The 143,721-nt window shown below is 32.1% G+C and overlaps 13 protein-coding genes and 1 long non-coding RNA gene across 22 annotated transcripts; 7 read left to right on the top strand and 7 right to left on the bottom strand.

Annotated features, from left to right (window-relative positions):
* Positions 1–49,537: 49,537 nt before the first annotated feature.
* Positions 49,538–50,690, bottom strand: LOC105786412 (flavonol sulfotransferase-like). The gene has a single exon (XM_012612824.2). The coding sequence runs from the start codon at positions 50,634–50,636 to the stop codon at positions 49,695–49,697; it is 942 nt and encodes a 313-aa protein (XP_012468278.1). The 5' UTR covers positions 50,637–50,690; the 3' UTR covers positions 49,538–49,694.
* Positions 50,691–55,919: 5,229 nt separating this feature from the next.
* On the bottom strand, positions 55,920–57,034 carry LOC105786411 (flavonol sulfotransferase-like). Its single transcript, XM_012612823.2, has one exon. It carries the CDS (start codon positions 57,017–57,019, stop codon positions 56,072–56,074), a length of 948 nt encoding a protein of 315 aa, XP_012468277.1. The 5' UTR covers positions 57,020–57,034; the 3' UTR covers positions 55,920–56,071.
* A 5,850-nt stretch (positions 57,035–62,884) lies between these two features.
* LOC128032429 (flavonol sulfotransferase-like) lies at positions 62,885–64,050 on the bottom strand. The gene has a single exon (XM_052620489.1). It carries the CDS (start codon positions 64,006–64,008, stop codon positions 63,073–63,075), a length of 936 nt encoding a protein of 311 aa, XP_052476449.1. The 5' UTR covers positions 64,009–64,050; the 3' UTR covers positions 62,885–63,072.
* Positions 64,051–67,063: 3,013 nt separating this feature from the next.
* LOC105786410 (transcription factor-like protein DPB) lies at positions 67,064–71,372 on the top strand. Of its 3 annotated transcripts, none has more exons than XM_012612819.2 (9): positions 67,064–67,636; positions 68,023–68,099; positions 68,244–68,287; positions 69,080–69,142; positions 69,323–69,469; positions 69,572–69,640; positions 69,833–69,931; positions 70,605–70,675; positions 70,785–71,372. In XM_012612819.2, the coding sequence occupies exons 1-9, from the start codon at positions 67,383–67,385 to the stop codon at positions 71,017–71,019; spliced, it is 1,059 nt and encodes a 352-aa protein (XP_012468273.1). In that variant the 5' UTR covers positions 67,064–67,382; the 3' UTR covers positions 71,020–71,372. The 3 variants fall into 3 exon arrangements, with proteins under 3 accessions (XP_012468273.1, XP_012468274.1, XP_012468272.1); XM_012612820.2 differs by having other exon boundaries at positions 67,065–67,636; positions 68,020–68,099; positions 69,326–69,469; XM_012612818.2 differs by having other exon boundaries at positions 67,066–67,636; positions 68,020–68,099.
* Positions 71,373–72,231: 859 nt separating this feature from the next.
* On the top strand, positions 72,232–73,522 carry LOC105786409 (uncharacterized). Of its 2 annotated transcripts, none has more exons than XM_012612817.2 (4): positions 72,232–72,375; positions 72,492–72,600; positions 72,755–72,817; positions 73,068–73,522. In XM_012612817.2, the coding sequence occupies exons 1-4, from the start codon at positions 72,291–72,293 to the stop codon at positions 73,168–73,170; spliced, it is 360 nt and encodes a 119-aa protein (XP_012468271.1). In that variant the 5' UTR covers positions 72,232–72,290; the 3' UTR covers positions 73,171–73,522. The 2 variants fall into 2 exon arrangements, with proteins under 2 accessions (XP_012468271.1, XP_052476455.1); XM_052620495.1 differs by having other exon boundaries at positions 72,237–72,380; positions 72,497–72,600.
* Positions 73,523–74,648: 1,126 nt separating this feature from the next.
* On the bottom strand, positions 74,649–80,283 carry LOC105786407 (ABC transporter B family member 1). Its single transcript, XM_012612816.2, has 10 exons — positions 79,785–80,283; positions 79,648–79,702; positions 79,354–79,529; positions 79,073–79,273; positions 78,450–78,709; positions 77,706–78,022; positions 77,410–77,633; positions 76,970–77,343; positions 76,183–76,897; positions 74,649–76,098 (listed from the first exon to the last, which is right to left on the bottom strand). Exons 1-10 carry the CDS (start codon positions 80,163–80,165, stop codon positions 74,815–74,817), a joined length of 3,987 nt encoding a protein of 1,328 aa, XP_012468270.1. The 5' UTR covers positions 80,166–80,283; the 3' UTR covers positions 74,649–74,814.
* Positions 80,284–93,666: 13,383 nt separating this feature from the next.
* LOC105786406 (transcription factor RAX2) lies at positions 93,667–94,776 on the bottom strand. The gene is made up of 3 exons (XM_012612815.2): positions 94,569–94,776; positions 94,365–94,494; positions 93,667–94,196 (listed from the first exon to the last, which is right to left on the bottom strand). The coding sequence occupies exons 1-3, from the start codon at positions 94,702–94,704 to the stop codon at positions 93,674–93,676; spliced, it is 789 nt and encodes a 262-aa protein (XP_012468269.1). The 5' UTR covers positions 94,705–94,776; the 3' UTR covers positions 93,667–93,673.
* Positions 94,777–97,139: 2,363 nt separating this feature from the next.
* LOC128032426 (uncharacterized) lies at positions 97,140–100,010 on the bottom strand. Its single transcript, XR_008188550.1, has 2 exons — positions 99,787–100,010; positions 97,140–97,526 (listed from the first exon to the last, which is right to left on the bottom strand). It is a non-coding gene; the product is annotated as an uncharacterized LOC128032426 (long non-coding RNA).
* A 3,167-nt stretch (positions 100,011–103,177) lies between these two features.
* Positions 103,178–108,772, top strand: LOC105786401 (hypothetical protein). Of its 3 annotated transcripts, none has more exons than XM_052620472.1 (13): positions 103,178–103,588; positions 103,688–103,807; positions 104,585–104,733; positions 104,823–105,176; positions 105,325–105,511; positions 105,729–105,792; positions 105,874–105,939; positions 106,054–106,107; positions 106,264–106,383; positions 106,950–107,074; positions 107,216–107,267; positions 107,534–107,684; positions 108,202–108,772. In XM_052620472.1, exons 1-12 carry the CDS (start codon positions 103,434–103,436, stop codon positions 107,630–107,632), a joined length of 1,545 nt encoding a protein of 514 aa, XP_052476432.1. In that variant the 5' UTR covers positions 103,178–103,433; the 3' UTR covers positions 107,633–107,684; positions 108,202–108,772. The 3 variants fall into 3 exon arrangements, with proteins under 3 accessions (XP_052476432.1, XP_052476434.1, XP_012468259.1); XM_052620474.1 differs by having other exon boundaries at positions 103,179–103,588; positions 105,874–105,924; XM_012612805.2 differs by having other exon boundaries at positions 103,180–103,588; positions 105,340–105,511.
* Positions 108,773–110,577: 1,805 nt separating this feature from the next.
* Positions 110,578–113,017, top strand: LOC105786405 (hypothetical protein). 2 transcript variants are annotated; one of them, XM_052620468.1, is made up of 6 exons: positions 110,578–111,063; positions 111,668–111,768; positions 111,866–111,937; positions 112,051–112,175; positions 112,611–112,683; positions 112,781–113,017. In XM_052620468.1, exons 1-6 carry the CDS (start codon positions 110,754–110,756, stop codon positions 112,883–112,885), a joined length of 786 nt encoding a protein of 261 aa, XP_052476428.1. In that variant the 5' UTR covers positions 110,578–110,753; the 3' UTR covers positions 112,886–113,017. The 2 variants fall into 2 exon arrangements, with proteins under 2 accessions (XP_052476428.1, XP_012468268.1); XM_012612814.2 differs by having other exon boundaries at positions 110,583–111,063; positions 111,671–111,768.
* A 1,663-nt stretch (positions 113,018–114,680) lies between these two features.
* LOC105786404 (ACT domain-containing protein ACR10) lies at positions 114,681–117,510 on the top strand. Of its 2 annotated transcripts, none has more exons than XM_052620464.1 (6): positions 114,681–115,003; positions 115,280–115,330; positions 115,931–116,036; positions 116,245–116,548; positions 116,626–116,910; positions 117,027–117,510. In XM_052620464.1, the coding sequence occupies exons 1-6, from the start codon at positions 114,850–114,852 to the stop codon at positions 117,168–117,170; spliced, it is 1,044 nt and encodes a 347-aa protein (XP_052476424.1). In that variant the 5' UTR covers positions 114,681–114,849; the 3' UTR covers positions 117,171–117,510. The 2 variants fall into 2 exon arrangements, with proteins under 2 accessions (XP_052476424.1, XP_012468266.1); XM_012612812.2 differs by having other exon boundaries at positions 114,682–115,003; positions 115,097–115,330.
* Positions 117,511–118,157: 647 nt separating this feature from the next.
* Positions 118,158–122,751, top strand: LOC105786403 (serine/threonine protein phosphatase 2A 57 kDa regulatory subunit B' beta isoform). The gene is made up of 3 exons (XM_012612811.2): positions 118,158–118,599; positions 118,708–120,290; positions 121,845–122,751. Exons 2-3 carry the CDS (start codon positions 119,148–119,150, stop codon positions 122,166–122,168), a joined length of 1,467 nt encoding a protein of 488 aa, XP_012468265.1. The 5' UTR covers positions 118,158–118,599; positions 118,708–119,147; the 3' UTR covers positions 122,169–122,751.
* A 3,017-nt stretch (positions 122,752–125,768) lies between these two features.
* LOC105786402 (probable pectate lyase 12) lies at positions 125,769–130,277 on the bottom strand. 2 transcript variants are annotated; one of them, XM_052620455.1, is made up of 6 exons: positions 129,895–130,277; positions 129,563–129,814; positions 129,354–129,475; positions 128,012–128,454; positions 126,571–126,779; positions 125,769–126,089 (listed from the first exon to the last, which is right to left on the bottom strand). In XM_052620455.1, exons 1-6 carry the CDS (start codon positions 130,089–130,091, stop codon positions 125,888–125,890), a joined length of 1,425 nt encoding a protein of 474 aa, XP_052476415.1. In that variant the 5' UTR covers positions 130,092–130,277; the 3' UTR covers positions 125,769–125,887. The 2 variants fall into 2 exon arrangements, with proteins under 2 accessions (XP_052476415.1, XP_012468264.1); XM_012612810.2 differs by having other exon boundaries at positions 129,354–129,814; positions 129,895–130,273.
* Positions 130,278–139,454: 9,177 nt separating this feature from the next.
* On the top strand, positions 139,455–142,163 carry LOC105787363 (alpha carbonic anhydrase 7). The gene is made up of 7 exons (XM_012613716.2): positions 139,455–139,551; positions 139,652–139,869; positions 139,950–140,062; positions 140,246–140,360; positions 141,064–141,234; positions 141,435–141,488; positions 141,873–142,163. Exons 1-7 carry the CDS (start codon positions 139,455–139,457, stop codon positions 141,942–141,944), a joined length of 840 nt encoding a protein of 279 aa, XP_012469170.1. The 3' UTR covers positions 141,945–142,163.
* The last annotated feature ends 1,558 nt before the right edge of the window (positions 142,164–143,721 follow it).

The following is a 143,721-nucleotide window of genomic DNA, read 5'->3' as shown; positions in this document are numbered from 1 at the left end:
AAAGAATACAGTGCGACTGACTTTTAATCAAAACATACAATTGCTAGAACTACAAACAATAATTAGGGAAAAATCGTTGGATCCGTGAAGTGTCTGATTAAATGAAGTTGGGGGATTTCTTTAGTGTCACATTATCAGCATAAAACCCAGATTTTCACGATTAATATACTTGAAATTTAATGTTTTATTGTGTTTTCCAAACTGTTGAGCCATGTTAGTTAAGGTGTATTATAAGCAAAATATATTGTGTATAGCTGGCCAAAAGTCTCTGTTAATGAGCTACTGAAGTTCACTACTCTCTCTTTTGATGAAAATAATATTAAGAACATATTTGATTTGATGAAATGTTAGGCTAGGAATCGGTACAGGGAAATACTATTAAACAAAATGTTTTACTTTGTCTCGTTTATTATTATTTTCTATATTTAGGGGGTTCCACTATTTGTACTTGCCTTTGTATGTATCTTTATATTTGAGGAAAAGAACCCGCAAGAGATATCGATCGGTGGTTATACCCTCTTACATATATGTATATTCATATAATGTATAATGGTGAGAGACTGTCACAAATGGTTACATTCATCGTCTACATTTATATCATATCTATGATTCTACATGGTATACTGTAAGTTTCCTCTCGTGTGGAAGTAGAACCTTCCGTAAGTCTCTCTCATGTGTGGAAGCAGGACCCTCATAAGGCTCCCCCATATGCGGGAGCAGGACATTCGTTACTCTCCATTTCATTCCAGTTTACGAGAGTCAATGGTAGTGCAATCAACATATGATACCTCCCGTAAGCCTCCCTATGTGCGGGAGCAAGACATTCGTTACTCTTCATGTATGAGAGTAGGACCTCCCGTAAGCCTCCCCCATGTGTGGGAGCAAGAACCTCGTAAGCCTACCCCCATATGTGGGAGTAGGACATTTGTTACTCTCCATGTAATTGACCGCTTCTTGACGTACTAACGTCCAGAGTGTGAATATTGCAACTAAAAATATGAAATTTGAAGCGGTGTCCGCAAGTATACGGGTTAGGTTGTAATATAGTTTGCAACGGACTCAGTAAGTACTCTGAGGATTGTACCCAAGAGAGGCAAGTACTAAATTAATATTAACCTAAATGAAAATAAATCTAATTAGTACTTTAAATAAATTATATTACGATTAAACATAAATAAAATTATTTGGTTTTATAAGAAAAGAATAAGGCATGAGTGATTAGCTTGCTTTAGTGGTCATAACTAATTCCTATTTCAAATTTCTACTCAATCAACTAGTCGTTACCCTAGTAGGATCTCTCGGCCTTCCACTAAACTAATGAGTCGACAAGAACTACTTATCTCTCAACCTCACAATCCAGACCAGATTGGGGTAAGGGGTTTACGGATAGGCAATACCATTTTTGGGTTAATTCCCACCTAGATAACTTCCTAGGGTTGTCAGGCCTAGGGTTTAAGTTTTTCCTATCGCAAACAACTGATTTACTAGGAAAACCCTACATAGAAATTAATTAATCACACTTCTACTCATTAATCCTCCAAAAGAGGATTAGTTCATCATGGATTCCATAAACACAGTAAACTTGATAAATAAGATAAAAATAAAGAACGAATCAAGAGTAAAGGTTTAAGAAGAATCTTGAATTGTATTTAGTAATTGATACACAAAAATCTACAAAGTTTGCGTTGGATTTACAAATCAGATCTTCCGATGAACACGAACGAAACAACTGAAAATAAATCTTAAGCCTAAAAAGAACTGAAAACTAAATTACAAAGAAAATTCTAAGTTAAAAAGCCGTCTTTTCTCTAGTGTCTTATAAGTCTATAAAGTTAAGGTTGGTCGTTGTCCTTAGCCCTAGGTCGGTTGACGCTTTTACGTTAATTTTCATTTTGCAGACCAAAACAACCTCGACCTGGTAATGCTTTCACATACAGGGCCGGTATCGCGACATCTAGTGTCTGTGTCGCAACATCGAAGCCAGTTTGCTTGGCTTTAGGTTCAACTTTAGGGGTGTGTCATGGCATCCACTGGCTATGTCGTAACACCAAAGGCAGTCTTGGAATTTTGGCACTCTGTCCATTATGTTGCGACACTGGACTCCCGTGTTGCAACATTGTGACCAGCCTCGAGCCCTTATGCCTTTGAATGGTGTCTTGCACACTCACTAACTATGTTAGTCCTCCTTTAGGCCTTTTTCGGTCCCTAAGGTCATAAAATAACTCAAGTTATACTTTTTATTGAATTGAAATTAAAATATAAAAACTAACTAAAACTTAGTAGAATTACTCGTATTCAAGCTCCTTAAGTATGAAAATTAGTTTAATCTACTATAATGAACTACGACAACTCAGTAATTTCAGTCTGTAAGAGTTGAGGATAGTGCGATTGACCTATGATCAGTATTTGGGTTCCTCCATGAACCCATTGTGGCTCTCCACATAGGTGAGATGTATCTTCAGTATTCAGGCCCCTCCGTGAACCTTTTTATGGCTCTCCGTGGAGGTGAGGCATATATTCAATATTCGGGCTCCTCCGTGAACTCTTTGTGGCTCTCCACGAAAGTGAGGCATATCTTCAGCATTCGGTCTGACATTAACAATCTCCATAAAAACCAAATTTAGGTTATCAAATAAATTTTATAACAATAAGCACACACACTCAACACTTATTCGATTTTTACTAGTCAAAAGCTCAGACCAAAAGTTATATTAGCTACAATTATTTATAATGACAGATAGTCCTCCCGCTCATATTTCAGCGGATAGTTTGCACCTTTTACATTTTACATCACCAATGATCACACATTTTACATTTTACATTTTACATCGCCAACGATAGCACATTTTACATTTTATATCGCCAATGAATAGTTTGCACATTTTACATTTCATATCGTCAATAAACAATTTGCACACCTCTTGCATTTTATATTGTCAATAGATGGCTTAAATCTCCTCTATTTTACATTTCCAATAGTTGTATCGATGATATATATACAACATGTCTCCACTACATAACTCTAACTTGTTCAATCGACAACTACATCACTCGAGTATGCACTATACATTCTTGGATTGTCGGACCAATAGGCCTACCACCCGTTAAATCACAAAGTAAAATTTATACAAGTTAACCATGAATAAAAGTACCCTCTGCCGACGCATTTAAAAAAAAAGGTAGCAATAAATTGAATAGCCTCGCAAGGCATCGTACATTCCTAGACCATCAGGCTAATAATCTCCTCATTCATCCCGTTGCTTCATTTGCGACAATTACCACTCGCGGGGGGCAACTTGCATATGGTCTTGAGTTACAATCACTTTATAACTTACGTCTTGACTAGGAGGGGGACTATTGTTATACCCTTTCCCTAATTGGGACACGTGGCAGCACGAGAACCAACCAAAGAGACCCACAATTAACCTCCCGTTTATACTATCCAGATGGTTGCTCAATGACCAACCACCCGCGTGCTTCGTAAATCCAAGGGAGGGACCTTCCATCCTTAGCCACCCAATTAGATCCTTTGTTAGGCCACTCGCTATTAACGAGTATGTTCTTCTAAAAAGGAGACCACTCAGAAACCATGACTCACTTATAAATACCCCCGAAACACAACATAGAGGTGGGCTCTCCTTCCTTATCTACAAATCCCAATAGCCCTAGCTTTCCATTCTCCTCTCCATTTTTTTTCTTTTCCAGCTCATGGCCCACATGAGTGAATTGACTTTCCCCACACCACTTTGTAAGTTTTATATTTAAACATATTTTGGATTTATGATTGAAAGATGAAAAAGAATTTGTCGGGATGGGAAGGTAAATTGTTATCTCAAGGAGGGAGATTAATACGATCAATCTTGTTGTCTACCTCGCTGTATCAATTCTCCTTTGTAAAAGCCCCTAAAGTAATAACGAACAAAATTGATAGTATTGATAGGGATTTATGGTGGGGTCATGATCAGAAGCAAGAGGAAATTATATATCTATAGTTGGGATCACCTCTGCAACATATTGTGTAATTTAGTTAAATTTTCAGTAAGTTCAAATGTTGAGCAATTCCCTCTTATATCAATAAAATTTTTAGATTATTTAAACGAGATTAGTAAAATTATAATATATAATTATATTTTTAAAAAATAAAATATATTAAACTAAAATATTATTATTATATAAAAATTGGCATAATGATAAGTTTAGCTCTTAATGTTTACATCTTTTTGTCAATTTGGCTCTTATTATTATTTTTGAGCTAATTTTGGCTCTCGACCTTTTAAAATGAGTCAAATTTAACCATCAACCTTTCAAAAGAGTCAAATTGTTGTTTTTAACGGAAATGCTAACTAAAATGTTAAAATTTTAAACATTGTAGTGCAAATGTACTCCATTCTAATTGTTTTGAATTTTATGAACTTTTTATTTTTATATTATTTGAATTGATTTTTTATCTTTTAATATTTTATAAATTTTAAATATAAGAAAAAGAATGTCATGTCAAGATGAATAATACGTGGACTACCACACAAGTTGCAATGTAAACATCATAAAAAAATTAGTATTTCACTCATCATTTCGATAAAAAGCAATTTGACTTTTTCTTTTAAAATGTTAATGACTAAATTTAGCTTTAAAAAAAGAATAAGGATCAAATTGACAAAAAGTAAACATGAAGGGTTAAATTTATCATTATGCCTAAAAATTCTTAAACTTAAACCATGGATGGGTGCGTGTAGAAATTCACGAGATAATTGGATTTTAGTATGATTTTTATAATTACTCCAATTATCATCCTCCTTAAGAATTGGAGAGTATAATTGGGTGTTCCAATTACACTCATTTCGATGAAATTTACTAATTATAATGATTATTCAAATATGTCGCAAATATATAATTACAAACAATTATACACAAATTCAATTGTTAAATAGCTTTCCAAACGCAAACTTAATGTTTCTTACTTTAGTTTTAATCCAAATTTTGAAAAGTTTCAATTTAAATCCAATGATTTTGACCATTGATTAGAGCAAACCAAAAACTATATCTAATAAAATAAAATGGGAAAATATAATTTTTTCCCTGAATTTGACAACTAAGTTTATTTTGGTACATGTATTTTTTTTGTTCATTTTGGTACTTGAACTTGACAACTAGATTCATTTTGATCTTTGAACTTAAATTTTATCAAGATTTGATGATGTGACCAATGTTTTTAGAACATGATTGGGTTGGTCTGTTGAACCGATTAAACCAAAAATTGATCAGTATATTGGTCCAAACAAATAGATTGAACCGATTGAATTGAAAACTACTCGAAACCGGTAAAAATCGAAAACTAGTACAAAAATCAATAGTTTAATAGGTTGAACTTGGGTTTTTGAATTTGACAAATTTTCTCTTTTAAGGTCTAAATTTTCTAAAAAACGAAAACATCCACAAACTTTTTGAGGGGTAAGGCCCCATTCCCCATTCCCCACCGTTACCGTCCGCCCACAATATATGACTTATCCCTTTTAAACCAAAATCGATTTCCCACTTGCTACTTTCGTAGGTAACAGATGAACACTACACCAAAACTGGTCTTTAGCGGCGCTTTATAGCGCCACTAAAGTTATTTGCGACGCTTGTGGAAGCGCCGCAAAAAAGGCCGCTAACGAAAACGTCACAAACGTTTGCAGCGTTTACAACCAAAAACGCCGCTAAAGATCATGTTCTTTAGCAGCGCTTAGAAAAAAACGCCACTGAAGAACATGGTCTTTAGCGGTGTTTTTATCTAAGCGCCGCTAAAGAACATGGTCTTTAGTGGCGTTTTTTTCTAAGCGCCGCTGAAGAACATGTTCTTAAGCGGCGTTTTTCTTTAAGCGCCGCTGAAGAACATGTTCTTTAGCAGCGTTTTTCTATAAGCGCCGCTAAAGAACATGTTCTTTAACGGCGCTTTGTATAAAAACGCAGCTATAGATCATAATCTTTAGCGGCGCTTTTGTACAAAAATGCCACTATTTTTGGGATTTTTTTATATTAAATTTTTCATTTTTTCAGGCCTCCTGTAGCAACAATAACCAGCCAAAAGCAATAAATTTATATAATATTTTAAATTAAATGAATAAAATAATATTAATATCAAAAAATAAAAGTGAATTCATATTATTTTTGCAAAAGTGTTAAAAGTTAAAATGATAAAAATATTTATGCAATACACTATAACGGCGGAAGTTCGATGAAACATCTTCATCATACTCAAGTCATTGAGTTCGTCGTACTTTCTACTTTGCTATGCTTCTCTCGATGCCGCATCAGCTTTAAGTTGTAGCTGGAGTTCTTCATATTTCTTTTGAACCTCTGATTCTCTCGCTGCAGACTCTGCTTCCCTCGCTGCCGCGTCTGCTTTAAGTTGTAGCTGGAGTTCTTCATATTTCCTTTGAACCTCAGCTGTGGTCGCTTGCATCTGAGTCATCTGGTCTTTTAACCTCTGAACTTCAGCTTGAGCCTGACTCCCCGAAGCCATGTATTGCTGCAAGCTGGATCCAAAATATTGGGTTGGGCTAACGAAAGATCCTTGAAATCGAACGCGATCATACCTTTCAGGACCCAAAACTTCAGTAATAATTCGGTTATCAATGTCTTCAAGATGAACAGAACTATCACTAGAAGCAATCGCTTCGTACTCCGCCTTTTTATCCTTTAGTTTTTCCTAATAAATAAATCACATAATTACGAACGCAATATATATTAAAAACATATGCAACATAACAACAGTCGCATTACAAGCAATGGATTAAACCATTAAAAATAAACACTATAAATAACTAAAACAAGTCAAATCAGTATTAAGTAAACTTACCATTATTTCACCACTTGAGTCATGGGAGATCCATCTTTCTTCCTATGTGTAATTTCAAAAGTTGAAGGCGTCCAACTTTTGACCGGACGACAGTCCTACAATATAGTAGTAAAAATATTATTTAATAGAAAGTTATACATATTTGACAATATTAAAAATTTAAAATACCTCCGCCTCATTACACATGCAAAACTTCTCGACCCATTACGTGTGGGTGAATTTTTGTTTCGCTTCGCTTTTTCCAACTTGTTCACGATCCTCGTTATGAATTTTTAGTACGTAAATAGAAAATACTATAAACCAAAATAATTACAATAGTTTGAAGTACGTCATACCTCGCCTTTCTTCGAATGCCAAAATCTAACCGCATCTTCCCATTGGTACCTCAACATACCCGGCGGGACATTTTGCAATTTCTCATCGAGGGTTGTTTTTGTCTTATAATAATTTTTCTTTAAAGTACTTTTATTGTCTCTTCATCTTTTTCCCAATGCCTTCTTTACATAAGCATCCGAGACCTCTAAAGCAAACCTCGCCTACAAAAAACTAAAAACACAAGTTAATAAAGTAAATATAAATGAAACTATGTCCCAAGCATTACAGATGACATTAACATTTTGTTACCTTAATATAATCGAGGGCTTGGTTTTTGTTGCTATCGGGCATTTGATGCCATGACTCGTAGTTGATAGGCAACATATTCGGATTTCGTGCTAAAATGTCTATGTATCCTGTAGCGACCTAAAAAATTTGGTGATGGGCGCTAGTCGAAGTAATCATTGAAAATTTGAAAACGGAGTTTCGATTTTATTTAAAAAGGGAGTCGCCACCGATCTTTTTTCGAGGTGTGATTGGACACCTAATAAATTCTCTTTTTTAAAAGAAAAATTATTTTTCAAATTTTCTAAAAAAGAGTTGATTTTAGGTCCACGTCAAAATCCAGAGAAAATTAGGGTTCGGGAGTCGGTTACGCGCGAGGAAGGTATTAACACCCTCGCGACGCCCAAAATTGGTATCTCGTTAAACGCACGTTGTCTTAATTTTCAAAAATACGAGTTAAATTTAATATTTAATCGTGATCCAATTGAAACATGATAATTTTTTTTAAATAAGAGAATTTTGAAGCACAATAATAATTTTTTGGAAACAAGAAGATTTTTTTTTACACGAAAATTTTTGAAAACACGAAAATTTGTGAAAACACGAATTTTTTTTGAAACACGAATTGTTGAAAACATAAAAATTTTTCTGAATGACGTATCGTATTTAACACGAATCGGTGATATTCACTCAATATAGCAATGAAATCAACGAATTTGTGTCAAATCGATTTGTTGCGTTATTTATTAAAATTTTTTTAAAAAATAAAATTTAAGAAAACATAAATACAAAAAAAAAACACGAAAATTTTTGAAAGACGAAAACTTTTAAATTTCTCAATTTTTAGAAGGGCGTCTCGTATTTAACACAAACCGACAATATTCACCCAACATAGCGATGAAATCAACGGCTTAATGTTAAATCGATTCGTTACCTTATTTATTTAAATTATTTAAAATATAATAAAATAAAATTAAAAAGCATAATTACAAAACATAAAATGCTTAAAAATACACTAACAATATTAAAAATATCATTTCAATGCGCGAATTAAATTAAAAATAGATATAAAAGAAATTACCAAAAAAGCCCAAAAATACGAGTGATCGAAAAGGCTACACGACTCGAGCTCCTCTTCTTCTTCTTTTTTTCCTTTTCTTTTTTTTCTTTCTTCTTTTTTTTTTCTGGTTGGACTGCCTGCGCACTGGGCCTGACTGCTGCTGGGCCGCAAGGCTTGGGGGCTACTGGACTGGACTGCTGGGTCTGGGCCTGTTGGGCCTGCTGCTGTAGGTGGCCTGCTGCTGGAGCTTGGCCTGGAGCCTGCTGCTGGCCTGCCTGCTGAAACTGGTCTGGGCTGCTGCTGCTGTTGGGCCTGCTGATGTGGCCTGCTTTTATTTCTGCTGCTCTTTTTTTTTTCTGGGTTTGTTGCTTTTTTTTTGGGCTGCTGCTGCGGGTCGGGTTCTCGGGTCGGCCAGGTCGGGTCGGGTCAGCCCGATTTAAAAAAAATTATTTTCTTTTTTCTTTTTCTTTTTTTCTTCCTTCTTCTTCCCATTTTCTTCTTTCTTTTTCTTCTTTCTTTCTTCTTCTTTCCTTCCTTTCTTTCTTTCCCGATCAGCCCCCGACGGTGCTCCTCCCAGCCCGATGCAACGGTCGGCGGTGGCAGAGGAGCTCTCCTCTCCCCTATTTTCTTCTTTTTCTTTTCTTTCTTTGCTCTTTTTTTCTTCTTTGTTTGCTATTTTTTTTTACTTTTTTGTATCTTTGCTTTGCTTTGCTTTGCTAGGTATTGGGGCGGCGGCAAGTGCGGTGGCGCGGGCACGATGACGGCGGTGACCTCCTTTCGCTGCTGTTTTTGCTTCTTTTTTGCTTAAAAAATTTTATTTTTTTTCTTTGCTCTCCTCTTCTTGGCTGCTGAATTGGGGGTTCGAAAACCCTTTTAAATTGTTGATTTTTCTTCTTTTTTGCAGGTAGCAGGTGGCTAGGGGAGAGAGAGGCCATGCTTTAGGTCATTGTCATGTGTAGGTGCAAGAACTTGCACTGTCGGATGCCGACGAACCAAATTGCAAACACAAAGAAACTTCGGGGCTAAAGTGTAATTTTGAGAAAAATTTAGGGTCAAAATGTAATTTTAAAAAGTTGAGGGGTTAAAGTGAAATTTCAAAAATTTTAGGGGTCAAAATGTAATTTTTTATTTTTGTATTTTTTTGAAAATTTAAAAAAACGAAATCGAGCCGGACAAAATTCGGTGATTACAATGCCCTCTTTGCTTATCATTGTGAAACAGGATAGAGCAAAGACTTAAAAGCACCAATTTTGTTCGACTATCCAAAATTTTCTTTTTATTTGAAAAACAGAAATTGAAAATACCTCGGCGTGTGGCCCGAGGCTCAACTCACCTCTAGCAATATGAGTTGATTTTTGAAAAACAGAAATTTAAAAGAAATACCTTGGCATGGGTCTGAGGCTCAACTCACTTCTCGCAATATGAGTTGATTTAAAAAAACAATTTAAAATACCTCAGCGTGACCCGAGGCTTAACTCACCTCTCGCAATATGAGTTGATTTTTGAAAAAAAATAGAAATTTTAAAAAAATACCTCAGTGTGCGACCCGAGGCTCAACTCACCACTCGCAATATGAGTTGATTTTCGAAAAACAGAAATTGAAAAATACCTCGACGTGACTCGAGGCTTAACTCACCTCTCACAATATGAGTTTATTTTTGAAAACGGAAATTTAAAAGAAACACCTCAGCGTGCGACCCAAGGTTCAACTTACCTCTCGCAATATGAGTTGCTTTTTTGAAAAACAGAAATTTAAAAGAAATACCTCAGCGTGCGACCCGAGGCTCAACTCAACTCTCGCAATATGAGTTGATTTTTTGAAAACAGAAATTTAAAAGAAATACCTCAGCGTGCGACCCGAGGCTCAACTCACCTCTCGCAATATGAGTTGATTTTTGAAAAACAGAAATTTAAAAGAAATAACTCAGCGTGCGACCCGAGGCTCAACTCACCTCTCGCAATATGAGTTGATTTTTGGAAAAACAGAAATTTAAAATACCTCAGCGTGCGACCCGAGGCTCAACTCACCTCTCGCAATATGAGTTGATTTTTGAAAAATAGAAATTTAAAATACCTCAGCGTGCGACCCGAGGCTCAACTCACCTCTCGCAATATGAGTTGATTTTTGAAAAAGAAATTTAAAAGAAATACCTCGGCAGCGACCGAGGCTCAACTCACCTCTCGCAATATGAGTTGATTTTTGAAAAACAGAAATTTAAAAGAAATACCTCAGCGTGCGACCCGAGGCTCAACTCACCTCTCGCAATATGAGTTGATTTTTTGAAAAACAAAAATTTAAAAATACCTTAGCGTGTGAGTTGATTTTTTGAAAAACAGAAATTTAAAAATACCTCAGCGTGCGACCCGAGGCTCAACTCACCTCTCGCAATATGAGTTGATTTTTGAAAAAATAGAAATTTAAAAATACCTCGACGTGACTCGAGGCTCAACTCACCTCTCACAATATGAGTTGATTTTTGAAAATAGAAATTTAAAAGAAATACCTCAACGTGCAACCCGAGGCTCAACTCACCTCTCGCAATATGAGTTGATATTTTTGAAAAACAGAAATTTAAAAGAAATACCTAAGCGTGCGACCCGAGGCTCAACTCACCTCTCGCAATATGAGTTGATTTTTTTAAAAATAGAAATTTAAAATACCTCAGCGTGCGACCCGAGCCTCAACTCACCTCTCGCAATATGAGTTGATTTTTGAAAATAGAAATTTAAAAGAAATACCTCAGCGTGCGACCCGAGGCTCAACTCACCTCTCGCAATATAAGTTGATTTTTTTTGAAAAAAACAGAAATTTAAAAGAAATACCTCAGCGTGACCCGAGGCTCAACTCACCTCTCGTATTATGAGTTGATTTAAAAAAAGACAGAAATTAAAAATACCTCAGCGTGACCCGAGGCTCAACTCACCTCTCGTATTATGAGTTGATTTTTAAAAAAAGACATAAATTAAAAATACCTCAGCGTGACCCGAGGCTCAACTCACCTCTGTATTATGAGTTGATTTAAAAAAAAACATAAATTAAAAATACCTCAGCGTGACCCGAGGCTCAACTCACCTCTGTATTATGAGTTGATTTTTAAAAAAAGGACATAAATTAAAAATACCTCAGCGTGACCCGAGGCTCAACTCACCTCTATATAGGGGTGTGCAAAATTCGGGTAAAACCGAAAAAATTCGGTTAACCGAATCAATTCGTTAATCGGTCGGTTAACCGAATTTTTTCGATCGGGGTCGATTAATTATTTTTGATTTTTCGTTAACGGTTAATTCGGTTCAAACCGGTCGGTTAATCAATTTTTTCGTTAACGAAAAAATTAATAAATAAAATTATAATATATAAATAGGCCCACTATTCACCTAAACCCAATCTAAACTCAAGTATTCAACCCAACCCAACCCAATCATAAAATTAAATTACAAATAATTTAATAAATAAAATAAAATTTTAAAACTAAGACTAAAACTAAAGTCTAAAAGTCTAAAATAATTTAATTATGTAGTGATTCAAATTGGTTAATTTGGTTAATTCAGTAATTCGGTTAATTCGGGTAATTCGGGTAATTCGTTAATTCGGTAATTCGGTTAATTCGTTAATTCGTTAATTTTAACCAAAATAAAAATATATAATTTTCGTTAATTCGTTAACCGATCGAATTAACCAAAAAATTTCGTTCGTTAATTTTTTGAAAAAATTTCGTTCGTTAACGGTTAAAGATTTTGAAAGGTCGGTTAATTCGGTTAATGTTATTTCGGGTCGGTTAACCGGTCGGTTAACCGAATGAACACCCCTACCTCTATATTATGAGTTGATTTTAAAAAAAAGACCGAAATTAAAAATACCTCAACAGGACTCGAGGCTCAACTCACCTCAGATTATGAGTTGATTTTAAAAAGACCGAAATTAAAAATACCTCAACAGTGACCGAGGCTCAACTCACTTCAGATTATGAGTTGATTTTAAAAAGACCGAAATTAAAAATACCTCAACAGGACCCGAGGCTCAACTCACCTCAGTATGATGAGTTGATTTTAAAAAGACCGAAATTAAAATACCTCAACAGGACCCGAGGCTCAACTCACCTCAGATTATGAGTTGATTTTAAAAAGACCGAAATTAAAAATACCTCAACAGGACCGAGGCTCAACTCACCTCAGATTATGAGTTGATTTTAAAAAGACCGAAATTAAAAATACCTCAGCGTGACCCGAGGCTCAACTCACTTCTGTATTATGAGTTGATTTAAAAAAAAACCGAAATTAAAAATACCTCAGTGTGACCCGAGGCTCAACTCACCTCTGTATTATGAGTTGATTTTAAAAAAAGACCAAAATTAAAAATACCTCAGCGTGACCCGAGGCTCAACTCACCTCTGTATTATGAGTTGATTTTTGAAGAACAAAAATTTAAAAGAAATACAACGGCATAACCCGAGGCTCAACTCACCTCTCGCATTATGAGTTGATTTTTTTTTGAAAAACAGAAATTTAAAAGAAATACCTCGGCATGTGATCCGAGGCTCAACTCACCTCTCGCAATATGAGTTGACTTTCGTAAAAACAGAAATTGAAAAATAATTCTTGAAAGAAACAAAGTTTTAAAAAACATCAAGTAAAACTAAAAGCCTCCTTTTTTATTGATTCTGTGCAGCTTTCTCCCAAAACCCTTGCTCTGTTGGAATACCTGTATATGTCATGTATGATGTTATTATGATATGCACATGTTTGTCCTAAATGCATTTGTGTCTACATGATCATGCAATGCACCCTGGGCTGTTTGTCACATGCCCTACTTTTGATTTTCGTGAGGGTCCGCATTCATTTCCTCAATTCTTGACTTTTCTCTCTAATTTTGTACTCATCCTCAAGTTCTGTGAGTAATCCACATTTTCGTATACCACCTTCCTACCCCCTTCTTGAACTTTGTTCTTGCTTCAGGGTCCTTGTATTTATCAAATTCTCATCCAGGTAATGCTCAACATTCCTTTTGTTTAGAGTATGTTATCTCACTATTTATCATTTAAATGAATCAAACACGAGATGCATGAAAAATGGCAAAGTAGGCATGAAAGAAAGACCTCACATTCATTTTTTCAAAAGCAATAGACAAAGAAAATTGACAAGGAAAAATTCAAATAAAAAAACATCATAAAGAAAGGAAAACGAATTCAATGGCCACAAATGTTCTAGATATCCAATGCATGAACTTTCCACGTTTCTTCATCCTAGATCTTTTCGAGCACGGCTTCTTATGTAGAAGATTTTGAGCTTCTGAGAATGCTTGAAATGTTGTGACTTCCTCATTCAACTCCCCGTTCAAATCGTCTTGCTCCTTAAGTTGGAGCCCATTTCATTAGGATGCCCTTTCGGGTTTTCATCCTAATCCTTCTTCTTTATCAAGACGCCCTTTTCGGGTTTTCATCTTGATTTTCTTTTTCTGTTTTTTTGTTTTTTTGTGTCTCGTTTTTTTTAAGCATAATATTTTTTCACAGCATCTGAGTTCACTGGATTAGGCAATTCTTTCCCATCCATCTCAGTGAGAATCAGAGCCCCTCCTGAGAATGTTTTTTTTACAACGTATGGCCCTTCCCAATTTGGCGACCATTTTCCTCGAAAGTCTTTTTGTATTGGGAGGATCTTTCTTAGTACCAATTCCCCTTCGCAGAATTCTCTTGGCCGCACCCTTTTATCATGGGCCGTGATCATTCTTTTCTGATACATCTGTCCATGACAAAATTGCCTTCAAGCGTTTTCCCTCAATAAGATTTAGTTGATAATATCGAGCTCGAACCCACTCTGATTCTTCTAACTTTGATTCCATCAAGACACGTAGGGATGGGATCTCCACTTCGATGGGTAGAACAGCTTCCATTCCGTAGACTAGAGAAAAAGGAGTTGCCCCCGTAGATGTTTGCACAGAGGTGCGGTACGCGTACAAAGCAAATGATAGCTTCTCGTGCCAGTCCTTATATGTCTCAGTCATCTTTCCGATAATCCTCTTTATATTCTTATTAGCCGCTTCTACCGCTCCGTTCATCTTCAGACGATAGGGTGAAGAATTATGATGCTTTATCTGAAATTGCTCGTATACTTCTTTCATCATCTTATTGTTCAAATTTAAAGCATTATCTGAAATGATTCTTTCAGGCAGACCATATCGACATATGATCTCCTTTTTTAAGAACCTACAGACTGCAACCTTTGACACATTAGCAAACGAAGTTGCTTCTACCCATTTTGTGAAGTAGTCTATAACCACAAAGATGAATCGATGTCCATTGGAAGCTTTCGGAGAAATTGGCCCTATAACATCCGTGCCCCACATAAAAAAAGGCCACAGAGAAGTCATGACATGAAGGGGCGATGGAGCTGCATGAATTTTATCGCCATAATTTTGACATTTGTGGCACTTTCGTGCGTAGCCAATGCAATCGCTTTCCATCGTCAGCCAATAATAACCAAGTCTCATAATTTGCCTGGCCATAGTGAAACCACTGGCGTGCGTTCCACAAATTCCTTCATGAACCTCCTCAAGTATCTTTCTGGCTTCAACAGCGTCCACGCATCTCAAGAGCACTTGATCTTTCCCTCTTTTGTATAAAATATCCCCATCAAGAACAAATCCAATCGCTATTCTCCTGATTGTTCTTTTGTCATTCTCGTTTGCTTGCTCGGGGTACCTTTTATTCTTGATATACTCCAAGATATCATGGAACCATGCGCGGGGATCTCATATATGCTCATTTGGATGGGCATTATCTCATTTTCTCTGTTTGCTTTAAACATCGAAGCCAAGGTGGCCAGAGCATCAGCCAATTGATTCTCTTCTCGTGTAAAGTAGTTAAAAGTCACTTCTTTGAATTCTTTGACCAATTTTGCCACGATATCGTGATACTTAACTAATTTTGGGTCTCTTACTTCCCAATCTCCACGAATCTGATAAATGACTAATGCTGAGTCCCCGTGTACCTCTAAAATTTTGATTTTCCTCCTGATAGCTGCACGAAGTCCCATGATGCAAGCTTCATACTCCGCTATATTATTGGTACAGAAGAAATTCAATCTGGCAGTGAGTGGGTAATGGTCCCCTTCAGGTGACACTAAGACTGCTCCGATCCCATGCCCCAATGCATTTGATGCACCATCAAAGCTCATCTTCCATGATTTCTCTTTTGATGACTCACCCTCTTTTTCTAAAATGCACATCAAGTCTTCATCTGGGAAATCAAATCTCAAAGGCTCGTATTCTTCCACTGTTCGACTTGTCAAGAGTCAGCTATCGCGCTTCCCTTTATCGATTTTTGGCTCACATACACGATGTCATACTCAGTCAGTAAGATCTGCCATCGTGCCATTCTTCCTGAGAGTGCAGGTGACTCCATCATGTACTTTATTGGATCCAGTTTTGAAATTAACCATGTCGTATGATACATGTATTGTCTGAGCCTTCTAACCGTCTAAATCAGTGCGCAACAAAACTTCTCAATTGAAGGGTAATTTGCCTCATATTTTGTGAACTTTTTACTGAGGTAGTAAATCGCTTTTTCTCTTTTCCCTGACTCATCATGTTGCCCCAGTACGTAACCCATTGAGTTTTCAAACACGATTAGGTACAATATTAAGGGGTTTTTCGGAGTCGACGGTACTAGTACTGGAGGATTAGACAAATACTGCTTTATCTTGTCAAATGCCGCTTGGCACTCCTCGTTCCATTTTCCCGGATTATGTTTTCGAAGGAGTCGAAAAATTAGATCACACTGATTGGTAAGTTGAGCGATGAATCGAGCAATGTAATTCAACCTTCCTAAAAATCCTCTGACTTCCTTTTGTGTACGCGGAGGTGGCAGTTCTTTTATAGCTTTTATCTTGTCTGGATCAACTTCGATACCTCTCTCACTGACAATGAAACCTGGCAGTTTTCCCGAGGTAGCCCCAAACGTACATTTGGCTGGGTTAAGTTTCAACTGGAACTTTCTTAACCTTTCGAATAGCTTCTTGAGATTCCCAACATGCTCTTCTTCTCCTCGGAACTTGGCAATCATATCATCGACGTAAACTTCTATTTCTTTGTGCATCATATCATGGAACAATGTCACCATGGTTCTTTGATATGTTGCCCCAGCATTCTTTAATCCGAACGGTATTACCTTATAGTAGAAGATCCCCCATATTGTTATGAATGTAGTTTTCTCCATATCTTCGGGAGCCATCTTTATCTGATTATAACCTTGCCGTCTTTTTTCGGTACCGGGACTATGTTAGCCACCCACTCTGGATATTTGGAGACTTGTAGGAAGCCAGCGTCAAATTGTTTCTTGACTTCTTCTTTTATCTTCAACAGCATTTCAGGTCTCATCCTTCTTAGCTTCTGTTGAACAGGTTTGCATTCTGATTTCAGTGGAAGCTTATGGACCACAATATCTGTGTTCAACCCTGGCATATATTGATAAGACCAGGCAAACACATCCTTGTACTCATGGAGTAAAGCGATTAAGTCCTGCTTGGTATTTTCTGCAATGGAAGTCCCAATCTTCACTTCTTGTTTCTTTTCTTCACTCCTCAAGTTCACTACTTTAACAGATTCTTGATGGGGTAGGATCTATTTCTCTTCTTGTTCTACCATTCTCAGTAAGTCAGGAGGCGGGGCACAATCTTCAGCACTTTCTTCGGCTTCGAATTCCCTTAAATAAACAGCCTTCTCAAAATCGATTTCAGGACTTGTAACGGGATTGTTCATGCCGTGGATATCTGAGCACCTGAAAGGTGAATGAGAAAGAAAACTATAGAGGAGCATCAAAGTACTGGAATCAACACACACAATGTTATGAAATAATATGAAATATGTGTAGGAAAAAGCTATAAGAAGTGGGAATAATTACGACACTAATGGAAATGAAAAGACCATGACAAAATGCATCTTCATTAATGTTCATTAAAATGATAAAGAGCAAACATAAGCTCTTACAAAAGGAATCCCACTATTTAAGGACACACAAAATAATGGAGAATTAACATTGGGCATTACTCTAGAGAGGACTTAGAAACTACAAGGAGGTCCACAGCAGTCCAATTGTTCAAAACATATCTTGGGGGACAAAGGCGTATCATTGAAACATCCTCAATTGTATCACTCTCGTTGAGTTCAGCATCCATAGCTCTTGCTCTTAGACGTGTCCTGTAAGGACAACGTGATTCCAGACTTGTGTCGCAACTGTGGATTATACTGCTTTAGCCTTTGTGAATGGTAAGTGCGATATGTACATGCAATAAGTGAATGAATAAATGACCAATGAATGCTAGTCATGTGCAAATATGTAAAAAAAATGGTGTTGATTTTAAGATAGCCCCATATTTTGGCGTTTCATTTATCAAAAGAGTCCATTACAAGATATTTTACCAATAAAGATGCCCCTAGCGCCTGAGTCTCATTGTTTCCAGATCCTAGTCAAATCTTCAGGGTTATTTTGACGAGCATTCGAGGTCACATGCTCGGGAAGATCAGAGGTGTATCCTTCCTTCAAACTGTCCCCTTTCGCTTTTTGAGTCCTCAAAGACCAATCTCGGACTACAGCATTTTTCTCGGTTACTTGTGTAATTGACTCCTTCATCAGAAACCCGCTTTTGGCAACCAATCTTTAATCAACACCTTCCTAATGAGATGTCTACGATGCATGATGAAAAATTAAATGAAGAACAAATAATCTTGGGTAGAGATCACAACATATATAAACAGAAGAAAAAAAAATAAAGACTATGGAAAGTTTAACAAATTAAGCTATTCAATCATGCAATTTGGTGGAACGGACCCGCATTTTTTTTGCCCCAACATGCTTTACAAGAAACCTACCCTACATACCCTCAGACAATCTATCCGGCCCAATTTATTAAACAGACTCAATTCATTTGCAAATAAGTGTAAATGTAAAAGAAATAAAAGGTAAGAGGTGTTTCTCCTGTGTACTTATTTTGGTGACTATTCAATAGACAGAGGTTCGGCACGGCTCTAATTGGGTGGCTCGTACGGTTTACTATATGTGGTTTTGGTTCTACACAGATACTCGGATTGCCCATACTGTCACCTACTAAGGTTAGTATGAAGCCTCGGTCATCACCCATCACAGGCTCACGAGCTCAATTCGTAGGATTACATTTACTTATGCCTATGCGGAGGGACGAGTTAACTCACGAAAGCATAAGTCATATGTAACCCGAAAGTATTTCACTAGCCTGTGCGGAGGGACGAGTTAACTCACGAAGGCGTAGCGTTTACTTCCACTTAAACGGACGGAGCCCGGGTAGAGAGCTCATGTTATGCAAGAATGCAAGTGTACGGTGTGTGGGGAGAAACTCACAAACCTTTTTATTTTTTATTTTCACTAAAAAACAAACTAAAAAACGTAAAACTTAGAGCTGAAAAAAATAGAAAAATAAAACACGTTAGAAAATTATTAATTTAAAAACCGAATGCAAATGCATGACTTTTCAAAACAAGATTCAAGGATCACGATTGAAAATTAATTTGAACAAGAAATTTTAAAAAATTTGACAACATGCGTTTAACATCAGACTCGACTCTCGAAAAAAGTCCCCAGTGGAGTTGCCAGCTGTAGCGACCTAAAAAATTTGGCAATGGGCGCTAGTCGAAGTAATCATTGAAAATTTGAAAACGGAGTTTCGATTTTATTTAAAAAGGGAGTCGTGACCGATCTTTTTTTCGAGGTGTGATCGGACACCTAATAAATTCTCTTTTTTAAAAGAAAAATTATTTTTCAAATTTTCTAAAAAGAGTCGATTTTAGGTCCACGTCAAAATCCGAGAAAATTAGGGTTCGGAGTCGATTCACGCTGCGAGGAAGGTATTAGCACCTCGCGACGCCCAAAATTGGTATCTCGTTAAACGCGCGTTGTCTTAATTTTCAAAAATACGAGTTAAATTTAATATTTAATCGTGATCCAATTGAAACATGAGAATTTTTTTTTAAAAACGAGAATTTTGAAGCACAATAATAATTTTTTGGAAACATGAAGATTTTTTTTTACACGAAAATTTTTGAAAACACGAAAATTTGTGAAAACACGAATTTTTTTTTGAAACACAAATTGTTGAAAACATAAAATTTTTTCTTAAGGACGTATCGTATTTAACACGAATCGGTGATATTCACTCAACATAGCAATGAAATCAACGAATTTGTGTCAAATCGATTTGTTGCGTTATTTATTAAAATTTTTAAAAAAAATAAAATTTAAGAAAACATAAATACAAAAAAAACACAAAAATTTTTGAAACACGAGAACTTTTAAGTTTCTCAATTTTTAGAAGGGCGTCTCGTATTTAACACAAACCGACAATATTCACCCAACATAGCGATGAAATCAACGGCTTAATGTTAAATCGATTCGTTGCCTTATTTATTTAAATTATTTAAAATATAATAAAATAAAATTAAAAAGCATAATTACAAAACATAAAATGCTTAAAATACACTAACAATATTAAAATATCATTTCAATGCGCTAATTAAATTAAAATAGATATAAAAGAAATTACCAAAAAAGCCCAAAAATACGAGTGATCGAAAAGGCTACACGACTCGAGCTCCTCTTCTTCTTCTTTTTTTCCTTTTCTTTTTTTTCTTTCTTCTTTTTTTTTTCTGGTTGGACTGCCTGCGCACTGGGCCTGACTGCTGCTGGGCCGCAAGGCTTGGGGGCTACTGGACTGGACTGCTGGGTCTGGGCCTGTTGGGCCTGCTGCTGTAGGTGGCCTGCTGCTGGAGCTGGGCCTGGAGCCTGCTGCTGGCCTGCCTGCTGAAACTGGTCTGGGCTGCTGCTGTTGGGCCTGCTGATGTGGCCTGCTTTTATTTCTGCTGCTCTTTTTTTTTCTGGGTTTGTTGCTTTTTTTTTGGGCTGCTGCTGCGGGTCGGGTTCTCGGGTCGGCCAGGTCGGGTCGGGTCAGCCCGATTTAAAAAAAATTATTTTCTTTTTTCTTTTTCTTTTTTTCTTCCTTCTTCTTCCCATTTTCTTCTTTCTTTTTCTTCTTTCTTTCTTCTTCTTTCCTTCCTTTCTTTCTTTCTCGATCAGCCCCCGACGGTGCTCCTCCCAGCCCGATGCAACGGTCGGCGGTGGCGGACGAGCTCTCCTCTCCCCTATTTTCTTCTTTTTCTTTTCTTTCTTTGCTCTTTTTTTCTTCTTTGTTTGCTATTTTTTTTTTACTTTTTTGTATCTTTGCTTTGCTTTACTAGGTATTGGGGCGGCGACAAGTGCGGTGGCGCGGGCACGATGACGGCGGTGACCTCCTTTCGCTGCTGTTTTTGCTTCTTTTTTGCTTAAAAAATTTTATTTTTTTCTTTGCTCTCCTCTTCTTGGTCATTGAATTGGGGTTCAAAACCCTTTTAAATTGTTGATTTTCTTCTTTTTGCAGTAGCAGGTGGCTAGGGAGAGAGAGGCCATGCTTTAGGTCGGCTGTCGCAGTGTAGGTGCGCAACTTGCACTGTCGGATGCCAGACGGACCAAATTGCAAACACAGCAAAACTTATGGGGTTAAAGTGTAATTTTGAGAAAAATTTAGGGTCAAAATGTAATTTTAAAAAGTTGAGGGGTTAAAGTGAAGTTTCAAAAATTTTAGGGGTCAAAATGTAATTTTTTTATTTTTGTATTTTTTTGAATTTTTTTAAAAAAAACGAAATCGAGTCGGACAAAATTCAGTGATTACATATCCTGCTAAAAGTCGAGCTTCTGATCCAACAGGCTGACCAAAACTGTTTCGTACAACTTTGACACGCTCGACTGGATCTAACTCGTATAACTCTCTAAGTAGCGTACGTCCTCGACCTCTGCGCGTCCCACCATTTTCAGCTACAAATGGTATATTATAATATAAGAATTTGAAAAATAAATCAACTATAAGTCAACACGCATGTAAATTAAATGTAAAATTACTTTGAACTTCAGAGATCCTCGATGTAATCGAACATTCAAGATCCAATTGTCATCATTGTTCAAGACTATTTGTTTCACGAGTTTGGATCATTTTGAACAATGCTTCCCTTAGAATTTTTCTTCTAGGCATTTTATCGCAATACACATAAAATAGTTGAAAACTTAATAACTAATTACAACAATAACAGCACATATAAAATAGTTGAAATATATAATAAGACCAAGATTTAAGCTATGATATTACATATAATTAAACAATCGTAAAATCTTACTACATCATTATTCGTAAATATCTTCATCCGTATCCTGACGAACCCATTGAAATTGTGCACTAGTACTAGGGATATTATCGTTTAAGTTTTGTTCTGGAAAGGGCAAAGTTTCTGATCTGTCGTCGATGTTATCTCTACTTCCACTGCCCATGTCAAACAAGTCTCTAGGGATGTTACGGAGTACAACGTACCAACCCTCATCGACTGGATCTTTTGAGTAAAAAACTTGTTTGACTTGAGATGAGAATACATACGGCTCATCTATCAGTTGTTGTCCTGTGAGAATACATATCTATCAGTTGTTGACTTCAGAACAATGACGAAAACTGAAATGAAAGCAATGAAATGGATTGACCAAAAACTGGAGAAAAAAAACAAAAGTTAAAATCAGTTCCTAACAAATTAAACCATTCACAAAAACAGTAATGAACAATAGAAGCAGTAATTTACCTTCATAAGGATGAACAAAACAGTCGAACACACCGAAAACCCTAAACACAGACAATAATTTTTTTTTAATTCCAGTATCACCAACCAATAAGAAAGCAAAATCAAAATTATGTTTATTACACATATTATGCATTGTACCAAATTATCACACAAGACCAACTTGCTTCTTATCATTTCAGCTAGCAAAATTAACCTGAAACACTTTCCTTGATTGTCATTTAACAACCAAACCTATATAGCCAATTCACATTTAATACATACTCATCATATCAACTCATGCCAATCCACTTTATAAAATCATACATATAACCAATCAATTATCCGCATATTCGGTCATCCTAGATAACTTCAATACATAACATAAACCATATCACTTACACAATAATATGAGTCTAATACTTTAGCCGAATATACTTATACACATTATTCACCATTTCTAAACCATTTCACCAATGCGAGCATACCATTTCAAATTGACTGAAAATAACCATGTCAAACAGTACCAAAGGAGTTCAACAAATAAACAGTAACAAAGCATGTGTTCTGTACCTTAAGAACGATGAAGGAAACTGAAATGAAAGCAATGAAATGGATTGACCAAAAACTGGAGAAAAAAAACAAAAGTTAAAATCAGTTCCTAACAAATTAAACATTTCAAATAAATAAAACAGTAATGAACAATAGAAGTAGTAACTTACCTTCACGAGGATGAACAAAACGGTCGAAGACACCGAAAACCCTAAACACAGAGAACACACTGAAAACCCTAAACCAATAAGAAAGCAAAATCAAAATTAAAAATACCACAAAACCCAATCTATAAATACGAAGAATTGGACATTCGAACCTTAAGATGTTCGTTGACGTTCTCCCTCTTCTTTGCCACAAATAATGTTAAATGTTTTCAACAAATAGAATGTCGTATGAAGCCTTTTTAATGGTTATTTTTACAATAAAGCGAAACGCCCAAACAGAAAGATGAAAGAGATGAAGAAAACGGAGGAGGGGAAATCGGAGATGCTGCGCTAAACTTAGGATTAGGGATTTCAGATGGGAATTGGGGCTGAGTGCGGGGATATACCCCAAAACCGATATCCCATCAAAAAGACGCAGTTTAATCTTAATATATTAGTGGCGCTTAAAAGAAAACGCCACTAACCTTACAGCTTTTTGTGGCGCTTTGAGAAAAAACGCCACCGAACCCTATACTCGTCAATGAAACGACGCCGTTTTTTTCAATTTTTAAATTACAATTTCCGGCGTTTTGGTTCCAAACGCCACTAAATATTCACATTATTTATAAGTATTTTGATTTTTAATAGATTTTTAAAATCATAAATGTTATGACATTCTTTTAAATTTAATATATTATTTTGAATTATACATATTTAATAAATTTATAAATATTCAGTTTTTATAATATTTAATATGTCTTTATTTATAAGTATTTTTATTTTTAATAGATTCATATCTTTGTATAAATGTTATGACATTATTTTAAATTGATGCATTATTACGAAATTATTAATTTTATTTCAATTAAAATAGTTTAAAAATATGACATGATTTAACATATGATTTATTATTGTACAAATCTTAATAATTTTTTTAAATTTTATGTAAGCATGTATTATTTAAATACTAACAACATTCAAATTTATTAATTATTGACACTATCAACATTGTGTAACAAACCCTAAAACCCCAAACCGTATACAATTTCTTATAAATATTAATCCGTAAACCCTAATATATTATTTCTTTTTTGCGGCGTTTTTGCTGTAAACACCGCTACTACCACTAGAAACAATCAAAAGCGACGTCGTTTTATTGAACTTTCCACCAAAGAAGAACAGCAGACGACGTCGTATTGTAGAAACCTTTGTGGCTTTTTATTTGAAAACGCCACTAAAGAAATATACTGAAAAGGAAAATGAAGCCGTTTTGATATATTCTTTGCGGCGTTTTACGTCTAAGCGCCGCTATATCCTATCTATTGCGGCGTTTTAGTTTAAAACGTCACTAATTATTCAGTTTTTATAATATTTTATATGTATTTATTTATAAGTATTTTTATTTTTAATAGATTTTTAAATACTATCAACATTCAAATTTATTAATTATTCCCACTATTCTAATAATGTCTTACAATTTCAACTTTATGCTCTCTTTTAGCAAATATGGATAACGTCAGATATAAAACATTAAAGTGTTTTCAACATATATAACGACATATATATATATGTGATATCGTACATGCATATATATATATGTTTTATACCCCGCAGTTCTAAACCTAATAATGACATAATAAGAAGTAAAAAACATAAGTACCAAAATTTTTTTGACTTTTGTATCAAAATAGTAATTAAACCCTAAACCCTAAACCCAAAACAAAAAAAAACTATACATCGTGACCCTTAAATCATTAACGCAAACAGTAAAACATAAACATCAAGCCCTAAAACAGTAAATTTCATTATCTCATCATAAGCCATAAACCCTAACATGATATTAACACTGAAATGTAAACTACAAACCTTAAACCCCAACCTCCGAGCCCTAAACCTAAACTCTAAACCCATGTCGTCAAAATTGTAATCCTAAAATAATAAACATTGTGTAACGAATCCTAAAACCCCAAACCGTATACGATTTTTTATAAATATTAATCCGTAAACCCTAATATATTATTTCTTTTTTGCGGCGTTTTTGATGTAAACACCGCTACTACCACTAGAAACAATCAAAAGCGGCGTCATTTTATCGAACTTTCCACCAAGAAGAACAGCAGACGACGTCGTACTGTAGAAACCTTTGCGGCGTTTTATCAGAAAACGCCACTAAAGAAATATACTGAAAAGGAAAACGGCCGCTTTTGATATATTCTTTATGCGCGTTTTACGCCTAAGCCCGCTATATCTTATCTATTATGGCGTTTTAAACTAAAACGCCACTAATTATTCAGTTTTTATAATATTTTATATGTATTTATTTATAAGTATTTTTATTTTAATAGATTTTAAATACTATCAACATTCAAATTTATTAATTATTCACACTATTCCAATAATGTCTTACAATTATAAATTTATGCTTTATTTTTAGCAAACAAATGAATGCTCGTATATAATATTAAACTGTTTCACCATATATATATAACATATATATATTAAACTCGTATAAACCATAAATCCGAAATGCTAAAACCTTACATCGTAATCCTTAAATCATTAACGCTAAATCGTAAAAAATACACATCAATCCTTAACACAGTAAATTTCATTATCTTATAAGCCGTAAACTCTAACCCGATAATAATGCTGACTAAACCTTAAACCTCAATCTCCAAGCCCTAAACCTAAACTCTAAGCCCAGATCACAAAACTGTAATCTTAAAATAATAAATATTGTGCCAAAAACCCTAAAACCCCTAACAGTATATGATAAAACTTAAATATTAATCCCTAAAACCTAAAATTTTATTTCATTTTTTGCGGCGTTTTGACCAAAAACGCCGCTAACCAATAGAGACAATCAAAAGCGGCGTCGTTTTAATGAACATTCCACCAAAGAAGAAAAGCAGACGATGTCGTATTGCCGAAATATTTACGGTGTTTACTTAAAAGCGCCACTAAATCAACATCCTGAAATAAAACGAAGCCGTTTTACTTAGTCTAGTTCCGGCGTTTCTTAATATGCGCCGCTAAATCCAAACCGTTTCCGGCGTTTTTTAACATTTCACCACTAAAGCATAAAAAGGAAACAACAAAATGGTACCGTTTTGCTCAAAAATTTTCCTCAAATTAGATATCTTTATCGGCGTTTCTCCAATAACGCCACTATATCCCAATATTTGCGGCGTATTTTACAGTGCGCCACTAAGGAAATAAAATGAAGCAATAAAACTGTAGCGTTTTGTCCAAATTTTTTCCTCAAATTAGATATCTTTACCGGCGTTTCCCTGAAAACGCCGCTAATGCATTCTTTTCCAGCGTTTTTTAAAATGCGCCACTAAAGAAATAAAATGAAACAACAAAACGGTATTGTTTTGCTCAGATTTTTTCCTCAAATTCGTTATCATTACCGGCATTTCTCAGAAAATGCCGCTATATTCTAATTTTTTGCGACGTTTTTGTGGAAGCGCCACTAAAGTCGTAAAGTAACGAAAAACGGAGTCGTTTTGCAAAGAAGTTTTGTGGCGTTGATTTAAAATCGCCGCTATTGCAGGTCAATTGCGGCGTTCCTATTTCTTGCGCCACTAATAATCATTTATTGCCGCATTTGTCTCTGTGCGCCGCTAAATCTCTATTTTTTACGGTGTTTTTTGTTTAAACGCCACTAAGGTCGCCGCAAAAGACCTGTTTTGGTGTAGTGGAACGACCTTTTTGGTCCCATAGTAACCTGGAAAGTAGCAAAGCAAAAGACTAATATGCCTGAAATGACCACTCAAAATCTCAAGATTCTTGATAGCTACTTTCTTGAATACTGAAATACAAGCATGTTGGCCGCCATAACAAAAGAAAAGAGGAGTGACCAATTTCAAACCTTGAACTTGCTTGTTCTGTCTCTGCCATGCATGAAATCGCATAACTTCTAGCAACACCACTCGTTTATCACACCGTCTATTTCTTGTATAAATAATCGTGTTCTTTTTCCCTTTTCAAGGAAAAAAAGCCTTATTATGTCTTGCAGGGAAGACTACTCGATTCTCCTTCTAAAACGGATAAAGGTATCTTATATACTTTTCTTTTCTTCTTTTAGCAACTCACCTTTTCTTTTTTGTTTTGTGATTATATAAGAAAGTAAGTGAAATTGATCAGGCAAAGAAGAAATTGAAGAAGTTGGCAAAGATGAGAGCAGAGACGGCACGATTGGCAAACCTAGCGGAAAGGCGTCATCGGCGAATGGTGGAAGCTAGGGAGGCGATTCATCCTCTGATCATAGCTGCTGCGTCGTTGAATGCTCAGGCCAACCAGTTCATTTCTGCTTGGCTTGATAGAAACGATTGCCTTTGATCACGCTCGACTATTACTATTACTATTACTATTATTATTTGTTGCGGGGACAACTTTTTCAGGAGAAGTTTTCATAGTTTCACTCATAGGAAGCTAGCCAAACCCCAACAATGAAAGATATTATCTTCAGGTCATATTTGAGTTTTATCTCTCACCTCAGCTAAGAGTTGTATACGATTCATAAAGAAAAGCACCTCAAAATATTAGGTCGTATATGGGCGCAAACCACCTTCACTGATCGTGAGATTTGAATCACTGACCTATAGTATAATACCTTTCATTGTTGTGGGTTTGATTAGTTGCCAGTCAAATGATACTTTGAAAACTTTTCTCGAAAGAGTCACCCTTTCAACTTATTATTAGATTTGTGAATTCTAATCCAAATCCAAAACCCGACAAGTCTAATTAATTATATTGTTTTATGGGGAATGTTGGTGGAGTTAGTGCTTAGCTCAAATTTGTATTATGTATGGCATTGTATTGTGATATTGGCAAAAATGGAAGGATTTGGTTGTGTTCCTTTGTCTCTCATATTAGGGGATTTTATTATTAATAAACAACTACCACAAATAAAGAAATTTATAAATAGGAACAAACTTATAAAAACAAACGACCCATGAGAGAGATATGTCTATGTTCAGTTGTTTTTTCTTTCTTTTAAATTGAATTATATTTCATGCTGATTTTATTATTAATAAATATTTTTTCTAGATTTTTTTTCAAATATTATCTCAAGGTTTAAATTTGAATTACGGTTGATAGTTTAATATCGAGGCGTAAGTCGAAATTATTTTTAGAGGTCGAAATTAAGTTATGTATTTTGTTAAGAGTTAAAATGCAATTTCATCATTGCATTAGTTTACATCTTTGTAATTTTTAAAAGAGTAAATTAAAAATTTATTATTTTGAGGGGTCAAAGTGCAAAATTTGACCATTTACTCATTTATAATTTTATAAAATATAAAAGGTCAATAAAATAAATTTTCCATTTTAAGGAACCTTAACCCGACCTATCAGCTCCCTTGGTGTCACCCATGCTTAATACTTTCTTTTTAATTTACATTTAAGTAATAGCTTTAGCTTGTATAAAGCAGCAGTTAAAATTCTTATGAGACAGTCATGATAAAATATATCATTAACCCGGCCCTATCAGCTCCCTTGGTCAATAGAGTATAATAGTAAGACACATTATACTTTTAAGGGTAAACTTAAGTTCGAATTTAGAGATAACACTGATTAAAAACTCCATAAATAATTAAATGAACATGAAGAATCCCTTAATTCTATCGAAAAGAAAAACACTTACAATTTATTTGCATTAATCTAATATAGTTAATTGTTATTATATATAAATATAGCTGCCACTTGAGTGTTTGGTGCCCTTTTTTCGTACGTTTGCCACCTTCTCTCTTTTACTTTTACAAGTCAAATGACTTTTCTTTTTCTTTTTTGGCTTTTTGTGCATTATTCGTATGATCTAAGAATCATATATTTCAACCTTAAATAAATAATGGTTCACATTATGTTGGATTCAAATAAGGTGGGGATGGAATAAAGAACAAATAGATTTTGTAAGTAAATAATATTTTCATGTTATTGATCAAGTATTAATTTAGTTGGAATTGTTGCAAGAGAGCATTTAAACGTGTATTTTTGAGTTATAAGTTGTTGGGGGTAAGCTTGAATAATGCAACGAACATAAACGAAAAATGATAAAATTGGATACAAATATTTACGTGGAAAAACTCATTCGAAGAGAATAAAAAATCACGGGTAAAGAAAACTTCACTAGAATTGCAAAAGTCGAAAGAGGAGTACAAGATGGAGAAATAATAATCCCGAACTCTCTCTTAATTGTGCTATTCAATCTCTTTCTCTGGGATTGCTAAAAGTCCTATTTATAGGATAAAATTCGTGATTACTTTGATTAGAAATATCTTAGAGTGATTAGAGTTTGACTGGAAAAAGATAGTAGTGTTTAATGAGGAGAAGAAATCTGATTAAGTTGAGTACACATCGTCATGTCGTCACGTGGCATATTTCCATGTCGAGACATCATTCTTCGTATTGTCAGGAAGTCGTTGTCGTGTCGTCGTGACGTCAGCTCTTCCTCATCACGACATCACCATCTGTTTGATCGAAATGCGAGGCACACTCCACATAAGTAGAAGTATGCATTGTCTAAAAGATATTTTGATGTTATATACAAGTAATTATAATATTTAAGAATATCATAAAAATACATATGTTGTGACCACAAAAATATTGAAAGCCTTAAAAATAAAAAAAGCCAAAAAAAAAAAAGCCAAAGATACGCCCAAATTAAAGATACACTCCAATTGTGTGCTAGTAAGTCCCTAAAATTTCTATAGATTAATAATAGTACTATTAACAAAATAAATTGTGGTAAGGTAAGTTGCAGCGGAGAAAGTAGGTTTAAATTTTGGAGATAATATTATTGGGAGTGACAATTATAAATCCTGAATACAGATCGTAAAACGGACATGAAGAATAAAAAAATAAATTATTATTTTTTGTTTCTCTTTCTGGTTATGGGTTTCGAGTTTCGAATTTCATGTTTAGATTTTTTATTATTTTAGATTTCATGTTTAGATTTTGGATTCTGGTTATGGGAAGCCTCAATATTTGACCCTTGCATTGTCTGTTTACTATTTCTTCTGGAAGACATATTAATGATTGCCTCTCTTTCACAAAACAAGCACTCGTATATCCATCTGGTTCTAACAATATCGCACGACCCTAGTCGTTCTTCGACCGATCATCGCAATGTCCTAACGTATTTTTCTCCCTCGATCATACTATAAGCAACCCGCTCGGTTTTCCCCAACATAGCTTCATTAATTATGTCTAGCAAACAAGACTACTGGCAAATACTTCAAAAAAGACTCAAGGTATGCTCGACTCTTCTTCTTCTTCTCCTTCTCCTTCTCCTTCTTCTCCTTCTTCTTCTTTATTAATCTTTTAACCCAACAACCCTAATTTCAGAAGCCGACGGTGGGGAAGAAGAAAGTGAGGAAGTTGAAGCTGATCAAAGCTACGATGGTAAAGATGAGAGAAGAGATGACCCAACTCGTGAACATGGCGGATAATTGTCACAGGAGAATCGTGGAAGCCAGAGAGGAGATTCGGGCACAGTTGGTAGCTGCTGACACAAGGGATGCTCTGATAAATGAGTTCATTTGTGCTTGGATTGATAAAAACGATTCTGATTGATGGCGTAATTATAGTATTTTTCTCTTTAATATTTTCTTTAAAATATAATCAATAAAATAATTAGACAGCTACATATAACGTACCACATATATCTCATATTGAGTTCTTCTTGGCTAGCCGAACCTTATTTTGATCTATTCTTTTGATTTCATTCGATTTTAGTCTTTACTCTTCAAATTTGTTCTAACCATTTGTTTTCACTTAATTGGCACTCTAGCTTTGTTTGGAATTCATCAAGGACAAGGGTTTCCTTAATTCGGTCTCTTTGTTCTTTAATTACTTGATTTTGTTGCTACTCTTTCAATTATAATTTAGATTGGTTGCGTTTCAGGTTGAGTCAAATTCAAAATTTTCTTCCATTCGTTTAGAGTTCTAAGTCAAATCTACAATTTAAATAAATTTATGATCTTGTTCCGCGCATCTCTATCATTAATCATATCTTTTTCTTTCTAGGAGTGCCCATATTATCTCTTTGAACGAGGCAATTTTCATATAGAAAAAAACAAAAAGGGGATATGAATACAAATATTTTGATAAAATTGAGTCTATAAATACCCGTAGAAAAAATTAGTTTATTTCACAACTACACAGTAAATAGCTTTAGAAAAAGGTACTTTATTTTAGTGATGGGAAATATTTGCTTTTAAATAATATTTTTTTATAATATTTGGGAAAAATAATAGTGACTAAATAAATAAATAAAAATGTAGGTAGTGCTTATTTAGTGACTGTCACAGTCCCATGCATGAAATTTGTCACTACGATTTGGTGTTAGATTTTGTCGGCAATAGTTGATGACTGATTAAGGGATGGCCAACTTAATAAAGTAGTTAAATATAAGTATTAGATGTTATATAAATTATAGATTATAAATTATAGTTTATTTTCAGAAACATGAGAAGTGGTGCTACTTGCTAAAAACATACATCGATTATTTTCAGAAACATAATATGTCAAAACCGCAACAAACAACACACAAATGGTTGCTTTATGATTCAAAAGCCTGAACCCTTTAGTTTCTACAACATTATCGAGTCCAATCGAGCAGTCATTTCAAGTGTCAAATAATTCTCCCAATCCCCAACTTACCTTTTAGGAAATAGATCTTGTTTTCCATCACCCTCGACGTTCCTTCACGGTGTTTGCTGCTTTTATCCACTTCCAAATTGCTTAAATTCTCGAAACTACACATGTTTGCAATCTTGTCGACTGACCTTTTTTCAATTTCTTCATAAGAGAAAGGATAATCGATGACATCAGCTAATTTCTTTATGTATAAAACAATATCTTCTATCATTTCTTTGTATTTCAAGAAAAGAATCTTATCAAGTCGGTCCAAAATTGCTTTCCAAAATCCTAGAACATGGTCCCAATAAGGTTCATAAAAGCTTACACCTTGGCAATAAAGCTCAAAGACCTCTTCTAAAGGAAAGGTTTAATGTTTTTAGGCGCTAAACGTCTAACCACAAAATGATAAAAGGAAACAAATGAATCCTTAGGGTTCTACAAATGTAAACAAATTTACAATTGGCATTAATTATTGATCTTGGTAATAGAGTAAGGGATTTGTGTGGCTACTAAAGGATTTTTTGGATCTCGATTGGTGGAAGATTAGGCTAAATCGACCTCTAAAAAGGGTACACAATCATGTGATAGCTTGGTAAGTAAAGGGTTAAAGGAATCATTGAATGTGGTTCTTGTTATATTGGCAAAGGTGAGGGACTTTAACTATGTTGTCCTGGTTTTTGGCACACTGCATATCATGATGTCGAAACGTTGAGAATAGAATCGTTGTTGAGCCAACATCACTTCTTCGAAGAAAAGCAAGTAGTACCAAAAGCCTTGGTATTGGAACAAATTGTTACTTAATCATCCCTACATTTTCTTTTTGGACGCGTTGATATGATTTCTTTAAACGAAGACATTTTCATAAGGAAAAAACAAAAAGGGATATGAGTGCAAATATTTTGATAAAAATTGGTCTATGTAAATAAAGTTACTTTATTTCGTGAGTACACAATAAATTTTTTGTAATTCATCCATGTGATTTTAGTGCTTTTAAATCACATCTATAAAACTCCTTTAAAGTTAACCTTATGCATTGAGTGGCCTTAATTTGGAATTTAGATGATCTGATTTTAAGCTAAGTAAATGAAGGTATTGATAGGTTTTTGAAGGGTAATTGGGTCATTTAAATTGGTGGGCTTTATGTTGGTCAAGATTATGTTTGTTGTGTTTTCCATGTTTTGTTTATGGGTCGAGTTATTTGTCCATGTTTGAAAGTCCGTCTGAAATTTGGGAAGGTTTGGATAAAAATATTAGGCCTGAAAATGGGCTTACAAAAAATTAGGCCCATTTAAAATATAGTTCAGGCTTGGGTTTGAATATTGAAGACCTGAGCTCGGCCCATTTTTAAGTTTATAATGTTTTATATTATGTTATTTTTATATATTATGTAATTTATAACACATTAAAAGAACTTATACTAAATATATAATACTATTCTAATGTAAACATAAAATAATGTTAAGATGTTTATATAAAAAGTTTCAATAAATAAAAATATATAAAATTAAAATTAATATAATATAAATATTTTTTAAAAAATAAAAATAATATGGACGGGCCTAAAATGAGCTTGAGTTAATCTTTTGCAAATACAGATGAACTTAAACAAAATTTTAGACTCATATTTTAGATCGGGTCAAGCTTAGACAAGCATAAAATATATTAATATAATGTTTAGACCCGATTTAAACTCGAACCAGCCTGGCCATGAGGTAACTCTAGTTTTAAGGTGTTATTTAAATTTTTTTTTCTTTTTAGTAGAAAATGTTTTACAAGTGTGGAAGGTTGCTTCTTCTTCTTGTTCTTTTGGTGAGTGTTTTTCTTTTTAATTTTTTTATATGTTTATTTTAATTTCAAATTACTTTTGCATGTTCCTTTTTTACTTTAAATTGTTTAGTTTTTATTAATTTTGTTGGTTTAGTGATTAATCTTCTTGGTTTACTAGCTAATTCTTTTTTCCATTTAATTTAATTATATTATTGAATTTTGAATTGAGAAGGATTGCTTTGGAGGCAACAAAACAAAGTAACTAATTTTGATTCATGTGTGATACAATAAAAAAAAATTGATTTATGGGTGATAATATCATTTGGGTGTTGACACCATTTTTTAGATGAAAACGGGGTCGACTTGGGTTTTGAAAAATGAAAATAAAAATGGGAGTCGCCACCGATCCTTTCTGATGAGGTGTGATCGGGTCACCTTGAAAAGAGGTTGATTTTAATAAACAATTTGATTTTATTAAAACAACAAGTTTGGTCCACGAAATTCAGAAAAACGGGTTCGGAAGTCGGTTACGCACGAGGAAGGATTAGCACCCTCGATACGCCTAAAAATTGGTACCTAGTTGATTACTTAATGTCTTAATGTCGAATATTGAAAACTTTAAAGATATTTAAAGTACGATCCTTAAAAACTCGAATGACATGGATTAAAATTCAAGAGGATATTTCGCTATTTAGTTAAACGAGAAAAATCGACACCCAGCACCTTAGGGCATGTTTTCTCGAATTTCCAAACACAAAACATTGCCTCATTTTAAAAATTTAAAAGGATATTAAGCCATTTGGTTGAACGAGAAAAATCGACACCCAGCACCTTAGGGCACGTTTCTCGAATTACCAAATGCAAAACATTGCCTTATTTTAAAAAAATTTCCTTTTGAAATATGATGTTTATATGCATAATGGAATAATAGACATGATAATGCGAATAAAAAAAATGAGAAAAACGAATAATAAAATAAATCAATCATGCATATACCATAGCAAATAAATAAATAAATAAACTAAAGCATAAAATGGGCATTTAAATAAATACATAAATGAACATAAAAATAAAGGAAAATATATGAAAATTATAAAATATGAAAAATATGTATGTACATATAAGGGAAAATATGTGTATGTATATACATAAAATTATGTAAATATGAAAATATATATAAATTATAAGATATAAAAATATAAGTATTTACATGTATACGTATATAGATTATAAAATACAAAGATATATAAAATATAAGTATGTACGTTATACAAAACGAGTGTATGTACGTAAATTTATAAAAACATGAAAAACATATGTATATATGCATTCAAAAATTATTATATAAAATATATATATAAGTAAACATGTACATATATACGTATATAACTACCATGAAATATAAATATATAGATATATAGATATATATGGATATGTAAACAAATTATAATATATACATAAAATATATAAGTATGTATATGTACATATATATGTATATGAATTAAAACATGGATATTTATACGTATACATATGTATATAAAATATGAAAAATAAAATATATATATTTATAATAAATAAAAAGTATGTACGTAAGTATATATAAAAAATATGTATATGTATATAAAATATATATAAGAGCAATTATAATAATAATGGTAATAATAATAATAATAATAATAATAATAATAATAATAATAATAATAATAATAAAAAAGATAATAACATTAAAATAATGAGGAAAATAATAATTATAATAATAATAATGCTAAAAAGGACTAAATCGAAGTGAAAACAAAAATACTGGGCGAATTTAAACATGGAAAATACAAAAGGGATTGATCTATAACGCGCGCGAAGCCCAGTGGATCGATTTGGAAAATATCCCAAGCCCTACACGCAGCGTTTTGACGCGGGCTGAAATGAAATATATGAGAAATTATGCGACCGAATTAAAAAACAACACAGGACTAGATTGCACCAGGGCGCGAAGGAGGAGGGACCTCGCGCGGAAATATTCCATCCAGCGAAAACACGCAGACCCTCCGGGTCGGATCGGGTCGACGCGCGGATCTGGGGGCAAAACGGCGTCGTTTTAACGCCTGGGGCTATGGTGCAAAACGGCGCCGTTTTAAGTGCTTATAAATTCAAAGTTTTTTTTTTTAACTTCATTTTCTGTTCTTTCAAAAAAAAACAAATTCTCTTAAAAAAAACCTCTCCCCCTCTAGTCCATAGCCCAGAATCCGGCCAGGGGCCCGACCGTAAGCCACCGTGCCGACCGGAGCCGGCGCCGCCGTAGGTGGCAGTTAGAAGGCGAAAGATCAGCTTTTGAGTCCCGTTTCAAAGGCCATTCATGGATCGGGCTCTCCTATCCCTAAAGTCGAGAGAAAAAAACCCCAAAAGTCACCATCCCCGTCCATTTTCGATATCCCGAAGGACTCCGGCGACAACCCCAAACACGGCGTTCAGGTACGTTCTTTTTATTATCCCTTAGGCTTATTAATTATGAAAGAAAAGAAAGAGCAAAATAGATGCGAATCGAAGATAAAAAGACTAAAAATCACCTTTCAAACTAATTTTCCTTTTCTATTTCTCCAATATTGTTTTTCAAAAAAATCTCCCTTTTACAAAGATTTATTCTCGGCTTTATAGCCGACTTACATAAATTTTTCCAATCTATTTTACTTGCTGATGTTTCCTTTCTGTCATTGCAGGCATGGGCGCACGTGGGTGGAGATGACAGTGGCAGTTGGCGGTGGTTGCTGGTAGAGCAGGTGAGCAGAAGACCAAAGGTCAGAAGACCCTAGGAGCGGCACCTAGGGTTCTTCTGTTTTCTGCTAGGTTTTTTCTTATTTTGGGCTTAGTGGGCTGCTAGGGTTTTGGTTATTGGGCTGGTTTTTTATTTGGGTCGTATCAGGCCCGTTGTACTTGGACTTATAGACTGTATTTTTATTTCTGGTATGGCTTAGTTCATTTGGTACGGGCCCGGGCAAATTTGGGCTTCTACATTGGGTATTTAGCCATTTGCTTATTTAGGATATTAAATTAACTATAATTTAAACTTATGAACACCCACCCATAAATTTATGTAGATATTTTAAGGATGTTTGAGATGTAAAGAATGAATTGAATGCTTAGGGACTAATAGAATGATTAAACATTGGTCATTAAAATTTAAATTTGTAAGTGTGAGAAAATCAAGCTGAATCATCTAGAAATGTTTGACCATATTATATATTATATGATTATTTTAAACAAAAAAAAAGTGGATTTTGTGAATCTCTTTTAGGAAAATGATTTACCTGTTATTTGAGTATGTGCCTGAGGGAGAGTTGGGTTATTTGGGTGATTGAGAGGGGTAGACTAAATCATACTCAATATTATTTAAATTGGATTGATTTATTAGACTGATTGAATTAAAAATTGCACTTAAAGGTTGAAGCTTTTTTCCATTTACTTATGTTGGTCATATTTCTCCTAATATAGTTATTGATTGATTGAATAAAAAAGTTTGATTCTGAAAATTAATTAGTAATTTACACGTACGATTAATCAATTTTGCTTAGACTTCGTTGTAACGACAATTAGAACGAAAAAGGTAGCGTAATGAAAAACAAGAAAAGAAAAGAAGCTACACATCCAATATTTGTTTATGTAGTTTAGACACAATAGTCCTACATTTGTGGAGTCTCGCTTAGATTTTTTATCCAATCACCAACTATTTCAAGAGTACACTTCTTCCCTATTGCCTAAGCTCACAACTTTTTCTCCAAGCAAGCATATACAGCCCGATGTCCACAAAATTAACTAAAAATCTGACTAAGGCAAGTACACCTATCAATTAATAGTATAGCTATGGTAAGCAAAGATATCGTTCCCATAGGACTAAAAGTACTAGTAATTACTGTCTTTCTATTATTTAACCGATAAATTCGAATGATTGATTGAAAACTAAAATAAACTAAATTAATTAACTACGAACGCGACAAAGAACAAATCAGGAAAATAATGGAGTAAACAACCAAGCAGCAAAACAATACCCAAGAAAGAATTCACCTAGATTTCATCTATCATTATCACTCTAAATTACACAATTTCTTCACTTAGTATCTTGATCCATAGAAATCTCTAAATTATGCTAATATCTCTCTTCAAGAATAAGAGCAACTAACTTTAGGTTGATTAATTAAAATTTCTTTCTAATTAAAGCTCTTTTTATCGCATTAACTCAATCTATGGATTCCCCTATTAGATTTGAATCTAATTTGGTAGATTTATTTCATCTTATTTCTAGGATTGCATGCAACTCCACTCAGTTACGCTAGATCTACTCTTAAACAGGGTCTATTCCTCCTCTGATTTAAGCACATCAAACATGGACCAATAGTCTAAAAATATTAAATCGCGAATTAAACACACATAATTAAGAACAGCAAACATAATTGAGAATAAGATCTAAGTCTTTATTGTGTAAAATAAAAATCAAACACCAGAATCCATCACAGGTTTCATCTCCCTAGGTATTTAGAAAATTAGTTCATGCTTGAAAATAAAAACATCCAAAACACAATATAACCACAAGAAACAAAGAAACTCATAATAATCTCCAAAGAAATCAAAAGGAAATATTCAATCTTGATGGAAATCTACTGCAGAATCCGCTTCAATGGTGTCTTTCGAGTTGTTTTATTGAGAATTCTATGACAGCTCATCTTATCTTCTTATTTTTGTCATATATCTATATAAATATATATATCTTAGAATGCTCGAAAAACCTAAAACTCGCGTTTCCCCGCAATTTTAGAGTGCAAATTGTGAAATCAACATGGCCTGCCACATGGTCGTGTGGAATGGTCCAACCCGTGTGGCTCTTGTAACTTGCTCCGATTTTTTATTTTTGCTTGTTTTTCGCTCCTTTTGCTCTCAAATGCTTTCCTAAATAGGATTAGGAGCATAAAATTCACCATTAACATCAAATAATCACCCAAAAACACATTAAGAATAAAACTAAAGCTTGTTACTTATAGCACCTACCACAACCTTGAAAAAGAACTAATAATCCCACAACTCACAATGGTCACTCAATAGTGATTCTACTAGGTGTAACAAACACCTTAATCAACTAAGCAGATAATCAAATGAAGAAAGAAAACACAAGCTTATCGAAACACAAGTTGCACACACTTTCTGAAGAAACCAACTCATAAAATTTTACCATTCCCAAGGGAATATGTCGCCTATTTATAGGCTTAGAAAGCAACAAAATATTCTCCTTTAAAACAGCTAATAAGTCTTTGAGAAACTCCTTGAATAAGGCTAATAATTATCTCTTAAAAATGAGACTTTAATCATCAAGATATAATAAGACTTCCATACTTATTAAACCACCTCAAGGAAGTCGATTGGGTGACTAAGATCTCTAATCGACCCATGCTATTGTTTTGTCAAGCATGCCATAATTAAATGGATCAAAATTAGCGCAATCAAAACCTATATAGAGCCGAAAACAGTGGCCCAAGAAAAGAAACAGGTCTGTTATAACGATACTGTTAGGATCGTCCCAATTAAGCAACAAACAAGTAAAAATAGAAGAAGAAATTGAGAAGATGAACACACAAATTTAACGTGGAAAAACCCCTCCAAAGAGGATAAAAAACCACGGGCAAAGATAATTTTACTATAATAGCAAAAGAATGAAGAGTACAAAAGATGGAGATAAAACTAAACCCAAAAACCCGAAAAACAAAAAACCCTCAAAACGTAAACACAAAATTCTCTGAATGTGTTATGAGTTCTAATCTAATGGGTGTGTTTTTCTAAGATTGTAAAAGAGCCTATTTATAGGCTAAATTAGTAAGTCAAATAAACTATACTAATAAATGCTAAATATATTATACTAATAAATACTAAATCTTCTAGAAAGAAAATATATTTTTGTTTAACTTGACTTGCAAGGAATCTCTTAGAATTTTGGTCACACAACTCTAACAGATACATGGAACGAGAAACAACAACTTCCCTAATAGATTGCGTTATAAGATTTCAGTAAAACACATTTTATTGAGGGATGATGGAGCACCGATCACATTTCAAACGAAATTGATATATAATATAAATTGTCAACAAATTTATTGTGAATACAGGTTAATAGAATTTATTTTGTTATTTGAAGTGAGACTATTGTTTGATTTAAACATATATGTATGCATGTTAGATTTTATCATATCCACCACCTAATTTCGTGAATTGGGAGTCAACTTATAGTGACTAAATAAATTTTTTTTAAAACATAGCCAGTGCTTAATGACTGTAATGGTTTTGTCCCATGCATGAAATTTATCACTAGAAATTTTCATATTATTTTAAAAGATTTGGTATTAGATTTTGTTGATAATTGCAAAAATAAAAATTAAAAATTAAATGCATTTGTTTACCAAATATAAATTTAATTTGACAAAATAGTTGGTTTTGAATCCTTAATTTTATTTTTAACATAAAGATTTTATTTTTGGCAATAAAATATGCATGTACCCAAAAACATAAATAAAATATGTAAGATAAAAATTATTAATACAATACTTAAAAAATAAAATAAGGGAGTTGCATAGATCATGCATGTCAAGTTTGACATAAATTAAAATTTTCTAAATATTCGTTTTATGTATAAAAAATTTAACCGTTAAATATATATTGTTAGTAATTCATAATGTTGGCACGTAATAGTTTTTTTATTATCTAGAAATGTATAACTAATTATAATTATTAGATTGATTGTTGCTGCTCTAATTTTCTAGAAACAAAGTTTAGGCTTGTAATGGTGCTTTCATTCTTGGGAATCATAAAAACTTCTACCATCAATAGCCTATCCGGCAAGAGAGAAGAGCAAAATGTTCTATTATATTGTATTTGTCTAGGGTTTTTTTGTAAGTTTCAATTTTTTGAAATTTGAGATTTTTTTTCTTCTAATTTATAATACAAAGTAACCTACTTCTTTTTTAAATTCATCTCTTTTTTCTCTAACTTCAATTACTAGTGATAAGTGTTAAAAGTAACATGTTTTTAAACTCATTCTTAATGTGTTTTTTGGGTGTTTATTTGATGTTAATTGTAAATTTTATACTCCTAATCCTTTAAATTCATGCTTTTATGCTTAATAGAGCATTTGGCAGCAAAAGGAGCGAAAATCGGATCAAGCTACAGGAGCCACACGGGATGACCCATTCCACACGGTCGTGTGACCCACACGGGATACCATACAGCCATATGGTAAGCCATGTCGATTGCGCGGATTTGCTCTCTAAAGAGTGGAAAAACGTAATTTTTAGGCTTTTCGGGCATTCAAAGACGAATATATGACAAAAATAAGAAGATAGGAGTGAGCCACCATTGAATATTCAAGAAAACAACTCGAAAAATACCATTGAAGCGGATTCTGAAGCAGATTTTCGTTAAGATTGAAGATTCGCATTTGATTTCTTAGGAAGCCATCATGAGTTTCTTTACTTCTTGTGGTTATACTGAATCTTGAATGTTTTTATTTTCAAACATGAACTAATTTTCTAAATACGTAGGGAGATGAACCCTATGATGGATTCTGTCGTTTGATTTTATTTTACGCAATAAATACTTAGTTTCTTGTTCTCAATTAGATGTGCTTAATTCTTGGTTTGATATTTCTAAATTATTGATCCATATTTGATGTGCTTAAATCAGAGGAGGAATAGACCATGTTTAAGAGTAGGATGACATAAATTTACCAGATTAGTGTCAAATCTAATAGGGGAATCCATAAATCGAGTTAATGCGATAATAGGGGTTTTAATTAGAAATTAAAGAAGTTCCAATTAATCAACCTAGAGTCAGTTACTCTTACTCTCGAAACAGATATTAGCATAATTTAGAGATTTCTACGGATCAAGATACTAAGTAAATAAATTGCATAATTTAGATTGATAGTGATAGATGAAGTCTAGGTGAATTCTTTCCTAGGTATTGTTTCGCTTCTTGGTTGTTAATCGATTATTTTCTTGTTTTGTTCTTTTTTTTTGTTTGTTAGTTAATAAATTTAGTTAATTTTAGTTGTTAATCAATCACTCGAATTTATCGGTTAAATAATAGAAAGACGATAATTACTAGTACTTTTTATCTTCGTGGGAACGATATCTTTGATCACCGTAACTATACTATTAATTTATAAGTGCACTTGCCTTAGTCAAATTTTTAGTTAGTTCCGTGGACATCAACTAGATTGATTGTAATGCCCCAAAATTCTTTAATTTCTGGGTAATTATTTGTGTCAAGTAAATTGATCTGGTTCAGTGGTTAAATGTTCTGGTTGTGTTCTTGAGGTTCTGCGCTCGATTCCTTTTCCTTGAATTCTGAGTATTTTTATTCCTACACCTAGCTTGTCACGTTAAGGTTATCTTTAATTTTTTATGGGTTGTTAGTAAGAATGAGCTTGTTGGTTCAGTGCTAAGGCTTTAGCTTACTCATAAGTTTCAAATTCAAATCCCATAGTGCCTAAAATAGAATTGATTTTTATATCCCTAAAATTTCTCTCCTTCCTGCCGTCCAACTCCCCCACTTCTCCCACATTCTTTCTTTTCTTTGTTTTTCCACTTTTGTTGCTAAATAATCTTCCCCTCTTACTTGTCGTCTTCTTCCTTTGCTTTTCCTTTTCCTTTCAATTTCCTATATTTTCGTGGGCAATCTTTTGGTTACTTTCTCTTTTTGCGACCCGACCTTATTTCTTCTTAGTGTCATTGCTAATTCTCTGATCTTGTTGCTAGTCATGCGTGCTTCATAGTTTCAGTATAGTATCATATTTTATTTTATTTTTATTTTGCAATTGTAATCCATTTGTTTTTTTAAAAGGGTTGTTTTTGGTTTTGTTAGGAAAAGATCGTGAGATGCACAACTTTCCTCCGACGAATTAGGTGTTGTTGGACTGCTATTTTTCTGGGTAACTGATCAAATGCCCAAGATTAGGGGCTGGTTTTGTTTAGTAAACAAGTTTCGAATGCCTAGATTCGGATTTGGTCTTGCTAATAGGTTCGATTTTGTTGTCGTATGCAAAACTCGATTAGTTGCAGTAGCGTCGATCTTTTGTTAGCAATCAGATGTGTGTTTTAACCTGAAAAAACTTTGAAAAATTTATGGAAAACTGAAAAATGCATGAAAGCCCGGAGGTGGCAGTCGACATGTAATATCCTGAAAATTTCTAGAGTAAGATATTATCCTTGATATAGTAAAATAAGGAAATAAAGTGACAAAAAGGGAAATTTTGAGTTATGTCAACATTTGGAAATATAATATGATATATTAATTCAAGAAAGGACTAAATCATAAAAGTGAGAAAAGTTTTATTGTTCAAGAGTAAATACTCAAATTTGAGAGGTTAAAATGTAAATATGAAAAAGTTGAAGGACCAATAGTGCAAATATTTTAAGGGTGGAATGATCTAGAAATTAAGGAAAATGGATGAATTAAGACCAAATTAAATAGGTGAAGAATTATGAGGATCAAATGGCAATTTTACCAAATTAAGTGATGACTCAAGGATGGATTTTAAAAGATCATAAAGGACAAAATGATCAATTAGAAGAGAGAAATCTAGAACATAATGATGATGTTGGAGATATTTTAGATTAATTAAATAAATATTAGTTTATTAATATTTTAATTTGATTTTTAAATGATATTTTATTATTTTATTATTATTTTATTTAGTATATATAAGAAAAGAAAGATGAAGAATCATCATCAACCTCCCATGCATTCCAATGTATAAGGAGAAAAGAAAGAAAGAAACTTTTTTTTTACAATTTGGTCCTTCACCAAAAATTCACCATTTTCACTTAGAAATCAAAAGAATTTCCATAGCCATCAAGAGAGAAAGATAAGAAGGAGACTATGGGGAGCTAGAATATCAAGTTAGATTCAAGAAATAGAAGCTGGAGGAGAGAGAAAATCAAGTTAAAGGTTGAAATCATTAGGACAATGTAAGAACATCAAGATTTCAATATATTTTTTAAGTTTGATATTATTGAAAAACATGGAAATGATGTTATAGTAGAATTTTCTTATATAATGTTTTATATTCTTGATATATTAGTGAAGGAAATAAGAGAAAGTGATGGGAAATATTATAGAAAAGGGAATAAGAGAGTTATAAACTTGGTAATCAACATCTTGCAACTAAACAATTTTTTAACAGTAGCAGTAGGCTAACTTTGAAAAATCATCATAAATTGTGAAAATCAAATTAAGAATGAAAAAAATATAGAATTAAATCTTATTGAGTCTAGTTTCTCATAGAAGAAACGGTGTAAGCAATGGAATTGTAAATTATGAGATTTAATAAATTTGGTGAGACAAGGTCAGAATGATTTCGTTTTCCCCTGTTCTGACTTTGGAAAATCATTAAAAATTGTATAAAAATATTTGGATGGTTTAAATTTGTATGATTAAGTTTTTAATGAGTCTATTTTCAAGAAAAATAAATGGGAACATCATCCGAATTTTGTACTAAGAGATAAATAATTTTTAGTAAAGAAATGTCGAAGCTATCGAATAGCAGAATGGGGATAAATTTGAAGATTTTACTGTACTTATTGGCTGAATCATAAATTCTGAAATTTTTATGGTAGAAATATATTTGAGTCTAGTTCCTAAAACATTAACTGGATCTTGATTTAGAATTTTGTAGCTCAATATATGATTAATTTAGTGACTATGACTCAAGTGAACACTTGTTATGAGTATACAAGTAAATAGTGGTATTATGTATATATCTCAAGGATGTGGAATGGTGTGGAGGAGGAGGAAAATATATGTGATTATTCATCTAGTATGAGCTTATTTTAAAAATATCTACTTTACATGTTTTAGGCTCGTGGACTAAATTGAATAAAAACAAAATTTTAGGGGTAATTTTGTAAAAATATCGAAAATGACCAAATTGAAGCAAATGAATTGTTTTATTCCCTATATTAATGTATGGAAATAAATTATAAGTATCAAATGGGTTTAGAACGTTAATTTTATTGTATGATAGATTTATAATTAATTTCAATTATGAACAGTAATTGATATAAATTAATTGAAATTGTTTTGAAAACTTTGGTAATCCTCCATAACCCTATCTTGGCGACGGGCATGGGTTAGGGTGTTACACGACACCACACGGTCGTATGCTCTGCTGTGTGAGCCACACAGCTGTGTGCTCTATTGTGTGAGCCACACGGGCGTGTAAGTCACATAGTCTATTCAAGTAGGGTGTGTGGGCCACACGATCTAGGTAGGCAAGTCGTGTGGGCCTTCTTTGAATTGTTAAATTGGGCCATTTTCAAGCCAAATGAAAGAGATTTGTTAAGTTCAGGACTCTGATATGTAAATAACATTATGTACAAATATTCTATAAGCATTCTAGGTCATGTAATCCGTAAACCTATGTGTATGTATATTAGCCTAAGTATGATCCTGATCAGGAAAGCTCTAAGTAAGCTAATTAGTGTGCTTTTTTTATGTTATCTCTTACTTATGTATGGCATAATTCTGATTTGTTATGGTTATATATGAACATGAGGTATGTCTTTGCATATGCATTGGGGGTGGGATATGGTTTTGTGATGGAGGCAGTATGATTTTGGCAGTTTAATTGCACTAAATAACTTTGGTGGTATTTCCTCAATATACTTATGGCAACACAACTGCCTATCATTTGAATGGCATATGACCACATTTTGGTGTGATGGATGGATGGGTTCTAATAGCCCTAATTGGTGTAATCGGATGGATGGAGCTGGTGTGTAGCGGATGGGGATAGGATTAATATGTATAACTTTGTTATGTTATGCTAAGCATGTTATAACATTTCATTTGTATGTTCTGTTATTTGCATATGTGCATGTTTTTTTATATGATTTATGTGTGTGGGCCAAGGCCACATTGAGCTTTTTAGCTCACCCACTTGCTTAATATTTCAGGTAACCCACGGGATTAGGATTGGGCGGCACTCGGGAGCTCGCATTGTAACAACCCGGTTTTGACCCTAATCGGAATAATGGTTTTGGGACCACAAATTCGAGTCAAAAAATATTTTAATATTATTTTTAGTGTTTATTATATGTTAAGTTATAGGTGTGAAAAATTCGTGTGGAAATTTAATCATTTGAAGGTTCAATTCGATGAAAAGGGTTTAATCGCGTAAAATAAAAGTTAGAGGTTAAATTTTAAAAGCACCTATTTGTTGTTGTCTTTTTAAGTGGGAGGTCTAAAGATGTAATTAGACCAAGATTTAGTTAGTGGGTGGTATATGACAACATTGTCCATAATATATATGTTATAAGTATTTATTATAATAAGGTTAATTTAGTAAAATATTAAATTATATCTTATAATTAAAATAAGTAAAGAAATCATAAGACATTTTCATCTCTTTGGCCGAATAAGGAAACTTTGGGAATTTATTCATGGCTTTCTAGGGTTCGGCATTTCTATTGTTGATTAAGGTTAGTTCTTTGTTCTATTTTTTGAATATTTTTACGTTTTTGAGATCGTTGTTTCGAATACTATCCGACCCATGTTTGAATTTTTAATTTTGATGAATATTTTGAGTTGTGCCATTGATGAACATGTGTGTTATGTGATGTTTGATGATGAATAATGAAAGATATATTTTAGATTAATATGTTTTGTATTGGAAGTTTTGGTGAAATTGAGTAGTTAGAGTTAAATTGTGAAAATAAATTTTGAGGGACTAAAATACTGAAATAAATGAAATGCATGGACTTGTATGAGTATAATGAAGATTCGATAATGAAGATTCGGCCTAACCTTAGTATAGTAAAAATTTGAATGTTTTGTGTTTTGTGTAAATTTGGACTAAATTGTGAAAAATGTAAAATGTTAGGGGCAAATTTGTAATTTTCTCATTTATGTGTTTTTGGATTAAATTGAAGTTAATAATATTTAAACTAGCTCATTTTGAATATGTTTAGATCAAGAACCAAAGAAATCGGAGCTAGATCGGGGAAAAACCAAAATTGTCGACTAATTATCTGATTTCAATTTTTCACTGTCCAAGGTAAGTCTATTAGCTATTTAATGTTATTAAATCGGTATATGGGTATGTAAATGTATTGTATTTTGTTGAACTTTATTTTAAAAGCATATTGATTGAAATAAAATAAAGTATGAATGATATACATGTATTATTAAAGTTCGAATATATATATATATATATATATAGGTTTATACTTATATAAACCTTTAAATTTAGATAAAGTATAAACGGTATATAAGTATATACATGTATAAAATATTAGATTAATCAAAGATATGTATAAGATATATGTATATATATATATATATATAAGGTTCGAATGATTATAAAAGTATATATATATATAAACTCTTGATTTGATTTGTGATATGTATGTTATAATTGTATATATATATATAGATTGAATAAGCATGCAAATATACGTGTATGTGTTGTGTATTGAATTTAGATATGTCATTATATATGTATAAGTTCTTGTTTTGAAATTGAGTATGAATTTATATATTTATATGGTAGATTCGAATATGTATAAATTCTTGGTTTAGATTCAAAGGTATTTATAACTTGTTATTATATAAGGTTTGAATATACATATATATGTATATACGTGTATAAACCTTTGGGATTAATTTAAGACATGTAATTCATGAGTATATATGTAGTATTAAATAGGTATGTTTACGTGTGAGTTGAAAATATATGTATATGCTATATTTGATTGGATATGTTTACATACATGAATAGGTACTTAATCCGAATTTAGGTAGGATATATGTGTAAGATATTATGAAATGCGATGAAGCAAGTATATGCATATATGTTCTTGAAATGAATTTAGGTATGGAACTTATATATGTTTAAGAAAGTTTCGATTATGTGAATTTATTCATGCGAAAGTTCTTGAATGGAAATGAATATATGAGGTTGTTAGTTTGAACGACTAATATAAAGTGATCGAATGTAATTCGGACTTATTGTCTAGCGTGCTTGATGTGGGGATATAATTCAGACTCATTGTCTAGCGTGCTTAATGCCGTGAAATTATTCGGACTATAAGTCTAGCGGGCTAAAAGCCGGTGTATTAAATCGAGTTTACAACCTAGCGGGCTAAATGCGGTGATTATATTCTTGGATTCAATATATTGAATATGTACGTGATATGTCAATAATATATATATTTGAAGATCAAGTATATATATTTGATAAATAAGTTTGATGAGCGATAAATACTTGTTATTATATTTGGAGAGTATATATATATTTATATATATACACGGTTTATTGCACTTGTTATATATGAAATTATATATATATTTGGTTATATGCATCTAGTAAATTTATATATGCATTTGGTATATGTTTTAAGGAATATGTTTGTACTGGTGTTTTGGTAAATGTGATTATATTTGAATATATTTATAATTTGATATATATGTATATTCATTTGGTTATGATAATTTGTTAGGTGCAAATACATAAGCATTCGGTTATTCATAATTGAAATGTATATAGATTAAGTTTTAAATTATGAAAATTTCGTATGCATATGATTATATACAAATAATATGTAATGCATTCGTAAGTAGGACTTTTGATTAATACATATATATATATATATATATATATATATATATATTGGTGGTGTACATATTGTTTATATTTATATATGAGTTTAGTGATTTGCATTTTGTGAATTCATATGTTTGATTATAAATAATGGGATTATGAATAGCAAATATTCAAAAGACAATATATATGTGATTTTTTTTTAAAATTCAATAGATATACCAAGAACTTGTTTAATTGTTTTTTTTATTCTTTATATAATTTGTTAAGCTTTAGATTTACTAAGCTTTAATAGCTTACTGTGTGTGTTTTTGTTTACCTCTGTTTTATAGATTTTGGAGTCGCGTTACGAGCTCGGGAATCACCAGCATAGTCTATCACACTATTGACTTCTTTTGGTATTTTGTTAAAGTTGAACTAGATCTTATGGCATGTATAGGCTTGATTATGTTTTTGGTTAGTTTTGGATCATAATATATAAATAGCCATGCGAAAATGGTTTAATTTCCATGCTTATGATCGGTTTGGTTTAAAAATGGCTTGTTCATGATCATTTTGTTTAAATTGGGTTTTATGTGTTTTTGAATGTGTGCTTTGTTTATTAATGTCTCGTAACTCTAACCCGGCGACGGACCCGGGTCGGGGTGTTACACGCATTGGTTTTCTCGCATAAGATCGTTGAGTTTTTAGTAAATTAGTTTAAATTTTCTACATGATTTCTGTTAATTAAAAAAATGTTTGATTTTCAAAATTAAACAAGTTAAGTTTTTTCGCTGCAAAACAAAATAAGAAATCTAGTTTTCTGAAAAATAAGCGAGTTCACTGTAGGTCTATTATTTCAATTTCGTACTAAAGAACAAATGTTTCAAAGAAACATTTATTGTAGAATGGGTTTTTTTTTTTGCAACTAATAAGTGAAAACGAGTTTTTATAAGAATTTACTTTTACAAAAAACAAGTCGAAATTTTAGAAAATAACAATCTAAATTCTCAAGAAGTTAATGTAACCTTCAAGATTCGATGATAATATCTAGGTTGGGTTTGGGGTGTTACACTGATTGAGTTTTTGTTTTTAAATTTATAATACAAAGTGTTATTCTTCTTCTCCAAACCCACCTTTCTTCTCTCAAATTTCAAGTCAATATTTTACTTTTAGCTATAAATAAAACCTATATATATTATTTTTAAAGATTAGGGAAGAGCGGAGCCAACGTTGACTTGCATGAAAAAAGAGAAAAAAAAAAGAGAGAGAGAGAGAGAGCAAAGACAGTAGCAAAATTCTTAGTTGTTTCTTGCTGCAACTGGTTTTTTATATGAATTTTATTTTTAAGACTTTTTTTTTACTTTTTTTACAATTATTGTAAAAAAAATTTTAAATATGAAAATAATTTTTTAACTATAGTTCAGGTACCAAATTAACTATTAACCTTCTGAATTAAGGTGCAACGTTACTTCTTCAACAGAAGTTAACAGCCGAGTGACAAAAATGTAACAATTTGATAGTGTTAGTGACTATGATATAAATTTTAAAAGTTGGGTAACCGAAATGTAATTTTGATACAAAGCTTAGGACAGTTGGTGTAGTATATCCATAAAAATTAAACTAACAAAATCAAATCACTTAAATCAAATTATATTAATTGAATCGATTTCAATTGAACCAACTATACTTTTTATTGATCTTAACATGAGCAACACGAGAAGTGTTGCTACTTGCAAAAAGCATACGCAAATTATTTTTAGAAACACAATATGTCGAAATTGCAGAGAAGGGACAATGTACCCTATGGTTGCTTTATGATTCAATCACAGAGTTAAGCCTGAACCATTTAGCTTCTGTAACGTTATCGAGTCCAACTGAGCAGCCATTTCAGGTGTCAAATAATTCTCCCAATCCCCAACCTTACCTTTTCGGAAATAGATCTTGTTTTCAATCACCCCTGGAGTTCCTTCACGATGTTTGCCACTTTTATTCACTTCCAAATTGCTTAATTTCTCAAAACTACACATGCTTACGATCTTGTCGACTGACCCTTTTTTGATTTCTTCAGAAGAGAAAGGATAACCGATGAAATCAGCTAATTTCTTAACGTATAAAACAGTATCTTCTATCATTTCTTCGTATTTCAAGAAAAGAATCTTATCAGGTCGGTCCAAACTTGCTTTCCAGAACCCTAGAACATGGTCCCAATAAGGTCCATAATTGCTTACACCTTGGCAATAAAGCTCAAAGGCCTCTTCTAAAGCAACGGGCTTCATGTCTTTGGATGCCGAGAGCCTAGCAATGAAGTGATAAAACGAAACGAATGAATCCTTAGGGTTCCTACAAATGTAGACAATTTTACAACTGGAATCAATTATTGATCTTGGTAAAGAAGAGTAAGGGACATGTGTGGCTAACAAAGGATTTTTAGGGTCTCGATTGGTAGAAGAATGGGCTAAATCAACCTCTAAAAAGGGTACACAATCATGTGATAGATTGGCAAGTAAAGGGCTAGTGGAATCATCGAAGGTGGTTCTTGTGACAATGGCGAAAGTGAGGGACTTTAACCATGTTGTTCCAGTTTTCGGTGCACTGCATATGACGATATCGGAAGGTTGAGATTGAAAATTTTGTTGAGCCGACATCACTCCTTCAATGAAAAACGAGTAACACCAGAAGCCTCGATACAAAAAAAGGTCGTTATTTGAGTCAGTCCAGCCTTTTCTTCTTGGGAGTGTTGAGATGATCTCTTTGAAGGAGGCCATTTTGATAAAGGAAAAACGAAAGGAGAAATGAGTGCAAGTATTTTGACAAAAATTGGATCTATAAATAGCTTGAGAGAAAAGGTAAGTTCTTTCACAATTACGCAATCAACTTTTTTTAATTCAACCATGTGATCTTAGTGTGGAGAATTATTTGCTTTTAATATCAGTTTTTTATTATGTCCACCACGTGATTTCTTGAATTGGAGTAGAGTTATAGGAACTAAATTAATAAATGAATGTAGTTAGTGCTGTCCAATGCATTTTTTATTTTTAAAGGTGAAGTGTATTTTAAATTTTACACAAAATTAATTGTACTATTTTAATGAAAGTAACATGATAACTCAAATAAAAGAACGTGTGTACTTTTTAAAATTAAAAATAAAAAGTTTTAAAATAATTGTTCACATCAACAGACTAATATTAATTTATTCATAATTATTTCAAAATTTATAGTTTCATTTTTTAACAAAATTGTACAATAATTGTGCTTAGATTAGAGCAATTCACATCTAATAGATTAGAATTTTATTCCATTAAAACATATCATAAACAAAATTTATGGTCGAATCAATAAGATCATGAAAGAAAAAATAAGGTGAAAAAAAAAATAAGGTGTGCACTAAATCGATTCAAATAAACCAAAAATTAGAGATTAACCTAATTCATCCAACCAGCTTGCATGAGAAATCTCTTTTAAACATTCAAACCTTCTATTACGTGATAAAGCTTGCTTTCCTTTCCTTCTCTTCTTTGTCTTCAATTCTTGCCTTCCATGGCCGCATTATCCTTGCTACTTTGCTTTCAATTGCTTGCTGGTGGTGGACGCTGGACGGGTGTGGTCGTGTGGCCTGCAGTAGTAGGTGACAGTCGAGGAGGGGCTGATGGCGGTGTAAATGGTGCTAGGTTTTGGGATAGGAATTTCAGATTTGGGAATTGGTAAATGAGGCAGGATTTAGGTTTTTAATGTATATAATATACATTAAAATTATAACTAAATTATATAAAGTTGTGACTATAAATTTATAGAATATTAATTTGGGTTTGGGTTTTATTTTTTATATTTGGGTTGGGAGAACTTGAATTCAAGTGTACTAAAGCTTATTATCCCTCTGTTTAAGTGTTGAGGGGGGCTATGGGTAGTCTTAGCCATTGTATCAAAAAGATGTGACATTCTTTGGAATTTATTTAAGTTTTTCAATTTTTTAGGATTTTAAGAAACAACTTCTAGTCATCAAAATCTTCTGTTCAGACTTTGATATTTTTTGCACTTTTGAAGTTGTATTGAATGACTTAAAGATGATCCTTTTTATAGGGTTTTTTTTTTTTTTTTAGAATGACTTATATAACATGAACGATAAAACTCCACTAAACGAGTGTAATCTATTGAGTCTAGGATCTAATTAAAACACTTTTAGCACATCGGGGTGAAGTCAAAAATTTTTTTAAAGAGCAAGATTTGGAATCAAGTTTTGTATTTTTTTTTACAGTAATTGGGGTGAAGTGTATTTTTTTATTTTATAAGTAATCTTAAAAAATTAATATTTTACTATTTCTCTATAGGATACTTATTAACCCCTAATTCTACTTGTGGAGTATAAAAGCTCTACCGGCAATGCACCAAATAATTTCCCTTTTCTTAAATGCATTTGTCTTAATACTTTTTTGGATCGGTTTATTTTAAATTTTCAAATTTTTGTTAAATTGTTTTTCTTTTAACGGAAAAATTAATTGGACTATTAAAATTTTAACGGAAGTGACATGGTGACACACATGAAAGTCCGCGCTTACTTCATAAATTAAATAAAAATAAAAATTTAAAAAGTTCATAAAAATTTTGAAAATAATCATCCACGTGAACAATAAAATACACATGCACTACTATACAGGCTATCACGTTTAAAAGTTTACTTGTTAGGTCAACCTTTTACGTCCAAAAAAAAAGGTAATTTAATTGAAATTTGATGATTCAAAACTAAAATGATAAAAAAAAAAGAGACTAAAATGATCAAGATTGGTAAGTAAAGGGTTAGTGGAATCATCGAAGATGGTTCTTGTGACAATGGCGAAAGTGAGGGACTTTAACCATGTTGTTCTAGTTTTCGATGCACTGCATATGATGATATCGGAAGGTTGAGATTGGAAATTTTGTTGAGCCGACATCGCTCCTTCAATGAAAAACGAGTAATAATAGAAGCTTCGATACAAAAAAAGGTCGTTATCTGAGTCATTCCAGCCTTTTCTTCTTGGGAGTGTTGATATAATCTCTTTGAAGGAGGCCATTTTCATAAAGGAAAAAGAAAGGGGAAATGAGTGCAAATATTTTGACAAAAATTGGGTCTATAAATAGCTTCAGAGAAAAGGTAATTTCTTTCACAATTGCACAATAATTTTTTTGTAATTGAACCATGTGAACTTAGTGACGAAAATTATTTGCTTTTAACAACAATTTTTTATTATATCCACCACGTAATTTCTTGAATTGGAACAGAATTATAGGGACTAAATAAATAAATAATGTAGCTAGTGCTTATTTAGCCATTGTCAAGGTCTGTCCCATGCATGATTTTGTCGCTAAACAATCTAGTTGATAGATTTTTTTGTATTATTTTAAAAGATTTGGAATCAAGTTTTGTATTTTTTTTTCACACTAATTGGGGTGAAGTGTATTTTTTTATTTCATAAGTAATTTTAAAAATTGATATTTTATAATATCTCTATAAGATACTTATTAACCCCCGATCCTGCTTGTGAAGTATAAAAGCTTTACCGACAATGTACCAAATAATTTCCCTTCTCTTAAATGCATTTGTCTTAATACTTTTTTGGATCGATTTGTTTTAAATTTTCAAATTTTTGTTAAATTGTTTTTCTTTGAACTGAAAAATTAATTGGACTATTAAAATTTTAACGGGAGTGACGTGGTGACACACATGAAAATTCACGTTTACTTCATAAATTAAATAAAATAAAAATTCAAAAAGTTCATAAAAGTTTTGAAAATATTCATCCATGTTAACAATAAAGTATACATACACTACTATACAGGCTACCACATTAATGACGTTAAAATTTTAATTGTTAGGTCAATTTTACGTAAAAAAAGGTAATTTAATTGAAATTTGATGATTCAAAACTAAAATGATAAAAAAGACTAAAATGATCAAGAATTTGACTTTTGAAGGTAAAAAAATATGTAAATTATATAATATATTTAATATATCACTAGAATATACCTGCTCATTATGCTTCGTAAAGTTAGATTAATTTTTAATATGATTTGTACACTATATATAATGATTTAATTATTAAATTATTTGACAAAATTATTCGAAGATAAAAATTTCAATAATTAAAATTATCATGTCACATAGAAATAAACATAAATTCAAAATATAATAATATATCAAAATTTATGTAAAATTAATGATTTTTTATAACTATATAAAATGAATTATTATTGTGTAAAGAATTATACAAATCTTAAGATAAAAGATGTACCCAAAAACATAAATAAAATATTTAAGATAAAAGTTATTAATATAATACTTAAAAATAAAATAAGAGGGAGATTCACTTACACGGTGTAAAATTAAAGTGGTTTTGCATAATTTAGTAACTTTTTATACAATTTTTATTTTAACAATCCCACCGTCATATTTCATACTCCATTCATATAGATCATGTATGTCAAGATTGACATAAATTAAAATTTTCTAAATATTCGTTTTATGTAAAAAAAAACTTTTAACTGTCAAATATATATTGTTAGTAGTTTATAAAATTGGTACGTAATAGTATTTTATTATCTAGAAAAGTCTAACTAATTATAATTATTAAACCGATGGTTGCTGCTCGAATTTCCAGGAAACAAAATCAGGGCTTGGGTAACAGTGCTTTCATTCTTGAGAATCATAAAAACTTCTACCATCAACGGCCTATCGAGCAAGAGAGAAGAGCAAAATGTTGTATTATATTATATTTATTTGGATTCTTTGGTAAGTTTCAATTTTTTGAAATTTTAGATTTTTTTCTTCTAATTTATAATACAAAGTACTCTACTTCTTTTCTAAACCCATTATTTCTTCTCAAACTCCACTTACTATACTGATTGAGTTTTTGTTTTTAAATTTATAATACAAATGCTATTCTTCTTCTCCAAACCCACCTTTCTAGTAACACCCCATACCCAACTTGATCACAGGTCAAAGCTATGGGATGTCACATTCGTTGTTAGAACAACTATGATCTAAATTTTATCAATTCAACAGTTTATACATGTAATTATGATCAATACATCATTATATCATATTATACAAACATATCCAAGGTTTATACGAGCATACGAAAGCTCTTTCGATAACCTAAGGTCGTTTAAGGACTAAAATATAAAATGTTAAAACTATCGAGTTGACGTCACGACTTGGGAGATTCCAAGTCGCGACATCATTCACTATCGATTTCTTGTTACAACATGACATACTGTTTTGAAATGCTTATTTGGTACCAATCCATACTAACCTAACCAAAATAACCAATGCGAAACCAATCCATTCAAGCATAATACCTACATCAAACACTTCATATACTACCTTTGCTATGTCATTATCATTCATGTTTATCAATTTAACCATTCATAACTCAAACCTAACTTAATACATATGACCATTTACACCACTTAACCATTTAAACATCATATAATGTTCATGATAACTTAAACATTTCATATTCATAAACTCAAATTCACATCAACAATCCAATTTTCCAAATGACCATCCAAGATACAAAACTAACTCAAAACTTAAGTACATGTCATATATCAAAACGTAAAGGAACTATACAAACATTGTTGAGTCGAGAGTTGCAGACCGGATGTTGGATCACTCCTCGAGTCTTCGAAATTAACTAATACCTCACATGGAATAAACAAAGTGTACATTGAACAATAAAGATCATCAGTACCTTTATGATCAAGTCATACCAACATAAACATTAATTTGACAAAAATGTAATGAAAACATGTTCAAGATTCAAACGTTTGAATTTCATCTCTTCATGTCATATATCTCGATTCATACATTATGAAAACCGGCAAATCATTATGACGTGCCATGCTACTTTTTCCACTATAAAAAAATACAATCATTTTCATTTCAATTCATATAATTTAATCATATCATTTATATATCGAATCTATTAATTTTTTTTATTTTTATATTGGTCCTCCGAACTCATATAAACCAATTTGCATTGTGTTTTACATGTTGTTTTTAATCACATTTCACATATTGAATCAACTATGCTTTTTATTGATGTTAACATGAACAACACGAGAAGTGTTGCTACTTGCAAAAAGCATACACAAATTATTTTAGAAACATAATATGTCGAAATTGCAGAGAAGGGACAATGTACCCCATGGCTGCTTTATGATTCAATCACAGAGTTAAGCCTGAACCATTTAGCTTCTGTAACGTTATCGAGTCCAACCGAGAAGCCATTTCAGGTGTCAAATAATTCTCCCAATCCCCAACCTTACCTTTTCGGAAATAGATCTTGTTTTCAATCACCCCTGGAGTTCCTTCACGGTGTTTGCCACTTTTATTCACTTCCAATTTGCTTAAGTTCTCAAAACTACACATGCTTATGATCTTGTCGACTGACCCTTTTTTGATTTCTTCAGAAGAGAAAGGATAACTGATGAAATCAGCTAATTTCTTAACGTAAAAAACAATATCTTCTATCATTTCTTCGTATTTCAAGAAAAGAATCTTATCAGGTCGGTCCAAACTTGCTTTCCAAAACCCTAGAACATGGTCCCAATAAGGTCCATAATTGCTTACACCTTGGCAATAAAGCTCAAAGGCCTCTTCTAAAGCAAGGGGCTTTATGTCTTTGGATGCCAAGCGCCTAGCAATGAAGTGATAAAACGAAACGAATGAATCCTTAGGGTCCCTACAAATGTAAACAATTTTACAACTGGAATCAATTATTGATCTTGGTAAAGAAGAGTAAGGGACATGTGTGGCTAACAAAGGATTTTTAGGGTCTCGATTGGTAGAAGATTGGGCTAAATCAACCTCTAAAAAGGGTACACAATCATGTGATAGATTGGCAAGTAAAGGGTTAGTGGAATCATCGAAGGTGGTTCTTGTGACAATGGCAAAAGTGAGGGACTTTAACCATGTTGTTCCAGTTTTCGGTGCACTGCATATGACGATATCGGAAGGTTGAGATTGGAAATTTTGTTGAGCCGACATCACTCCTTCAATGAAAAATGAGTAACACCAGAAGCCTCGATACAAAAAAAAGTCGTTATTTGAGTCATTCCAACTTTTTCTTCTTGGGAGAGTTGATATAATCTCTTTGAAGGAGGCCATTTTCATAAAGGAAAAAGAAGGGGGAAATGAGTGCAAATATTTTGACAAAAATTGGGTCTATAAATAGCTTTAGAGAAAAGGTAATTTCTTTCACAATTACACAATAATTTTTTTGTAATTGAACCATGTGAACTTAGTGACGAAAATTATTTGCTTTTAATAACAATTTTTTATTATATCCACCACGTAATTTCTTGAATTGAAATAGAATTATAGGGACTAAATAAATAAAAAATGTAGCTAGTGCTTATTTACCCATTGTCAAGGTCTGTCCCATGCAAGATTTTGTCACTAAACAATCTAGTTGATAGATTTTTTGTATTATTTTAAAAGATTTGGAATCAGGTTTTGTTAACAATAATTGGGGTGAACTGTGAAGTGTATTTTTTTTTATAAGTAATCTTAAAAATTGGTATTTTCTATAGGATACTTATTAACTCCTGATTTTGCTTGTAGAGTATAAAAGCTCTACTGGCAGTATACCAAATAATTTCTCTTTTCTTAAATGCATTTGTCTTGATACTTTTTTGGATCGGTTTGTTTTAAATTTTCAAATTTTTGTTAAATTGTTTTTCTTTAAACGGAAAAATTAATTGAACTATTAAAATTTTAACGGAAGTGACATGGTGACACACATGAAAGTCCGCGCTTACTTCATAAATTAAATAAAAATAAAAATTCAAAAAGTTCATAAAAGTTTTGAAAATAATCATCCACGTCAACAATAAAATACACATGCACTACTATACAGGCTATCACGTTTAAAAGTTTACTTGTTAGGTGAACCTTTTACGTCCAAAAAAAAAGGTAATTTAATTGAAATTTGATGATTCAAAACTAAAATGATAATAATAAAAAAAGAGACTAAAATGATCAAGATTTTGACTTTTGAAGGTAAAAAAGTATGTAAAAGAGTTATATAATATATTTAATATATCACTAGAATATACCTGCTCATTATGCTTCGTAAAGTTAGATTAATTTTTATTATGATTTGTACACTATATATAATGATTCAATTATTAAATTATTTGACAAAATTATTCGAAGATAAAAAAATTAAATAATTAAAATTATCATGTCACATAGAAATAAACCTAAACCAAAATATAATAATATATCAAAATTTATGTAAAATTAATGATTTTATATAACTATGTAAAATGAATTATAATTGTGTAAAGAATTATACAAATCTTAAGATAAAACATGTACCCAGAAAACATAAATAAAACATGTAAGATAAAAATTATTAATATAATACTTAAAAATAAAATAAGAGGAGAGATTCACTTACACGGTGTAAAATTAAAGTGGTTTTGCATAATTTAGTAACTTTTTATACAATTTTTATTTTAACAATCTCACCGTCCTATTTCATACTCCATTCATATAGATCATGTATGTCAAGATTGATATAAATTAAAATTTTCTAAATATTCGTTTTATGTAAAATAAAACTTTTAACTGTCAAATATATATTGTTAGTAGTTTATAAAATTGGTACGTAATAGTCTTTTATTAACTAGAAAAGTCTAACTAGTTATAATTATTAGACCGATTGTTGCTGCTCGAATTTCCAGGAAACAAAATCAGGGCTTGGGTAACAGTGCTTTCATTCTTGAGAATCATAAAAATTTCTATCATCAACGGCCTATCGAGCAAGAGAGAAAAGCAAAATGTTTTATTATATTATATTTATTTGGACTCTTTGGTAAGTTTCAATTTTTTGAAATTTTTGATTTTTTTTTCTTTTAATTTATAACACAAAGTACTCTACTTCTTTTCTAAACCCATTATTTCTTCTCTAACTCCATTTACTAAACTGATTGAGTTTTTGTTTTTAAATTTATAATACAAAGTGCTATTCTTCTTCTCGAAACCCACCTTTCTTGTAAACCCCATACCAACTTGATCTCAGGTCCAAGTTATGGGATGTCACATTCGTTGTTGGAACAACTACGATCTAAATTTTATCAATTCAACAGTTGATACATGTAATTATGATCAATACATCATTATATCATATTATACAAACATATTCAAGGTTTATACGAGCATACGAAAGCTTTTTCGATAACCTAAGGTCGTTTAAGGACTAAAATATAAAATGTTAAAACTATCGAGTTGACGTCACAACTTGGGAGATTCCAAGTCGCGACATCATTCACTATCGATTTCTTGTTACAACATGACATACTGTTTTGAAATGTTTATATGGAACCAATCCATACTAACCTAACCAAAATAACCAATGCGAAACCAATCCGTTCAAGCATAATACCTACATCAACACTTCATATACTACCTTTGCTATGTCATTATCATTCATGTTTATCAATTTAACCATTCATAACTCAAATCTAACTTAATACATATGATCGTTTACACCACTTAACCATTTAAACATCACATAATGTTCATGATAACTTAAACATTTCATATTCATAAATTCAAATTGACATCAACTATCCAATTTTCCAAATGACCATCCAAGATACAAAACTTAAGTACATGTCATATATCAAAACGTAAAGGAACTATACAAACATTGTTGAGTCGAGAGTTGCAGATGGCGGTGCGGCAGATCCTCCGAGGGAACCCACGCTGGCCAAGTGGGGTTGAGAGAGACATATGGGAGGTTTTGAAGTTTTTTTTTTCTCTAAACACTGAAAAAATGAATTTTTTTAAAAAAATGATTTAAATAAGGTTATTAAACGGCGCCATTTTCTAAGTTAGGGTTCAGTTGCCAAAACGACGTCGTTTTGGCCCTTAACTCGCGCGCGCGACCCGACCCAGTAGCAGGATCCGTGTGTTTTGCTTGGCCTAGAGGTGCTCATGGGCCGGGCGGCCTGGCCCGGCCCGACGGCCCGCCCGAAGTATGGGAGGGTTTGGGTAAAAATATAGGCCCGAAATATGGGCTTGGGCAAAAAAACGAGCATAACTTTTTTGGCCGGGCCGGGCCGATATAATAAATATATTTATTTTTTAAATTTTAAAATACTTTTTTTAATTTTAAAATATTTTTAAAATACTTTTTTAAAATTTTTTTTAATTTTAAAATATTTTTAAAATATTTTTAAAATACTTTTTTTAATTTTTAAAATAATTTTTTGGTATTTATTAAAAAATGGGCCGGGCCCGGGATTATGATTTTTCCCGGGCCGGGCATGGGCAAAATTTCAGGCCCATATTTCGGGCCAAGCCCAGGCGTAGGACCCGGGACAAAATTTTTTATGGCCCGGCCCGAACCCGGCCCGGCCCAACCCATGAGCACCTCTAGCTTGGACGGTCTATTTATGTGAGGGGTCCCTCCGCTTTTGCGCTGTGGTGCAATCTAATCCATGTTGTCTTTTTATTTGGGCCGCATGATTTTCCGTTCGTTCCAATCTGGTCCGTGTTGAACGTTGCGCATGAGGGAAGGGAATATTTTCCCAATAAGTCCCTCGTTCTTCGGGCGCGTCTTATTTTGATCCTCGGCGGCCTTTTTTTTTAATTTAGACCTGACTCTTTAATTCGAATTCAATTTCGTCCTAGGCCCATTTAATTTATTTTATTCATTCTTTTAAAAAAAAGAAGGCTCGTTAGCATTATTAATTTTAAGTTCCATACATTATTTGTTTTAAACGGTTTTACATAATATTTATATTATCAATTGTATATATATATATGCCTTTCAAATTTTCATATATTCTTTAAAACTGTTCCATACCTTATTTATTTATTTTAAACTGTTTTGTTATTATTTATTTTAAGATTCCTATTGATTGTTTATTTGAAACCCTTATTATTTATTGTTCTTATAAATCACTTATTTTATATTGTTATTTACTTCAAATTATTTCATATATTATTTCTTTATTAATGTTGGTATTAAAATGTTATATGTTCTGTGCTTATTGTAATTGTGGGAACTATGCTTCATTTATTCGTGTTTTCGTATACTTGTCATGCATTAATGTATCATTTTATTCGTTAGTTGTTATTTTATGGCCCATTATCATTCCATTTCATCACTTCAAAAGTTGCGCTCGATTTGTATATACCTATAATAAACTTTTATGTTTTATCATAAATAAAACAAATGTATGTCGTTCAAGTGTTGTACTCGCTATTATTCAAAAAAAAAGGGTTTTAAAATAAGGCAATATTTTACGTTTGGAAATTCGAGAAAACGTGCCCTAACGTGTTGGGTTTCAATTTCTCGTTCGACAAAATAGCCAAATATCCTCTTAAAATTTCAAAAATATGGGTTTTGGAAACCATAAGGTAATCTTGGTTTCGAGGGTTTAAAGTATTGTATCCTAACGTGCTGGATGTGATATTCCTTCAGAACAAGAGAATCCTAAATTCTAACCCATGTTATTCGAGTTTTTCTTAAGGATCGTATTTTTAAAACTCTTCAAAGTTTTCAATCCTCAACACTAAGACACTAATTAATCAACTAGGTACCAATTTCTGGGCGTTACGAGCGTGCTAACCCTTCCTCGTGCGTAATTGACTCCCGAACCCATTTTCTGGATTTTGTAGACCAAAAATTATCGTTTTAGTAAATTTAAAACTTTTATTAAAATGATTAAATTATAAAGTGATCCGATCACACCTAAATAAAAAGGATTGGTGGCAACTCCCATGTTCGTTTTCATTTTCAAAATTAAAATCGATCCCGTTTTATAAAAAAAATTGTTTCGACACATACATTATGCAAATCGGCAAATCATTATAACATACCATGCTACTTTTTCCACTATAAAAAATATCATTTAATCATATCATTTAATCATATCATTTCTATATCAAATCTATTGATTTTTTTAACTTTCATATCGATCCTTCGGACTCATATAAATCATTTCGCATTTTCTTTTACATGTTGTTTTTAATCACATTTCACATATTCAATCAACTATGCTTTTTACTGTAGAACTAATTTTGAACTTTTTTTGGATTTGGGTTTTGTTGAGTTTTTAGTTAATTAGTTTAAATTTTCTACATGATTTCTGTTAATTAAAAAATGTTCGATTTTCAAAATTAAACAAGTTAAAGTTTTTCCGCTGCAAAACAAAATGAGAAATCTAGTTTTCTGAAAAATAAGCATGTTCACAGTATTTCTATTATTTCAATTTACGAGTAAAGAACAAATGTTTTAAAGAAACCGTTATTGTAGAATGGTGTTTTTTTTTTTTTTTTTTTGCAACTAATAAGTGAAAACGAGTTTTTTTACTAAGAATTTACTTTTACAGAAAAACAAGTCGAAATTTCAGAAAATAACAATCTAAATTCTCAAGAAGTTAATGTAACTTTTAAGATTCGGTCACAACGTCTAGGTTGGGTTTGGGGTGTTACACTGATTGGGTTTTGTTTTTAAATTTATAATACAAAGTGCTATTCTTCTTCTCCAAACCGACCTTTTCAAGTCAATATTTTTCTTTTAGCTATAAATAAAACCTATATATTATTTTTAAAGATTTGGGAAGAGAAGAGCCAACATCGGTCTACATGAAAAAAGAGAGGAAAAAAAAAAAGAAAAAAAGAGCAAAGACGGTAGCAAAATTCTTAGTTGTTTCTCGCTGCAACTGGTTTTTTATATGAATTTTATTTTTAAGACTTTTTTTTTTACTTTTTTAAAATTATTGTAAAAAATTTAAATGTGAAAATAATTTTTTAACTATAGTTCAGGGACCAAATTAGCTATTAACCTTTTGAATTAATGTGCAACGTTACTTCTTTAAAGTTAACAGTCGAGTGACAAAAATGTAACAATTTGATAATGTTAGTGACTATGATATAAATTTTGAAAGTTGGATAACTGAAATGTAATTTTATACAAAGCTTAGGAGAGTTGGTGTAGTTTATCCATAAAAATTAAACTAACAAAATCAAATCAGCTTATATCAAATTTTATTGATTGAACCAACTATACTTTTAATTGATCTTAACATGAACAACACGAGAAGTGTTGCTACTTGCAAAAAGCATACACAATTTATTTTTAGAAACATAATATGTCGAAATTGCAGAGAAGGCAAAATGTACCCCATGGCTGCTTTATTATTCAATCATAGAGTTAAGCCAGAACCATTTAGCTTCTGCAACGTTATCGAGTCCAACCGAGCAGCCATTTCAGGTGTCAAATAATTCTCCCAATCCCCAACCTTACCTTTTCGGAAATACATCTTGTTTTCAATCACCGCTGGAGTTCCCTCACGGTGTTTTCCTCTTTTATTCACTTCCAAATTGCTTAAATTCTCGAAACTACACATGTCTACGATTTTTTCGACTGATCCTTTTTCAAGTTCTTCAAAAGAGAAAGGATAACCGATGAAATCAGCTATTTTCTTAACGTATAAAATAGTATCTTCTATCATTTCTTCGTATTTCAAGAAAAGAATCTTATCAGGTCGGTCCAAACTTGCTTTCCAAAACCCTAGAACATGGTCCCAATAAGGTCCGTAAGAGCTTACACCTTGGCAAAAAAGCTCAAAGGCCTCTTCTAAAGCGGGAGGTTTCATGTCTTTAGATGCCAAGTACCTAGCAAAGAAGTGATAAAGCGAAACTAATGAATCCTTAGGGTCCCTACAAATGTAAACAATTTTACAACTAGAATCAATTATTGATCTTGGTAAAGAAGAGTAAGGGGTATGTGTGGCTAACAAAGGATTTTTAGGGTCTCGATTGGTGGAAGATTGGGCTAAATCAACCTCTAAAAGGGGTACACAATCATGTGATAGATTGTTAAATAAAGGGTTAGTGGAATCATCGAAGGTGGATCTTGTTACAATGGCAAAAGTGAGGGACTTTAACCATGTTGTTCCGGTTTTCATAGCACTGCATATGACGATATCAGAAGGTTGAGATCGAAAACTTTGTTGAGCTCTCATTAATCCTTCAATAAAAAATGTGTCACACCAAAAGCCTTGATACAAAAAAGTATCATCGCCATACCAGCTTTTTCTTCTTGGGAGTGTTGATATGATCTCTTTGAAGGAGGCCATTTTGATAAAGGAAAAACAAAAGGAGAAATGAGTGCAAATATTTTGACAAAAATTGGGTCTATAAATAGCTTGAGAGAAAAGGTAAGTTCTTTCACAATTACGCAATCAAGTTTTTTTAATTGAACCATGTGATCTTAGTGTAGAGAATTATTTGCTTTTAATATCAGTTTTTTCTTATATCCACCACCTAATTTCTTGAATTGGGGTAGAATTATATGTAGTTAGTGCAGTCCTATGCATTTTTATTATTTTAGAAGATCTGCTATAAGATTGTGTTTACAAACATTTTATATTAAATTTGTTTTTTTAAAGGTGGAAAATTTAATTCGACTATTAAAATTTTAATGAAAGTGACACGATAACTCAAATAATTGTTCACATCAACAGACTAATATTAATATATTCGTAATTATTTCAAAATATATAGTTTAAAAATAAAGTATTTTTAACTAAAAAAATCAAAAACGAAATTGTACAATAATTGTGCTTAGAGCAATTCACATATGATAGATTAGAATTTTATTCAATTAAAACATATCATAAACAAAATTTATGGTCGAATCAATAGATCAACTTTTTTATAACAATAATCAAATAAACCAAAAATTAGAGATTAACCTAATTAATCCAACCAACTTGCATGTGAAATCTCTTTCACACATTCAAACCTTCTATTACGTGATAAAGCTTGCTTTCCTTTCCTTTTCTTCTTTGTCTTCAATTCTTGCCTTCCATGGCCGCATTATCCTTGCTACTTTGCTTTCAATTGCTTGCTGGTGGTGGACGCTGGACGGGTGTGGTCGTGTGGCCTGCAGTAGTAGGTGACAGTCGAGGAGGGGCTGATGGCGGTGCAAATGGTGCTAGGTTTTGGGATAGGAATTTCAGATTTGGGAATTGGTAAATGAGGCAGGATTTAGGTTTTTAATTAAATTATTTATGTATTATGTATATAATATACATTAAACTTATAACTAAATTATATAAAGTTGTGACTATAAATTTATAGAATATTAATTTGGGTTTGGGTTTTATTTTTTATATTTGGGTTGGGTTTTTAGTTTATGTTAATGTTTTTTTATTGGATACTTGGGCTGGATTTTAGTTTATATTGGGTTGGGTTACTTAGGTATAATTATAAAACTATTTTTTTAATGTTTAAAACAATCGGTTTATTGTCAATTAAGCCTTAGTTTGATTGACATGAGTATTTTTACCAGTGCAGGAGAACTTGAATTCAAGTGTACTAAAGCTTATTATCCTTCTATTTAAGTGTTGAAGGGGGAGAGCTATGGGTAATCTTAGCCATTGTATCAAAAAGATGTGACATTCTTTAGAATTTATTTAAATTTTTCAATTTTTTAGGATTTTAAGAAAGAACTTCTAGTCATCAAAATCTTCTTTTCAGACTTTGATATTTTATACACTTTTGAAGTTGTATTGAATGACGTAAAGATGATCCCTTTTATAGGTTTTTTTTTTTTTTAGAATGACTTATATAACATGAACGATAAAACTCCACTAAACGAGTTTAATCTATTGAGTTTAGGATCTAATTAAAACACTTTTAGCACATCGTAGTGAAGTCAGAATTTTTTAAAAGAGCAAAATTAAACTGTAATTTTTCGATAGTAAAATGTAATTTCATCATTTTAATAGCCTATATTTTTATAATTTTTAAAAGATTAAATCAATCTTTTATCATTTTTAAAAGAGTCAATACATAATTTTTACTAATTTAAAATCTTGAAATGTTGTCATTAGGTAAACTTTTGATGAGAATATTAAATGAGATTTAGGTAAGTTAAAAGCTTTAATCAAATGCATCCCCACTTTATGAATCCAATGACATTAGTTTATTTATTTATGATTTATGAAGCATCCCAAATTCTTGTTTGAATCCATTAAACAACCTTCTTCTTTCATTTCTACCATTTTCTTCTTCTTCTTTTCCTATTTTGCTAATTTCATAAATTTTCACTAATGATAAAAGTTAAAATATGATATAAGTTATTTGTAATTTTCAAAATTTAGAATTTAGTCGTCGTATTTTTAGATTTCAAAATTCAGTGTAACTATTAATATTGTTAATTTTTATTAAATTCAAGTTCATTATAATGTCATTTTTAATTATATGATTATCAAGTAAGTTTTTTTTTCAAAATGCCACACCAACAAATTTAATAAAAAAAATTAATAGTGTTAATAGGTGAACATGAATTTTGAAATTTAAAAATTAGAGGGACTATTTCTAATAAAAGTATAAGGATTAAAATTTAAATTTTTGAAAAGTATAGAAACTTATGACATATTTTAACCTAAAAATAATTACGGTTGGATTACGAGTTAAATAGTAGGGAGTTTGATACCTCTTAAGGTATCCAATTTAATTCTTGTAACTTTGGAAGACTTTGCTCCTCATTTAGTGCTCTAATTCAACTCGATTTTAAATTTAGTTAGAACCCAATGTGACTATTGGACATAAGGTCTTAGACCAAAATCAAATAAATTGAACTAAATACGAGTTTAAGCAAAAAAAACTTTAATTTTGGGTTGGTATAAGATAAACTGAGCAAACAAAAAAAAAATCAAAAATCAACTTGAATAGCTCCGTACGATTTTACTAAATCTTATTCTATTCGATTTTATTAAATTTTAATTGACTTAAGTCGCTACATGAATTTGGCTACAACATTCAATTTAATACTTAAATTTTTTTTGTCTCAAATTGATACTTGAGCTTAGCTTCAAGGTTCAATTTGGCACTTAGGCTAAGGAACATCATGTGGCCCAATGAATGTTTGACAAGTATGCTCTATTAATATATATATATATACACACACTTAATTAGGACAAAGAAAAAAACTCAGGTACCGAATTGAATGTTGAAGCCAAACTTGAGTACCAAATTGAACATTGAAGCTAAACTTAGATACTAAATAGTATATTAACCCTTATTTATTAGAACCCATATCAATCCTTGAACCCAATTTGGGCCCTTTGGACCAATCTATCCAACCCCACTTTAATTCTTCAACCAAAAAAACCATACCCTCACAAATAAAATTTCCCTCTTTTCCACTACCTTCGTTCACAGCTCTTCAAAGCCTTTGAAAAGTTGAAAGCTGAAACCCCCCTTTAGGCTTTTCCTGCATTCCCTTATTAGAATCCCTCCTTCCTCATTTTCGTACTCCTTTTTCTTTTCTTTCAGGAATTTAATCAAACAGATAACGATCAACAATTTTTGGTGCCAAGCTATTACTGATTATGCTCATTGACGTCCCTTCAACTCCAGTACCCACTTTTCTTAAGGTCTCAAAACCCCTAAAACTTCACTTGATTTTTAATTTTGATCTCTGGGTTTGGTTTCTTTAGGTATGGTAACTGGTAGTAACAGTGTTCAAAACCATAACCACCAAGAAGATGGGGATCAAAACCAGACTAAGAGAGGTGCTTCTAGGTCGTGGGGCACCACTGTTTCGGGTCAATCTGTTTCGACTAGTGGTAGTGTCGGCTCTCCTTCGAGCCGGTGTGAGCTAGCTATGGCGACGCCTGCTAGTGAGAACACTTTTTTAAGGTTGAACCATCTCGATATTCACGGAGATGATGCTGGATCTCAAGGTGCTGTTGGGTGAGTGTTTCCTTTTTTTCTAGGTACCCTTTTAGCTTGAGTTTATGATAGTTATGTTTAATGGTTTGATTTAATTGTGGGTTTTTGAGCAAAGGGGGGGAGGAGAGTCTGGGGTAGATGGAAGAATAAGTCTTCAATTGTGCTTTCATGATGTAAATTTGTATTTGTTTATGGTTGAAGTTGGTAAATGTTATTGCATTATGCTTGAAATGGACATTGTTTATGGGCTATGATACCAAAGAATTTATATCAGTGAAACTTTTGAACTTTTTGGTGACTGCATTTGGTTTGTTCATACTCTGCTTAGCACTGGACTGATCATACTATGTTGTTATGATGATCAGAGTATTCCATGATTTAACTGATTGCCAATTTAATTTCAGTAGTAAAAAGAAAAAGAGAGGTCAACGTGCAGTTGGTGGTGATAAGAGTGGCAGAGGACTCCGTCAATTTAGCATGAAAGGTGTGATTTTTGGGTCGTAAAAGATTGCATTAAAAGTTCAATCACATATTGTGCTCCTTCTTCTGCCATGCATGTTGTAGTTGAGTTAGCAGTTGTGGCTTAGCTATCTAATTTCTTGTTTGAACTGTCTTTGGTTTCATTCAGTTTGTGAAAAAGTGGAAAGCAAGGGAAGAACTACGTACAATGAGGTCCGTTGGTTTCTCAAAGTCGCTCTTTCATTCATGTTTGTTGGTTTTGGTAAACTTATTAATGGTCATTGCATCAGTGCTTATGGTTGTATATATATGCTCAAGCCATTTTGCCAAAATGTTCAAAATTTTCCCTAAATTTATTCTTTCTTTGTTATGTGCTATATTCAGAAGCTAAATTTCATTTTCTTTGATACTGCGTTTATGGATTAGATATAGAGATTGTTGTCTAACCAGGGTCTGAACTAGTTATGCATTTGATTCTTCCTTGTGGGTCAGGATTTGCATGCCATAACTCTTAATTGTGAGACTATGATACTATTAAGGTATAGAATTTTTTATATATAACTCCAAAATTACCTTGTAGAAGCTTCTAATGTGCAAATGAGCTATAAATGAAGAGTAGACTTGACAAATTGATATTCCAGTGATTCCTTTCTTGTCAACTTCTTTGTTTTACACTGATTTCTTACTAATCACTAATGGCATGTATAAACTGATTTTGTTATTTTGAGCATCAACCGAGTTCCATTATTGATGCTTACAATTCATGTACCTTTCAAACTTTCAAGCAGAATGATACTGTTTATCTTTCAAATTGACATCACATCAAAATGTGATTCTTAAATGCTAGTATTTTCTTCTCGTGCTAGCAAAAACACACGTTCCTGCACTTGGACTTATGCATTCATTTCCTGAAGTTTCAAAGTGTTGGACCGTTACTACTTTGTCTGCTTATAACAACTTAGCTCTATGCCTATGTCTATATCTGAGAGTGAAAGCTTTTCCCAGGTGGCAGATGAACTTGTTGCTGAGTTTACTGATCCAGGCAATAACATAGCATCACCAGATCAGGTTTGTAATTCTTTCGACATGTCAATATTGGATTCCTTGATCTCGACAGCCTAAACTTCTATCTTTTACCCTAAGAGAGTGAAACTAACACCATTGAATCTCCTTTGTCTGTCTGTCTGTACGCCTGTCTGTCTGTGTGTTTGTTTTATATATATTTCATTTTATTTTTATATCCAACAGCAGCAGTATGATGAGAAAAACATTCGGCGAAGGGTTTATGATGCCCTGAATGTACTAATGGCAATGGATATTATATCTAAGGATAAAAAGGAAATACAGTGGAAGGGACTTCCGCGTACTAGCTTGAGTGATATAGAAGATCTAAAGGTGACAATACGGCTCCATTTTTAAGTTTCTTATGTTAAGTAGGTTTAATCTGCCAAGAACGTAATTTTGAGCTTAACAAGCTCCTCAAATTAATTAATACAGACTGAACGGCTTGGACTGAGAAATAGGATTGAAAAAAAAGCTGCCTATCTTCATGAATTGGAGGAACAGGTAAGAATAGCATACTTAATTTTCACATGTTTGTAAATAAAAATTACTTTCACATGCCCTTATGTTGAGAGTTCTATATTTTTGCTATCATCAACTTGCATTTAGAGAGAGAGAAAGCTGCTTTAGGACATCAAGTTTCACTTGGTCGCTTTGCATGCCATCTGTTGTTAAAATAGTTGTCTTGTTTCTTAGTTTGTAGGTCTTCAGAATTTGATACAGCGAAATGAGCAATTGTACAGCTCAGGAAATCCTCCGAATGGGGGTGTGGCTTTACCTTTTATCCTGGTTCAGGTTTGTTGTCTTCTCAAGTCTTTCATTCTTGTACGAAATTAGAAACTCCGATCATTGAAGTTTTGCCACAATTCTTTGTTTATTAGGGTTTAGGGTTTATGAACCGATCTTAAATTTAATGATTCTCCGTATTTCTGTTTAATTAAAAATGTATGATCAGCCACCTTTTCATGTCATCTGTTACTCAATTCAATTATCATTTCATTAAGGTTTTCAAGTAATCGCTGGTTTTGTTAGGATTTGCATATATATGCTTGTTTTACTTCAAATTTTCCTTTTCTATAACCAGCATTTGGTTCTTTTGTTAACTCCGTTTCGGCTCTAAAATTTATTGCCTGTAAAACAGCTTGAGTTCGCCTACTTGATGACTTAAAACCAGAAACTCTACCATGTCTTTTTCCACTGGACAAGTGGAATATAATGATGGATTTGTATGCTTATTTCTCCTTCTTGAACAAGAGTTTTGAAAGGTCTGTATTAACAGTCCTGTTGCATTATCGAACCTATATCACTTTCCATAACACTTAACTGCAAAAAACTTGAAGGAAAAAGGAGCACAATGAGGTTTCTTTATTAAGGCTAGTAGGCTATCAATGAAGTATGCACTTACTGAACTGATACAAAGTGTTTTAATTTCTCATCTCTTGTTTCTCTTGTCATCTGGAAATTGTAGACACGCCCTCATGCAACTGTCGAGGTAGAAATATCGGAAGATATGCAGCTGGTGCATTTTGACTTCAATAGGTACAATGCTAAAGAGAGAGAAAGAATGGCCCATCAGGGGAGAGGGGTAGTTACTAGTTAGATTTATTTTTCACCTTTACTTTTCATCTTATTGGTGTTCTATTTACAGCACTCCATTCGAGCTCCACGATGACAACTATGTTTTAAAGGCAATGAAATTCTGCGAGAGACCAGGGAGTGACGAAATGGCACACAATTTTTCTGCAGATGGTGAAGGCTCTAGCATGTCCGCGATGTACCAACAACAGATTGTTCCACCCCCAATGACAAACACACCAGGCAGACCTCCTACGTCACCGCCTCTCCCCGGAATTCTAAAAGCACGTGTGAAGCATGAACATTGATAGTCAAGTTCCATGCACAAACAATCCAATTTGTACATTGTGTAAAGTACTATGCCAGAAGGTTCCCCTGTAAGATGATCCTCACCTCACAATATTTATCACCACGATAAGCCGGGATTACTCCGTTTTCTCGAAGGGTTTTTGTAGGGTATCGGTTCCAGCAAGTCCTTCAGCTTTTTTACTTCTTTATGATCTTGCTCTTGTAATTGTTTCTGTCCTATATTGCCTTGTTATGTTGACCTCACTGTAGTAGAAAATTACCTTATTTGTATTAGAGTACAGAATCATAGAATGAACTAGTCAATGAACTTATATTATAATGGCGCACAAAGACAATCTCTATTTCCATGATACTTACCGTCATACACATTGAAACATTCTGTTAGCATAAATATTTTTTAAAGTAAATGGTATTTTTTTCTTCATTGAATTGCTGTTAGGAGTTAATCTAAAAAATCAAAATCAAAAGAAAAGTTTTGAAAATAATAGAATTTATTATGAGGGTGTTTTAAACTTAGATTATATTTATATATATATTTTTAATTAAATATATTAAATACAATTTTAAAATGGATAGTGATTAAGTTTGGAGGTTTAAAGTTTTGGATAAATTACCTATGATGTCATTAAATTATATTTTTAATTATTCAATTATTCAAAGTTTTTGGGAATATTTAAAATTTTTATTTAAATCATTAGGTTATCATTTTTTTAAATTAGCTAGTGAACTTCAAGTAACAATTCAACGATTTTTATGGTAGATTAGAATCCATCAATGGGTAGAAAAATATACTTTAGATTTAAGTTGATATGATGGTTAGTGTAATTTGGAGAAGAAAGTTATTTAAATTTTGATTCATAAATTTGTGACGCTCAAAGTTATTTCATGAAAAAATTTAAATTGTAGAAAAGGAGAAGGAAAAGAACTTTCGATTAGTGTAAACAATACAAGTAAAAAGAGTTATATAGCAATAATTTTAACCATTTAATAACTTAAATAAAAATTTTCGAATAATTCAATAACTATTCTGGAACTCTTAAAATTTGAGCGAGAAGAAGATAATCTTATTAATAGTAGGTTGAAGGCCCAAAATAAGAGGATGTGACGCCGAAACGACATCGTTCATTAATCAACCAAGTCAAATAAACGTCGAAGACAAGCACCGCCTCGCGGCACTCGCTCCTCTTTTATCCTCCTTGTTCGATTAGGGTTTTCTCAAGGAGTCCTACTGCAAAACCCTAAGTTCCCGAATCCCAATCTAAAGGAAACAATGGGAGGAAAATGTCCAAGCAGGAAAGTAAAGAAGCGAAGATTTTCCCACAAAACAGCTCGCCGTGACAAATTCCTCCTCAAAGATATCCTTTTTTTTAAATTTTCAGTTTCATTGAATTAAATTTTCATTATTTTATGATCAAAGTTTTTCCACTTAAATCTATTTTCTTTTCCTTGACGATGAGTTTTCTCGATTCACGTGACGACCTCGTTTATGATGAGCTGCAGAAGAGTGATACCGAGAAGAAGCCGTTGCCTCGCGATGAGGATTTGCCTGGAATGGGACAATATTACTGCTTACACTGCGAGTAAGTATATAATTGTTTATGAATTTAATTTTTATTAATTCGATTAATGTATTGTTTTTGTTACTACAAAAATGAAAAAGAAAATTGAAACTGTAATATGGTAGAATTCGTTTTGTTAATTTAAACATATATTGTTATTTTCTATTAATTTCAGCCGATATTTTGCGAATGCGACTGTGAGGGATGAACATTTCAAGACGAAACGTCACAAGAAACGGTGAGCAATTCTGGGTTATTTACATTATGAGTCATTGAATTTGGTATCAAATTACATTATGACTTGGCATGCATATGCTACTTATGTTCTAATTCTAAACGAAGTCAACTTTGGGATTTCGTGCTGAGTTACATATTTAACGGAATTAGCATAAGTGACTTGCATGATATTAACCCTTGCAGTTAGTACTTTAGCTTATTTTTCATAGATGAAAGAATATTTTGTTTGAGATGATCTTTGTTTGGTGCAGTTTAAAGCAAATGTCGGGGCCTGCACCACATACTCAACTCGATGCTGAGTTGGCTGCTGGGATGGGTATGCCGGATAATGGACCGGCATTAATGTCAATGTGACCCACTTTTATGTTTTGGCTCCCATCCATGGTGGCTGGTGCCATGAGAGGTCTTCCATTCCATGAAGACCAGTTGCGTTACTGCTTTTAAATCAATTTTGCTTCTGTATACTAATGCTTGTCCGCATAATTGGTTTAGTTCATTTGTTTTTCTTTTGTGTTATCATATATTAAAGTCTTCAGTTTGGGTCGATGTGGTGGATCATATGATGAAGATGATGATAGATCACTTATTGGTCTCCTACTGTCTTATTGAGTATTATTTGTTTCTTCCTTATCAGGTTAATGAGCCAGTTTGTAAAATATCCAATGAAAACTGCTTGACATTAGCAGTATTTCTTACTTGGTTACCATTTCTTTGTTGCTTGAAGAATGCTTATGAACCTTAAATAGAAGGATATACTAGAAAGTGTAGCTTATTAGGATTTAAGCAAGTTTAGAAGTTCTTATATGCATTTGTTCTTTCTTCATTGTTAGACAGTAAAAATGTAATAGGGAAGAGGGTAGTAGTGCATATCCAAGTTAAAAAATGCAACAACATAGTCCATTTCTTTCCTTTTAGAGGATAGGGTTAATGCAAATTTTGGCCCTCGAACTTAGCAACTATGTCTACTTTGATACTTGAACTTGTCAATTAGGTTCATTTTGATCTTTGAACTTGGAAAATTGTAAAAGTTTAATGATGTGTCACTTTAAGATTATGTCACATCATTAAGTCCACTTTTTTCAAGCAATGGTGTAGCGTAATCTTAAAGTGTCATGTCATCGAACTTTTACATTTTTATAAGTTCAGGGACCAAAATGAATTTTGTTGCTAAGTTTAGGGGCAAAAATAGACTTAGGGCCAGTTTACCATTGAGGTTGAAAAATGTTGCGAAAAATGTTTTTGAAAATTTTGATAATGTTTACCATTACTGTCCATAATTGCTTATGAGAAGATAAAATGGCTATTTTAGACATGTTATAAAGTAGAACATTTAATGAGTGGATAAAAAAGTAATTTTATTGAAAGTAATTTTTCAAAATTTAAATTTTTTGGCTTTTTAACTTGACTTAAAATCCCAATTTAAAATCAAAGTTCGGTTGAAAAAATTGCTTGTTTATTAATTTTTATTATTGTTTAAAATCATGATTTGCGTAGAAAAGTGTTTTTCAATTTAAACATACCTTAGTTGTCAAGTTTTTGTGGGAGGGTTAAGAATCTTGGCATGTATGCAGCTTGTCATCTTTAATCCATGGGATAAATGCCCTAATTGCCATGAATCCATTCATTCAAAGCTTGGATTAAAGTACCAAATGTGTCATTCCTCTTAAGGTCCTCATCGACAATCCCCCTTGAATTATATCCATGTGATCAAACTTGTGAAAGTGATTGAATTCCATACAAGGTGTGACAGCTAAGTCAATGTCTGGTCTGCTTTTAGACAACCATTGGTTTGAGCCTTGACTTCCCCTAAAACCAATCCATTTCAATCAATCTCAAAGGAACTTCATTTGTCATTATCATTTCTTTAAAAAAGATCCATGAAGATAATGAACATATATTAAATACTATATCCAAACATTAAATCCAAATGTAAACATCCAAAAAACATCTTGAAGAGGGTATAGTACATGCCCCCTTTTCCCCCTACTGTTCTCTTCATTAACCTTCTCTTTCATTGACTTCCTTTTGTTTTGACGAGCTTGAGCCTGAGGTCATTTCAAAAACTTGGCTATTTGTGAACCTTTGTAATTGTATCATCCGTGCATAACATCCATCAGGATAGTTTTTGAGTAAATGTGAATGGGATCCTTGCTCTGCAACTTTCCCATCATCAATTACTGCAATGACATGAGCATTTCTGATTGTTGATAACCGATGAGCCACCACAATCGTAGTTTTACCCGAGCAAGCACGGTGTAGAGCCTCTTGGACTGATCTCTCAGACTCAGCATCGAGGGCACTGGTTGCTTCATCGAGCAGCATAAGCTCTGCTTTCCTCACTAGAGCCCTTGCGATGGCAATTCTCTGTTTTTGGCCTCCTGAAAGTTGAACCCCTCTCTCCCCAACAAACGTTTTGTAACCGTCGGGCATTGAGGATATGAACTTGTGGGCGTTGGCTAGTGTAGCTGCCTCAATGATCTCGGCCTCGGTTGCAGATTCATGTCCGTAGCCAATGTTTTCGTAAATAGTGGTAGCAAAGAGGCAAGGCTCTTGTGGAACGATTGAAATGTGTTTTCTCAGCGATTTGAGGTTGTATTTCCTTATGTCTTTTCCATCTATCATAACACGTCCAGATGAGGGCTCGTAAAATCTTTGTATAAGTGCAATAACCGAGCTTTTACCACATCCACTTGGACCAACAAGGGCAAGGGTTTTTCCGGCTCGGGCGCGGAGATTAAGGTCCCGGAAAATTGGGATGTCAGGACGTGAAGGGTAAGAGAAGTCTACATGCTTTAGTTCAACTTCTCCACGAAGCCGATCTGGAACTTGTGTGGCATCAGGGTCATCAGGCTCGATCTCAGTTTTACGGTCAAGAAGTTCAAAGACTGATTGCATGGCTCGACCTCCTTTGATGAAGTCTGGAGCCAGGGTCAATGTTTCGGCTGCACCATTGGCAGAGACCATAAGAACCATAAAGACTCGGATTGTTTTGGAAAAATCAGAGATCCCATGCTTCACAAGCCATGAAGCATACCAAAGGCCAAGTGCATAAGAAGCATATAGTGCAAACTGAGCTACCCCAAACCCGCTTCCTGCAATTTGTCCTTTCCAAAAGCAGTGTTTCAATGGAGTTTGAAGGTTTGAGGAGAAAAGGCGGACGATTTTGTTCTCGGAATTGAATGCAGCAACAGTTCTTACATTGGCAATGGCCTCTCCAGCTAGTTGAGTGGCCTTGGCATGAGCAGCTTCTAAATCTCCTGAGAAACCTTTCATAAACATTTTCTGTCGAAAATTCCAAGAAATACAGTCGATTGTGAGGTAATTGATCGGTTTTTAATCAGTTTTTAGTTGGATTTAGAAACAAACCTGCAAAACGGTGGCTGCTACAACCACAGGGAAGACTGCAATGAGGACAAGGGCAAGACGCCACTGCAAAACAAAACCAGCAGTGCAAGCAACAAGCATGAGTGCCGTGTTCTGCACGATAACTGAAATCCGGTCTCCAATAGCTGATCGTACATTGTTCGCATCAAGAGCTAACCTTGCAGCAATCCTAGCACTCTCGTTTTCCTCCTGATCGAACCATGCCATTTCATTTTTCAGCACTGCAGTCAGCATCTTCTCTCGCACTCGTTTCGTGAGATTTTCTCCCACAATATCCCAAAAAGAATGCTGTAGTGTGTTGAAGAGAAGTGCAGCCGATGAAAGTCCAATTAACAGATAGCAGTATTTCCCGATTTCTCGAATCATGTAAGCATGGTCTGGGTTGTAGTAGACACTGAGAACAGCACTCAGCACATAAGCAAAGAAAGCGCTAAGGGAGCCGCAAACAATGGATCCTATAGAACCAAATAAAGCATAAATCCATTCAGGTGAATTCATTTTCACAAGACGCCAGAAGGAACCCGCCTGCTCCTTGAAATCAAGCTTTTCCATTCGGTAATTAGGGTGGTATCCCTCAAGGGAAAGGCTAAAATCCGAAGTAGAGAAGTCAGACAGCCTGCGTGAATATGGTGAGCGGCCATATGATGAATTCCGGGCAATGATTGGTGAGCTTACTGAGTTCCGAGCACTAGATGGCCTGCAGAAGAATCATAACAACCGATAACATTCTAAAAACAAGCAAGACTGCATTTATGAGACCAGAAGCTACCTTGCACTACTTTTTCTAGCATTATTAAGGGCAGTTTCGTGTGCTGCCTCTTGCATCCGAATGAGTTTAGCATAAGCACCGTTTTCTCCTTTGGCCATAAGTTCATCATGCGTACCGATTTCCGAAACACTTCCCTCCTGGAGTACAGCTACAAGATCAGCCTTCCGAATAGTGGAAAGCCGATGAGCAATTACGAGAGTAGTCCTCCCAATCATAAACCGATCAAGGGCCTCTTGCACCAGCTTTTCGGACTCAGAATCTAGTGCACTAGTAGCTTCATCCAATAACAGGATTGCCGGATTCTTCAACATTGCCCTCGCTATAGCGATTCTTTGCTTCTGTCCACCTGAGAGTTGAAGTCCTCTCTCCCCAACCTGCCATTATCCAAATATTAGCTGAAACAGAAAGCAATTATTAAACCAACATCAAATGAACCGAACCTGAGTGTCGAAACCATCAGGTAGCTTCACAATGAATGAATGAGCATTAGCCACCCTCGCAGCTTCTTCAATCTCGATATCGTTCGCATCAGGCCTCCCTAAAAGGATGTTTTCTTTAATGGTGGTAGCAAAAAGTGCAGGCTCTTGGCTTACAAGTCCTATTTGTGACCTTAACCATCTTAGCTTTAATGTCTTTATGTCGTGTCCATCTAGCATCACTTCCCCTACAAAAGCACATCATATTAACCGACACTTTAAAAACACGATCGCACCCTCGTTTTAATCTCATAGTTTACCTGAAGTAGGATCGTAAAATCTCTCAATAAGTGATACCACGGTGCTTTTCCCCGAACCGCTACTTCCGACCAAAGCTATGGTTTTTCCAGAAGGAACACATAAGGAAACATTGTTAAGAATCTTTACATCGGGTCTTGAAGGGTATGCAAAATCCACATTTCTCAACTCAACTAAACCGGTAACCGATTCCAACTCCAAACCCGACTCGCTATCTCTATCGATACCGGGTTTATGATCGATAATACGGAAAATTTTCGCTGCTGCCACTTTAGCCTTTGCAAATGCAGACATGCTTGGTGCAGACTGTCCCAAACCCCTGTCAATTCAAAGTTTTAATCTTCGACTTAAAACACAGTTCAACCCCCCCTAAAAAAACATGAAAAACAGTGGTGAAAGTACTATGGAGGACCTTGTACTAAAAGTCGGATTACATTTTGCTCCCTCTACTCAAAATAGGGGTAAATTAGTCATCGTACATTTGATCAAAGAGCAAATTGGTCCTCCTGTTAAAACTTTCATCCATTTCTACAGTTAAAAATTGATTCATATATATCAAAATGAGGTAAGCCACACCAGTTTTTAACGATAGAAATGAATGAAATTTTTAGTAGAAAAATTTAGTTTGCTTTTTAATCAAATGTACAAAAACTAATTTAATTTGCATTTTTTGAGTACATGGAATAAAATGCAATCTGACTCTTGGTACAAAGACTGATACTTTAACAGAAAAACAGTGTACTTACAATCCACCAATCATAACTGCAAACATGGTGGCAATGGCAAGTCCTCCATTAGTGTAATGATGTCTAACCAGATAACCTCCATACCAAAGAAGCAAAGCATAAGAACAGAACACAACAAAGTAGGTTGCCCCCAATCCCATTCCCTTTCCAAATCCAGTTTTATAACCTATCTTTTGTGCTACTTTCAATGCTGATGAGTAAGCTTGTAATGCTTTCGATTCACCGACAAAAGCCGAAACAACCCGGATTTGAACTATTGTCTGCAATTTAAGTCACATTAGCAAATACCCAGATTTTGAAACAGAGGAAAAAGAAGAAGGTAAAAGTACCATAAGGGTCCATATAGTAGAAGTCAAATTGCATTTTGCTCCATTTACTCAAAAACTAGGCAAATTAATCCATGTATCTTAGATGAAAGAGCAAACATAATTTCATTCATTTTTTCTGTTAAAAACCGGCGTAATTGACAGAATAACCAAACAGTTACATGTGGAGAGTCACATGTACCTCAGTTTACAAGAGCTAATTTGCCTATGCTTTTAATAGATGAGGCAAAATGCAATCCGACTTTTAATACAAGGACCTTCATGGTACTTTACTCGAAAAAAAGTTATCTTTCTTACCTGTTCCACAATGTTCCCACCTTGTGATAAAGCTTCTTGTGTTTTAGCAGAGAGTTTAGCTAATGTTATGGTATGTATTGCTCCAATTACAGCAATTAATGGAACAACTCCAAGTGTAACCAAAGCTAATTGCCATACTGCTGTGAAACCCACCACAAAGCCAGACACAAATGTTGCCATGTAATGAATGAAATTACCCAACTGCAACCAAAAACCAAAATAAAACAGTTCAATTTGATCCCCCATAGAATCCAAAAGAGATCAAAACTTTATGAATGTACCTTCTCACTAATAGCATCTTGAACCATTACAGCATCAGTATTAATGGCAAAAACAACATCAGATGTTCGAACTTCAGTATCAAAATATTGAATGTCTTGATTCAAAGCTGCTTCTAAATACTTAATTCTCATCTTTGTTGTTTGTCTTTCACCAGTCCACATCCAACATGAAATTTCTACAACAACAAAAAGAAGTTTCAATCTTTTTGTTTTCAACAATTACATCCCAGGGACCGAAATAAAAAAAAAATTCTTAAAAAGAAAAGAGAGAAAGTTTCAATGTTTTTTACTAACCTGCCCATGAAGATGCCCAAATTGCAGCACCCACCACAAGGAAATAAAACGCATACTAAATGGAACAAAAAGTTTAATGAGAATACATGGACTTAAACCCAAAAAAAATGAAAACTTTGGGGGGTTAAAGGTGAAACCTTCAGAACTTCTTGCGTCATCTTGTCCATATTATTAGCATTAGAACCAAAGGAATTAACAAGATCAGCAAAGAAACGAAGGAAAATAGGTAAAGAACAGCCATGAACAAGAGCTCCAAGTGAACCAATTCCCATTAATACATAATCTAAACCATCTGCAAATCTAAATAATTCATTGAACCCAATTGAAGGCACTTCTTGTTGTAGCTTCTCTTCATTTCCACCATTGTTGTCACTTTCAAGCTTTGAACAAGATGAAGAAGAAGCTTCTTCTGTTTGAATTTTGGGGTTTAAAGAAGGATCAGAAACAAGTTCAAGGCCTTGCATTTCAGACCATTTCCATTGTTCTATCCTCTTTATCTCTTCAGAATCTTTTGACATTTGTAAAAAAAAAAAATCCTTTTTTAAGAACAAAAATGAAAATACATGAAAAAACACTCTCTCTTCGTTAATATCTATATATATTACTCTTATTGTTTCCTTTTAAATCCTATGTTTTTTGGAGGTTGCTTTTAAAACATCAATGGATGATGGTGTTTGGGGTTTGGGTTTATTTTTGGGTAGCTTGAAGTGTAAAAACCATGGATAGTGACAGATGAGGGATTTTTTTTTTCACCCGACAAAACCAGGCTGTATGAATAATTAGAGATGGGGTGTTTTTGACTGAAAACAATAGGTTATTACTGTTGAAATAAACATGAAAGATCAGTGTTTTAACAGTTGTTTTCTTCTCAGTTACTACAACCACTACTACTACTACCAATCATCAATCATCAATCTTGTTACTGTTTATGCTCCAATGAATAATTTATGTATGTGAACAATTTGATTTTTCCCATATTTCTAATCCTTTTTTCTTCGCCTTGTTGATCAAGTTTTTGGTAAATTGTTCAAAGGCAAGTTTGAACCTTTTTCCTTGTACTGCGGTTCCCTGTCAGTCTTCCTTTATTTCCGCCCTACTTTTTTTTTCCATCCCTTGGAGGTGGACTGGAAAATTTTAAAATTTATGTCACTAGGATCGAGATAAAATTTAAAGAAAAAATTATATCATACTTTTTATTTTTGAAAGGGTCAAAATTATAATTTCTTTCTTTACAACAATCTAAAAGGGCTTAAATTGAATATTTATGTTTAGAAGGTACTAAAATAGTAATTAATCTATTCTGTCGGAAAGGGTCTTACCTGCCCCTTAAGTTATGCCCTTAAATGTCTTCATAAAGCTAAAGCGCCTCTCTACCCATGCTTTTTTTAAACATTTGTTAGCAACTTGGAATCTCTTGAATATTTTTAAGTTAATTTATTTTGAGTTTTAATTATTTTTATCAATGATCATTTTAGATTTAAATTATTTCAAATTAAATTTTGCAAACAATTTATATTAATTATTTAAAATCGATAGTTCGTATACGATGATATTAATGAAATTTAATATGATTTAAAGTAACTTATTTTTTAGTTAAAACGTTATGTTTAAAATAAAATATTTTAATTTTTGTACGCTTTTGACAATAACATTAAACACAAAATCTTAAACCACAATTTTCAAAAATAAGAATTTAATTTTTAAAAATAATACTAAACTAACTCTAAATCAGTTTGACAGTTTGAATAGGGTGGCTTCAAATTCGAAAAAAAAAAAGACTGAATTAATTTTAAATTTGGATTATTTTGGGTATTGACAAATTTTAGGTTCAAGTTGTTTCAAGTTTGAGCCATTTTAAATTACTTGTTCAAATCATTTTAAATTTGGACCATTTCGAATTCGAATTGTTCCGGGTTTGAGTTAGTTAAGCTTTGTATTGTTGGCTTTTTATGATCAAATTGAATTGAGTTGGATTAAAGTTTAGAGTGACCGGGTCAAGTTTTATTTTCAAAGTCAATTTCAAAATCAAAATAAAAAGATATACTATATACCTTAAAAAAATCGTAAGTCAAGTTTAATCCGGTTTAATTCCAAAACAAGTTAAAATACCACATACATCAAAGAACCACCTTTTGGTAACCGATAGTTAAATTGGGTTTTATTTAAATCTAAAATTGAATCGAATTCAATCAAATTTTTGAACAAAAAATTACCACTCGGCTTAATAAATATCAACAAGTAGCGATATTTTACTGATATATTACATCTACAAACAACTATATTAATCTAATATAAAAATAAATATATGTATTCATTTATTTAAATGTGTACAGTTGAACCATAATTTCAAATTTCAAATGTATAATCACATAAAATCAAAATCTATGTATCAAATTACATATTAAACCGAAATTCATATATAAATTTAATATTTATACCAATATAATACTAATGCTAGTATTGATTAAGTGCAATCATTCTATATGTATCCACTAAGCATCTCATTGATTAAAGGAATAAAGGAGTAATCTTGAGGCTTAATCTTTGTCTTTTATATGAAAGGAAAAAAGGGGATTTAAAAAACTTCTTTTTTTTTTAAGGTATAGTTGGAAGTTTAACAGTTGTAAAAAGCATTAATAAATGTACGGTTGTGATTGAGTCTTAACTCAATAGGTATAGGTATTATTGTCAATACAGGAGGACGTAGGTTGAGTGTGCTAAAACGCATTATCCTCTTATTTATGAGTTTTAACAATTGAATCTCAAACCAAGTTTCTTTTTTATTTTAACCCTAATTTTTATTTACTTGAAATAATTTGTCGTAAAATTTAATAATTAGTACTTATAATTTTCATATATTTGAAATTTAATTTTAGAAAATTAGTCAAGAGAAAAATATCAATTTTCACCACAAATACAATACTTTCGAATGCGTAACATTGACCACACGAACAAAATTGTTTGAATGCGCATAAACCAAATCAAAATAACTTCAATTATTAAATCAAAAGAATATAAAGATTAAATCATAAACTAATATATTTGTAATTAATGTGTTTTTTTTCAATTCAAGTAAAATAATTAAACCGTGATTAAAGAGATTATAGTTTTTTAATGCAATTAAAATTCTTCAAAAAAATCGATTGAGTCTTAGCTCGATTATAATTGAAAAGAGATTAAAATTCTTCAAATTTATTTACAATAATTCATTTTAGAAATTAAACCCTTTATTTTCCTCTTGAATTTAATTTAGTCCAATTTTTTAATTTTTATATTCACAACAGTTGCTTTCAGCTGCCAACATCAACTGTATTCATTACTCCACAGTTACTTTAATCACGCCTTTGGGTTTTATTTCTGTATTATTATTATTATTATTATTATTATTATTATTATTATTTTCTGATGGCGTAAAATACAATATTTTTTGCACTTTGCAGAAACCTGACACTGAAAAAATTCCCTTTTCCTTGTATTTTATTACCTTTTATTTACGAAAATATCATTTGATAAAAAATATAAATAGGTATATTTACCTATTTGATCCAAATAATTATATAAATTAAATCGAAAAATTAGTGAATGAAAAAATGCTTTTAAAAATTGAACTTTTTCATGGTGTCTAGATTCGTTCCCATCAAAGATTTTTTTTATTTGTAAAATTATATATTTCCTTTAATTTTAATAATTTCATTTTTTATAAAACTTTTTAATTATTAATAATTTATACTTTTAAAATTTTCAGATAGGATTTGTTTTTCAAATCATGGTCCCCAACCAACCAACCATTGAAAAATGCAGCGGATGATAGGACACTCAGCTGCAAAAGGTAGAAAAAATTTAAGTCAAATTTTATGGGACATGGGCACTTGGCCTTCCATTCAAACCACTCTCTTGACTAGTGAAGATTCCCACTAAATTGTTAATAAATTTAAATTTTAGTAATTTAACTTATAAAATTTGTAAAATAATTGTTAAAGTATTTGAATGTTTTTATTTAGATTAATGGGTTGTTAAATTTATTTTTTTAAATTTAATTAACGAGCTCTAAGTGATGATTTGAGGAACGATATAGTGGATTGGAACTCATTGATGAGTAAAAGAACATATCTTAAGTCCAAGATAATCTGACAATCAATGTCAAAGGTTGAAGAAGAAAGTTATTTGGATTTCGATTCACTGATCTATGACGTTTAAAATTATTTTATGAAAAAACTGAACTGTAAAAGAGAATGGGAAAAAGAGCTTTCAATTGGTGCAGGCGATGCAGACAGAGAAAGCCATACAATAAAAATTTTAATATGAAAATTTTCGAATAGTTTAATGATCATTCTATAATATTTTGAAGTTGAGTGACCAAAACATAAACTTACTAATAATTTAGTGAGTTTATTCTAATATTTAAAACCAGTAATTTTAACGTGAAATGATAAAACAAAATTAATATTATTATTTGATATATTGACGGGTGAAATTAAGAAAGTGTCATGTATCTCACTTATTTAGTTTCTTTTATTTTATGGTAACTATTAGATACCTTGTAGATAAAGGCTTAAACAGGAAGATAATGCACTTCAGCACACTCAAATTTACCTACTTCTGCATTAATAATAACGCACATACCCATCGAGCTAAGACTCTATACGCTGTAATTAACGTCCTATAAAAGAAAAAGAATTGCTTATGAAATTTGTGATTCTTTTGATTGTAATAAAGGGAATATTCCATACTTTACAGGTTTGCACCTTTTTAACTCTTCTTCGCTACTTTAATGGAAGCTCTCCCCTTATCTTCCATGGCATAACTCATAAAAATATTAAATATGAAAAAGAAAAAACTAAGTTGGATAATTATTAAATTAATAAAATAATTTACAATTCTAAAACGTACACCCAAAAATGCAAATTGTACAAAATTTAATCACAATTATTATGAACTCAATTTTCAATTGATTTGCTCAGATCCATTACCTGTCTAATTAGTGTCAAATTATGATTTCAATTTGACTTTTCTATGCCTAAAACTCAAAGTTTTCCAGATCTCAAATTTACCATTTATATTATATATATATATAAAACTCAGATTAAATTAGTATCACAGATTAACTTGACACAAACTTAATTGGAAAACGGCTAAAAACATATTTTGTTTATAAAGTATTTGATATTATTAGGAGGGTGTTTTTATCTTTATATATTCAATACATTGTGGATGTATTATAATCTAATATTTTATACAGAAATCAAATTAATAAAATTTTAGATAAACTACATCCAAGCTGCCATTGAACTATCAGTAAGTTTACGTTTTGGTCACTCAACTTTAAAAAGTTACAAAATAGTCGCTAAATTATTTGAAAGTTTTCATTTAAGTCATTGGGTTATTAAAATCATCGTTATGGCCTTCTCTGTTCTCCCCTCTAGCGCCAATCAAAAGGGTAAACTTCCCCTCCTCTTTTACAATTTAGTTTTTTCATGACACAAATTTAAATGATACGAATTTATGGACCAAAATCTGGACAACTTTCTTCTACAACTCCGGCCATCAGATCAATTTGGATCTAAGATATGTTTTTCTACTCATCGATTTGTATAATTTCACTGTACTGATATTTGAATCGTTGCTCGAAGCTCACATAGAGGACTTTAAGTAAAAAAAGACTTAACAGTCAAGTGACTTAAATGAAAACATTCAAACAATATAATGACTATTCTTTAACCTTTTAAAGTTGATTAACCAAAATATAAACATACTATAGTTTAGTGACCTTAGCACAATTTACCCTTAAATTAATTTTCTTTTGTAAGAACCAATTAATTAATTAATAATATAATTAAAAAAAAAGAATCGACATATTCTATTCACTTAAGTGGTTTCCACTACATCTAGTGGCATGCATGAAGCAACCTTGGCCAAATATTTTCCTCATTTAAAGGGGAGAAAAAAAGTGTTTGTGTCACATGCTTTAATAAATCTTTTCTAAATTTTAATATTTGTGATTAATTAAATCTTTGTAGACCTTAAATTGGAATCTTAAACTCTACACTATTCACTTAAGTGGTTTCCACTACATCTAGTGGCATGCATGAAGCAACCTTGGCCAAATATTTTCCTCATTTAAAGGGGAGAAAAAAGTGTTTGTGTCACATGCTTTAATAAATCTTTTCTAAATTTTAATATTTGTGATTAATTAAATCTTTGCAGACCTTGAATTGGAATCTTTAAATCTACATTCAGATCCTTAAGTATTTTTTTATTATTAAATATTTAGTTTTTATAATTTTGAGATTTCGAAATTTAGGTTCAATAGTTAATACCGTTTGTTGAGGAAGCCTGCTCGTTTAGAATAAGTCTTCAAAGTGTTGTTTGTCGAGCAATTGATCGATCTCCCAACAATCGAAGGTATTATCTCTTGATGAGGGTTGTCTCTCATACTCTGTCAATAGCCAATGTGTCGAAAATGGCTGCCTAATAGGTTTGGTTCATAGAGCCAGGAACGCCTTGGTTGGCAGACTTGCAAAGCTCAAGGGAGAGGTGTTAATATTGTGTGTGAGAATAATCATGAAGTTACCTAAGTAAGGGGGACTCGAACAGGGGCCTTGAACCACCAACATGAGGCACTTAAGCAACATACTTGCAAGTATGGTACCACCAGTTGACTAGCCGACGAACGACATTTCGAAGACTTCTCTTGAATGAGTTAGTCCCCTCAACACGATTAAAAATTTTCTCTTAAATTTGTTGATATGACATTTTAAAATAACACGCATACACTTGATAGTCATGTGACTAAAAAAAATTGATGTTGTAATGAATCTGAATTTAAAGAAAGAATTTTAACAATGCTAACAATTGGACTCGCTTTTTTAAATTGAAAAAAAAATAGAGGAATTAAATTCCTTGAAATAAAAATAGGAGACTAAATTTTAAATATACAAATAATATAGGGATTTAGTGCAAATTTTAACCTTTCAATAAATATCCCTTAACAAAAATCATTAACATCACACTTAACTTTTTAGGCATGTAATTAAGTCAGGTTGGGGAATTGAGGAACAAAATTATTTGGAGATTAAAGTAGGGTTAATTACATTGAAGCAAATTTAGGGGGGTATTTGTTTGTATTTTAAATGATTAATGATTACGTGTTAGTGGCGTTATATATCAATTTGATCCAAATTGTCTTTTAGTTAAAAAAAGTAAGGTTTTTTTTAAATGAATGTATATTCTAATTTAGTTTTATGGTCTACGGAGATTAATCATTTTGAGGTTTGTGGTTACCTCTTTTAATAATGTTGTCTTCGAGTTTAAAGCTCGAGCATTTTTTTAGAGTGCAATATGTATTGTTATTGCATCCAGCATTTGTTGGTAAAGTATATTTCTTTAGCTACATTCAATAACTAATTGAACTCAAAGTAGCTTATTAATCAAAATAAATCTAAGATAGAATCCATATATTTACATTGGGCAAGGCTCGGACCAAAGATCTTAAAGTTTTTAGGCAGGATGAAGGTAGAAATAATTTTTAGGGGGATTAGGATTGGATTATAAATTTTTGGTTCTCCAAAATTCAGGTCTAATTGTTAAATTTGTTAAATTTAGCTTTGGCCCCTAGGAATTTAATCTCTCTACGTTTCAAATTTCGAAAATTCAGATCCAATTATTAATTTTATTTTTTTTGTTAAATTTGTTAGTATGACATTTTGAAATAAAAAATATATACACTAGATAGCAAGGGCGGAGCCAGGGGAGCTGGCAGGGCCCTGACCCTCTCTAAAATGAGAAATTTTCCTTTTTATCCCATTTATAAAATTTTAAATTAATAATGGTAAATTTGTACTTTGCCCCTCAAATAATAAAAAAATTGATTTAATCTTTTAAAAATTATAAAGATATAGGTTATTAAAATAGTAAAATTGTATTCTTACTATCGTAAAAATATACAACTTAATTCCGCTCTCCTTAAAAAGATCTTCTGGCTTCTCCCCTACTTGATAGTAATGTGACTACAAAATGACATTACAATGAACTTGAATTTAACAAAGATAATTTTAAGAGTGTTAATGTTAGATCGAATTTTAAAATCAAAAAGTAAAAGACTAATTTCCTAAAAATAAAAATATAAAAACTAAATTCTAAATTTATAAAGAATAAAAAATTTATAATATATTTTAACTATTCAATAATTTCAATATATTTCAACTAATAAAGTTATTATTGAATTAATCACCTTACTCAATAAGTTATTGTTGTACGGACATGGTATGGTCATCTCCTTTTGAGTAACGCGGGTCATGGAGAGATTCATTGCTAAAGCGAAGCTGTATGTCACAATTGGTATTAAAAACATCCCTTTCTTCCACCCACCTAATGGGTTCTTTTTTAGCATGCTAAATGAAAAATAAAATGCAAATATTGAAATTTTAATTTTAATTTTTCGAATATTATTTTTTCAAAATAAATTGTTTAATGATTGAATTCGAGATTAATCTTAATTTTTGCTATTTCAAGTGTGATTTAGTGTTTATTGAGGAATGAACTGTCGTATCCGAATGTTTAAAACATGCTATAAGTCTTTATACTCTTTGAGGATTTAAAATTTAATTTTATACTTTTATTTTTAGAAATTTAATTCATTTAATTTTTAGATCTCAAAATTTAGATTCAACAGTTGGCACTGTTAAAAATTTTCACAATAATAAAAAATTAGCAGTATAAAAATTAAAATAAAAATATAAAAACTAAATTTCAAATTTTCCCAAACTTATTTTAACGTATCCAAAAATATGTTGGATGAGCATTGGAAACATTAGCAAACCCAAAAAGTCTGTTGCCTTAAGAAACAAGAGTTGACCCTTTGCATATGCTCAACATGTGTGGTATTCCCTACCATGAGATCATGGTTCATGCATGGAAAATATTAAGGAAGAAACAAAACAGAAAAAAAAAAAATTAGGTCATTTTCATCACTGGAACTAAAGCTTTCTTAAAATAAAATTGATGTTGATAATGTCAAGATAAAATATCTTGAACTTAAAGATTAATTCAATTATTAATGCAATCATTTTAGGGTAGTAATTTTTTGGGTTAGTAAAGGTTTTTTATTTGGTTTTATTTTTTAAATTTGTGGAGAGTTTGAAAAAGTGATAAATTTGATAAAGTGGGAGTCTCTTATTGGGACAGACTATGTGTAGTGTACGATCACTTACCAAGGAAATGTGAGCATTTATGTTTGTTAGGGTTTGAGCCTATCCCCTCCAACATTTGTGAGCAACTATGCTACCATGTTGTAGGGCACTTGTGAGGTCAAATCTTACCTGCATTATCCATCTTGACGAGGCGTTCTAATTTTGTTGGACTGTTGCCTCTTCGAGTAGCCTTAGACTATTCACAGAGTCTGGATACAAAATTGATCCGTTGAGAGATTTCTCGATTCCAGACGAACAATATTTTAAAAATTTCTTCCAAAAGAATAATCAACCTTCCATCAACAAAACAACATTTTAATTAATTATTTGTTTGTTAAAAAAATCATAAACTAAGAATTACTCAAATATTTTATTTCTAAAAAATATTCATATTCATCCCTCGTTTTCAATACTTATTAGCCTAATTCATAAGTGGAAGAGTAGTTTTCCATTCTGCAATTGATTAAGACATTAACAATCTAACTTTAATAAAGATAAATGGACTCTAATATATGAGAAGTCCCAATCTAACACAGAAGCATGTGAAAACTATTTTTTTTTGAGGCAACCGAAGTCTAAAAGCATTGTTCCTAGCTATGAAGTTAGCTATACAATAATGTTTGATTTAATCCCAAATGGGACCGAACCCAAAACCCCCAAACCAAAATAATTTAAAAGGAAAAGTTGAAAAGATTTGTGGGTAACGAATCGGTACTGAGTCTAGAAAAGAGAAGTTCGTGGTGCATGTGCACGTTGAATTATTGAACTAAATAGCTTAGCATCTTATGTCAAAATCAGCCTATTGGAGGGGTAATTATAGAAGAGAAATGTCTATCCGAAATTTGGATTTCGTCAGTTTTAATATCGTAACGAGGATTTGCATTGTCAGTAAAAGTTGAGACTTTGAAATTTTGATGCTCTAAGCACAACTATCATCTTAAGCAAATTATGTATGGGTTCACGTAGTATTTACAGACTTGAGCCTAACAATTTTGACGTCAAATTCTTAATAGCTTAACATGTCAAAATTAGCCTATAAGAGAGGTAAATGTGCATAAAAAACTTGAATTTCATGAAATCCTAATACCATAATTGTACGGTTGAAAAAGGTTGAGATACTAAAATTTTAATGCCCTAAGTTCAACTCATGTCTTACGAAAATCATGGAGGGGTTGTTATCTCCACAACTATTTTACATATGATATTGAGACTTGAGCCTAAGAATTTTGATGTCAAAATTCTTAATGGCTTAGCATCTTATGTCAAAATCAACCTATAAGAGGGGTAAATAAAAGAGAAATATGCATCCAAGACTTGAATTTCATGAAACTTTAATCTCGTAACGAGAGTTTGCACCATTGTCAAAGGTTGAGATCTTGAAATTTTGATGTCTTAAGTTCAAATCGTATTTTACGTAAATCATGTATTGATTGTTATTTTCAAAGCTATTTTGTACAGATAAACTTTACAAATGATAAGACTCAAGCCAAAGATAAATGTTCCCAAAACCTCAAACTAAACATTTTAGTAAGTCTTAATTGGAATACATACATACAAGATGTAGCCAAAGGGATTGGTAGGGGCTTTGACCCCCTTAGTTGAATGGTTTAATTTGTATTTGGGTGTCTTCTAAATTTAAACAGTTCAATTTAATCCTTTTTAACTTATTTTAATACAAAATTTCTACTTTTCCCTATATATATAATTGTGAATAAAGTTTGATGTAATGCAAACGTAAAAAAGAGGAAACAAAGAGCAAAATGTAAAAAAAAAAAAAAAAATGAAAGGGGAAAAAGGAAAAGCTAAGTGTGGGGGAAAGTGAGTCGGTCCAAAGAAGCATTTGGAATTGAAGAAAAGAGCCAACAGGGCATGCACTTTCTTCTTTTTTGTTTTTAATGATGTTGTTGCTTAGGTGCTGCCTGCTGTGTAATGCACTTTGACAACAATAAAACATTGGTAAAAAGATGAAATCTTTATATAAAATTCACTGTGATTCAACAATACTTTTGTTTTGGCACTTTGGGTTTTCAAAGTTCCCTTCTTGCAGCCTGCCATGTCCTTTCTGCTTCCACCTGCAAATTTCTTCTGCTATTGCTGAGAATTATGTGCCGACTGTGATTCGACCCCACAGGAAAATTACATGAATATAACATATGTATACCCTAAAAATACAATAGAGACCATTGCATTAGAATTCAGATTGCATTTTATTTTTTACTCAAAAAATGAGGAAACTAGTCCTTATGCGTTATATTAAAGAGCAAATTGATCGTTTCTGTTAAAAATTCATCTATTTTTACCATTAAAAATTAGTTCTTGTACGTCAGAACGAGGTATATGTGGCATGTCACATGTAACTTTCTAGTCAGTCATGCCAATTTTTAACAATAAAAATGAATGAATTTTTTTTGATATAATATCTAGAACTACCCATAGCCTCTCCCCAACCCATAAATAGAATGATAATATCGATATCAATCAAATTAAGACTCAATCGATCCAAATAACATAATTTAATCATGTAACTAAGCTACTTTGAACCTAAGATAGGTTTTATATATAACAGGTTTTAAATTTAAAATAATTTGAGAGAGAACTTAGATATAATATTTATATATAGTAATAAAAATCACTAAACCTTAACCTTCCCAACATAACCCAGATGGTTATATTTTGGACTTAATTCACTTTGAATGTTAGAGGTTCTTAGGGCCTTTTTCATAGATGAAATTGGGCTTTTAATTGGGTTGAAGATCATTTTTTTGGTAAAGTTTGGGTTAAATTGTGGTTTTAGTCCCTTTATTATATTTAATTTATGGATTTAGTCCTTGTACATTTTTTTTTATAAATTGCCTAAAACTATCCATAACAATGTACTTCTGCACGCTCAAACATTATTAATATTTTAGTTGGTAAGAAGGATGAAAAGGGTTGAGAAAAAAAGACATTGCATTTTCATATTACAAGAAAGTCTAAGATGTTACTATAAGAAATGTTTCAAAAATAATCCATACTTTTTCCTACACCATTAATAAGTATTTTTACGATTTAATCCTATACTATGGATATGAAATGCTTAGAAATAATTTATCTTTAAAAACCCATTTGATTTTTTTTATGTAATAAAACAAAATGTGAAAAGGTCAATGGATTTTTTAAAAAATAATACCTTTCTTTTATGTTTCTTATGGGAGAAGAACTATATTATATAAATATTCACTCTCTTTGATTTAGAAGTACCCAAAGGCATCATTATCTTTTAGATCATAGGATTTTGGAGCTCTTTGGACTGCCTTCCCCATGAGGATTCTCTTCCACTTTGCAATTATATATATATATATATAAAAGCTAGTTGGGTTTATTTATGTATGCATGCATATAAGTATAAGCTAGTTGGGTTTATTTATTAATGCTGTCCTACTTGTTTTTTTCCCTCTCCAACTGAAATTGAAACTTGCTTTCCATGTTCCATGCTACTTATTGTCAAAAAGTCTTTTAACATTTTAAAATTTTGCCTCATTCTAAAGCAGATCGTAAAAAAAATTATCAAACAAAAGAGGCTAATTTAAATAAAAGCTCGCTCAACTCAGAGTCACGTAATTGCTATCAAATTCGAGATAATTTACAAAAAGTGAATTCATGGTACATCTCAAAGCTCCTACACCAACTCTTCTAGGCAAGGTACAACTATATTTAGCTCTTTCTTATTACATTTAGTCCCTACCTCTACTTGGTAAGGCAAGGACAAAGTCAGAATTTTTTTCTGAGAGCCGAAATTAAGTTACATATTTTTATGAGAGTTAAACTGTAATTTCAACATTTTATTAGTTTATACCTTTATCATTTGGGGAGGTCAAAATGTAATTTTTTATCATCTACTAAGTTGTAATTTTATAAAACTTTAAGAGTCAAACTTACAATTTTCCGTTTAGAGGGGCCAGGATCCCTACCCCTACCCCTCCCCCGACACCGCCCCTATAGTAAAATACTCATTCCACATAGCAAGTCCCCTCTATAAACTCTGGGTGAGTTTGGATGGGCAGTGCGTTTACCTGTGGTTAGTGTAAAAACAGCGATGGCGGTAAGATTAGATACGGTAGTGATACTGTAGCATGAGACAAAAAGTAAGCTAAACGCACTGCACCGCACCCAATCGCCCATCCAAACCCACCCTCTCTCCATCATCGCAAAGAAAAGATACTCTTTTCCGTAACAATACTCTTTTTTATTTTAAATCACCCATAATCTTTGTCACTAAAAATATTGTACGAAACAATTTTCTAATTAATTTTATTTTTAATATTTAAAATTATCAAAAAAATAAATTCATAAAACCAAAAATTCTATAATTCATCAATAAACTACACAGATATTTATGAAATTAATATGTTTTACACTTGAGTCATTACAACAATCAAGATTGGCCACTATTTAATGATAACTTATTTTAATGTATTGATTTTGGCTTATTGTGCCCACATTTCATAGATTTTTATTAGCTTATTGTACTTAAAATATATAAAATTGACAGACTTTGTGGAATAATTCCACAAAGATCCCAAAGCCCCACACCTTATGCTTGACTTTATTCAAAGTTAACCAACGAAATTTCATTTAAATTAAAGAAAACGTTTTAGCAAAATTATCGCAACTTAATTGGATTGGTCGGTTGAATTGAACATGACAGTGGCCTAGGCCCCCGGAAAGATAGTAAATTTACTATTTAACTCCTTAATTTTTTATGAAATTACATGTTAATATAATGATGAAATTATACTTTTACCCCTTAATAATTTATGAAATACGATATTATCACATTCACAAACTCAACTATCAAATTAACATGGATAATCATTTGCATTGTGTTGATAGAAACCAAAGCCCTCACAACTTGAAGAAGTACTACTAATTTGCTGGTTAATTCTCTCTATCCCATAATCTAATGATGTTGTTTCACCGTACAAAAAGTTTGAATCGAAACTTGAACTGATTGAACCGACGGAGCTCGAAAATCCATTAGCAATATCCCGAGATGAGTACATGAGGTTGTGGTGGTCATTTTTATCACCTTCATTGTAGAAAAAACTCTCCAAATTGCCAATTTGTTGATCACCATGGTTTCCACCACTGCCACCACCGTATCCAAACTCCGAGTCCTTGTTCCGGCCAAGCCGGTTGGCGGAAAACCCCCGATGTTGCTGTGATTGGAGAACTGATCCAGCAGTGGTAATGTTTGAAAAACTTGATGAGGAATAGCTATGGGGAACCATGCCAAAAAGTTTCTTCTTCAACTTTGTGTTCCAATAGTTCTTGATATCATTATCAGTTCTACCTGGTAAGTTAGCTGCTATAATTGACCACCTGTAAAAAGAAAAATCTTAAAATTTAACATTTTTCTTGGAAAAAAAAAAGTTAGTCTTTTCCTTTCTTAGTTAATTTTCTCAGGAAACAAACAAGATACTAAAAGCAAAAAGCAAAAAAGACCCACATCAAGAAATATGATTAATATGTGTATAAACATAAATATACCTGCTACCAATGCTTGCAAACAGATTGCAGATTATCCTATCTTCATCATCAGAGAACTTTCCATGTTTAATATTAGGCCTTAGATAGTTCAGCCATCTTAATCTGCAACTTTTCCCACATCTCCTTAGGCCTATAACATAAAACCCAAACACATTAAAAAACATACATACATAAATACATACATACATACACACATATGCATACCAGCTTTTTGTGGGAGAGAAATCCAGTTGCCACCAGTTCCATGTTTGTGTATGAAGTCTTTGAGCATTGCATCCTCTTCAGGTGACCAGGGACCTTTCTTCACATTAGATTTGTCACAACAAGGAGCTCTTCCCATCTCTATGTTATATACTTTGGGTTTCTGAAGAAAACAAGAGCTGCTTTAAAGTAACACCTAAGAGAAAACTATGGTTATATATATAAAGAGTTAAGGATCTGTGAAAACAAAAGTCAAACGGCAAGCCTTCTTTTATATCAAAAGAAGTTTCCATAGGACGGTTTCATGGTGTTGTATTTTTTCAATTAAAAATTCAATCAATTTTTACAGTTAAAAACTGGTGCAGCCGATAAAATAGTTTAAAAGTTACACGTATATGGACCAATTTTTAACAATAAAAATAGATTAATTTTTTAACACCAAAGTCGGAACCTCAAAGATTTGTCAAATACTATGAAAACCTAATTAGCTATCTTGGTTTACAATTTCGTTGCTCAAAACAATACAAAAGTCAGCTAAAATTAGAAGTAATGAGACACAATTTACATTGAAAATGATAGCCTATAGTTTTATATATATATATATATATATATTGAAAGATAGTTTATACACTTTTAGTTTGTTCAAAGCAAAAAGTCATATATGATTTATGACATATCTATAGATGTCCATTGAAACTAAACTATTCCTTTATAATTATAATTTTGAATCTTCAAAGTAAAGACTCCTTTAATGATTGAAGAAATATAAATAATTTCATGGAAGTCGAATTCGAGAAAAATAAATTTATAAATTAAAGAGTAAAATCAAATCGAGAAATATATATATATATACACGTAGTCGAACATATCATATAAGAAGTGCAATCTTTATACTGATTTATTATATTTTAACTAAGAATTTGAATCAAGTTCGAATCTCAAGTTATTATTATCGAAAGGTTTTACTTAAATATCACTCTTAATCCAAACAGTATTGGTCTCGAGTTAGAACCACTTGTTATTATAATGTCACTTAAAAAGCTAAAATATTAATTAAGGGAAAGACTTATAAAATTTTTTAAAGGTAAATTCATTAATTCATTCAATGAATAGAACCATACAATTTAGAGGAAAAAACATTAGTAAACAGTCGTTGTAGATGGTGAATGACAAGCTCCATCAACACAATAAAGGCTTTAGCCTCAGCATCACAACTCAAGCACGATATATCTGGAGTGATTGTAAGCACTTAATACGATAATGAAATCAGCAGCGGATGGTCAAAAGCGGCTAGCAAAAAATGACAAAAGAATCGAGCATTTACTAAACTAGAGAGGACGGCAACAAAATCATCTCTAAAATCACTTGTAAAACTAAAATTACATGCATAAGCAAGACTAAAATATGTGCTATAAGAGCAGACAAAAAATCTAAAATTGAAGACTTATTCAACAATGGAAAAACAAACAAAAAAACATATAAAACTTAAGACAACACGTGTCTGAATTGACACGTGAAATCATAAACAAATTAAGAAGTTGACAAAGAGCCACCCAATTTCCAAGAAAAACTACTGGTGGTCAGTGAAGTTTTAGTGAACAACAGGTACCGTCATCTGTCTATCACAACTTGTGAAGACAACAAAGATACCTACAGAATAAATTTGTAATTTGAAAATAAGAAAGAAAAAAGGGGTTGATGGGAGAGGAAACTAACATCGCCGCTAAGCAAAACAAAAGATAAGAAGCAAATGGCTTGGAGAAAAAAAGAGAAAAATTTTGGGGGGAATGACTTATTAGTAGAATATTAAATATGTTCCCATCTTCTTCTAATAAAAGTGGGATTGGTTCCCAGCTAATAAAGTACAGATTGCTAATAAATGTGATTAATATGTCATCCAATCACATGAAATTTTGAGCAATAAAATCAAATTATGAATTCCCAAAAGAAATATCTTTGGAAAATTTGTGGTTGATATATTTATATATCAACAATCTTCCATATAAGTCATTGAAAATGTGTTTAATCTTGAATGATATGATGTCGTTACCTTATCTTTGGGTTTAGAATCTTCTTTAATTTCATCCTCCATAAATGCATGATTGACTTTTATAATCAGATGTGTTCATTGCCCTGGCTAGAACGGTGTCATCTGAAATCTTTTAATTTTTTATTCAAAATTTGAATTCAATTTTGTTATATAAAATTATAAGTCATTTGATACAACAAGTAGCTATCAAAAATCGATAACCTTATTTAAAAGTTTCTTCGGTAATTTCACAATTAAAATTACAAGGTTAATAAAATTATAAATTTACTTTATGAGAAAATGTGCTTCTAAAATTAATAACAAAATTGATTTGAAATAATTACGGATGTCAGTATTTAATATTTATTTAGTAACAACAAATTTTATTTAGAATAATTTTGTGACTCGATAAGTTTGGAGAAATTATGAAACTGTCTCATTGGTAATTTTGTGAAAATTTTTCTGATTCGAAGCGAGCCCAGACTTGGCAGACATGAGTTTAAGAACAGTGGAGAAGACTACTCGGTCGAAACGTTCATCCTAAATGAATCATAAATGCACGATTTTGATTAAGTGTTTGTTACCTTAGATAACACAACCAAGTTCTTATTTTTAGAAAAAATAAAAAAATAAAACTTTGATTTTCTCTTAAACCTATTTTCGGCTGCATTTTCCAAACCCAATCTTCCAACACTTCCCTCCTTTATTTCCTTATTTATGTCTTCTTCAAGTGCCAAAAAACCCTAAAAATCGTAATTTTCAATTGTTAGTGCACACGGTTCTCAAGATCAACATGCCCTGGATACACACCCGTATGGATCACATAGCCATCTGGATTGCCCGTGTAAAAGTCTGTTGCATGTGTACAGCTTCCAGAATGCTCCAATGTTCTAATTTTCACTCGTTTTTCGCTCCTATTTCTCTCAATTGCCCTATTAAGCATCAAAACATGAATATAAAAGGATTAGGAGTAAATAATTCACAATTAATGTCACATAATCACCAAAAAATGCACTAAGAATGAAGCTAAATTATGTTACTTTTGACCCTTATCAAAAGGGCGTCTTTCGGGTAGCTTGTTGGGCTGCCATGTGTCCTAGGTTGGAAGGGGTATAACTTTCAGTATAACTTTTCTCTAAGAATAACCGCTATTTAAAACAATCTTTGTCAAGAATGATTCCGTTGTAGAATAACTAATCATTAGAACAATATTATTCGAGAAGGCACATTCTTCGAGAGATGTTTTATAAAATAAGTTTCACAAGGTACTATTTCACCAAAGAAATAGAAGTAAAAATAACCCCAAAATATGACAATATTTTAAGGTTATTTTCATACTTGAATGCTCTAAAGAGCTTACTTGACAGATTAGATATGAAGTTAGTTAAAAGATCTCTTAACCTACCCTAAAATTATTGAGTGCTTCTCCCATCCTTTAATTGTAGTTCACTACTCATCATTACCCAAACAACAATTAAAATTTATTAATTTAAAAATTAATAATCTCTTCCGAAATCCCAAAATTCATGTCATTACTCCTATTCTTAAAATCCCAAACTTATGAGGGACTTTTAGTATTTTAACTCGTATTTCTTAGATTAGCTTTATTCTTAGGGTGAGTTTAGATGGGCGGTGCGTTTACCTGCGATTAGTGTAAAAATAACGGTGGCGGTAAGATTAGATACTGTAGCTGTAACACCCCTTACCCGTATTCGACACCGAAATAGGGTACGAGGCATTACCGGAGTTTATTAATTAACTTTCAAATATTTCATTTTTATCTAACATTCATATTGATAACCAATCAAAATCAAAATATTAATGAGCTAACGTTAACCAATTTAACTTATACACGCCATTATAACCAGAATCAATTCATCCAAAATTACAGATAGAACCAATAGATAATGTGATATATCTCCAACAAGCTTCCGATAATCATTTCACTGCATCTAATAATTGTACATATTACCAATAATAATTCAATTTCAATAATAAAACACATATCTATATAATATTCATCATCAAGTAACATTCACTTTAATTAAAATTATACGAATATAGTTCATACGAACTTACAAAGCTAAATTGTAGAAATATCAAAATTCGAGACATTTTGGAAATTTTCTATTTTCTCAATTTCCATCCAATCTTGATTTAAATTAATATTTCTTTCAATTTACTAATTTAAATAATAAAACAATTCATTTCATGCAATTTGATCACTTTTTGACATTTTTACAAATTTACCCTTAAACTTTCACATTTGTTCAATTTAGTCCTTGAAACATATAAATTGGTCATTTTAATAAAAACTCATGCTATTTGAATAATCATATATTTTCCTCCTCCTCCTCTCCATTCCACATCCTTAATATATATAACATGCTTATATGTAACATTATCTATAATTGCACATTTATTTATATCCATTCAAAGCTGTCCACTTGAGTCATAGTCACCAAATTATTTATATCTTGAGCTACAGAACTCCAAATTGAGATCTGTTAATTTTATATGATAATAGACTCACATATCTTCTTACCATAAGATTTTAAGAATTTTTGGATTATCCAATAAGTACAGTTTATTCTTTAAAATCATCCTTGTTCTGCTGTCTGACAGTTCCGACCCTTCTTCACTAAAACTTAATTATCTCCTCATGAAGAATTCAAATGATGTTACCGTTTATTTGTATTGAAAATAGACTCATTAAGGATTTAAATATATAAATTTAAGCCTCTAATTATTTTTCTCCAGTTTTTGATGATTTTTCCAAAGTCAGAACAGGGGAACCCGAAATCATTTTGACCTTATCTCACATAACTTATTATATCTCATAATTTACAATTCCATTGCTTACAATGTTTCTTCTATGTGAAACTAGACTCAATAATATTTAATTTTATATTTTTTTCATCCTCTACTTTCATTTCCACAATTTATGGTGATTTTTCAAAGTTAACCTACTGCTGCTGCCCAAAACTGTTTTAGTGCAACATGTTAATTACTAAGTTTATAACTTCCTTATTCCCTTTCTCTATAATATTTCTCATCACTTTCACTTATTTCTCTTCACTAATATATCAAGAACATAAGACTTTATATAAGAAGACTCTACTATAACATCTTTTGCATGCTATTTCCAATAATATCAAACTCAAAAGTACATAAAAATCTTGATGTTCTTACCTTGTGCTATTGATTTCAATCTTTAACTTGATTTTCTCTCTCCTTCAGCTTCTATTTCTTGAATCTAACTTGATATTCTAGCTCCCCATAGTCTCCTTGTTATCTTTCTCTCTTGATGGATATGAAAATTCTTTTGATTTCTAAGTGAAAATGGTGAATTTTTTGTAAAAGGACCAAATTGTAAAGAAAGTAAAAATTTCTTTCCTCTCTTCTCTTCAACGTGAGATGCATGAAAAGGATGATGATTTCTCATCATCTTTCTTCCCTTTTATATTAATCATTTAATAATAAAATATTACTAAAAATCTTAATAAAATCTTAATTAAATAACATTTATCTAATTAATTAATTAAAATATCACAAACATCATCATTACCTTCTAGAATTCTCTCTCTTCTAATTGACCATTTTGCCCTTTATGTTATTTTAAAATTCCATCCTTGAGTCATCAATTAATTTGATAAAATTACAATTTAGTCCCTCATAATTCCTCCATCTATTCAATTTGGTCCCAATTCATCCATCTTCCTTAGTTTCTAGATTATTCCATCCTTAAAATATTTACACTATTGGTCCTTCAACTTTTTCATATTTACACTTTAACCCCTCAAATTTTGAGTATTTACTCTTGGAAAACAAAACTTTTTTTCACTTTTGCAATTTAATCCTTTCTTGAATAACATGTCATAATATACTTTCCAATGTTGACATAACTCAATTACCCTTTTTATCACTTTATTTCCTTATTTTACCATATCAGTATTTTCATGCAACATTCCTATCATAATGCAACCCATGTCATAATTTTAAAATAAAATTTTCCTTGTCGGATTTGTGGTCCCGAAACCACTGTTCCATCTAGACCCAAAATCGGGCTGTTACAGTAGCGACACTGCAGCGTGAGACAAAAAGTAAACTAAATGCACCGCACCCAATCGCCCATCCAAACCCACCATTACTCACATTTAATTTTATTCCACCTTACTAACCATCACCTGCCATTGCACACTCATTATATGGATTTGTTCCAATTTACCTTTTCATGGTTTAATAAATACTTGATGTATGGCCCTCCTCTTTCTCCACTCTCAACTTTACATGTTTAAACCTTACTTATTCCACAATCATACTTTGCTAACTTAATCATCAAATGGTATCCTAGTACACAAACCTTAAATATCCTCCTAACTCATCTTAATTTTATAGGAACCCAAATTTTGTAAGCCCAATTTGCTCCCTTCAAATAATATTGTCAAGCTCAATCCATCACTAACAAAAATTCGTTTTACTATTAAAACAAAAATTAAAACATTAAAAGAATACTTTTGCATTTTATGATAAATAAAAGGAGAATAATCTACTTGCACCTATGTAAAATTATGATTTTACACGCTTCCATAACTTTTTCTCGACTAATATTTTAACAATCCCACCATTATAAGTGAACCCTTCACTCAATAAAAATAATATCAGTCATAGGAAAAATTATGAAAGTGTGTAAAACCATATTAATTCGCATTAATATCAAAACTATACATGAACTTTGATCCAATTTGCAATGTCATACATAAATTTTGATTTTGTGTGATTTTATAAGTGAAACATTGATTTAATTCAAATTTCACAAAATCACCGACAACATTATCAAGTAACACTCTTTTACATTAATATATCGCATACACAAACAATTATATTAGTTCAATATGAAAATAAATATATGTATTCACTTCTTTAAATATGTATAATTGCACGAAATCGAATTCATGTATCAAATTGCACATTGAACTAAAATTCATATATAAATTTAATATTTATCCCTATTAACTAAGTAAATTTCTCTCTAAATAACAACACTATATATTTTATTATTTGGACGAATTTATTTATAGCCACAATTTTCTTTGCAAATATCAAGAAAATGCCAAAGTTCATTATGGTCCCAATAGAAAATTTTTTTTTTTTCTAGAAGAAAAAATGCTGATTTTCTTGAAGCAAGCAAATGTGGGGTTCATTTTCTTTTTGTTTGTAATTTTCATCTCCTTGCAATAGTGGCGGTGGACAAAAAAACTCCCAAATTAAAATGTGAGCAAAAATTGGAGGGTCAAACTATAAATAAATTTACTAGACTTTTTGGTGAAGTGAAAAAAAAAAGGATGTTTTCAATAAATCAATTTCATCAATTTTTTATTTTAAAATTGATTAATTTTATTATTATTAGATTATAACACATCCACGATGTGAGTGAAAATAATTATATAATAAATTCATTAAAATTTGTTATAAAAGTTAGTTAAAATTGTAAAATAATAATAATCAAGATTATGACGTCTTTGGTTCAAATCTCATAATTGTCGTATGTGTATATATGTTTTAGTTTTTATAAAAAAGTCATAAATATATAACAAATTATAATATAACTTTAGTTGAAATTGTATAATTAAGTAGTCAAAATCAAGATTATGACGTCGTGGGTTCAAATTTCATAATTAGTATTAACGTATATATTAAAAAGACATAAATACCCTTAAAATAATAATTTTATTTTATAAAATGAAGAGATGTTTGATAATTTCCTAACTAAGTTGAGATCTTATTGATAACTAATACTAACTCAATTAACTTTTAATATATAATATAAATTTTATATGCATTTTACATATTTTCAGTCGCTTTGTACCTTTTTTTTTTGTTACAAAAGAGGGTCAAAGCCTACAAAAAGTAATAGTTCTTGAGAAGTTTTCCTCCATCAATATTATATATAATTGTCCAATATCAACCCGACCTGAAATATGGGTTTTAATTTTTACTAAAATATGTTCATATTTATAAATAGCTAATTTAAATTTGTTTAAATTTGTCTATATTTATTTATTTACTAAATTTCTAAACATAAACAAAATAATATATCTTTTAATATTTTATAGTATAAAGTTTACTTAATTTATAAAAAAATATTATATAAACTTCAAAACAAGTCAAATGAAATTTCTAAGCATGAGAGTTGGTGAAATGGTAAAAATCTCTCCTACCTTAATTAGTAGTCGAGTTCAATCATCGCATTGGGTATGGAGCAACTTTAAAACTCGTGACTACCATTTACCCCTTGACGGTCTATAGAATACGCATAATTAGCTTACTGGACTTGCTCTGATAGATACTTTGAGAAATTAAAAGAAAAAAAAAAACAATACTGATCATCTTTTAAATATGGTTTTTTTATGCTACTCAATTTGTCTTCAAAACCCAGCATTGGAAACAACTTTGTGGGCTAGTTTGGCAAGAAAAACCCTTCCTTTTGGGCCTTCCAAATGACAATACTTGTTCAAAGTTATCTAAAAGAAAAACACAGAAAAACTTGGAACAAAAAAATCTTAAAGATAATGTCTTACTGAGATTTCATTTCAACAAAATCATCAAATTGACAGTTTAAAATAACTCCATTGATACTATTAAACTAAACAATCTTGTAAAACACCAGCAACCCACCACCTTGTTTTCAGCAAATTCTAAACAGAGCCTCAAACCTGAAATCATTAATTATATATATAAAGCCTGTGTATCCCAAATCTAAGACTGCTTTTGTCTGACATGAAAACATTATAGAACGATAATAAAGTATTCAATGCTACATCAAGGTTTCACTCACAATGGCAGCTTTGTTTCAATTTCCAACTTCCATTTCCTTCTCTTCTCATAACCCCATCTTCTCATCAAAGCCACAACAATGGATAAGCTGGAAAACCCATGAATATAGACCTAGAAGAAGCTTAAAAATATGTGCTTTTTCTATTAAAAGACCCAGGTTCGTACTTTTTTGTATAAAGTTTCTTTTATTTTTATTAACGGTTCAATTGCCTTTTTAGTTTCCTCATTGGTTTTGTTATTTGTTTCTTTGTTTTAGGAGTGGGAGAAAGGTAAAGAGTAATGAGGAACTGTGTAATGATATAAGGGAATTTGTAGCTGAGGTTGGGCTTCCAGAGGGTCATGTTCCTTCCTTTAAAGAACTTTCTCAGCATGGAAGGTAATTTTACAGTTGAAAATTTATAGTTTTTGTTAATTTATTTTGTTTCATTTGAAAAGGGGTTCATTTGAATTGTTAGGGAAATTAGGGGTTTGTATGAAAAAGTTTAACCTTTTGGCCTTGATTGAAACAAAGTCCTGATTGTTTATTTGAATCGTGAAGGAAATTGTGGGTTGTATTAGAAGTTCAAACTTTGGCTTTGATTGAAACCAAATTTTGATTGTTTATTTGGATCGTGAAGGAAATTGAGGGTTTGTATGAAAAAATTTTAAACCTTTTGGCCTTGATTGAGACCAAGTTCTGATTTGTTATTGGAATTGTTAGGGAAATTGGGGGGTTTGTATGAAATGTTTAACCTTTTGGTCTTAATTGTTAGGGAAATTGTGGGGTTTGTATGAAAAAAGTTTAAACTTTGGCTTTGAATAAAACCAAGTTTTGATTGTTTATTCGAATTGTTATGGAAATTGTGGGTTTGAATGAACAATGTAAGCTTTTTAGCCTTGATTAAGACCAAAGTTCTGATTTGTTATTTGAATTGTTAGGGAAATTTGGGGTTTGTATGAAAAGTTTAACCTTTGGGTCTTGATTAAGATCAAGTTTTTATTTGTTATTTAATTTGTTAGGGAAATTGGGAGGGTTTGTATGAATAAAGTTTAAACCTTTTGGCCTTGAATCAAACCAAGTTTTTATTTTGGAGATATATATGTTTCTAAGTTACTAATGATTGAAATGAAAGGAACCGAGTTTAAACCCTGTTGCTTAATTGTTCCTCTTTAGGAATGATCTGGCTAACATTGTTCGAAGGAGAGGATACAAGCTCATCCAAAAGCTTCTTTCGAGCTCACCAGAAACCGATGGACTTATTGCAGATACAAGCGTAGTTCAAAAGCACAATGCCACCAGTGATTCGGAAGATACTTTTGAAGGTCAATATAAATTTCTTTACCAATGGATGAACCCTCTCGTTTTAATCAAACTTTAGTGTTGTTGGTAACCTGTTTCTATTGTTTTGAAGGTCAATATCTAAAGAGTGAGAATGCAACCGAAGTTGTTCCTTTGTCAACCGAAGCTTTCAACACGGAGAATAAGTTGGTTGCAGAGGATATTGATTCCGATGACCATAATTGCATGAGGGAAACTACAGTGTATACTTCAGGAGATCAAATGGAAATGGAAAGCACCGTGCTTGAAGATGTTTCCACATCAACTTTGCTCCCGTTCGAGGAAAACTATTCTGGGAGTTTGAGTGTTAATCTGGACCAGAATTCTGATGATAGTAGTTTCATGCCTGAAGAATCTCCGGCCATGTCAATTTTGGAGGAAAAAGTTGCGAGATTTGTTCAGAATGGAGATTTGGATGCAATCGAGTGTAAGTTTCAGTAGATAAATAGCAGCTGTTAGTATTTCCTCAATACGCTAGTACATTCCCAGAAAGAATGATAGTGGATGTTTCAAAATTGAAAATTTGCTACTTTATTTATTTGGTCGGTTCGAAAAATGAAGTTAAGTATCTGTAGGTGCTTGCTATGCAGATACTGTTTACGAGAAATTAAATGAAACTAATGATGAAGTAGCAACTCAATCAAGGACAGGAAGTGAAGATCGCTTGAGAAATGCTGATGATGCTGTCTCCAAATCGAATGGAAGTGCAACAGTTGCCAAGCAGGTTGCTCCTCCTGTAGCAATGGATTATCTTCCTTGGAGGTTAGCCATTCATTAAGCTCGTATTACTTTCTGATCAGTGAGTGGTTTAGTGTCATTAAACTTTTATGTTGCTTCGACTCCTCTTTTTTCTCAAAATACCTGTGTTTGACAATCCTCCAAGGACCCTCCAAATACATAGAAATCTTGGGGAAAATGAAATTTAACAAACCGTATTGTCCAAGTAACATAGTTGACCCAGAATTTAATTTATTTGCAGTTATGACAAGATGGAAGCTCAAACACTAAACAGTGATGATTCGAGGGAGGATTTGGATTCCAAGGTTTTTCTATGTCTAATTCGGTTTAAATGCAGTGTTTATTTTCACATATAATATCTCATTGTATGTTCCTTTTTGTTGCAGACCACTGGAAGGGACACCATAATTGAGATTAATCATCTCCAGTTTTTGCTGGTATATAATTTTAATGTATAATGTCTCTTACCACTAACTATTTCTCTGTAGTTTTGTCGGTATATAAAGTTTTTTTTCTTAACATAAATAAACCATTAACGTCTTTATTGCTTCTCTTCGTGTGAATAGCACCAGAAGGAATTAGAATTATCCCTATTGAAGGAGCAGATTGAAAAGGAAAAGGTACATTAGTTATATTCCGAAGGCATGTTTCTTTGTAAACCATTTTTTATGATTCTTGCACATGTACTGTATAAAGTCCGACATACACATTTTTGCTACGCATTTTTTGAGGGTTCATATCAGTATAACTTTTCTTATCACTCTTTTTTTCTCTAGATTGCTTTGGCTTCCATGCAAAACAAGGCTGAAACAGAGATCCAAAAAGCTCAAAAACTTGTCTCTGAGAAGGATGCTGAATTGCTTGCTGCTGAAGAAAGCTTATCGGGCCTACAAGAGGTACATTTTTGTAGCAGTCTTGGTTGGCTTCTTCATTCTTTTTCTGTTTTCCACTATTTTGTTTATATATATTTTTAAGGATCATAATATTATTTTGGGTTAAGTCACTTTTTGGGGCTTGAACTTGGCAACTACTCCCACATTGGGGCCTGAACTTTTGTTTGGTCCAAGTTAGTCCCTGCTATTTCCTTGAAAACCCTAAAGTTTGGTCCCCAGTATGGGAAGCAATTACCTTGTTTAGGGACTAACTTGGACAAAAAAAAGTTTAAGCCCTAATGTGGGAACAATTTCCTAGTTCAAACCTCCAATATGGGAACAATTATCAAGTTTAAGGACAAACATGGATTAAAAAAAGTTCAGGCCTCAATGTGAGAGTGTTGCCAAGTTCAGACCCCGAATAATGAGTTAACCCTATTATTTTCTTACTAAAATCATTCGGAGAATGAGATTATGTTATCCTTTTGTGTTGATCTCCCCTATGATTTTCTTGCTTCTTGTTATTGTAGTTTTTTTTTTTCAAGTAAATATCAAACCAAACAAAACTGATTTTTTTACTACAATAATAGGTGCAACTTGAATACACTGGAGATGGTGAAATTGTGGAAGTATCTGGTAGCTTCAATGGTTGGCATCATCGGATTAAATTGGATCCTAAGCCATCTTCTACCACTAAAACCCCCCTTGAATCAAGGTGTTCCATGTTCTCTTTTGTCGAATAACTTTTTTGTTTGATTATTGGTATTTTTAGATTAAATTATATGTTATGTGCGATCACATTTTGTTATTATTAGTATATGATTTTCGAACTTATTACGTTTCACATACTTGCCAGTAAGTCCAAAATCTGGTCAACGGTGCTATGGCTTTATCCTGGGGTATACGAGGTATTATGAACTACTGAATAACATAATAACTTTGTCTTAGTGGCTACATTGCTATATTCGCAACCGACATATTAATGTGTTTACTTCTACACATTTTGTTTCATATCTCCAAACCATTTGGTTTTCAATTCACTTCAAAGGGCTGCCCTGCATATTTTATGCTGTTTAGATTCCTATAGATATCCTAAAACTGATACTTTGTTTTTTGAATGATAGTAAGCGATACCGTTTAAGACTTTCATTCCATCATTTTGTTTAAATTGCAGATAAAATTTGTTGTCGACGGTCAATGGACACTTGATCCTCAAAGAGAGTCAACAACCAGCAGTAGAATATGTAACAACATTCTCCGAGTTGATAGATAAATTTCGGTTGGATAAAAGAGAGAGATTCTTTGTATTCTGCATTAACATTAAGGTAAAATGGCTTTTCAATGAGTAATCTCCATTCTTACAGCATATTATATTTGATACTCTTGGGTTTCTGGTTGCTTATTAAGCCTAAACTGAGGTCAGCCTAAACTTTGAGAGTCCTTGATATGGCATAGGGAGCCCTACCTATACTTTTGAAGTAGTGAAGATGTCTACTACTTCCATCTTAAGATTTGTTGAGGGTTGGTCGGTTTCTTTGGAGAAGTCCTCGAAGTATCGTCTGCCAGACAACCAACAACTGAAGGAATTATCCCCAGGGGGAGGGTTTTGTCTTCCGTGCTCTGCCAAGAGCCCTCAGGGCAGCCGCTCATAGCACGCTGGCTCTTGGTAGAGCACAGGAGACAACACCCTCCTTCGGGGGACATACCTGTGGTTGTTGGGGGTGCAGTTGGTTGCCCGGCGGATGACACTTCAAAGATTTCTCTTGAAGGAGCCAACTGACCCTCAACAAGATTTAAAATGTGTGCTGATGTACCATTGTTAATTTATACTCGTAATTGCAGATTGTTTGCCAAGAGCAAAGTGGTGGATTGGTTTTAGCATCCTATGATGTCGATTAGAACAGAGAAAGCTCGTTGCTTGCATTGGGGATGTTGGCTTGTTTCATGCATGGCCACAGGATTTGGGGAGTGAAGTCATCCATTTCCGGTCGAACACAAAATAAAGACTTCAATGTTTTCCTTGTGATATCACCAAAATCCTATATAACTTTTGATAGGTAAGGTAATAGTTGTGTAAGTTTTTTTCCAGTGACCCACAGTAGAAAGACATTGAAGCAATAGGTTTTTTTTTTTTTTTTCTATCTAGTGCTAGAATTTGTACAAATGACTTTCAGCGACTGTGTATATCTTTTGGTTTCCGTAAAACATCGAGTATCTCGGAATCTTGTAGGAGGTTTTGTAGGAACTTTTGGTGGAACCTTGTCCACCAAAATTTGCCCATTGAGTTCAGAGCTTTAAAGATTCAGTGAGTTGGGAATTTGAAACATGGGAACTTAACAAGTTGCAGCCAAGGAGTTTCCTGCAAATAATAAGCTCCTATATAGCATTTCTTGAAATGTTGATGGTTTGATCAGTTTTCAGTGCAAATTTTCCTGTTCTCATATACTGAATTACTCACAGTTCAAAGTACGTTGTCTATGAGATTGTGGCTGATTCTTTCCATTTTTCACCTTAATCAACTTAATAAAAGGTAGAAAAACTCAAGATTTAACTCAGTTTAGCTTTAAATATGACATTTTTTCCTCTCTAAAGCTTATACCAAAATTTTAAATTATATTAAAATTTCTAATTTTATATCAATGTCAAATTTTCTAGTTAAAACGTAACCCATTGTAGAATTTTCATGAATTGCTGAATCATGATAATACACAACCATTGAATAGTGGATTTTTTTTTTCTAAATCAATGTTCTTTTGTAGTAACTAAAAGGTTGAAATAGAATTTGATAGTTTGGGTTGTTTTGAATTTGATTAATTTGGGTCATAAAATTTTCGAGATTATTTTGGGTCAGGTTAATTTCGAGTTTAGATCAATTCAGGTTTGGGTTGATTTAGAGTTAGGATTGTTTTTGCTTTAGGTTCGGATCCTTTTAGGTTTTTAAGACTTTGGTTTTTCATATTGAGCCACTATGGGTAGCGATTGCTTCAAATTTAAGTTATTTTGGGTTTATTTATTTGAGTCATTTTGGATTCTGATTACTTCAAAGTGTAAATATTTTTCGAGTTAGTTTTAAATTTGAATTTGCATTTGATGAATGAATTTTAGATTATTAACTTTCTATTATCAAATCAAATTTAAATTTAGATTAATTGAATTAGGTTTTCAAAATTATGGTTAAAATATTCTAAACCGAATGATTGAGAGACATTAAATCAATTAACCTACGAACCGATATGAAGAGACTCTCAAAGGGTTTTTTACAAAAATATTATAAAAAATAAAAAATAACTAAAATGTTATAACTTTTTTTTTATTTACCAAAAAATATATATATTTTATTTACCAAAATATATCCAAAAAAAATCAAAAAAACAAAAAAAAAAACCTGACACCAACCTAATCAGGCCAATTAAATTGGCGGCACCAAAGGTGCCAAATAAATCGGTGGCACCAATGGTGCCAATGTGATTGGCGGCACCATGGTGCCAAAGGAAAAAAAAATGTGTAATTGCTTTCTAAATCCTCCTTATTTATTATTTTCTTTTTATTCTCCTTCAACTCATTTTTTTATTTAATAACTCTATTTTAATTTAATAAACTATTCTCATTTAATAACTCTATTTTAATTTAATAAAATATTAAGTAATACTTAATTTTTTAAATTAAAATAGAGTTATTAAATAAAAAATTGAGTTGAAGGGAAATAAAAAGAAAATAATAAATAAGGAGGGCTTAGAAGGCAATTAGCCACATTTCAATTTTAGTGCGCAAGCACCACAAATTCACTTTCAAAATTTAAAATGGTAAATTTGCATGTCATGTCCTTGAAACTTTAGATGGTCACTTAATTAGAATTCTCTCATTTAATAACTCTATTTTAATTTAAAAAAATTAAGTATTACTTAATAGTTTATTAAATTAAAATAGAATTATTAAATGAAAAAATGAGTTGAAGGAGAATAAAAATAAAAATAAATAAGGACTTAGAAAGTAATTACACATTTTTTTTTGGCACCATGGTGCCGCCAATCACATTGGCACCATTGGTGCCACCAATTTATTTGGCACCTTTGGTGCAGCCAATTTAATTTGCCTGATCAGATTTTTTTTATTTTTTTGGTTTTTTAATATATTTTGGTAAATAAAAAAAGTTATAACATTTTAATTATTTTTTATATTTTTATAAAAAACCCGACTCTCAAATCATCGAAACAATCTAGAAAGGAAAGGAAGCGTATGGAGAGCACGTGTAAAGGTTCCACAATCTATTGGCGTGTCTCTTTCTTCACCTTTCCTCTCTCAATTAAGCTCTTTCCTCTAATCCTCGTCTTCAAGCTCTGACATTCTTTCATTCCTTTGCTCTTTTCCCAACTTTTGTTTTTCTTGTTTCATAAATGGCTTTGGCAAATGTATTCCATGCCTTTTGTACAAGGCCTACCCCTATCCTCCCTACTGTTGCAGCTCCATTTCCTTATCCCTTGCCTACCTCTTTTGGCATGCCCACCAAGTGTTTGCCTTTAGTATTGCAAGCAAAAAGAAAGACAAATGTTATGTTCAGTCAATGTTTTGCTGCAAAAAATGAGCTTAGTGAAGTCGATAATGGAGGAGATGATGTGAAAGTGGAAGAAATGGAGGAGTCTAGTGAAACATTATTGTACTCTTTCACTCCTTTGCCTTTACTAGTTTTGGCTGCTCTTCCTGGAGGTATATAGTAGCTAATATATGCTGCAGTTGCTTCGTTTTGACTTACTGGTTTAGTCCATGGCTGCTCTCATATTTTCTTTTCTAGAATGCTTTATATGATCTTTTCAAATGATTCTCTAATGTGGAAAAATTTAATATGTAAATGTCATATGCGAATGTATTAACAAGTTTTGTGGTAATATATTGTTTGAAATACTCTCAGTTCCATATCAAAGAGGAAGTCTATGGGATGTTGCTGACAGGAGGTCGGACTCTCTGGAAAAGTTTTCCAAGTGTTAGGAGGTGACAGACCCTTCAAACGGTGGAGCTATTATGCCCCGGGTGTCTATGCTCGGGTTTTGTCTTCCACTCCGCGGAGAGCCCTCGATGGGTTCATGGTCCGAGTTGGGAGATAAAATCAAGGATAGACACCCCGGGTACAATACCTCTGCCGTTTGAGAAGATTTTTCCCAGAGCGAGGCTGACCTCCCCTCAACAAAGTGTTTTTCACCATGATTGCTGTTAAGCTCCATGGAATTTGATTGATATGTTGGATAAACTAGTAGATAGAGAGGTAGAATTTGGATCATTGCTAATTATTTCAAGCTTTGAATATGTTCACAAGCAGCTGGGACTGTAAGGTCTCTCTTTGGTCCTTTTGTTGAGCTAGTGAAATCATGGAATCTACCTGATTGGCTTGTCCATTGGGGGCACCCAGGCAATATGGTATAAAGATTCTATGCCTTTTTTCTGAATTTATCTGTTGGAAATTGCTTTACCTTTCACATTATTCTTAGCTATGTTTTTTTTCATATGTTATTAGGCAGTAGTGCTTTTTGCCATGGGAGGGTATGGAACATATCTAGGCTTCCGCATTCGTTATTCCGATGATGTGGTAAGAAAGTCTTAAAAACCCGAACTGGATTTCAGTCGTGAATGACGGAGAAAACTAAAAAACCGTGAAAGATCAACCTATCGTAACGGTTTTAATTTCTCTGATCATGTTAGGAGGAAAAGGCCAAGGCTAAAGATTTGCACCCGAAGCTTCTAGGTGGTATGTTTTTCTTCTTTGCTTTAGGAGCAACAGGTGGAGTAACATCTCTTTTAACTTCAGACAAACCTATTTTTGAAAGGTAATCATATATAATTCCATCTTATGTAAAAGTATCATTGAAGCTGTTGTACTAAAAGTTGGATTGCATTTTGCTTCCTCTACTTAATAAATAGATAAATTTGTCCCTCCACATTAGATTAAATAGCAAACTGGTCTTTCTGTTAAAATTTTTATCTATTTTACTGTTGAAAACTGGTTCATGTACCTCAGAATGAGGTATATGTGAGCCACACTAGTTTTTAACAACAGAAATAGATGAAATTTTTAATAGAAATAATTAGTTTGCTCTTTGATCTAATGCACATGGACTAATTTGCCCATTTTTGCATAAAGGGAGCAAAATGCAATCTGACTCCTAATACAAGGGACTTCATGGTACTTTTACCTTCCATCTTTATATTTCTTGAAATGTATATAAGCCACCATGAATGTCATCTTTGTGTTTTTTTTGCAGTCCACATGCTGTTACAGGTTTCATTGGTCTTACTCTATTGACAATCCAAACCATTTTGCCAACATTGTTTGAGGTAAATTGATGAAAACATTTGGTTTGATCCTAAAACAGACAATCTCTTTTTCATTATTATGTTTATTTTTCTATACTATAATGGTTTCATTTTGTAGGGTAAACCTGGATTGAGAAATGTGCATGGGATTTTAGGCAGTGGGATAATGGCATTGTTTCTTATCCATGCTGCTCTTGGACTTCAACTTGGCCTTAGTTATTGATTCATCCAAGCTCTGCCTTTTGTCTTTCAACTTGGCATGTGTACGACTAAAATAGTTTACACACTTTCATAATTTTTTGTATGATAAATATTTTAACAATTCAATTAATATATTCCATCTTCAGAGATCAAAGTTTTTTTTATTAATTTATATACAATATTTAGACTTAAAAGTTTAGAGTCTAACATTTATGGTTTGCGGTTTAGGGTTTAGTATTAATTTAATCCAACCCTTATATTATAGGGCCTTCTAGGTACTTTAACTTTAGTATATCATAAGTCTAATTTGTATCAGTGTAAGTATAAGATTCTTGAGAGAATCTCTATTAAATAAAATTAATCTCGACATTCATGAGTATTAAAGTATATTTATAAGAGTACTTTAATCTCAATATGTTCTAAATGATGAGAATTAGATTGTCATATGTTTATGAAAGTGCTTTAATCTTGACATCTGTTAATGTTGGGGTCAAGTATGATGTACCTTTTCATAAATTTTAAGCATGGATTTCATGGAAAATTAATTTTACGAAGATTTTAACATCTATAAATATCGAGTTTTAAAATAAATAAATAATGAAATATATTTATTTAAAATAAAAAATGTAGTTTTCATGTGTGCTTTGCTGGATTGATCATTAACAAGTGGTGGGATCTTATTGGATGAGAAATTTTGTATTAATTTTAATATTATTATTAGAAAAAAAATCGAAACGGTGACGTATAGTTTGACAAATGACAAATGATAAAAGGTAACTTTTTCCAGGAACCTAGGTTTTAAAGCCTTAGAAAGTCACGTGACCAATGGGGACCATCCAGAAAATACGACACGTGATGGCGGCCAACAGCCCGTGTGCGGGCGAGTCACGATCGGGTAACGTAAATGCTGACCCAATGGAGTGAAAGTAACAGGTAAAATCAAAATATCTTCATTTCCGGTTGATATTAGATTCCATAAAAAAATGGTAAAAGTATCGTGGAATCACGATAATAAGAGTTAAATTGTATTTTATTTATTTTATTAAAAAATTAAAAAATTAATTTTTATATTTTAAATTAAAAAGCAAAATAATTATTCCGTTAAAAATTTTATTTATTTCTATTATTAAAAACTGGTCTCTATACGTTAGTACGAGATATATGTGGTGCGTCACATATCAATGTCTAGTTATTCTGTCAGCCGCGCTAGTTTTGAACCGTATAAATAGATAAAATTTTTAATAAAAATGATCAATTTACTCTTTAAATTAACTTACAAGGACTAATTTAGATATTTTTTGAGCAGATGGAATAAAATATAATCTTGCTCCTGGTATAAAGGTCCCCATAATAATTTTACCATAAAATGATTAAAATATGAAATAAAATAGATATTATTACACAAATATGGCATGATCTAATAGAAATAGTAATTTTATTAAAACTTATATACATATAAAAAAATTAGCAAAACTTATGTCCTTATAAATAATTATATTTATTTTCAATGATGTTGAAATCAATTTAGATTGAAATCGATCAATACATCAATCCGAAACAAGAGAAAGAATCGATCGAGTTGAGTTAAAAATCAATTAAGCGAACCTAATTTTATAATTTTTTATTTTTATGAATTTTTTAATAATTTATTTTTGTGACTAATGTAATATGAACTAAAGTATTATGGAAACTGCATCCGTCTTTTTATTAAAAAGAAATAGGCAGATTAATTTTTATATATTAAATTAAAAAATAAATTAATTATTTTATTAAAAATTTCAGATACATGTCGTAGAACATTATCCCCAATGAGATATACTAATTTTTTTAATTAGAAAGTCGAAATGTAAGCACTTTTACAGTTTATATTCTCTGGGACCTTCGAAAACAGCCAAATCAAAGCACTCCCAGCCCCCAAATGAATAAAAATCAAGAATCATTCAATGGTTTTTTGTTTTTCTGAAAGCTTAGAATAAGAGCAAAGGTATGGGTATCCTACACGACGACGTAGTGATCATAAATCAATCAAAGAATGAAGCAGAACCCAGTGTCATCACCATTAACTGCCCTGACAAAACCGGTTTAGGCTGTGATTTGTGCCGTATCTTACTCTTTTTTGGTCTCACCATTGTTAGGGGAGGTAAAAAACTAAAAATCCAGTTTTGATTTTGTGAAGATATTGAGAATTTGATATTTTGACTTTTTTATGGTCTTTTTTTTTTTTTTTGTGAAGATGTATCTACAGATGGGAAATGGTGTTACATAGTGTTTTGGGTGATTCCTAAGCCAATTATAAAATGGGATACTTGTAGATGGGAATTGTTGAAGAACAGATTAATTGAGACTTGCCCTTCTTGTTCTTCAGCTTTTGGTATTTCATATTACAGTTCTGAATTACAGTCTTCAATGGTTACAGATGTGTTTCTTATCAAGCTTTTTTGTTATGATAGAAAAGGCCTTTCACATGGTAAGCTTTTGTTCTTGATTCGGGGTTCTTTCATTATTTTGAATTTTAGGATTGCTAAGATCTTTTATTTTTGGTTAAATTCATTAGTCTTTATACTCTGTGAAATTTGTGGATTTAGTCCCTGTATTTTAGTCTGACTCAAACCCTAGCAGTTAAATTCGTTTGGTTAAAATCAATTACTAGTCTTTTGCTACGCGAACTGTTGTAGAATTAGTTTATCTTCTCCGATTTGAAATTCCAAGTTCTTTATATCTTCGAATTTTGAAATTTCAATTTTGTTGCACATGACTATTAGCTGGGTTTTTAGTGAGTACCATATGAAAATAACAAAGCTAACATGGCATGAGACGTATGATAATATGTTTGTCCCATCAAATTTTGGAAATAACTAAACTTAATGAATTTAACAATTATTATTTTTTGAGGACTGAAATTTTAAAATTTTAAAATTTGAAAAGTAAAAGTACAGGGACTGATATCAGAATTTAACCTTTAACTTTCATCTTTGTTAGTTTCATCAATTATAGAAGAATTTGAGCATTGAAAATATGGGTCTAAACTATATTTAGTGAATGAATTATAGGTGCTTTTTCATGGCAGATGTCACAGCAGTGTTTTGTAATCTCGAACTCAATATAAAGAAAGTGAAGGTATCGACGACTCCAGTCGGGACGGTGATGAACTTGTTCTTTGTCACTGATACAAGGTTTTGTATTACAAGTTCCTTTTGGTTTATATACGTATTATGTTCGATTTGCTTCAATCAGTTAGGCTTCTTTTAAGTGACTGCAAATGGATTAGGAATGCATGTATATGCTCGAACTTCGTATTTTGCAGATTCAGATCGGTTTTACGAAGATACTATCTTCGATAAGCTAATGCATCTTGTATATATTTGATTGTTTTTCTCCTAGGGAACTATTACATACAAAAATGCGGCAGGAGGAGACGTGTGAAGCGTTGGTAGATGTTATGCAGGCTGCTATAATTAGCTGCAATATAGAAAAAGTTGGACCCGAAGTTACCGCATGTTCTCAAGCATCTCCATTTCTCTCATCCGCAATAACCAATGATGTTGTATTACGTACTTCTAACAACGTTTCCGTCACAATGGACAACTCCTTCAGTCCGGTTCACACGCTCGTTCAGATCGTTTGTCAAGACCATAAAGGTCTTCTTTATGACATAATGAGAACTCTGAAGGATTACAACATTCAGGTAAAATTCTTAGCCTATGTAAAACCGAAACACAAGTATCGCCATCTTACTGCCCTTGTTTATATGATGTAAACTAGATCTCATACGGACGGTTTTATCTAAAACAAGGAAGAAAGTGTGAGATCGACTTGTTTATAACACAAGCCGATGGGAAGAAGATCATTGATCCTAGCATGCAACGTGCATTGTCTTCACGGCTACAGATGGAACTGCTTCAACCACTCCGTGTAGCTGTTCTGAGCCGAGGTCCTGATACAGAGCTTCTAGTTGCAAACCCTGTTGAGTTATCGAGCAAGGGTCGACCGCTCGTTTTTCATGACATTACCCTTGCTTTAAACATGCTCAACACTTGCATCTTCTTGGTAAGCATATATGCTTTCTGGTTTTACTCTTGTTTGCTGTTAAAGTGTCGTAGGATATGGTGTACTTGACGGGTATGCCGTGTCCTCAAACATGTTTCGCATTCTTTCTTTTCCAGGCGGAGATTGGGAGACACGTGATCGGAGATCAAGAGTGGGAGGTATACCGAGTCCTACTCGATGAAGGAACTAGCTTATCTACTCCAAGACGAAAAATCGAGGAAGGTGTTTGGAAGCTGTTGATGGGTTGGGAACAAATATGATGACAATATCCCGGTTGTATATCATTAAAATTTTGCATCGTGACAAGTCGGTATCGAGGAGATACATGACGATGTTTATTTGAAAGTTGTATCATAAAGGTAAATATCATACGAGTATCTTGCTACGCAAGTAATCTTCGGTGGGTCGGTTTGATTATTACTCGAAAGCAAACCGACTAAATGTCTAAATCAATTTTCGTTTCCTTGTACATAAAAATGCAGAAGATGTTGAAAAGAACGTCGGAATCCGATTTCGGCATATTGCCATGTTGCATGTGAAGATTTCAGTTGTCTTTAGAACACAATAAAATTATAAGCAACAATTTGATTCTTTTTGAAATGTTGATAATCAAATTTTTTTCGTTATTTAAAAAGTTGAGAATAAATTCAACTTAAAAAAAGAATAAAGATTAAATTGATAAAATTATAAACATAGAAGGTTAAATTTGATATTATTCCAAAATATTTTCATAGTTGAACCAAAAGGTTAATAATTTGTTGCTATCCATTCAACATGTTGAACAAAATTATTATGTGTTTCATTTAGGACAAGATTTGATCTATCTACGATCCGGCAAACCCAATTTTATGTTTCAGATTGGTCCGGTTTAATTCAAATTTAATTTAAATAATAAAAATATCTTAAAATTTGAATTTAATTATAAAATATATAAAATATTTTAATGTTTTAATAATTTTAACAGTGAAATAATTTTTTGAGTGAACTAAACCGAAAATAAGTTTGGGTTTAAAATATTTTTGAAATCGAACTATAGTTTGATCCGGTCCATGAATAGGTTTAGACATGTTATGTGGGTAAAAGCATAATTATATTAATAAATATATTTATAGAAAATAATATAAATAATAAATGAGATTTTAATTGAGTGATAAATTACGAGAATTTAAAAGAATGAAAAGTTTTATTTAAATTATAATAAGGGTTTATATTTTTGTCAAATAAAGACTGATATTATAAATAAACAGGCTCATAAAGAATTTGAAAGGTTCTCAAAACAGAAGAACAAACGTCAACAGCAGACAAAACCAGCTGGCCCGCATAGCAATCAATTAGTCCTAGAAAGTAACGATCAAAAAAATAAAGATGAACTTCATGAACCTGCAGCAGCACCTCTTCGACACCCAATATCAGCCAGACGAGCTCTCCACAGCATCTGCAACACTCAGCAAGCAACCAAGAGCAACCAACGCTTTGAAACTATTATTGGAGATTCAAGGAACCATCTCCAACCTCAAAGCGAAACCACATGCAAAATCAGACCCTTTGACTCCAAAGCAACCAGTCCTTCTTCACCGCCAGCCTCACGGACTCCGGTACACCATCAGCCCAGTTACCACACACCCTCCTCCTCCGACCTTCCAGCGCCAGGACGTGCGCCGCATTGTTGACCGTCCGGGGCACAAAGTTGTAAGTAACTTCATCAAATAGTAAGTGCAATCGTTGTATATGAAAAGTAATCGGCCTAAGAACCGATCTATCAACCCCTTTCTTCTGAACATATTTGATGACTGACAGGGAATCCCCTTCCACCAACAGTCGCCGAAAGCCCATCATGCGTGCAAGGAGTAGCGCCCAATAACAAAAATATTTTAAAAAATAATATTTTGTAAAATAAAAATATCTGTTAATTGCCTTAATTACCCTCCACTTATCTCACTCACCTTTTTCCTTTTTTTTTCTTTTACCTTAAATTACTTTGTTGATTAATTGTCGGAAAACCACCGCCGTTAGATCAACTGACCAACATTCCGGCGAACTCCCTTTTCCGATGACAATCTCCAGTTTCCCGATCAACCAACGGTGACAAAACCGATGAAGTCTCCGTTCTCCTTTCTTTAGATCAATCAACGGTGACCAACATTCCATGCATGCCGATCCATTGAAAGCGCGAAATCACAGCCGTCGAATTCCTAATCTTCATTAGGATTTTGTTAACGTTTATCGTGGGATTCAATATGTTTAAGAAAATTATTAAAGGAGGGCATAAGAAGCATTCGAAATCAGATTCCATTGATGGATCTTTACACGGGTACGGTTTACCCGGTTCCGGTCATCCGGGTTCGGGTTCGGGTTCCTCTGTAGTCGTCAACTATGCTTCCTGGCCCGGACATAACGCAAAATCCTCAAATCCCTGCCCCCGTACGACACTGCCACCGATGTTCGCCGTTGAACCCTTGCCGTTATTCAAAGACGTAGCCGTTTCCGATAGGCAAAACCTGTTCCTGCGGAAATTGCAGATTTGTTGCTTCCGATTGGATTTCTCCAATACCTTGAAATTGGTCCGTGAGAAAGAAATCAAACGGCAAACGTTGCTTGAACTCGTCGATTTCATTCAATCCGGGTCGGGTAAAATCACGGAGCGGTGTCAGGAAAACATTTTCCGATGTCTCCCGCCGGCGTCTCACGAAAACACGGGGCAAGAAGCCAAGGATCCTGAAGACGAGGAACCTTATTTGGAACCCTCGTGGCCGCATTTACAGCTTGTTTACGAGCTTCTTTTGAGATACATTGTTTCTTCAGATACAGACACCAAAGTTGCCAAAAAACACATTGATCATACCTTTGTTTCCAAGTTAATTGATTTGTTTGGTTCAGAGGATCCCAGGGAAAGAGAGTATTTAAAAATGATTCTTCATAGGATTTACGGTAAATTCATGGTGCATAGACCCTTAATTAGGAAAGCCATAAATAACATTTTCTATAGGTTTATATATGAAACCCAGAGACATAGTGGTATTGGTGAGCTTTTGGAGATTTTAGGAAGTATTATTCATGGTTTCACTTTGCCCATGAAAGAAGAACATAAGTTGTTCCTTGTCAGAGCATTAATTCCTTTGCATAAGCCGAAAGCTGTTTCGGTATATCACCAGCAATTGTCTTATTGTGTAGTACAGTTTGTTGAGAAAGATTATAAGCTTGCCGATAAAGTTATTAGAGGGTTATTGAAGTATTGGCCAATGATTAATTGTCAAAAGGAAGTTCTTTTCCTTGGAGAACTTGAGGAAGTACTCGAAGCAACGCAGACTGCCGAGTTCCAACGATGTATTGTTCCACTTTTCAGACAGATTGCACGATGCCTCAATAGTGCTCATTTTCAGGTAACTTTAAGGGCCTTTCTGTATCTTGAGTTTGACATTATTTATCTACTAATTACCAATAGTTTAAGTAGTCAATCACCTTAGAAACCATTGTGATAGTAATTGAAATTGATGCCAACTGTGTTAAAATGTTGCCTTGTTTTGAACATTATACTTGCACTCATTGAGGACTATAGAATAGCTCAGTGTCCAAGTTGTAAGTTACTAGTTTCTATTTTCTCCCATGGTGTAGTTTATTTATGTTTGTTTGATAGGGCTCTTCTATCATGGTTTTGTGTTGGCTGAGGTTCTGTCAGAAAGAAAACAAGTGGTAAAACTACCATGGAGGCCCCTATACTAGGAGTCAGATTGCATTTTGCTCCCTCTACTCAAAACATGGGTAAATTAGTCCCCGTAACTTAGATTAATGAGCAAATTGGTCACTTCTGTTACAAATTTCATCCATTTGTATAGTTAAAAACTGATGTGTACGATGGAATAACCTGATAGAGACGTGGTCTGCTACATGTACCTCATGTTAATGTATAGGGACCAGTTTTTAACAGAAGAAATGGATGAAACTTTTAACAGAGCGATTGATTTGCTCTTTGATCTAATGTATAGGAACTAATTTGACCAATTTTTTTAGTAAGGGGGACAAAATGCAATCTGACTCCTAGTATAGGGGCTTCCATGGTACTTTACCAAACAAAAATAAATTTCTTTTGCTTTATAGAATGTCTTGCATCATTGACTTTTCCTGTCTTCCTCTTTGTCCATAGTTAATGTCTTATTGCCAACCAATCACTTATTTTAGAACTTACAAACCGATATACGATGATCCAAACATCTACTTGTGGTTGCTTAGGAAGTTTTCTGTTGTTTCCTCTTACATGTGTTGATCTTGCATGGCTGCTTGAATCACGAATTCATGACATAATTTCACCAAGATTGGAATATAATTTCTTCTACATATACTGATTTCTAGATATCACACTACTTATTGATTGGCTCAATAAACCTTCTCGGCTGTATATTCTCTAGACCTTGTGGCATCATCATGACTCCCTTAACTATAACTATTCTATCTGATGACTATACCTTAATTGATCGACTCTCCTTCAGTCTTTGTACTTCTTTTCCTTTTTCGTTTGGTTTTTTAGATGACATTTTTCCTTAAATACCATATAGTCAGGACACTGCTTAACCATTTTTTTATGAGCTAAGTTTCATACATGATAGCTTACCTTTTGTCAATAAGGATACAAAGGAATTTTGAGTTGTTTTGGAATTTATGGTTACAAGTTAGCATCTTCCTGTGCCGATCAAAATTTAGAATTGAGGGAGGGAGCAGGTTCAAAGGCAGAGTGGGGGTGGGGGAGGTAGAGGCCTTATTGCTCAAAATGGTAAAATTACGACTTAATCCCTTTAGAATTTATGAAATTACAAGTTAATACAATGATAAAATCGCAGGTTAATCTGAAATTATTGATTTCTTTAAGACTTGCTTTTGGTCTTAGTTATAACATGAGAACTTTTCTTCAGGACTCTTCCTAAAACCCTTTTATATTGCAGGTTTCAGAAAGAGCTCTCTTCTTGTGGAATAATGAGCACATTATGGGCTTAGTTGCCCATAATCGGCAGGTGATATTACCGATAATCTTTGAGGCATTGGAACGGAATATCCAACATCATTGGAATGAGGCCATTCATGGGTTAACCGCAAATGTGTTGAAGATGTTCTTGGAAATGGATGCCGAGTTGTTCGACGAGTGTGAGACACGGTTTGAAGAGAAAAAAGCCAAAGCCAGAGATGTGGAAGAGCAACGAGAAATGATATGGGAAAAACTAGCGGATGCAGCAGCGGAAAGAGGTGAAGACCATATGGTTACAGTCTAACCGATTAGTCGGAGTTGGATTCAAGCAGACTCCTCAATTTTAATGGTATTCTCTCTCTTAACCCTCTCTAATAATTATTCTTTTCTTCTCTCCAAATTTTTATTCAATTTGATCATTGAAATATAGCCAGATTAAGGTGGCATTTGAGTTCTTATCATGTCCTAGTTTCATTAGAATGTGATTACCGGGAATCTGATTGCTGCATATTAAAATGTTAGAATCATAAACTTTACAGCAATTAAAGTAGGCATTTGGTACCTTATCATTTCCTCATTTTAATGGAATGTGATTACTGATAAGTTGATTGCTGGTTGCTGGATATTAAAAATGTTAGAAACATAACATTTAGGTTGTTTGATAGTTTTATTTTTGCATGAAGTCAAGGGTTCGATTATGGTTTGTATTTCACTTCCTCTTCCCTTTTAATACCTATAATTTCTGTAAAACGCACTTAAGCGCGTTTAAACTCATATTCTCCTAATTATTGCAATAACAATGGTGTCAGTCTAGTTTAAGGCTCAATTTGAGAATTCTATGGTAGATGTTAAATTTTGCTTTTATGTATAGAAAATATATTGGCGTACTTGTCTTTTTTTTTATGTGTCTTTATAATTAGAATATTGGTTTATTAATTTAAATTGGACCAACATCAATGACTAGTATATTAAAAACCATCAATTTATAAAAATATAAGGTCTAAAATCAAAGTTAATTTAATAAATTAGTACTATTGCACATTATTTATCAAAATTAAAATATTATAAAATCATTAATTTATATATGTATTTGTACTAATTACAGTATGAGGAGGGATTCCTTTGGGTAAGAGGTGTTGGTAATGGTTTTAATTTTTAAATCTAATTTAATATATAATTAGATTATGTAAAGTATGTATAATTTAAATGAATGATACATTATTTAAAAAGAATAGTAATTTAAAAATTATGTAAATATATATATAGTTCAATTAAATTATGTTAAAAAAAAAAAGAAAGGTAGTTTTTCAATTAGGGTCATTAAGTAAAATATTTACAAGAGCTCAAATTTATGAGGATTTGATTTAAATTACAATATCTGATTCCTTTTGAAATTAGAAATATCATTATAATTAAATAGAAAAACATGAAGCACTATAAAAATAATGAACATGTTGAAATGAAGAATGGCCTTTTGAGTTTTTAATTTAACCAAAAAAAATCAATTTTGGTTTGTATTAGAATATAGGTTAAAATATATCATAAACCTCTGTATTTTTCAAAAAAAATTGAATTGAATTATTTTATTTTTAAAAATTGTCTTATTTTCATATTTCAAGATTTGCGTTTAATTGTTAACATTACTGAAATTTTTTGTTAAATTAGTTAGTGTAATATTTTGAAATTAAAAAAATATGCACTCGATAGCCATATAATTAGAAAATGACGAAAAAACAATTGTATTTAAATTTTAAAATTTACAAAATTAAAATTTTAAAAATAAAAATATAAAATTAAATTTTAAATTTTCAAAGATTACATGAACTTCTTGAAATTTTCATTTTTTTAAAGTCTTCTTTTTAAAAGGAGAAAAAAGGCAAATTATTCAAATGAGGGTAGCTGGAGATAAAAAAAAAACTGACAAGACAGCCATTTTTACAAGAATTTATAACTGTTAGAAATGTTATGTTTGACAGTGCAATGTCATGTTTTGGGAAACAGATTGGACACAAAGACAATTCAATATAAATGCCAACAATGGACATGTTCTTTGAATTTGTCAAAAGGAAAAAAAAATAGAGATTTTTCCGGGATTAAATTTGAAATTAATGATTAATTGAATCCGTGGTTGAATAGAAATACTTTGAATTAGTTTGTTAAGTTGGGTTTAATAAAATAATAGTTTGATAGGAATAATTTAATCTCTTTAAATTTTGAAAGCGAGTAATTAATGATAATTAATTATGGTATTAGTGTTTTCATCAATTGTACATAATTTTGATTGATATAATAACAAATTAAGCTCTCAATATTTGCATATTTTATCAATTTGATCTTGATTCTGAAAAAATATATTGGAAAATGTATAACAATTTTAAAAAAATCAAAAGATTCAATATATATATATAAAAGATAGAATGTGTAAATTTTGAGGGCTAAATTTGTTATTATACCAATTAGGTTTATGTAAATTTGATGAAAATATTAATGTTATTATACAATCAATTTTGTTATTAAGCAAATTGGTCCCTTTCAAAAAATTGGAGCAATTTAATCCTTGTCAATTTCAAAAGTGAGCAACTAGAGGCAATTAATCACGGTATTAATTTTGTTGTCACTTGTATATAATTTTAAGGGTAAACTATCAAAATAGTCAATTTTGTTTGCCTCATGTTACATTTTAGTCACTTATATTTGAAATGTTACGTTTTAGTCACTTATGTTATCGTGTTGTAACATATTAATCACTGATCCCTTAATTGTCGTTAACGATGTAATGATGAGATGGCGTGGCACGTTTTAGGTTAAATTCTACAATTGGTTCCTACATTTTTTTTCATTTTAAGCAATTTAATTTTTTTTCTTTATTTTTCATTCTCTTCTGCTTCTTCCTCTATTTTTCTCCCTTCTTCATTTCTTTTAACATATAGTTTTTCTATATTTTCATTTGTTAAAACTAGTTCACAAGCTCACCTCACTCAAAAAAAATAAAATTATTCAAAAAAACAAAAGTATAGGGACTAGTTTTAACAAATGGAAAACATAGAAAAATTACGTTAAAAGAAATGTAGAAGGGAGGAAAACAGAGAGAAGCAGAATAGAATGGAAAAAGAAAAGAAAAGTTAAAAGAACATAAAAGAAAAAATTAAATATTCTCAAAACAAAAAAATACGGGGACCGATAGTATAAATTAACCTAAAAATTTTGTTTGAAATAACGATTTAATGTGTCACGCCAGCTTACCATTACACCGTTAACGACTCAATGACTAAAATATTACAACGCAATAATGCAAGTGACTAAAACGTACATTTCAACATAAGTGACTAAAATGTAACTTGAGGTAAACAAAAGTGACTATTTTGGTAGTTTACCCTAAATTTAAATGGTACAATAGCAAACTTAGCCCTCGATGTTTATATATTCCGTGAAAATGTTGTGAGATAAATTTGTTAAATCAAGACTAAATTGACAGAATATATAAATATTACGGGCTAAATTTATTAAATCATGACCAAATTGACAAAATGTGTAAATTTTGAAGGCTAAATTTATTATTATACCAATAAAAATGTACAATCGACAAAAGAAAATATTAACATTGTGATTATTTATCCTTAGTTTCTTATTTTTTGAAATTGATACCGTCTAAATTACTCAAATTTTTAAAAGAAATCAAATTGCTTAATATCGAAATTGAGAGAAACAAAATAAGTTTTTTACCTAATCTTTTTTTTGTAACAAATTAAAAAGAAATATCAATTACGAGCAGCAAGGGTTGGACAACAAAAAACATTTATCTAATCGTATCTGGTCAGCAACCATTGAAGAAGCTTCATGAAAGACTCAGGTACCACCTAATCTTTTTAATAGAAGAGAGAGAGAGAGAGAGGGGGAGCATTAATTGAGGAAGTTAATTGGTGAATTCAGATAAATGAGAAGGCCAGCCATTTTCTTCTTCTTTGAAAGCTGGTACAACAATTTAGAAGTGAAACCAAGTGATTTTAAACTTGGTCCTCTTTGTCACAACATGGGTGATGTAATAGCTTCAAAACACAACAACAAAAAGCTTGACATTGCAATGAAAAGAGGTAAAAATGCAGTTGATAACGGTATGTTGCTTCCCGACATGTCATCGGAATAGTCATCGTCTTCGTCATCACCCGAGCCGAAACCGCTTCCATCGCCGTTGACTCCGCTGCTCCACTTCCCCAAATTGTTGTCCCTGTTTTCATCATTTCATTTCAAAATTTTAGATTTTCATCTACTTATTATTGTTGAGACATGTACATTGTCCTTTTTAGTGCTAAGGCGCCTAAGCTCAAACCATTTCCCACCAACCTTGTTGAGAGTTGGGACCCAAAGATGGTTGATGGGGATGGCCAAGGGACTAGAAAGATAATAAATTATTATGTCTAAAAGGATATTTTATTAATTTCTTAATTGAGTTGGTATTCAATTAATTTGTGTACAATTTGATTATGTACAATTAAGTCGAATTTACCGTCAACTTTTAACAAAACTTTCCTCACCCCTAATACAAGGTTTTGAGGAAAAAGCCGTAACCCCCATCAAAATGTTATGTGGGCTAACCCCTCATGAACCCAAATGCTCAAAATTCAAACAATCCGGGTATTAAATTCAAAAGATTTAAAAAGTGACTCGAAATTTTTAAAACTCGAAATAATTTGAACTCGAAAACATACCTGCCGCCAACTCCAAGAACACCAGAGTGCATGGTGAGTTGGTCAATGAGGACAGCTGATTTAGGCTCAACACTATAAGCTTTTTCATACTTAAACTCAACACCTTCACCGGAGGCAACAAAGAAAGCTCCATTCACCATTACATCACCTTCTGATCTCCAATTCCACCCTTTCCAATCTCCTTCATCTGTGTCCACTCTCTTTGTTACCTACACCGCCATCATTACCACTATAAAAATCTTAATAATACTAAATTGCTCATAATGTACAAGGAGAGTAACGTTTAAGGTGAGATCTTAATAGAGTAAGACCCCGAAGGATCTTTTCTAAATCAACGACTATGGTTAAAAAGGCAAAAATGAAGATACTATAGTCGTTTGATTGAACCATGTCAAAAATTAGAAAATTGTGCTGGTGACTTAGAACTTGTTAAATCAAATATCGAGTACGTTGCTTTTTCTTGGAAATCAATTTCTCTACTTCTTTAGTGTAGAAACCAGTTAAATTAGTTAAAAGATAAACTCCGACATGATTGAAGGTTGATTTAAAAGAATCCTATGGGATCTCACTGTAATGAAATCTTTAAATAGATACCACATACAAGGACCCATCAAATAATTTAACCAAAAGTTTAAGAAAAAAGAAAAGCAAGATATAGCTACATGGAACCCTTTTGTTTTAATGAACCAAGAAGGATGCTAGTAACTGTTTCATGAAAGACCTTATCTCTCATTGAAAAGTGTAGAAAAGATTCCAAACTATGTCCAAAGTTGCAGCCATGGTTTCCAGCTTTAAATAAATAAAAAATAGACCCTTCAAAACCTTCTCAAGTACTTTCACTTTCAAAAGACCCCACCTTGAAAGACCAACCAAACATAATTTCCCGTAATTACAGGCTTATTTTCAAACATTCCAAAAAAGCAATTAGTGTAAAGGGTTTTTGGGGTTAATATAAGTTTTAGTCCCTGAATTTGGCTATTAGGTCCACTTTGATACTTCTATTTTTTTTGCCTACTTTGGTACTTAAACTTGACAATTAGGTTCATTTTCGTCTTTGAATTTGACTTCCAATGACGTGTACTACTAAGTTCAAGGACCAAAATGAACTTAATTGTCAAAGTTTAGATAATAAATATATAAGTACCAAAGTGAACTTAATTTTCTATTATTACAGGTTTATTTTCAAACATAATAAAAAGCAAATAGTGTAAGGGTTTTTTTTTGGGGTTAAATATAACTTTTAGTCCCTAAATTTGACAATTAAGGTAACTTTGGTACCTACTTTTTTTTAAATCTATTTTTGTACTTGAACTTGGCAACTAGGTCTAGTTTGATCCTTGAACTTGGATTTATCAAAATTTGATGACAAAAAAATACAGATTCCAAAGTGAACTTATTGCCAAATTCAGGGACTAAAACTTATATTAACCCAGTTTTTTACCTGTTTGGCATTGGGATTAGTAGGGGCAGTATAACGGTTCCCTTGGCTATTAATGGTGGGGTTTCCACTACCACCAATAGCATACATCTCCCATTGAGTGAAATCATTATTAACCACATGAATGTACCCTCGTCGGCACCTAGGCATTCTTTGGACCAGCTTTTCACCGAAATGGTTAAAGGCAATGGTGACTTGCATCCCTGAATCAGGCTCATACTCATCACTATGACCCAACAACATCACTTCATTGTGATGAGAGAAGAAATTGTTTGATATGGTGATCCCTGTTGATCCCATCACTGCATCAATCAACCCATCTTTGCAATGTGATAAGGAGCAATGATCTATCCATATGTCTTTTGCTCCAAAGATGGAGATCCCATCACCATCTGATTCTGTTCTCCACCCGAAATGTGTTGGACTTGATCTTACATTTGCCTCACCTGTAATCCAACATTACTCCAACATCAAAGATATTAAAGAAAAAAAAAAAGTAAATTACATCAATACTAACTTAACTATTCAATTTTGTCTTATTTGGTCATCCATCTATCTTGAATGAACTTTTAGGTGTTTTTATTTTTACATCAGCCAACTGGCGATAAAAAAGACAAATTAAATAATTGATCGAAGACCCCAAAAAAACTCTTATTTAAGTGAATTTCACTGTAATTTACCCTATTTTTTTTTTATCTGGGACCCCTACTTTCAGAAAAGAAAGGGAAAAGATCCCCACAACTTAATTATAGGATATTTTGGTTCAAAAAAGTGAAGGGAAATCAATCATATAATCTGCATTAGCAAGTTATTCTATATCCATAAAATGTGTATTAATATTTTATTTTTGGGACTAAAATATTATTCTTAACAATGTGATGTTTAAAATTTGAATCGAATCCTCTCTAAGGATGTAATGTGCTTTACCATTGATATATTTTAATCCAGTTGTATTAGAAAATCTACATTATCAATAGCACATTACATTTTCAAAGAGGGTTATAAGTTCGAATATTAAAACGATATTAATATAAAAACAGTCACAAACGTCAAATATAAACAGTAAACAAACTATTTCAAGGACTCTTTTAGCCTAATAACAATAAAAAAGAGCTCCAGAGTTATCTTACTTGGACTCAGGTGACAGTATCAGATGTGGGTATCTTTAATTTTTTTTTTTTTTGAAATTTTTCATGTATTTGAAGAGTTTTCAGAAGAAAATGTCGAGCATGAATATAAAAAACACAAATATTTCTGATAATCAATTTCTACAACCAGCTCTACCAGTGTAATTATTTCATATCAGCAAATTTAATGCAAAAAAAAAAAAAAACACATTCCATACCTGATTGATAACAATGGTGGATGTGTATATTATGGATAATGACATTGCTGATATATTGCAAAGTAATACACCCACCGCCGGTAATATGCACATTAGCCCCACGTCCATCCAATGTCTTATAGCTGTTAAATATAAGTTCTTGTTTGAGCTTAACGTGCATATTACTAGGGAACACAATCCACAATGGCTCTTCTTGTATCACTGCATACCTAAGTGTTCCTGGCTTTGGTGTCACGGCATCGTCATCGGACGAATCCGTCACGATGTAATACTCACCACCTTTGCCTCCCTTAGCGTATTGACCGAAACCGATCGCACAATCGGCTAACCGTTGTCGATTGTTAGGCCAATCAGGGTCACATTTCCAACAATCATCAATGGGGTTACCTGTTAAACAACTGGATATATCTTTTTGGGTTGTTTGTAAGGTTTCCCTCCTTGAAATCGAAGCATTTACTCTCCTACAACATGTGAAAAAAAAACGAAACTATTGTGATGAACATTGATATATCTATACACATACATATGTATATATACATACCTTTGAACTTCTTGAGCAACTTCGTTGGGATTGGGATGTGGGATGGGAAAGGTGAGGTTGAATGTGGATATAGTGAAGGGAAAAAATGAGGAGAGGAGGAAGAACAAGACAATGCAGTTGATGGGCAACATTGTTTGTATTACAACACAAGTGTGTTTGGGGGTTTTAGGGTTTGTTTTAGTAACAGTGTGGTTCATATGCACTTTGCTTTATAATCATTGTAATAATGGACTTTTTGGGGTTTCATTGAGACTAAAAAGGGAGAGAAATAAGGCTCACTTCACTCGAGGAAAATGGTGTTGTAGCAAAAAAGCTTTATTGATAATGGTGGGTAATGGAGGGAGTTTTTTTTGGTCATTTTATTGGAGGATATAGTTGGTTTAAAGTAGAGTGGGTAATAAGTGAAATGGAGGAGCCGTTTATGAGCAGGGAACAGGGAGCAGATCTTTAGAGATTTTGTTTTAAAGTCGAGCTTCTTGCATACTAGCATGAATATTCCTCTATCCATTTCCCATTTCCCATTTCCCCCAAACTTGTTTTCATGCCATGTCTTGTTGTATGGTTGAACTAGTCGTACTATTGATTTCTGGTACAACTCGTTTAGAAAAAATAAATTATTAAAAGTTTTAAAAATATTATAAAAATTATAAAATGGTTAAATAACTATTTGGGGCTTGAACTTAGTAATTTTTTTCATATTGAAACCTGAACCTTTTTTTATCCAAGTTAGATTCTGAATTTGGCAATTGTTCTCACATTATGCCTAAAAAAAGTTCAAGCCCTAATGTAGGAACAATTGTCAAGTTCAAAGCCTAATTTGAATAAAAAAAAGTTCAGGCCCCAATGTAGGAAAAGTTACCAAGTTCAGGCCCCAAAAGTGATTTAACCCATTATAAAAACCCAAAAGAGTCCGTTCTCTCACCAATAAAGTACTACAACACATTAAACAAGAGTCGAGAGTAGTTAAATAGTTAGGATAAATATCAAAACTATGCATGAACTTTAATCCGATGTGTAATATTCTACATGAACTTTGATTTTGTATGATTTTACACACAAAATTTTGATTTGATTCAATTTTTACAAATCATTAACAATAATATCGAACTAGCACTATTTACGTTGATATATTGCATCCTCAAACAATTATATTAATCCAATATAAAAATAAATGTACGTATTAATTTCTTCAAGTGTGTACAATTGAATAAGATCAAATTTTATGTATACATATGAACCATAATTCAAGTTTCATATATATAATTGTACCAAATCAAAATTTGTGTATCAAATTATACATATTAGACCAAAATTTATGTATAAATCTAATATTTATCTCTAAATAGTTTGAATTTTTTTTTACATATTTTCGGCTATTTTGAACATTTTACCTGATTATATATATATACACACTATACAATGTACATCAAAATATGATATTTTTGCATAGATGACCCTAAAGAGTGCGACATTAATGATGTGCCAAATTTGAGTAAATGGATAAAGAAAAGATCCTATTGAAATTTCCATTGAAGAAAAAGAACATTCTAATAAAATTGACTAGCATAGATTCTAGAATCTAGACTTTAAGAAAAATATACAGTCAATTAATTTCGGTTGTGGTTTAGATATTATATAAAAATAAAAATAAAAATTATATTTAATAAAAATTCTGGTTAAAATATTAATTTTTTAATGATGGTTGGTATGGTAATCAATATGTAAATCTGATCATGGGTCAAGTCATTCGTTCAGGTTTAAAGGTCTGTCCGAAAAATGAGCTTGAACAAAAAAATAATGCCCGTTTTCTAAATAGGTTGGGCATTGGGTAAGATTTTTGGCTCGAGCTTAACCCGGTTTGAATTTGCCTAAATTCTTTTTGCTATTGCTTAATGTTGTTTTGTTGTTGTTTGCTGGCATCTTGCTATTGGATTGTTACTATTTGTTGTTATTATTTGGATATTAGATAACTCTTGTTTTATTATTAATTTTGCTACTATGTTAGATGCATTTGCTTGCTAAATTACAATTATCTTAATGTTATTTAAGTATAATGACTTTTTTTAATGCATTTTCAATTTTTTAGAAATATTTATTTTAATATTTTTAGTGCATTTAATTTATTTGTTTAAGCTCTAATATAAAAATAATTATGGATAATTTTAAAAAAATTTAAACCCAAATAATGATTTATATAAGTTAAAAGAATACAAAATAGAAGAGAGGCGTGGTCAGCGATGAATCCGGGTCTGTCCAAAGGGGCATTGGGCATTGGGCATTGGCATTGCCTGCTCAATGCTCTTCTTTTTATGGACATGCATGGGGACAAATAAACAAACATTTATTAAAACAAATCATGAATGGATCTAACTGTTAACTGCCATTTTTCTCATACTTTTTTTACTCTATGTATCCCTCAAGAAAGTGCAACTCATTCCTCAATTTTGAACTTATGGAACCCTACTATCAATTTAAGTTAAACCCAAGTTCTACCAATAACCTATTAGTTTAGGGGTAAATCATTTGTAAAAGTTTTTAAAATGAAACATAAAAACTAACGTGTTAACAAATTATAGTGACGATACAGTCCACTAAGTACAAGTAGGAAAAAACGTCTGATCAAAGAAATACACCATCATGATATATTAACCGCTAATAATAGCGTGTTCACATTATTCTAATAGTTGGATGTTGTGTCCATGTGGAAGAGAGAGATATACAAAGTAAGGATAATTAAATTGACAACACCGAAAAACTACCAGAAATGAACCATCGTGATCAATCACTAATAATAGCATTTTAGCCCCCGCCACAGTTAGATTGCGCTAATACTGAACTCTGGTTAACAATGACAATGCTAGATGTCACCGCTTTTAGAGAAAGCGAAACAAACTTTACTTACACACATGTTTTCGCTTATTATCACTCAGCGAAACTTATCGACCAAAAAACCACTACGAAAGCAATTAATAAAACAAGAAAAAGTAACCCAAAGAAAACAAAACGGAAAATTTTTTTTATTTTAAAATCTCATACCAACAATTTTAGTAAAATTTTTCTAATAACGTTAACAATTGAAATTAAATTTTAAAAATAAAAAAAAAAAGTAAAAAAACTAAAATTTCTCACTTTACTTTTTAATCCCCTACTAAAATAGAAAAAGATTGTACAACTTGGGAGAAAAAGGAGCGGCGTTAGCCACCATTGCGGCCCTAATGGCTGCTGGATATTTACAAAATCTTATTCTACTTTTGAAGAAAAAAAAACTATAAATAAAATTTACATTTTAATAAAAGTTTTACTTCACTAACATAATATATATACTTAATCTTACTCTTATTATAAATTTCTTTTATCATATCTACGTTTTTTATATGATACCTAAAATTACTCACCCTTAAATGGAATAATAAATATTAATATCAATCGAGCTGAAGCTGAATCCGCTACATAATATATATTTTCTTCTTTCGGCTTTGTAATAGCTTGGGGGTCCTCAATAGCATGCATTGATCGTAGTGAAGACTATATAAAAGAATTTAAGCACTCGTTTATCCAAAAGTCAAAAGCTATATCCAATATAGGAAATAGGTCTAACATGCATCTATCTATACTTTTTTTTAACTATATATTAATTAATTTAATTGTAACTTATAATGATTACATTTTGGTATAAATTGTATATTTAGTCCTTATATTTTAATTTAGATTTTTAAAATTTTTAAATTGTAATTAAGATTAAATGAGAACTATTAAATTTATTAAATTTTACTATTTTCAAATTTTGATGTGGCGATTTATTATTATACGTGTAATGTTATACCGTTTACTATTTTCACATATTATTTAAAAAATTAGTTAATAAATTTAACAACAGTTGTTTGCACTAAAATTGAAAATTTGAAAATTCGAAAAATATAGCGACTAAGAACAACCAGATCTACAGCTTTTAAGCATATAATACGAAATTACTAATAAAATCTAATATCAAATAAATTTAACCGTTATCACTGAATCAAGACTAAAATTTCAAAATTAAAATCAATCAAACTAAATTATAGCTGATGTGGAATTTCACCCATATATATGGCTTGTGATAAATTTGTCAAAGTGGTTGATGTAATATACGTTGGATTCAGAAAAAAGAAAAATCCAAAAAATTGGCAAAGCACCGAATACTATCAAATCATGGATAACGAAATTCTTCCTTTGAATATTATTATTGTTTTTTTGATAAACAAACTGTTTTCATATTCTTTTCCTCATCAATATGTAAAGCAACCACTCAAGTAGACCTAAAACCGCAAACACAAATTAAATCTCACGTGGTAGTATGATGGTTAAAGGTATTCATCATTTGAGTGTGGTCTGGATTTGAGTAGTATTAATTGCGTTTGTTGTTCGGGTTTTACCCTATTATTCTAATGAAAAAGAATAATTCCACAAATAAGATTCAAATACGCATTCCTGAAAAGAAAATGTAGGTTTGAACCTTAAAGACGACATCAGTCACAAACTTTAAACATGAATCTTAAACCAGATAGGTATTCAAGGTAATCACTTAAATCTTATTTTGCTAAAGAATGAATTATACCCATTTTTTAAAGAATGGAGTGGGGACATGATTTTGTGTTTTATAAAATTATTTAGTAAATGGACCCACTTGTTTGAAGAAAAATACATGAGGGACCACTGAAAGATTACTTTATTGACTCTTTTGATTAATATTTAGCAGGGTGAGGTCCCATAACTTTGAAAATTTATGACACTATTTCAAATGTTTGCATGTCAGATATACATTATAATACTCTACTTTTTTTTTTTTTTTTTGTAATTATATAAGCATTCTTCTTCTTCTTCTTCTTTTATGGACAATCTAAGTCAAGATGTAGTCAGTAAATTTTATTGGACTTTTATATATAGTTTAAATATACTCTTATAACTAATTATATTGAAAATTAGTGAATAAATAAGAATGGAAATACAAAAATAGTATAACAATAAGTAATCAATAAAGGCTGAATTCTTTTTTTTTTTTCGGAAGAAAGGAATAACATAAAGCGAAAACATCAACCGGTTAAAATTTAACTCGACATCGATACAACTCGATCAGCAAACAATAAGCCTTTCGCCGTAACTGGGGGATCGTTGAACATATGCAAACTTGAACTTCTGGTTGCAGTACACTTAGCCATTTGATCGGTAACCCCAGTATGATTCCTCGGTATATGGTGAATTCTTACTTTCCACCTCCTTCTCTGATGCAACAAACGTAACTTGACCAAATTGCTGTTATCTCCCCCACCGGCCAAAAGCAAGTCCACCAGTAATGCATTATCACATTCAACCTCTACGTGTCTAAATCCCTTTTTCTCAAGCTATGAGAAATTCTTTTAAAATCGCTCTTGACTCTACTTTAAAATTAGTATCCTTACCGAATATCATTGAGTATCTATATAGCCAATTTACCTCTGAATCTCTAAGCGCACCTCCAATAAAATAAGAATTTATTTTATATTTAAGACTTAATTAATAAATAAAATTTAGGGTAATTAGTGTATCTTCATCTAACTTAGGGAATAAATAATAATTTTCAATCTCTACTTAATAATTTGTATTTCGTTTAGACAAAAAATATTGCAATATCTTTATGCTTTTGCCTTTGGAACTGCCCAATCATAATTCATAAGGCATAAATTGATTAAAATATGATTTTATATAGGTGTGATTAGAGGTGATCATGGGTTGAGTTACCCGGTCCAGCCCGACGGCCCGCTCGAAAAATGTGAGGGATCGGGTAAAAATATAGGCCCGAACTATAGGTTTGGGCAAAAAACGAGGCCCGTTTAGAAAACAGGTCGGGTCTCAGGTAAAACTTTTTGGCCCGGCCCGGCCCGAATTATATATTAAATATATATTTATTTTTAATCAAATATACTTTTTAATCAAATATATATATATATATTAAATATATACTTTTTTGGTGTTGTAAAATTTAATGAGCCGGGCTGGGCCGAGCTCGAGCTTAGCAATTTTCTTTTGGGCTGGGCTTGAAAAAATTTTTAGGCCCATATTTTGAGTCGAGCTCGGGCCTAAAAATTTTTTTGGGCCGGGTTTGACCATGATCACCTCTAGGTGTGATGTTAAATATAAACTTTTTAGTAATAGTTGGTGAAAAGGATTCGCCATGGTCAAATGTGGGATAAGATTAGCATCATAATTTATCTATCAATTTGGAGACCCTTGTAGACAGTGGCCGAGCGTAGTTGAAACTTAGGTTCTATGATTCCAAAATGGTACAATTTTAATTTTATCTTTTATAATTTATAAAATTTTAAATTAATAATGGTAAAATTATATTTTAATCCCTAAAAATGATAAAATTTGATTTAATATTTTCAAAATTATAAATATATAGGCTATTAAAATGATGAAATTATATTTTTACTATCTTAAAAAATATACAATTTAATTCCGGCTCCTTCAAAAAAAATTTTTGACTCCGCCACTATTTCTAGATATGGTAACCTATAAATAATCAAAATTATCTTGTTTATTCATTTGCTTTTTGCTGGGGAGAAATATCAATGGCCCTACTAAGAGGTCTAAAGTTCAGTTTAAGGCCCATAAAATAAAGCCCACTAAAGTTTACTTTTATCCCATAATATGGTGTACCCAATGGCTCAACCAAACACCCCACGTCATACGGGCATGTCCCCAACCCTAGTGGGTTTGGACTTGCACCCCTTTGCGTGTGAGTTAGGATTTCAAGCTTAATCATTCTATAACTTTTAAGTGTGTTCGTATATGTATACATATCTCACACTTGGTATTTAACCAATGTGGGATCTAAGATTTTTTTTTCCTCAACAAATATTTACAAGTGGCTTACTTTAAGCATCAATTTCTCATTTATCACTTATTCATTTTGAGCATATGGTATACCGTTATAAATGTCTCACATATAAATTTTAGAATTTAGATATAACATGTTGATTCAGTCTTAGCTCGACTGGCATGCGCAGGAGGACATGAGTTCGAGTGCATTAAAGCACATTATCCTCCTATTTATGGGTTGGGTGTGGCTAAGGGTAGTTCTAGGCATTGTGTCAAAAAGAACAAATATGATCATTCACAAGTGGCTTACTTTAAGCATCGATTTAATTGTTTTTCAGATATGATGTTTTAAAAAAATATAAATATTTATTTAATTTGTTTTGTTTAGATATGGTGTTTTACATAAATATAAATATTTGTTTATATTATTTGTTCAGATCTTGTATTTAATATAAATATTTATATTTATATTTGTTCGCTAATGTGTTTTGACCAATAGTTATAAGAAAGTAAAGTACTTAATGGTTGTGAATCGAAACCTAAAGTGTTAAGTGTTGTGATGAATTGTGAATAAAGTGAACATGTGAAATAAAAATATAGTAAATGTATTTATGTGATTCAAGTAAATAATTTATATGATACAAAGTGATATATGTGTGACATATCAAGCATGTTATATGAAAGTGATATGTGAATAAATGCCTTAATGAACTTAGAGAAAATATGATATATGATAATAAAATGATTTCGGAGTTGAGAGGGGTTGGGGATTTGGATGGGAATGGGTTTGGTGATACGGGGATTCGGAGAGGATTAGGAGAGTAGTATTGGGTTATGTGATATGTTTACTAGAGTTCTCGTAGTTTTTTTTTTTTTTGGAGTTCTTGTTATCAGAGTTCTGTTTTAGGCCAGGAGTTTGTGTTTAGCCTGAATCTCTACAATGCATCGAAATTATTAACTCCTCTACGATTCACTAAGGACTGCAAAACATATATGTAAAAGTAAAAATAATGTTTTAATGATATATGGGTTCCAGTAATACACGCGAATTAAATGTTAAATGAAATATGTGAATTAAGTGTTTATGTTATGTTTGTGACATAGGAAAAATATTTTGATATATGAATATGAAAGTTGATTAGTGACTATATGTGTTAAAGTAAATTTAATTTAGTTATAAATGGTAAGATTGAATTCAGTTGAGTACTTACTAAGCTATTCACATAGTCTAACACATTTATTTTAAATGCATAGGTAAAAGTAGATAAAAGATACGAGAAGTACATTTTCATAAGGATCATATCAACTCTCAAAGTTTCAAGTTCTTTTTGGTGTATATATAAATTTTAGAATTTATATGAAACATACGATTCAGTCTTAGCTCGATTGGCATGCGCATTGTTACCAGTATAGGAGGACGTGAATTCAGTCTTATCCTCCTATTTATGAGTTGGGATGGAGCTATGGGTAGTTCTAGGCATTATGTCAAAAAGAACAAATATGATTAGAATCTATAATGAGATTGTTAAAAAAAGAAAAGAATTAGAGATAATATGTAGCATAAATGAATAACACAATGATCATAAAATGAAATAAGTGGAAATGAATTATGACAAGTTTTAATATTTTTTTTGAATAATCTCATTATAGATTCTGATTATGTCTGTTTTTTTTTTTTGACACAATGCTTAAAAACAATTCAGAGTCTCTCCCTAACCTATAATTAGGAGGATAATGAGCTTCAGCGAACTTGAACCCACGTTCTCCTGTATTGGCAACAATGCCCATACCAATTGAGTTAAGACTCAATTGACAAGTTTTAATGTTTATTTAATTCAATAACATAAATACAACTAATAGCTAGGAAACCAAGTTGTGCAACCGTACAAAAAAAATTTACATTAATGGTCTACTTTGTGCATCAAACCTTCATCCATTATTCGAGCAATCTAGGATAAACCTCTACATTTACGAAGTTAGGTCCTTCATCTGGACCGGCAAGTACAAATAGCCAGCATAGCTTCAACAAGGATGCCTCTGTCTTTGTCTCTGCATCGACCTCCACCTCGACCCCGACTCTGACCTCAACCTCCACCTTGATCCTTGCCATTTTGCCAAGTTTTTATGACAAACTCGAAAACAAAAGATGTCGACTTCTTCTTAATTCTCAGTTAAAATTAAGATTATAATTTATGTTATCTGGTGATTTCAAGTTTAAGGTTATCAACTATTTCAACATTAAATTATATTGTTACCATATAATTTAAATTATGCATCTTCAACTCAATATTAACTCGTGTTAAGGTGTTATAATAATATCATTATAATTACCCTAATTTCAAGGGGACATGGACAACATAACCACGTTACCATGCAAAATTGGAATCAAAATGTTTCTTCAAAAAAATGTGTCCTCAAAAATTAAAGTGTCCAACACACCTATAATAATAATAATTAATAATTAATAATTGAAAAAAAAGTAAATAATATAAAATTTCTTATTAACTTAGTGAAAACAACCAGCAACATGTGGGTTTCTTATGGTCCATTCAAATTAATAACAAAGGTTGGTTACGCATGAAAATCGTAAAAATTTTCTTAATAAATTCGAATCTTTGCTGAGAAAAAAAGAAAAGAAAATCGTAGAAAATTTCTCCACTCTGTTTTCCCCCAACAAAAAAGAAAAGAAAACCGTTGATTTTTAGGCATTGAAAGATCAAAACATGAAGAACCAAACCAGACCAGCTTTTATTCATGTTTTACTTATCTTTTCGGCCCTGTTTCACTCCTATTCCACCTCAGTTTCAGCTCAAGAAGTTGGTAATGTCAAAACCAAACAACATGTTTTGTTTTGTTTTTTATTTGCATGCATTGTACATTTTGATGTATGTATATATATGGATATGAATTGAATGCACAGAGGATGAACAAGAATTTAGTTACTCGGAGGAAAGTGGGAAAGGACCCAATCAATGGGGAAATATCAAGAAAGAATGGTCTGATTGCAAAACTGGAAAAAATCAATCACCAATTGATATTCCGAGTCGTAAGACGAAGGTAATAAAGAATCCTGGAAGGCTAGATATGTTATATAAGCCCACAGAATTTATTGTTAAGAACCGAGGCCACGATATTTCGGTAAGAAATCGAAGGTTATTGTGTTCATTATATGGATTGTAAAACAGATATAAAAGATATTAAATATTTTGTTTTGATAGTTGAAAATTCATTGGCTGAAGAGTGCGGGTTCAATCAAAATCAATGGCACAGAATACTTTCTTCAACAGGCACATTGGCACTCTCCTTCTGAACATGCCATTGATGGCAGAAGGTCCCTTTTCTCTCTTCTCATTTAAACAAACACTTAAAATGTCTATGTATCAGTCTACTGAGGTTAATTCAGTTGGTACGATTATTATTGTAGCATTCAAAGTTTAAATTCGATTGAGGAAAGATTATTTCATTATACCAAACTCACCATGTTGACATATTTATGGTTTTGGACAATAACTAGATACGCTTTGGAGGTACATTTGGTGCACCAAGCCAAGGACCCTAAAGTGAAGCACAATCTAGCTGTTGTTGGGCTACTTTACAAGTATGGAAAACCCGATGCTTTCCTCTCCAAGGTAAACAAAAAAACATCAAGTTCCAAAATAATTAGACAAACATGAGATATTGATGATGCCTTCCAAATTCAAATCAATTTGTGGAGCTAGTGTACGTTTGCATCGTACTTGAACGACTTCGTCAAATCAATCATTACGCACGGAAATTTTGCTTGATTAACATCATCCTACCTCGCCAAATACTACATGGCTACTGACACATGACCTACGCATGGCCTTATACAGCCCACACTTGTCCCATGGGACTTGGGAGCTATATAAGCTATCCTTTTGACCCAAAAAGCAAGTCCTCATTCTCAACATAAAAGAAAACTAGGAGAAAAGGATAGCCCTTCTCCGCTACTCCAAAAACTCTTCCAACCCTATCCACCTATGCCGCTTTTGGTCTTCGAGTGAACCACCATCAACTATCAAACATGTATTTCCCCATCAATAGGTTTTATCATTAATTGCTTACGAAAATTTTGCCTTGTCAATATTGAGGATGACCTCACCGGCATCCCACCTCACAAACTGCTACATTGTGCTCATCCTTAACCTAAAAGAAAACTAGGAGAAAGGATAGCTCTTCTCCGCTACTCCAGAAACTCCCCAAATTCTTACCCATCTTTCGTTTTTCGAGTGAACTGTTATAAACCGTCAAACCTGTATTTTGTCATCAACAGTTTATATCATTAATTTTGCTTATGATTTTCTTTTGCAGCTCTTAGGCAAGATTAGTGCCACGAATGATGAAATCCATGAAAAGCCATTGGGGTTTGTTGATCCAACCCATATTGATACAAGGATGGGTGGCAAGGCGTATTACAGATACATTGGTTCTTTGACTGTCCCTCCTTGCACTGAAGGTGTCATTTGGTCAGTCCAGAAGCAGGTATAATATCTAATAGACCCTTAAGGAAAACCTAAATTACATTACAAGTTCTTTACTATAAACTTAGAAGTAAACTAGTACCTCTAATATTAGTAAAAAAAAGTAATTTTGGGTATTTTTTTTTTAAGTTTAAAGTAATCATTGATTCAATGTACGAAAATTAATTTACTCATTCGGTTGTTTTAATCTATATTACGTAGGTAAAACAAGTTTCAGAGGAGCAAGTTCATGCAATCCGTGTACTTGTGCATGATGTGAGTAAAGATGCTTATTAATTTGATATTCTAACATCAATTTAGCTTAAGAATGGTCGACAATCTCGAAAGGATTAATACTTGTTTTGGATTTTGTACTATAATGAAATTCTTCTCATGTTGGCATTTTCTATTATTTTTCTGCTCATGTTAGCCCCTTCATCATCTCTGTTTAAAAAAACTTCTCATGTGTTTGCCCGTTAACTTGTAGTGAAGCTCTCACTTTAATCTTTCACATTGAGATCATTTTTAATAAAAATGGTAAAAAGCTTATAGTGAGAATTTCACTAAGGGCAAAAATAGGTATTAAGCCTTCTTGAAATGGGCAATTTCTAAGCAAATCTAACCTTTATTTTTGTTGTTGTAATCCCTTTTTTTTTTCAGAAAGCAGAAGAAAATGCAAGACCAGTGCAGCCACTAAATCAAAGAGAAGTAGAACTTTACAGTCCCATATGAAATCTAGAACCTTATACTGAATTTTTCCCTTAAATTCTTTTATTTTTTTAATCATTTATGTTATATAAATGTCCATACATTTGTATGTCCTATATTATTTATAGTTTTTTTTTTATATTTTAGAAAATGATACAGTTAAGTGTGCTTTAACCCACAGTTTCGCTATTGCAATACCGACTGAATTAAAATTCAATCAATCTATTTATATTACTTTTAAAATCTTAATTTAATTACTTTTCTATATCTTGTAATATTCATCTTAAGTTACTTTTTAACGAAAAGAATTTGCTTAATGCTAAGAGTTAATAGCAATTAAGTTTTAGGATGCTTAAAATAAAATTTTATGAGTTTTGATTAGGTAAAATTAAAATTGGGTATTAATTTATTCCATTAATATTTTCTCCTAAAAAATAAAATAAATTTAAGTTTTTAAAATAATGAATTGGGTAAATTACATCAAAATGATTACTCAACTTATCAATTTTATTTTTTTTTGGTCTATTTCCATTAAATGCCATTAATTGAAACATGACGTGATAGTTCCAAAATTTTCGTAATAACACTTTTAACCTTCAATGTTTCCATATTGTGCCAACTTGGTATTGGTTCTGAAAGTTTTAACACTTAGTGTTTACACGTTGTGTAATTTAATCTCGATTCTCAAAAATTGTAATAAAGACATTTGTATATCCTATCCTAATTATGTATATCTTGATGCAATGCTTAATTCTACTCATAAACCCCCTTCAACCTTTAAATCAAAGGAAAACACACACTTAAGCGCCCTCAAATTCACATTCTTCTAATTGTTTCAATAACAATGGTGCCAACTAAGTTAAGACTTTATTACATTAATTTTTTTCCTCTCATAAAAAACCCATTGAATAAAAGTTTTTTAAATAATGAATTAGGGTAAACTACATCGATAGTCACCTAATTGGATGGGTTGAGTTGATTATGGATTAGGTCAATCTTGGCTTCATCAGTTCTGATTCTAAAATTTTCAAACAATTCCTAGTTAGGATAATTTAGAATTCGGGTTATCATTAGTTCAGGTCATTTCAAGTTCATGTTATTCTAGGTTCGGTTCATTCAAGTTGTCAATTGAGTTTTATGAGTTGGGTCATTTAGAATTCAAGTGATTTTGGGTTAAAGTCTTTTCTTTTTTAAGAAAATATTTCCATTATAATAGGAACCATGAACAATAAGAATACAAAGACATGACTCATATGACATTACAAAATTGATGCACAAATGCCACATCCATTGAATAATCCCAAAAGAGGAGAAGGACAAGTTGGTAGTAACTACAACACTGCAAGAATTTGGAGATGCATCATCTAGATCAAACTGATGAAAATTGCATCCTAACCTCACCATTATTAGATCAACTTAACTATATACTCCAATCACCAAAGAAACCACTGCCAAGAGTCCTAAGAGACCTATTGCATCATTGTGCTCTATCATGCTAAAGCCTTCTGAACGGTTCTCAATAGGTTTGGCGGCACCCTTACCTTGACAAATCTCATATATATTCTAGAACATGATTAAAAATTTAAAACTTAAATTAAAACCACCACTATCTTCAGAAAAACAGAATGGACAAAACAAAAACCACGAAAATGTAAACAAAAACCTATGATAAAGTGGACTAAAAAAAACAAAAGAAAATGAGAGAATACTATTAACGAAGCCCGTGTACATTTCTCTTGTAAAACACATATTTTTCACTTTTCAACATGGAATAACAACAAGCATAATGGTGTCAAGTTGT

This window comes from Gossypium raimondii, chromosome 1, assembly GCF_025698545.1.
Source record: "Gossypium raimondii isolate GPD5lz chromosome 1, ASM2569854v1, whole genome shotgun sequence".
Classification (NCBI taxonomy): domain Eukaryota; kingdom Viridiplantae; phylum Streptophyta; class Magnoliopsida; order Malvales; family Malvaceae; genus Gossypium; species Gossypium raimondii.
This window is presented reverse-complemented; position numbering and strand designations above follow the sequence as displayed.

Coding starts and splice junctions, on each gene's coding strand:
- LOC128032429 (XM_052620489.1), bottom strand. CDS start 64,008: ATGGCCTCCTTCAAAGAGATCATATCAACACTCCCAAGAAGAAAAAGC.
- LOC105786406 (XM_012612815.2), bottom strand. CDS start 94,704: ATGGGAAGAGCTCCTTGTTGTGACAAATCTAATGTGAAGAAAGGTCCC. Junction 94,495..94,568: donor TTCTCTCCCACAAAAAGCTG/GTATGCATATGT, acceptor TTTATGTTATAG/GCCTAAGGAGATGTGGGAAA. Junction 94,197..94,364: donor TTTGCAAGCATTGGTAGCAG/GTATATTTATGT, acceptor TTCTTTTTACAG/GTGGTCAATTATAGCAGCTA.
- LOC105786404 (XM_012612812.2), top strand. CDS start 114,850: ATGGGTATCCTACACGACGACGTAGTGATCATAAATCAATCAAAGAAT. Junction 115,004..115,096: donor TCTCACCATTGTTAGGGGAG/GTAAAAAACTAA, acceptor TTTTTTGTGAAG/ATGTATCTACAGATGGGAAA. Junction 116,911..117,026: donor TCAACACTTGCATCTTCTTG/GTAAGCATATAT, acceptor TTTCTTTTCCAG/GCGGAGATTGGGAGACACGT.
- LOC105786410 (XM_012612818.2), top strand. CDS start 67,383: ATGGTAACTGGTAGTAACAGTGTTCAAAACCATAACCACCAAGAAGAT. Junction 69,470..69,571: donor GTGATATAGAAGATCTAAAG/GTGACAATACGG, acceptor TAATTAATACAG/ACTGAACGGCTTGGACTGAG. Junction 69,932..70,604: donor TACCTTTTATCCTGGTTCAG/GTTTGTTGTCTT, acceptor TGGAAATTGTAG/ACACGCCCTCATGCAACTGT.
- LOC105786409 (XM_012612817.2), top strand. CDS start 72,291: ATGGGAGGAAAATGTCCAAGCAGGAAAGTAAAGAAGCGAAGATTTTCC. Junction 72,376..72,491: donor TGACAAATTCCTCCTCAAAG/ATATCCTTTTTT, acceptor TTCTCGATTCAC/GTGACGACCTCGTTTATGAT. Junction 72,818..73,067: donor ACGAAACGTCACAAGAAACG/GTGAGCAATTCT, acceptor TGTTTGGTGCAG/TTTAAAGCAAATGTCGGGGC.
- LOC105787363 (XM_012613716.2), top strand. CDS start 139,455: ATGAAGAACCAAACCAGACCAGCTTTTATTCATGTTTTACTTATCTTT. Junction 140,063..140,245: donor CATGCCATTGATGGCAGAAG/GTCCCTTTTCTC, acceptor GACAATAACTAG/ATACGCTTTGGAGGTACATT. Junction 141,235..141,434: donor TTTGGTCAGTCCAGAAGCAG/GTATAATATCTA, acceptor TATATTACGTAG/GTAAAACAAGTTTCAGAGGA.
- LOC105786403 (XM_012612811.2), top strand. CDS start 119,148: ATGTTTAAGAAAATTATTAAAGGAGGGCATAAGAAGCATTCGAAATCA. Junction 120,291..121,844: donor TCAATAGTGCTCATTTTCAG/GTAACTTTAAGG, acceptor TTTATATTGCAG/GTTTCAGAAAGAGCTCTCTT.
- LOC105786405 (XM_052620468.1), top strand. CDS start 110,754: ATGGCTTTGGCAAATGTATTCCATGCCTTTTGTACAAGGCCTACCCCT. Junction 111,769..111,865: donor GGGGGCACCCAGGCAATATG/GTATAAAGATTC, acceptor ATATGTTATTAG/GCAGTAGTGCTTTTTGCCAT. Junction 112,684..112,780: donor TTTTGCCAACATTGTTTGAG/GTAAATTGATGA, acceptor TTCATTTTGTAG/GGTAAACCTGGATTGAGAAA.
- LOC105786412 (XM_012612824.2), bottom strand. CDS start 50,636: ATGGCCTCCTTCAAAGAGATCATCTCAACACTCCCAAGAAGAAAAGGC.
- LOC105786407 (XM_012612816.2), bottom strand. CDS start 80,165: ATGTCAAAAGATTCTGAAGAGATAAAGAGGATAGAACAATGGAAATGG. Junction 79,274..79,353: donor AAGATGCTATTAGTGAGAAG/GTACATTCATAA, acceptor TTTTGGTTGCAG/TTGGGTAATTTCATTCATTA. Junction 78,023..78,449: donor GCAGTTATGATTGGTGGATT/GTAAGTACACTG, acceptor TTGAATTGACAG/GGGTTTGGGACAGTCTGCAC.
- LOC105786401 (XM_052620472.1), top strand. CDS start 103,434: ATGGCAGCTTTGTTTCAATTTCCAACTTCCATTTCCTTCTCTTCTCAT. Junction 105,793..105,873: donor GGGAGGATTTGGATTCCAAG/GTTTTTCTATGT, acceptor TTTTTGTTGCAG/ACCACTGGAAGGGACACCAT. Junction 106,384..106,949: donor GCTTATCGGGCCTACAAGAG/GTACATTTTTGT, acceptor CTACAATAATAG/GTGCAACTTGAATACACTGG.
- LOC105786411 (XM_012612823.2), bottom strand. CDS start 57,019: ATGAAAATGGCCTCCTTCAAAGAGATTATATCAACTCTCCCAAGAAGA.
- LOC105786402 (XM_012612810.2), bottom strand. CDS start 130,091: ATGAACCACACTGTTACTAAAACAAACCCTAAAACCCCCAAACACACT. Junction 126,780..128,011: donor CTAATCCCAATGCCAAACAG/GTAAAAAACTGG, acceptor ATGGCGGTGTAG/GTAACAAAGAGAGTGGACAC. Junction 126,090..126,570: donor GTTCTTGGAGTTGGCGGCAG/GTATGTTTTCGA, acceptor TGATGAAAACAG/GGACAACAATTTGGGGAAGT.